Source organism: Solea solea, chromosome 4 (genome assembly GCF_958295425.1).
Source record: "Solea solea chromosome 4, fSolSol10.1, whole genome shotgun sequence".
Classification (NCBI taxonomy): Eukaryota; Metazoa; Chordata; class Actinopteri; order Pleuronectiformes; family Soleidae; genus Solea; species Solea solea.
The window spans coordinates 1,216,527-1,360,705 of record NC_081137.1 but is presented as its reverse complement, the minus strand read 5'-3'; the positions used below and the strand labels follow the sequence as shown (position 1 = coordinate 1,360,705).

The 144,179-nt window shown below is 42.4% G+C and overlaps 1 protein-coding gene and 1 pseudogene across 1 annotated transcript; one reads left to right on the top strand and one right to left on the bottom strand.

Moving 5' to 3' along the window:
- The first annotated feature begins 5,864 nt into the window (after positions 1-5,864).
- On the top strand, positions 5,865-7,158 carry LOC131458631 (uncharacterized; annotated as a pseudogene).
- A 54,684-nt stretch (positions 7,159-61,842) lies between these two features.
- LOC131457970 (polypeptide N-acetylgalactosaminyltransferase 10-like) lies at positions 61,843-132,085 on the bottom strand. Its single transcript, XM_058626530.1, has 12 exons — positions 131,399-132,085; positions 104,516-104,618; positions 102,793-102,931; positions 99,434-99,600; positions 82,910-83,095; positions 82,062-82,245; positions 77,967-78,084; positions 71,236-71,343; positions 64,599-64,820; positions 64,404-64,520; positions 63,286-63,435; positions 61,843-62,590 (listed from the first exon to the last, which is right to left on the bottom strand). The coding sequence occupies exons 1-12, from the start codon at positions 131,558-131,560 to the stop codon at positions 62,426-62,428; spliced, it is 1,821 nt and encodes a 606-aa protein (XP_058482513.1). The 5' UTR covers positions 131,561-132,085; the 3' UTR covers positions 61,843-62,425.
- Between the last annotated feature and the right edge of the window lie 12,094 nt (positions 132,086-144,179).

Sequence of the window (144,179 nt, the reverse complement as noted above, 5' to 3'; positions counted from 1 at the left end):
GAGGTGCCGATTGTGTGCTGACTGATTGACTCTAAAAGTGGCAGATGATGGAGCGCGAGAGACATTAGCGGGTTTTTCACTTTGCAATTTAGAGGCGTATGTCATCGGGGGGAAATGTGTCTAAGAGGCAATAACATGTAAAGTGGTCTCTCAATGTATTCAAACTGGTCTCGGCGTCACTACCTCCACCGCGCTCTCTGTGACAAGTGGAGCGTTACGACGTCCCCGTGAGACTCGGAGGAAATGGCCCACACGGAGGAGCCGTGTTACCGCGGAGACGAATGAATTACTGCCAATCCCGGCTCAGTGTTGTGAGATGAAAGGATCATGAGGTGAACGTTTGAGCGCCATCACCTGTAGAAAATATTAATGTCGTAAAAAAGGGAAAGAAACGTATGAAATAAGCAGAGGTGGAAATAATACTGAAGTATTCTTATCGTAAAGTAAATATACTGCTCTGAAAATCTACTCAAGTTAAAGTAAAAAAGTTACTTGTTTCCTGTTGTCCTCATCATTCACCTGTCCTTGTCACTCACCTGTACTCATCATTCACCTGTCCTCATCGTTCACCTGTCCTCGTCACTCACCTGTCCTTGTCACTCACCTGTCCTCATCACTCACCACCTGTCCTCGTCAGTCACCTGTCCTCATCAGTCACCTGTCCTCGTCATTCACCTGTCTTCATCACTCACCTGTCCTCATCATTCACTTGTCCTCATCGTTCACCTGTCCTCATCACTCATCTGTCCTCATCATTCACCTCTCCTCATCGCTCACCTGTGTTCATTGTTCACTTGTCCTCATCACTCTCCTGTCTTCATCACCCACCTGTCCTCATCACTCTCCTATCCTCATCAATCACCTGTCCCCACCTGTCCTTGTCACTCTCCTGTCCTCATCACTCACCTGTCCTCATCTTTCACCTGTCCTTGTCACTCTCCTGTCCTCACCACTCACCTGTCCTCATCATTCATCTGTCCTTGTCATTCACCAGTCCTCACCACTCACCAGTCCTCATCACTCACCACCTGTCCTCGTCACTCACCTGTCCTCGTCAGTCACCTGTCCTCACCACTCACCTGTCCTCATTGTTCATCTGTCCTCATCATTCATCTGTCCTTGTCATTCACCAGTCCTCATCACTCACCAGTCCTCATCACTCACCACCTGTCCTCGTCACTCACCTGTCCTCGTCAGTCACCTGTCCTCACCACTCACCTGTCCTCATTGTTCATCTGTCCTCATCATTCATCTGTCCTTGTCATTCACCAGTCCTCATCACTCACCAGTCCTCATCACTCACCACTGTAAGACAGTGAGACCACACCCTGTAGACACTAGACGAAACGTCATCACTCTGTATATTCTGCTCTTTGATTGAATTAATCAACTAGGTTCAAACCTCATCAGTGGGGACAGTCCCACCACTCTGAAGTGTAAACATTGTCTTGTTTGAAGTGTGTCTCAGTGCAGGAAGTAGACAAGTCAAGGTGGCTCAATTGTCATGTGAAAAGACCCCATGGTGAGTAAAAGGTCCCCAGAAGGAAATAGCCTTCCTGAGTAAATCACAATGGATATGTAAATGTAAAGTGTCTGTATTCTGGTGGGATATCTTGGATATAAGGGACAGAGCTCCCAGTGACCAGGGAGTTGGACTGCTTAACAGAAGCTCCCACACATCAACTGTGTGTCATACAACTTCCTGGCTGTATTTTTCTACCACTGGACATTTCAATAAACTGGTATGTTTAACCCTTCATTTCTAATATTGCCTTGTTGAGACTTTTGTTCTAAATAGTTAAGAATCTGTTATTGAAGATTTATTTAGTCTAGTTATATGGTGAGATTTAACACTCATACCCTCCACCTCTGAGTTGAATAGAAAAGATTGAGTATCATGTCCTGTAAACTGTTGTGTTACATTTCTGACCTCTGAATACTTCAACCCAGGTGTCTCGGCTATTCTTCCATGTTCAACAAGGGCTATACCCTTCACCTCTGAGTTGAATAGAAAAGATTGAGTATTATGTCCTGTAAACTGTTGAGTTACATTTATGACCTCTGAATACTTCAACCTAGGCATTAGGGCTAATCTTCTATGTGGAAAAAGGTCACTGAGTGGTTTTGATAATATAAACCATCCCTGAACTAGACCAGTGTCAGATTTCTTGACAATAGGATTGAATTCTTAAAGGGTTTACATTTTAAATGATTGGTTAACTTTAATTCCCACAATATTTAAAAGTAAAGTTAATTGTTGTTTAAATGGAGTCAGATTGAATAAATATTTACTATACTTTACTTTACTTTGGAAAACCTCTTGCTAACGCCGGAAAGACAGAATACTTCTTGGGGAGAGATTGTTACTTGGCGGTAGATATTTCCTCCCCTACAGTTTGGTGACCCCGACGTGATCTCGCGATTGCAGCAAGCAAAAGGCGAGCGAAGTCAACTCCGGCGGATCGAACAATGAGGTGTGATTTCCTCTGTGTCTTCCTACAGCTTCTGTGGTGAGTACAAACTTACAGCTCTCATAAAGATTAAGGGAAAGTTTAAATTCACATAAACATATAGACACATAGTATAGAACGGATCGACATATCCACTGATAGATCGGAGACCGTAGAAATCCGATGGGGGGAAAGGTATCAACACACAACTCACTAGGACAGGGATGTTCGAGTGTAGAGATAGATGAGCAATTAATGGACACAGTTGGTTTGCAAGTCTATGAGACGTTAGTTCGTCTGCACAAACGTGGCGTAAGTTTGCAATGGAAAAACAGTGAAATTCTTCACTGGTATTCAACAAAAGGTGTCACACTACAATCTAAAAATAAATTTCACGATCTCCCTGTAGCGATTATGTATTTGCTTAGACGCAATGATTTAAACTCGATAGCTGAGGGAGAACGTACTTTGGAGAACATCCAAAGTTTAGAAAGACTGCGATCAGAAGAGTTAAAAAACCTGAGAGCACAAATTGATGCATTCCAGTATGATAAAGTCAATTGGGCAAGACAAACCAAAACAATGGATGCAGAAATTAAGCGATTGAAACAAAAACTAAACTCAGGAAAGCGCTACACTTCCCAACTGGAAGATTACTGTGGTGAGGCTGGCTTTCCAGTAGCAGCTATTAAAGAGGCTGCCATTAGCTTTAAAAGCCTAGACAACCAAAATCAGGAGGACAGTGAAGATGAGAACATAACTCTCATTACCAGGTGCCCTGTAACTCAGGATGACACTAACAATGAGATAAGACCTACAACCTCCACACTCATGGAGGCTGAATATAGCCCCCAGTGCGTCTCTCAATTAAAACACCAAAGCCAAAATCGAATGGACACTCGTCTCAAAACAGGCGCGATTCCCAGAAAATCTGTTAAAATATCTGTTGTAAAAACAGTAAGAGACGCAAATAATGATGTCACTACCATTACCCGAGCATTATCATGTGATGAAACGTCAAAACACAGAGAAGTAATCGGCATCATGCCTCGCCGCGGCCCGTTTCAAACTTACTGGGACAAACTAATGCTTCAGGCTTCTGTGTACAATCTGGAGCCCCGAGATGTGTGGCAAATAGTCTTGCTTACCATTCCAGAAGAGCTACACTCTAAAATCCCTCAAGAACTCCGATCTGGAACAATTCTTGAGAGACAGCTCGGAGAATCTATTGACGACATTTACAGTCGTATAAAAGAAGTCTTAATTCAGATGAGAGGACCACCACAGGCCGAGTGGCACAGAATCCTCAAAATTAACCAATCAAATACTGAAACCTTTGAGGCGTTTGCAGAGCGTATGTGGGTAACCTTTAGAGAATACAGTGGGGCAGAGGATTGCAACCGTAACCATGAAATCCTCTTACAAATGCTGCGCAATAATGCTGGACCACACATTCAGAATGCGTTAGCTATGGGCGGAGACCCACCTCATAACACATTCAATGCATTCGTTGAATGGGCCACAAAAATAGAGCAGAGATCAAAAACCCTTAAAATGCACACCGTAGCCGCAACTCAATGGGTAGCTGAGGGAGACAATAATGTCATCATTTGTGACTATTGTCATCGTCCGGGCCATAAAAGAGAACGTTGTTTCAAATTACATGGTGCCCCACAGTCAAAATTCAAATTCAGAAAAACAACTGGTAAATCTCTGCAAGACCACTCAAAAACCAATAGTGTGAGAGACACAGAAACTACTAACATCAGGGACACAGATGTGAGTGGTCTTTTCGCAGACATCCTAGCTGCTCTCGAACAAATAAAGGAACAAAAATAGGGACGCGTGGCCTCCATTGGGAGCATTGTTTCCAGCGGTAACCGTGTAAAAGTAAAATCTAATCTTGGAGGCCGATTAGTAGACATTCTCATTGACACCGGTGCCGCTTGCTCCTGCACAAACGTCCCACTACCCCTGACAAATAAGACCATTCAAATTAAGGGAATAGGTGACACTTTAATGACAGCAATCCTTACAAAACCAGTCCGACTTGATTTAGGTGTGATAGTGTTAACAGAGCCGTTCTGGTATTTACCTGTTAACAGCGAGGGTACAGTTTTAGGGATGGACATAATGGAAAAGCATGGCTTTGTCATCCACTGTTTAGAAAAACAGATTGAGATTATCACAGACAAATCTGCCAAGAAAAAATCTGTCAGAAACTGTGAAAGCGTTTTGTCCATCACCACCCATGACCCAGTACAACAGCTCATCAATAAACACAGTGATGCATGGGCCAATCATGAACATGATTGTGGCATCATTGATTTTGAAGTGAGTATTGAGGGAACCCCGCCTCGACCACAAAAACAATTCAAAATCAAACCAGAAGCAGAAGCCGCTGTACTTGACATTGTTAAAGAGCTTGAAGTTACAGGGATAGTCAGACAATGTAGTTCAGCTGCCACCTCCCCATGTTTGCCAGTACCGAAGGCATCTGGAAACTGGAGACTTTGTATTGATTATCAACACTTAAACAAAGCTCTTCCAAAAGCGACACCTATTGTAGCCAACCCAGCAACAATACTGACTAAATTACCTGAGAATGCAGCTTTGTTTTCTGTCTTTGACATCAACAATGGGTTCTGGTCTATCAAGGTTAATCCAAAAGACCAGCGGAAACTTGCCTTCACTTTTAACCACACCCAGTTCACCTGGCAACGGATGCCACAGGGCCTACACATCAGTCCGGGTGCGTTTCACAAAGCCGTATCAGACATTCTTAGTCCACATGCCAACACAGGGGAAGTAGTAAGCTACGTGGACGACATTCTGATTAAACAACAATTCTGGTGGCCAGCAATGACTGAAGATGTTGACAGCTGGTGTGCCTCTGGCCTTGTGTGTGCTGCCTACAATCAAGGGAAACCTGGCCACACTAAATTGTGCAGACCTAATCCACCCAACGGTCTGGGGGAAGCACTACAGATGGGTTTCATTGGTTCACTTCCCAGTGCCAAGGGGGGGTACTGCTATTGTCTCATCATAATTGACAAAGTCTCAAAGTGGATTGATGCCATCCCCACTCACAACAACACGGCAAGAACAGTAGCACAGGTTTAGCGAACCAAATCATCCCCCTGTTTGGACCACCTCTGCAAATCACATCTGACCAAGGCAGCCATTTCAAAGGTCAGGTAATGAAAGACATGTGCAACATGTTGAACATCAAACCACGATCTAATGTTTTTACGAGTAAATCGTACAATCAAAGAAAACATTGCAAAACAAAGAACACAGCACAAGAACCAATGGATTGACGCATTACCCACAGTTGGTGGGTAAGTTGGTATCACAGTGTAAATTGTTTAAAGGTACACTTAATCAATAATCATATCTGCTTTTCTTTGCTCTTTGGATCTCCATAGATGGGTCATGTCGGAAAAAATGAAAGATATCAATTATTCATAACTGTTGTCTTCCTAAATGATGTATGCTGATAATGAATGTATTGGATTTATTGGGTTCTTTGTCACTTTTCCACTTATTCACCCAGAACAGATTTATCCAAATTCCACCACCATACACTCAATAGGCAGTGTGGTGAAGAATCAGGTGATTAAATGGGACCACATCATGGGGTATATGACATTAAGAAACACTGAGACCTTGTTTACTTCCCGCACATGTTGTCATGAAACTTCCAGCTATGCACTTGTAACACCCTGAAGCCTTTCTCACAGAATGATTCCAAGCTCATCAGCGTCCAGTCTCTACATGGATACTCGGACGCCATTCAGGTGCCACATACACAGTGGCGTGTTACTAATGAAATGAACTCTTTTCCTATGAGGGTTTGACCTGTCCAGCAAATCACAGTTTCTGCCTAGAAGTCACTGAAGACTTTTCCATGGGTCAAATCAACATTTTGGGCAGAGTACCACTGGACTTGGACATCTCTCCCTGGTGGGAGGATACGTTCTATGAAGAAGGCACCCAGGCGCTTACAGACACCATGAACCTGGTCGAACAAACCATTCTAAACACAGATTATCATCTCTCCCAAGCCCAGGTGCAGGCCAACCTAGCCAAGAAGACAGCGGAAATCCTGTCCAGCTCATCCACCCGCTCGGCTCAATATGCGTACACTTGGTGGGACTGGGTTTTCAAGGGATGTGTAATTGCCAGCACAATTGTACTCATTGCCACCCTAATCCAGTGCTGCTACATCCGATGCACCCTCCGTTCACTCCGGAGGGCCACACAATCTGCCCTGGTACTCAGCCCCCTACAACTGCCAGATCTGCAAAGACTGAAATGATGGAATTATGGGTGTGGGTATGAACTGTCAATTTTCAGTTTGACCCCTATCGTTTTGTTCCACATGCCTCTCAGGGGCCAAAGGGGGGAAACTGTAAGACAGTGAGACCACACCCTGTAGACACTAGACGAAACGTCATCACTCTGTATATTCTGCTCTTTGATTGAATTAATCAACTAGGTTCAAACCTCATCAGTGGGGACAGTCCCACCACTCTGAAGTGTAAACATTGTCTTGTTTGAAGTGTGTCTCAGTGCAGGAAGTAGACAAGTCAAGGTGGCTCAATTGTCATGTGAAAAGACCCCATGGTGAGTAAAAGGTCCCCAGAAGGAAATAGCCTTCCTGAGTAAATCACAATGGATATGTAAATGTAAAGTGTCTGTATTCTGGTGGGATATCTTGGATATAAGGGACAGAGCTCCCAGTGACCAGGGAGTTGGACTGCTTAACAGAAGCTCCCACACATCAACTGTGTGTCATACAACTTCCTGGCTGTATTTTTCTACCACTGGACATTTCAATAAACTGGTATGTTTAACCCTTCATTTCTAATATTGCCTTGTTGAGACTTTTGTTCTAAATAGTTAAGAATCTGTTATTGAAGATTTATTTAGTCTAGTTATATGGTGAGATTTAACACTCATACCCTCCACCTCTGAGTTGAATAGAAAAGATTGAGTATCATGTCCTGTAAACTGTTGTGTTACATTTCTGACCTCTGAATACTTCAACCCAGGTGTCTCGGCTATTCTTCCATGTTCAACAAGGGCTATACCCTTCACCTCTGAGTTGAATAGAAAAGATTGAGTATTATGTCCTGTAAACTGTTGAGTTACATTTATGACCTCTGAATACTTCAACCTAGGCATTAGGGCTAATCTTCTATGTGGAAAAAGGTCACTGAGTGGTTTTGATAATATAAACCATCCCTGAACTAGACCAGTGTCAGATTTCTTGACAATAGGATTGAATTCTTAAAGGGTTTACATTTTAAATGATTGGTTAACTTTAATTCCCACAATATTTAAAAGTAAAGTTAATTGTTGTTTAAATGGAGTCAGATTGAATAAATATTTACTATACTTTACTTTACTTTGGAAAACCTCTTGCTAACGCCGGAAAGACAGAATACTTCTTGGGGAGAGATTGTTACTTGGCGGTAGATATTTCCTCCCCTACACCACCTGTCCTCGTCACTCACCTGTCCTCGTCAGTCACCTGTCCTCATCACTCACCTGTCATCGTCATTCACCTGTCCTCACCACTCACCTGTCCTCATCACTCACCAGTCCTCGTCATTCACCTGTCCTCACCACTCACCTGTCCTCATTGTTCACCTGTCCTCACCACTCACCTGTCCTCATCACTCAACAGTCCTCGTCACTCACCTGTCCTCACCACTCACCTTGTGACAAACATCATTATTGTTTTGGGTTTTTTCCAACTCACTGACCCCTCCTGACCAGATTAGACACTAAGTGGCCCCCCAGGTCATTTTAGGTTTTAGACCCCTGGTTTACCTGGGGCCCCCAGAGTCTAGTATCGTCTCTGACAACAGGATCTGTTTTTTATAATCACATTAGTGTCTTTTATTCAAATGTGGACATGAGTCACTGGGAAAAACCCAACCCGATATTTATCTGTGACCTTTGTAGCGAATAAATGAAAGCCGCTTTTCATCTTGTGACAAATCATCGCTGTACGTGTGTGTGTGTGCGTCACAGTCTGTAAATGTGTTTCATTGTGCGAACAGTGAAAGGTTAAGTGTGTTTTTCCAAACCTTATCATTTACAGTGAAATGTCTCTTTTTTTATTCTTTGGTCGACACTCGAGCTACGTGACGGTCGCTAATTTTGTGACAAAAAAAAGAAAAAACAATCGCACACACACACAGCGAGGGCGATAAGTGTGTGTGTGTGTGTGTGTGCTCTCCTCAGCAGACGTGACACAGCACTTTATGAAACCAGCAGCTTCTTCTCTACCGCGCACAGAGATTGTGACTGAAAGCCAATTATCCTGCCTGTCACAGGGAGGAACGGAGGATTTCCAACACTGTCTCGTTTACTGACACTCTGAGGGAACGTGGAAGGACAAACAGGCTCGTTCTGTGTGTGTGTGTGTGTGCGTGTGTGTGGAGATTCTTTTTGGGCTGGAATCTGATAAAAGCGTCTCAACAATATCAGGAACAGGATTTTATAGAAACGGACGGAAATGAGCAGCCACAGTTTTTTTTTTTTTTTTTTTTTTTTTACATTTTCATCCACTGGATCGGTGTTGAACTTTACCTGCTTGGACAGAACCATGTTACATTTAAATTGCCGCCAAATCTGTAATCTGGATCCGATCTAGATGACACTTAGAATAATGGTAGAGACTCTGATTCTGCACACACACACCAAGTCTGTAGATTCTTATCAAAATTTAATGGGAACATACTTGTGTTGTCACCTACCACAAAAATGTCACAAAATCTAAATCGTCCTGATCTGTGAAAATGTCGCTGAGATATACACATCTCAAGTTACTCAATGGGAGTAAATGAAGGTAAAATTGCCACAAAATCTGTAATCTGGATCAGATCTAGAGAAATCGTCTACCATCGTCTGATGGTAGAGTCTCTGATTCTACACATACAGACCAAATTTCATTCAAATCCGATGATTTTTGACAGTGATAATGAGATTTAGTTTTACAGTTTTATCCAGTGTAAGAAATGGGGATTTCTTGCAAAATTTGATCCGTTTTGTGACGTCATCAATGGTTTCTTACCAAAATCGTATGGGAACATGCTTGTGTGATCACCTACCCTGTCACAAACAATCATCCGGATCTGTTAAGGTGTCGCTGAGATATACACATTGCAACTTGTTCAATGGGAGAAACCCATGTTAAAATTGACGTCAAATCTGTGATCTGGATTAAATCTGGATGAAACTTAGTCTGATGGAAGAGTGTATGATCCTTCATACATGCACCAAATTTTATTGAAATGTGAGTTTTCATTTTATGAATAGACGTGGTTAATATTTCCAGTTTTGACCATTATAAGAGAAAGGGATTTCTTGAAATGTTAACATTTTGTTCCACTACATCCAGAAGACCGTTCTGGATCAGTATATAACTTTACATAAACATGACACGATTCCTCCTGAACTGTTAATCACACAGAAATTCATTATTTATACATTTCATTCTTCCCTTTGTAGTTACAGCTGCAGAAATATTGAACTTTGGGAGCGGCGTAATTAACGGGCTCTTCTGTGTGTGTGTGTGTGTGTGAGAGAGAATCAAAGACAAACAACAGATGTCATGAAACGTTCTTTTCCTCCAAATGTCAGAGCCGCAAACGGAGAACTGAGATTAAAAAGCAAAAAAAAATCACCTGCTCACTGTCACTGTCAGATAATAAAACAGTAATAATAATAATAACACGTTTCTGTCACATGTAAATATGTTTCACTGACTCTTTCTCTCTCTCTGCTCGTGTTTCAGGGAGAAAAAATACAAATACAGAATATTTATCTAAAAAAAAAATGGCGTTAATACAAATTTTAAACTGTGGATTATTGTGTTTATGTGTTTTAAACCACAGCGGTGATTTTGTCATAAATGAGTAAAAATAAGGTGACACTGCAAAGAAGATTGGAGTTTTTTCTGTCAAGAGCAAACCTTCACTGTCAGTCAGAAACAAAAGTCATTTAGGGATTTTAGAACCTAATTATCTTATTTTATATACTTTATATGTTATACTTACCTCGTACTTTTGATATTTTGATGATGTTTTTTGAATAATAATAATAATATTGTGATTGTGCATTTTACAAATTTGACTTTTCAAGCCAGAATAATATGACGTTTTATAACAAGTAATAACAATTAAAAAAAGGTTTTGACAATGTTTTAGTTTATTTATTTAATTTAATTCACAAATAAACAACAAACAATGTAATATAAACACAAAATTCTCCATGCTCTTATGTTCTCTCCCCCTTTATCCCAACTAATCAATTTACATACATATATAAAACAAAATGAGTTAATAGAAGATTCAAACACTCACTTCTGTTTCCTGACAAACAAGCAAATGACAAAACTTTTCCTTAATGTATATTTAAATGATGCATTTGATTCCAAACTACACTATGACATATCTGTCTGTGTTTGTTTGAGTGGGTGTGGCTTCCTGGGCTCCTCCTCACTCCTCCTCCACCTGCACTCCTGACGTCAATCACCTCATCAACACTCAGCACTTTAACAATCTCCAGCAGAATGTTCAGTGTGGTTTTTAAAGTATCAGCAACGTCAGAGTCTCGTAAAGCAAGTGTTTATGTTCTATATGTTTAAAAAGACTGATTTCTCCAGGGTTTAGTTCAAAACGAACAAAACTCAATCGTTTCACAGGTTTCAGTTTTCAAAGATGAGAAAAAGCTTCATTTTTCTTACTTGTTTACTTACTTAATTTACTTGTCTTTAACATCGTTTGCTAAGAAAAAAAAAAAGTTATCTCAGAATTTTTATGAAGCGTCTGTTTTTGACGTATCTGAATAAAAACGTTATTTTGAAAAACAGATTTTTGACCATTAGTGAAGTTTTTTAAAAAAAAAGCCTTTTTTGGAAAATAGGATTGAAAGATTTTAAAGAAATACACTGTTAATAACTCGTATGTTTCATGCTTATTCTCCTATTTTACACACATATGTATGAAAAGATATACATACATATGTGTCACACCTCTGCTAATCATAAAATCTTTGTTTATTTGTTTAAAAACTGAAAAAAAATCCTTCCGTATTAATGACGTTTATTCCAATAAAGTTTCAGGCTATGTTTTTTGGTGTCTGCGATGTTTTCCTGACCATGAATAAAAAATAAAGAATCATTTTGAATTTGAGTTGTTTGTGTTATTATTAGAGCAGGTGAGCCGTGTTCCCTCGTCACAATTTACTGTTTGTTCGTGTCCTTTTTTTATGGCCGTTTCATTTACACATGAGTGTGTTTTTATCTTTATTAGTTTAATTTTCTCTCTCTGTGTGTGTGTGTGTGTGCTGGCCAGTTTCCTGTGCTGTGATAAATTTCCAGCTCCCGCCGTCGTCGCCATCATCATCATCATCATCATCTCTCTGCCACATGGACTCAGAGCAAAGCTGCTCCTGGACACAGAGATTAGAGTCGAGAGCGAGCGAATGACAAGTGGGAGCCCGAGGGGAGAGAGAGAGAGAGAGAGAAGGTGAAGGAGGAGAAAACATGTAAAACACAAGGATCTGGATTAAAGTAGTGAATAGTTGGTGCAAACATACCTGTATTATTCAGAATCAATCATTTAATCAGTGTTTATTTATATATCACTGAACAACATCTGCAAAGTCAGTAAATCACAGGTTTAGTGTTTATTTCACCTTTATTTAACTGATTTTGTTCCCCTGAGCCCTTGAAATGTCTGTGCACGGCACTGTCCCTGCAACAACAGTTCTTATTTTACAATTTTCCATCGTGTTTTAAAAGTTATCTGTTTGTTGTTGATAAACAAAACACCTGAGCCTCTAAACCAGGGGGAAAATGTCACAGGAAGCAGGTGAGATGAAATCCAGACAATCTGCAGGTCTTCTTTTCCGTGAACACACAGCTTTTATTTGTGCAACTCTTTTTAATCCTCGTCCACAGGAGAGTGAAGGTGTTTTCACACCTGCTGTGTTTGAAGCAGCTGAACGGGAAAAAATATCCGGCCATCTGGACCAAAATCAGGGATTTGTGGTTTAACTGTGCCAGAAAAAAAAGAGAAAAAAGAACAATCAACAGGAATAATTTAACTCTCTCTCTCTCTCTCTCTCTCTCAGAACAAAAACTAATATAAATGTGTTCAGGTGTTTGCTGCAGAACTACGAGAAGTCTGACTAAGTGTACACATGCAGGAGTAATCAGACTATGAATCATATTATCCAGGTGTGTTAGTCCGACTAAGACCAGCTTGAGTTTAGTTGGACTAACCATTAACCTTTAATCTTTGGAGAATAAAGTCATAATTCATATTCAAGCAAAATCTCAGATGATCAGGTGCAACCTGCGTCAAGATTTAATTCTTGTAATAATCTGACTTCATTCTCTTAATATGAGTTTTTCTTCTTAATATTCTAATTTTTTTTTTCTCATGACTCGTCCAGTGACGACTTCTGATTTAAAATCTCCTAATTCTGATTTAAACTCAGAATTCTGACTTTAATTTCAAAATTCCAACTTAAAATCCCGACGCCTGACTTAAAATAGCGGAATTCTGACTTCTGACTTTAATAACTAAAATTCCAACTTTGAACGTCAGGAGTCTGAATTAGGTCTCGGAAATCTGACTTAAATGTGAGGATTCAGAATTGAATCTACAGTTGGACATTGTTGGCTTCGATTCTCGTGTCGGACGTCGCACTCATGATTGTCTCAGCTGAACCTCGTCAGAGCAGGACATTCTGACTCTCAGTGGCCTTTTAAGATTTGAATATGAGAGTGCATTGAAACTCGCCTGCGTATTATTCACTCCTCTGGGTTCTTTGTTTGCCGTCAGTGTGCAAGTTTCACCCATTTGTCCGTTTAAAAAGCTGAACGTGTCGACACGCCTGAAACAAAAAGAGCGAATGATTGAGTGGAGGAATATTTCTTTCAAAGACGCTTCATCCAGGGATCAAGGATGATTTCTGATGTGCGTAGAAATGATGTGAATCACGGCGCTGTGGCCTTCATCTCGCCACACACACACAAGTCATTCATTTCTAATTAATTTCACAGTCAGAAAAGCTCATCGTTCATTCATCGCCTGAAAAATCTCCACAAAACAATAAAGTGTGACGTGGCGCTCGTGTAGAGCTGCTGAACAGAACGGGATGTGACCATTCATTCATTTCCTTTCTAGTATCACAGTAAACTTAAATCAGGAGCGAGGATTCAACAAAGACGTGGACGCGGCCTTTGACACCGTCCTCCTCTGCAGTCCCTGTCACCACAGGTTTGCCCCAGGGCTCTGTCCTGGGGCCCCTGCTCTTTATCAATTACCTTCTCCCCCTTGGCCACATCTTCTGTAAACACCACATCCACTTCCACTGCTGCGCGGACGACACCCGGCTCTACCTGTCCACCAAACCCAACTCCACTCTCCCACCAACTGTCGTCTTGAAATAAAGTCCTGGTTCAACAGAACAGAATGACCTCTGATTAGCACGAAATCCACTTTTAAATTTCCATATCCATCGATTACTCCTCCATCTCCATCCCCTCCCCTCAGGCAAAGAGTCTGGGTGTCATCCTTGATAGCACACTCTCTTTCACGTCCAATAATTGTAATGTTACTTGGTCCTGGTCCACATCTTGGTCCACAGCCTTGTCTCTCCATGTTTTGGATGGCTCTAACTCACCGCTGTCTGGTCTCCAGCTCTGTTCTGTCAGAGTTTTAAATGTTTTAAGTCGGAAAAGTGAAGTAGAGTGAAGTGATGAAAGGAAATTTGTTTCCTCGGTGACTCTCGGGTTTTGACAGTTAAATCCAGCTTGTTTCCTCGGATAGTCCGAACTCTGGTCCACCTGAAAACGTGAGCCTCGGTTTGCTAACAGTGGGAAATGTACATGGACTATTTAACGAACCAAAGAGCTTCTGGTGAAAAAACAATTCGGATTTAAACCCCAAAGTAGAAACAGGAACCCCAAGACTTCATAAATGTGGCCGGCTGAAGGGGGATGGATTTCCGTTTTCCAGTTCTGGCCAATTGATCGCCGGGTTTTCTTCTTCCTCATGTGCTTCTTTCTTCATGGCCAGTGCTCGTTTTGGGCAAAACCATCCGCTGACAACAGTGCAGTGTGAAAGAGTCCCCCTGATTATCCTGGTGTGAAAGCACCTTAAGGATCCTAGTCCGTTTGCTCAGAAAGTCTGGTTCGAACGCGTAACAGAACTCTGATCCACCCCAAAAGAAGCAAACTCTGGTTCCACCTAAAAACGTAGTTCATCGGATGCAGATGCAGGAAGCGGACTACAACAGAGCATTGTGGGTAAACACAACCAAAACATATGCCCGCGTAGAACAACAGCCGTGCGAAATGTCTGTGTCGTGTGTTCACGTGAAACCACAGGATTTGATGCAGCTCCATGTTTTGTTCTGCATTAACCGACGGATGAGCCAGTTTTCTTGCTCACTGTCTCGTCTTCTGCTTCAGGGATTCTTGATGCAGCGCCGCCTCAGGCGAGGAGGGGAACACGTTCTTTTCACTAAAGTGTGAAAGCAAACTTGGAACCGGCTGAATGTTGCAATCCCCAACTGAACCTCTAGAGGAGACAATTAGGTGTGAAAACGACAAAGTGTCCATATTGCATTCGACCACTGCATCATAATCCTTAACTAAGAAAAAGGAGCACATTTATCTTCCTCTCACTGGCTGCAAATTGATTTTATAGGATTGACTTCTAGAGCTCAAGCGCCGTCTTAGATTTCTGAACTCTGGAGACCGTTATTCACCAACACTTCGATCCTCAGATCTTCAGAGTCTTGGTGACGCGGAGGTGATTGTTCCGTGCAGGCCTGCAGAACCACGGCTTTGTAACGCACTTCCTTTGCCTTTTAAAAACACATCACATGGCCTCAGTCAGGCTTTCAGCTCTCGCTGATTGTTCTCATTCACCTGCTCCTGAAGACCTTGTTTTATCGAGTGCACTTTGTTCTCATCATCTTGAAAACCGCTTTTTTTTGCTTGCTTTAAGAAAAATCACTCTGTTCCCGTTGTTTTCGGCTTGTTTCACAGAGCAGTGATTCATCACACATACACAAAACTGTATTTCACCAATAAGTAGGAGATTGTTTTTGCTGTGTTGAGTTTTGAAAATGCTGATCAAAGCAGGCAGACTTTTCCCGAGATGAATCAGATAGAGAGAGAGAGACGTTATCAGCAGCAGAAGCAGCAGTGGCAGGAGCAGCAGCAGCAGCAGCAGCAGCGGCAGCTCTTTATTGAGTTTCATAGCTCGTGTTTCAGCCTCGCGGAGCTACAGTGACTTCAGACGAGATGCGTCTGCCCACGTGAACCCGCCAAAAAAACACAAACACAGTGAAGCCTCTAATCTCAAACCTAATTGAGATCCAATCAGTTTCAATTACGGCAGGTTTTTCCTTTCAGTGCGATGGAGTCGCCGCGAACGCCACCGGCGGCAGGAACGCTGCCCACTCGCGCCCACTCACAATATGTTACTGTGCCATTTTTACACTGAGCGAACAAGACGGGGAGGGTTAGAAGCCGGCGGGGAAGTTAAACTGCTCGTCACAGCTGAGGAGCCGCTCCGTGCCTCCGCTGATTCACGGCCTCTCAGTTTGAACTCAAAGTACAAGAGTTTGTGGAAAAGCAGTGTTTTTTTTAAAGATTGTAGGAGGGAAATAAAAGTAATCTTTTTTTTTTAGCAAAAGTTAAAAAGTTCACGAGGTGGTGTGAGGAGGTGGGACGAGAACATTAGCTGAAAAGAAACAAACAGGAGGTTAAAACAAAACCACGAGGTGGTTTAATGTGCAAAGATCGGTTCCCATGCGTCTACGGTTTTGCCCTAGAAAACTAGATTGTATGGTTGAATTTTGTCAATAAAGCTGTTTTGTTGTTGAAAAACTCCATCTTCTGCGTTCAAATTTTTACCATTGGCTTTTCCGTTTTTTCCGCTTTTGCTACCAGACCACGCCCCCCCCCCCCCCCCTCCCTTGCTCTCAGCCCACATCTTGGCATGTTTCTAAATCAGGAGTTGGTCTCAGAAGAGCGTCTTTCGTTTTATTTTGTCAAGTAAGTTTGAGTCAAAGGACAGAATGTTGTCGGCCTCATATTTCAGTTTCAAGAGGCTCCGCTGAATAAATTGCAGCGGCTTGGCGGCTTCGCCCTCGTGTGAAAACAGGCGCTGGTCTCACTGCGGAGCTTTGATGTGTCAGTTCAACAACTCGCGTCTCACTTCAGATCAAAGCGCGAGGTCGCGCCTCGACCTTTTCACGTCCTGCCGCGACCTTCCTTCTTCCTCCTCCTCATGGATCTTATTATCCTGCGGATGCGTTCTCCATGGCAACGGCCCCCATCGTAGTCCGACATCAAGGCATCTGACGTTCACTTTTTAATTTCTTTAGTCTTTTTTCCCCTGAGAAGCGGAAATGACTCACTTCTCTTGAAGTCCTTACTCTTTTTTTCCCCCATTCATAATGTGATGAGTCAGAAGACTCTTTGACTCAACAACACAAAAGAAGATTGAAGATGTGACCCATAAACACACCCCTCAGGACGTCCATATAAGGAGTTGTGTATTATTCTGACCCGTGTCATGTGAGCATAACTAGCACGCGCAAGATAAGTCGCAACAGATTTTTTTTTTTAAAGCATGGGCGCACTTTATTAAGTCGCACGCGGCCCTATAGAGGAAATAACCGTCATTTAAGCTAGCGTAACTCCGAAAGGATTTACTTCTTTAATATCTTTTACTCAGTCGCACGCGTGCTTTACTGAGTATGTCCGTACACTTCCTCTAAGCAAATGACCGCATTAGTAATGTAAAAAAAAAAGAGAGACAGGAAATGGAGGAAAATCAATGATTCCTGCTCTGAGTAGCGTCTGCACCTGCATTGTAATATCCACAATGATTGGCAGGTGCAGTAATAACATGTGGAAACTCGTCTTCTGCCAGGTCGGTGTTCTGGAGTAATCCGACAGCGGTAACTTTTGAGTTCCTCCTCAAATTAGATCCCCGCGCGGGATCACCTGGGACTCCCGGGAGTGGCGGCTGCTGCTGAGATGCTAATTGGACTTTGTCTCACTCACGCTCTTCTCCCGGCTTTTCATCAAGGCTCCATTCTTGTGTGGCGATGATCAAGGTCTCAATTACAGCCGATTCGCGGCGTGTGGGAGCAGGAGGGCTAATAACGGCGCACACAGAGTTCAAACAGAGACAGAGGATCAGACGCTGAAGAAGAGCAATGAAAGTGCAGAAGACAACAGTGAAGAATTTGATTCTCTGCGATTCATTTGTTTGAAATGAGCTAAGCTTATTATAACTTTACCATAAAAAAGGTTTGGAAACCGCTCACTCTCCCACACCAAAGTGGGGACACACAAGCTGCTGGTCGACTGCTGCCTTATTTTGGTGAGTTTCTATCACTTAGACATGTCAGAACAAAGGATTTGACCGTCCCTCTTTCCTTTTCTCCGCCTCTTTCATTCGTCCTTTCACAGCAACCAGCCGAGGCAGATCCTGCACATGTTAGCGTTTGATTTCTTCCTGTCAAAAGTTTTTCTTTTTCCTCTGCCGACCCCTCGTGTCCCCACAAGTGATCAGACTGTGAGCCAAACAGTTTTAAAGGGATGTTTGTGTCCATTAAAGCTCCTTGTTTGTGTCCATTAAAGCGTCCTGCAGTGTGTCCTTCCTTCGAGGCAGAATCCGACAGAGGACAAACGCAGGAACGGATAACAACAAGAAGAAAATGGGAAAAAAATAAAATAAAAAACCTCCAGAAAGTTTGAGAAAATAAAGGTCAGACGTGGAAACACGAGCAGAGCTGCAGCTCCGGGCGACGCTCGGGCTGAACACTGAAGAACTACAAGTAGTCATTTGAACCTGTGACCCAGAACTATCCCTTTAACTGCGTGACTGACATTCGCCGATTTCTCCAGGAATTCTCTCTTCCTTCTCCCTCTTCCCTCGGTCGTCGCCTGCGAGGAATCCAACATTTCACCGATTTACCGGAGACAGTTCACAAGGATAATGGGCGCCGCGCGAGAGAGGGCGAATCGATAACTCGACAGAAGGCGGTCGAGACAAAACAAGGCGTCCAGCTGTGGGCGCGGCTGAGGTGATTGAATCTGACGTGCTTGATTACGAGTCGCGGCAGGCTGTTGTGTCGGGCCCCGGGGCCTCTCGCCCTTTTCACCCTGAACCTGGCAAGACAAATACTATCTGTCCGAGGGCGCTGATGACTCCGACCTGTGCCTTAAATCTGTCTCCCCAGCTCAGTTGTTAGAGTTAAATCAAATTTAGACTTGCACCGTTCACCACAGCGAGGAGACGTCAGAAAGTAGAACTGTGAGGAGAAAAGCAAAGTAGAGAGTTTTTTTAGTTCTTCACTAAGACAATAACTTGAAAGGAGCAGAGAGCAACAGTTCCCCAGTCCTTCATTTGACTTTGACGAGTTTATCAAACGAGAGCTGCGTTGTTGAAGATGAACAGACAGGAAGTAACAGGATTAGAAAAGCAAAGACAGACAAAGATGAGGAAAAGGACAAGACACGAGGAGACAGAATACAACAGAGTGGGCAGTGGAGGAGACTCCAGATAAAAGAAGAACAAGTAACTGGATTAAAGAGCTCCGACTCATGACTTACTGAGTTCAGATGGCTGAATGGTAAAATTGGTCATTTTTTCTATGGGATTTGGTGTGGGAGAGTGAGCAGTTTCCACTCAGAAAAGACTGATAAAGATGATATAATGGAGCCCATTCATTGCTTATGGTGGTCGTTTTTGGCCGTGAGAACCTAATGTGTGACAATTAAATAACCAGCTCAAATTTCAATGATCTGCAACTGTTATGTGTTCAGACGCTTCGTGTGGAGAAAATCAAAGAATGAAAATGGTCAAATAGATCAAATCAGACCAAAAAAATTGGTAAATTTAAGTTTAAATGTGCTGATTTATCTGGCAACGAGGCCTCTTTAATTGGAGATACGGTTTGTGTTTTGTAAACCCACTCACTCTCCCACACCAAAGTCCAGAGGGAAAACGTGTTTTTAGCTCATGGAGACATCACAGAAATCCAACATTTGAATTTAGCAATGAAGCAACAGAGTCTATGGACTCTGGTGTGGGAGAGTGAGTGGGTTTACAAACGTCAGTTTCCTGTCTAACAGTGAAATAAAGACGTGAACATATTCTTAAGATATCGTGGACTTAAACTGTTTTTGGCTAAAACCGCTTTTTCAAAACACCATTGAGAAAACGTGCATTTTAAGTTCATGGAGACGTGGGAGCTGCTGATCTACTGCTGCCTCGTGTGGTCAGTTTGGGTCACTGAGGTGAATCTGAATAGGGATTTCAGACACCGACGTCACAAAAATAACACATTTGAGCTGAGTAATGGAGGCAGTAGTGGATCAACGACTCCTGTGTGCGGTGACGGAAAATCGCCCATTTTCTCTATTGGCTTTGGTTCAGGCGCAAACTTTAAGTTTCCAGCCAGGAAAAGGTTGTCTTACAGCGAGATAACGTGTCAGACTGCTCCACTTCTACTGCCCGTGTGTGTGTGTGTGTGTGTGTGTGAGACACGGTGAATGTCTGCTTTTGTGAAACTTGGCAGACTGTGGAGATAAATCCGTCCGTGCGGGCGTTGCTGTTTTTTAATAAGCTTGGATTTATTATGAATCGCTCCGTCTCCGTTATTTATGAAACGCCAGTTGTGTTCACACAGACGGATGGACAGCTTTAATTTTCAGGACTGGCCAGTCGCGGGTCATATTTCAGTCTGACAGCCGCAGACACCCCCCCCCCCTTTCATTTTTCCAATTAGCCAATCTGAGGTCCACCTGCGCGGCGTAAATAATCTCCACCATCCGTCCGATACATCACAGAGAATCAGCACTCACGGCTGAGATGGATAATAATTCACCAAAAAAAGAAAAAGAAAGAACTAATAACAAAATATGACCTTCCCTTCATTTCTGATCTCAAACATAAACACAGCAGTCAATACAATAATAACAAGCGGCGAGCATGAAACAGGCGTGGGTGACAGGGGCTCAGCGGTGATGAATTACAGCTCAGCGATTGTGTGCGAGGCTGCAAATGAAAAGCAGATAAAGGAAATTTGATCACACACAAAAAAAACACAGGAACCAGCACAGTTAGAGTCAGGCATTCATTAATGAAAGTGATGAATATGTGTCTTTTCTCGAGGGCTGGAAATGTTCTTAAAATAGATAAAGGTGAGGGAATGACAAAGAAGAGAAGAAGAACTCAGAAACATGTATGAGACTTTTCCTGTTTCTGATGACCTCTGATGACCTCACTTTTTCAGAACCTTCAAACATAATTCCAGAATTTTCAGCGTTTTTTAAAATCCCAGACTTGTTTAAGACTCTCCGGACCTGCACACACGTATATAATGCACTTCACAGCTTCAGTTCTTACATCATGTGACGGTTGACGTCGCTGGATCACACAGCTGCACTGCGATGTGACACGGACTCAATTATCCAGACAATGAAGATGAATCCACGAGTCTGTGTTTGTGTTTGTGTGCGGAGGCAGAAAATCAGTGATGGAGCTCAGGTCGTGTGGAACCATCCTCACCAAGGACGGATTCCTCCATCTGGAGTCCATCACTCTGTTACTGCTGCTGCTGCTGCTGCTGCTGATTCTGCTGCTGCTGCTGCTGCTGCTGATTCTGCTGATTCTGCTGCTGCTGCTGATTCTGCTGCTGCTGTTTCTGCTGCTGCTGCTGCTGCTGCTTCTGCTGCTGCTGCTGCTGCTGCTGCTGCTGTTTCTGCTGCTGCTCACCTGGAAAACTCCATCTGCTGGCAGAGATTCATGGTCAGAGCTGTGACTAATGATGTGGCAGCGTGAGGTTTTATACTCTTTTATTTCCTACATAACATTTTGTATCAACACATTTATTTCATTCCTTTTCTTTTAAGTGAGTACAATATCTAAAGTGCTAAATCTGTCGATTATTTCCTCGTTTAATTGAGTAACTGTTTGGTCCATAAAATGTCACAAAGTGAAACAAAGCAAAGAAACCAGAAAATATTCATTTAAGAAGCTGAAAAATCACAAAACTTCTTTTCATTATTTAAAAAAAACCAAAACTGATTCATCAGTTATTCAAAAATAGTTGACAATTAATTTACTAATTAATACTAAGTCATAATAATGAGATACTAAGTCTTAATCATGACGTTTTAAGGCGTAAATATGAGATACTACGTTGTAATTATGAGATTTTAAGTCGTAATAATGAGATATTATGTCAGTTATTGTCCCATAATTATGATGAATATGCATTATGTTTTCTCCATGTAACGAACACAGTTTTCAACAATAATCTTATGCTGACTGAGGCAAAAATAGATAAATAAATAAATATATAAATAATATTGCCAAGTTTTGCATCAATGTTGCCAAAAAAAACACCAAAAGTCCCTCTTTATGTAAAATGGAGGATTGTTGTTTCAATTTAAAACAAAACAACATAAATGACAGGACACGAGAGCTCTAATGTGGCAATTACAGCTTCATTCACCACTCTGGAGCTGCTGCCGTCAGAGCTGAAGAGACTCACTCTGCACACAGGTGAACACATGAATCGAATTTATCCTGTTGTGTTATCATCATGCACAAGATAATAAAATGCTGTAGGGGGCCCCTGGTGGCCACAGGGCCCCATAGTCAGGCAGTGAATTTGCTGAATCTTTCGGGCCGGCCCTGCATATCGTAATCAAACAAAAATGGCTCATTCCACTTATGACATCAAACCACACATAGACTCCACAACTTTTCACCCTCAACTTCTCTCTCTGGGAAAGTTTCAGCCGCTGCCAACGCTCCCCTCATCTCCAAAAAATCAATTTCAGGCCCATTACAGGAAGATCTGCTGCACACAAAATTGCCCAATCTCTGCAGAGGCATTTACGGTGTCATTGCCTTGATAGGATCCCATGATTATTGTCCGGTGAAATTACCCCCGCGCTGATTCTGAGTGCACCCCACCAGCCATTAGGGTCCTCCACGGTGGACTGAGCCGAGCGAGGGGTCCACGTTCAGCCCGGGCGGCGTCGATATCATGGACACGTCCAATTTCTCCCAGACTGGGATCCATTTGTTTGTGAGTCGAGTGCATCCAGAGCTTTTTAACACGCAGGCTCACGGGCGTGTGTGTGTGTGTGTGTGTGTGTGTGTGTGTTTGTGTGTGTGCGCGCCCATAATAACAAATTAAAATGTCATTAGGAGACGCTAATTTCACCGTGGAGGAGATTTCTCTGACACGTCGTCTGGTTTGGGTATGTGTATATGTATATATATATATATATATATGTATATATATATGAAAGTGTCAGGCTGTTTGCACACGTCCTGAGATGCAAATGTTACACAAATACAAGTGACAGTTTGTATTTGTGCAGATTTACTGCAGTTTGACGACTCACGCGTCAACGATGTTCTGTTCTGTCAGAGACGCGACCGTCTGGGGTCAGGCATCTCACGTTCTGGAGTAAAACAGGGTGTAAATATTGAACAAATAGACGTACAACAAGTAAAAATAAGTTATAAACTGATAAGTGATTGACTGACTGGGACAGACAAGGTTCTGGTTCTGCGTCTGGTGTCGTTCTGGAGCCTCAGAACCTTGCTGATTCCTGGCGGACCAGCCCGCGTTCACACCAGTTTCAAGAGGAACCGAAGTGAGAGGACGTTACGCCACGTTACTGAATATGACACGCCCACCGATGATGTGGGCGTGTCATGTTCAGCGGCTGAAACTTTCACTTCCTGTCCTCGCCCGTCACTGCCGGAGTTTAACTCTTTTAACTCCCTGTAGTGTAGGACCTCTGGTATGGTTTTAGTTAGGCACCATTGTCCACGATGGGGGACACATTAGCAGTGTAATTCGTGAGTATGTCATGTCCGTCTGTCTGTCCAACAGTCCGCGGGACAGGCTTCAGACTTGCGATAACTTTGACGACGACTGGATGAGACGTGCCAGAGATATCGGTCCAAGTGTGATGTATCGACCTATAAATACACATATTCCCCCAGGACGTCCATATAAGGAGTTGTGTGTTATTCCCACAGATGTTGTTCCCGTCCCGTCATCGCAGACACGCGTACGCCTCGTCACCAGAACTCCGGGACCTCTTGTGATATCTGGATAATTCTAAACCGATGGACTGGCGATCTGTCCGGAGTGTGACTCCGCCCTCTGAGAGCACGTCCCCGCCCACGACGCTCATGTGGAGGGTACAGCGGTAGAAGGTGGAGGGATGGATACCGGAGAACAGAGATGACACTGAAGAGCAGTCGGGTTCCGCCATGATTCCTGAGAGTGTAAACGGCTGATTGGCAGAGAAGGTGATGCGAGGCAGGATTGATGGCGACGAGCGCCCCGCCGGCCTCTCATTTATCACACCTGCCCCATCATTGACTGGATCAGTCGCCCGCTTTGACGCAGACAAAGTGCCGTCAGCTTCTCGCCGCTCCTGTATCTGTCACTGGTGCTGCTTCACTGGGGACCGAACAACAGAGAGAAGCCGTGACGCGTCCACTCACCGCCGCCGCCGCCGCCGCCGCTGCATCAGCTCTTTATTTGCATTCATTTGAGCCAGAATTCAGTGGAAAAGCAGCGGTCACCTTGTCAGAGGTCACAGTGTCGACAGAAACCAGAGAGACATTATTTGTCCTCTGAAAATGACGTTTGGATGTGCCGTTAGAAACCCTTTCATTTGTCTTTACTTTTCCTCCAGGTTATATTCTTCCTGGCAACAGGTCGCGACGTCACCTCGAACGATCCAACTCCTGATCCTTGGCAAACAGGCTCCGATTGGACGACAGTAGCTGTCCGTCACAGTGGTGTCCGCTCGTCTCGTAAATTTACGACTTTATTCTCGTACATTTACGACTTTATTCTCGTACATTAAGACTTTATTCTCGTACATTAAGACTTTATTCTCGTACATTTACGACTTTATTCTCGTACATTTACGACTTTATTCTCGTACATTAAGACTTTATTCTCGTACATTTACGACTTTATTCTCGTACATTAAGACTTTATTCTCGTACATTTACGACTTTATTCTCGTACATTTACGACTTTATTCTTGTACATTAAGACTTTATTCTCGTACATTAAGACTTTATTCTCGTACATTTACGACTTTATGCTCGTACATTTACGACTTTATTCTCGTAAATAAAGACTTTGTTCTTGTAAATTTACGACTTTATTCTCGATAATTAAGACTTTATTCTCGGAGTCTGTGGATTTTCTTTTCTCAATCTGGCCCTAACACTCCATCGTGATCATTTTCCACACAAACCCTCCTCTCGTCCGTTATTTTACCACAGCAGCACAGTGCGACGCTTCTGTCACATGATCTCCATTCACTGAATCTCTTTCCATTTCACTTCATCGCGTTTAACTTTGATTGATGCGACTTTTCCACGTCCCTCGAGTGTAAAAACTTACACTCTTAAAATAAAAAATACTTAACTTAAAATAAAAATATTTCAAAAATGCACATAAACCAACGTTGTGACTTCAACACACACACACACACACACACACACACACATATAAGGCATGTTTGATGGAATAAATCCATATGTGGCTCAACACAGATGCATGTTCACCACGTCCAGGTATCCACGCGCTAGTCTGTGAAAATCTCCCATAATCCGCTTACTGAGTAAAAGCAGCTGACGCGGCTCCACCAGACACCAGACTGTGTCACCGCCGACGACCGCAGCAGCAGCAGCATCAGCAGCAGCAGCAGCATCAGCAGCAGCGGTGACAGCTCCCTCAGAACCAACCAATGGCTTCTTTAAGCACAGACAATTTCACACATGAAAGATTTACACCCGAGCAAAGGGAAATCCATCCATCTGAAGCCTTTGAGGTGTAAAGAGGTATATATATATATATATATATATATGTATATATATATATATATATATATTAGATAGAGCCTGTCAGCGTCTGAGGTGCGGGTGAGTGTGTGGGAATACAGATGGCAGCAGCCTTGGAGGTATGGATGGTGAAATGAATGAGGATACAGGGTGAGCGAGGCCTTCCGGGGGAGGAATAAATACAAATCCTCCTCCTCAGGTACAGATGTGGAGGAATAAAACCCTGCAGCCACACACACACACACACACACACACACACACACACACACAAAGCCTGAGATCCCGGCAGCAGCCTCGCTCGCTCAGGAGTGATGAAAAGTACATTCTCTTGGTCGGAAAACAAATGTAAAGATTTAGAGTTTTAATTTAAAAATGGCTCCACATCGCTTCTTTTTATGTCTTAATCATCACAATTCTCTCTCTTTTTTTGTTCTAGGAAAGAAAGGTTTTAACCGACTCAGCTTAAGTCTGTGATAATCCTAAGAATATGCTCTGTCGATGTCGGACACACCACACCAAACCACATAGAGAAAATCTGCGATTTTAGCTCGCATGGACACAGCAGCTGCTGGTCTAACTGCTGCCTCGTGTGGTCAGTTTGTGTCACTGAGGTAAATCTGAACGAAGGACGTTAAATGCCGAATTCTCAAAATAACACATGTGAAGTCAGTGATGGAGGCAGCAGTGGATCGACAGCTCCTGTGTACTGTGATGTTCAAATCGCTGGTTTTCTCTCTGGGGTTTGGTGTGGGAGAGCGAGCGGTTTACAAAGAGACTGTCTTACAACTATAATAAAATGTGAGTCATTAAACTCAAAGTTGGCTGAAGATTAGACTTTTCTGTGATGACAGTTGTCTGCTGATCTTCTCCATGTCTGATATAAAAATAAAAATAAAGCACCGTGCAGCTCATGCACACAACAACCACAGACTGACACACAAACATATTCCTGTTCCTGGCAGCTTCGTGTTTGCTGTGGGCTCTGCAGGTTAAGCAGAATTCAGTGATACCATCTGTATCCATCTCTGTGTGTGTGTGTGTGTGTGGTGCATCACCACACATATCAAATCCAAACATAAGGCAGAAGTAAAGGCACCCAAAGTAAAGTCAAATGAAATAAAATAACACAAAAAAAGAGCAGAATCAGTATATTTGACATTTTCCTCCATGAATGCCTGTGACTGTGGATCACTGGGTCTCCAGAGGTGTTTTTAAAACCAGAAGGTTGGCAGTTCAATCTCAGAAAAAGGCGTCTGTGTCATTCCAGATGTCACATCCTATTCCAGCTGCTGAAATCGCCGCCATTTGGCCCCAAATTTTGTGTCCTTGAATTCTTTTAGTGATGCACGGTGCACGGATGGGTGCCGACGGACCTCCTCGCATTCTTCTCAAGCAAGTTTCCATGGTTACCGAAACAACAACGCACCAGCAGCTGCACAGGAGAGTCAAGTGATGTGGTCGCAAAGACGGAAAAGAACCTTCGCTGTTACATCAGTGACATAAATATATCAACTACAGTTTGATGGATCGCTTTCATATGGAAGAAACAAAAGAGGTTAAACTAAGCCTTGATAATTAAAATGTCCTCAAAGTAAATCTAAACTTTGAGATAAAACGTTGAAATGATGCTTTAAAAAGTCATAATTATGAGATACAAAAGGAATTGAGCATTTCTTATAATTATGACTTTTTATCTCATAATTATGACTCTTTATCTTATAATTATGACTTTTTATCTCATAATTTTGACTTTTTATCTCATAATTATGATTTTAATCTCATAATTATGACTCTTGATCTCATAATTTTGACTTTTTATCTCATAATTTTGACTTTTTATCTCATAATTATGATTTTAATCTCATAATTATGACTCTTTATCTCATAATTATGACTTTTTATCTCATAATTATGATTTTAATCTCATAATTATGACTCTTTATCTCATAATTATGACTTTTTATCTCATAATTATGACTCTTTATCTCATAATTAGGACTTTATATCTCATAATTATGACTTTATTTTATAATTATGACTTTTTATCTCATAATTATGACTTTTTATCTCATTATTATGATTTTTTATCTCATAATTATGACTCTTTATCTCATAATTATGACTTTTTATCTCATAATTATGACTTTTTATCTCATTATTATGATTTTTTATCTCATAATTATGACTCTTTATCTCATAATTAGGACTTTTTATCTCATAATTATGACTCTTTATCTCATAATTATGACTTTTTATCTCATAATTATGACTTTTTATCTCATAATTATGACTTTTTATCTCATAATTAGGACTTTATATCTCATAATTATGACTCTTTATCTCATAATTAGGACTTTATATCTCATAATTATGACTTTATTTTATAATTATGACTTTTTATCTCATAATTATGACTTTTTATCTCATTATTATGATTTTTTATCTCATAATTATGACTCTTTATCTCATAATTATGACTTTTTATCTCATAATTATGACTTTTTATCTCATTATTATGATTTTTTATCTCATAATTATGACTCTTTATCTCATAATTAGGACTTTTTATCTCATAATTATGACTCTTTATCTCATAATTATGACTTTTTATCTCATAATTATGACTTTTTATCTCATAATTATGACTTTTTATCTCATAATTAGGACTTTATATCTCATAATTATGACTTTATTTTATAATTATGACTTTTTATCTCATAATTATGACTTTTTATCTCATTATTATGATTTTTTATCTCATAATTATGACTTTGAGGATATTTTTATTTTACCTCTTTTTTTGTTTTATTTCTGGCAGAAATGGGCTTCTATACTTTCATTGAGAACTGAACTCTCTTCTGTACTTTTTTCACCAGTTGTCTACACTAACAGTCCCATTTCTGTGTCAGCAGCAGCAGCAGCAGCAGCAGCAGCAGCAGCAGCAGCCGTCGTTAACGAGTCTAAATTTACTCAAGAAAAATGACAAGAATATTAAAATATAGGTTTGTGTCCCTCGTGTCTGTGGGAAGGATCCAGCGGGAGGAAGACGCAGGTACGCCAGTGTTTCCCAGTCCTGGTCCTCAGGGAGCCGCTGCCCTGCTCTAACACACCTGATTCCAATGTTCAGCTCAGAGAAAAAACCTGATCACGACGTTCATTTGAATCAGGTGCGTCTCAGGAGGAGGAGGACGGGGAAACACTGAGGTAAGGACACAGAGTTTTGCTTTTCCATCCGTGTTAGTTCCTGCTGCCTGGTGTTTTTCTTCAGTTCTTGCTCTGACGAGGTTCAGCTGAGTCCATGCTCAAACGTCACATCGATAGACTGCCGGTCACTGACTGGTCAGAGACTGTCGTCACTGAAGAGTCATGAGCGCGACGTCCGACACGAGAATCAAAGCCAACAATGTCCAACTGTAGATCAGTTAAAAAGACTTAAAAATCACACTTAAAAGTTTAAAAATCTACTTAAAAGTTTAAAAATCTACTTATAGTTCTAAATCTACTTATAATTCCAAAATCTACTTAAAGTTCCAAAATCTACTTAAAAGTTCCAAAATCTACTTAAACTTCCAAATCTACTTAAAACTTCCAAAATCAACTTCTTATTATAAATTGTATAAACACTATTTTAACATGCAGTATTTGCATATTCTGGGGGAAAGCACTTAGTAACAGGACATTTTCTGGTCCTTTTATGATTAAAATAAGCAACAACAACAAAAGTTCATGCGGACATTTGGAGGGTTAGGTATGAAAGGGTTAATCAGCTGATTGTAATGATTCAGTTACACTCAGCAATCAATAATCTGCAATAACGGGAGCGTCGGTGTCAGTTTGTCTCTGTTATTAGAAAAGACTTCATTTCTGCTTCAGAAAACATGGACCAGTTCAGAGACGCAGATCTAAGTGCAGGGGTCTGCAACCTGCGGCTCTGGAGCAACATGTGGCCCTTCAGCCCCTCTGCAGTGGCTCCAGTGTTGTCTTTAGCAGCCATTTTAGATTCAGTCAGTATCATTATTATCATTTGTGTTGTTATGTCGTTGTGTGTCCTGAGTCTTTACCTGACACACTGTTCATGTGTCGTGATACATTTTTAAAAATGGGTTTTCATGACACAAGACTTTTTGAATCTTACAAAAAACACTAAAACTCATAAAAACGAATAAGTCATTTGAGAAAAAAACCAAAATTCTCATTTTGGGACTGGACTTTTACGGTGTGTGCGTGTAAATGTAGTCGTGAGCGGCTGCTTGAAGAACTCTGGATGAGAAACTACGTTAGTTAATTGACGCTCGAGGGGAAAATGCTCTTCTTTGATTCGCCTGCTGAGATTTTTTTACTCCAACAATGAGATGATGATGATGATGTTCGCCTCGGGAGTTCCTCTGCGTCTGCTGCTGACTCACACACACTCACACTCACACACACTCACACTCACACACACACACTGCGGCTCGCTGTGCTGAGACTTGTGTGTGCCTGCGGCGCGCGGTGGTGGCGGCGGCACTAATCTGGCTCAGCGATGTGTGTCCCTGAACGTCCTGTTGAGAAGCTGCTCAGGCTGAAGCTGACGACCCCGACGTGCTTCAGAAGCATCTCGCTCCGTGTCTGATGATTCCAGAGATTTTCTCTGTGTCAGCGAACGCGACTCCAGACTTTTTTAGAGATTGTTGTTCACACGGGAATCGTTGGCGACGTTTGACGTCTGAACTGAAAGTTTCAGAGCTGAACTCTCTTCCACTCTGGTGGAGGCGCAGATTTCCACGACACGGTCCCAGCACGACTCCACGAGCTCTTTCTGCTTTTCCATCAGAGACAGAACCTGGAGTTTTTCTTTATTTCTGCTCTGACGAGGTTCAGCTGAGCCGACGTCGACAGACTGTCGGAGAGTTCTTCGAGTTCTTCTTCTCCGACACGAGAATCCAAGCCAACAATGTCCAACTATAGATCAGTGAAAAGGATTTTCAGCGTTAATCGCTTTATTCAGACTTCTGGCATTTAAAGTTGGAATTTGTGTGATTAAAGTCGGAATTCTGTGATGTTAAATGTGAATTCTGAGATTTTGAGTCGGAATTCGGAGATTTTAAATCAGGCGTTTGAGATTTTTAGATTAATGTCAGAATTCTGAGATTTTAAGTCAGAATTCTGAGATTTTAAGTCAGAATCACAAGATTTTAAGTCAGGCTTCTGAGATTTTAAATAAGAATTTTTAGATTAATGTCAGAATTCTGAGATTTTAAGTCAGAATCACGAGATTTTAAGTCAGGCTTCATTTATTTTAAGTCAGAATCACAAGATTTTAAGTCAGAATCACAAGCTTTTAAGACAGGCTTCTGAGATTTTAAATAGGAATTTTTGGATTAATGTCAGAATTCTGAGATTTTAGTCAGAATCACGAGATTTTAAGTCAGGCTTCTGAGATTTTAAGTCAGAATCACAAGCTTTTAAATCAGGCTTCTGGGATTTTAAATAGGAATTTTTGGATTAATATCAGAATTCTGAGATTTTAGTCAGAATCACGAGATTTTAAGTCAGGCTTCTGAGATTTTAAGTCAGAATCACGAGATTTTAAGTCAGAATCACAAGCTATTAAATCAGGCTTCTGGGATTTTAAATAGGAATTTTTAGATTAATGTCAGAATTCTGAGATTTTAAGTCAGAATCACAAGATTTTAAGTCAGAATCACAAGATTTTTGGAATCAAAGCCAACAATGCTGAATTGTAGACTTAAAAATCACTGAAAGTGCTTTCAGACAGACACAGTTCTGGTTCTGGCTCCGTTCTGGAGTCTCAGAACCTTGGTGCTTTCTGGCAAAACCAGCCTGCGTTCACACCAGTTGAAGAGGAACGTGAGGAAAGGTTTTTGGTTCCAGCTGAGAACCAGTTTTTCTGTCAGGTTTGAATGTGTCGGCCAGTTCAAAATGAGGTCGGGTAACCGGTGTGAAATGTTCACTAATCAAGTTTAAGAGTCTCCGAGACATGAAGACATTTAACCATCACACTGACCTAAAATCCTGCACAGTTCCAGGTTATTCGAAAATGTCTCTGTTTTTATAGTTTGTTGGTTTTATGCTCCGTGCAGCACACTTTGTTACTGCGTTTCTAAAAGTGCTAAATACGTTTTATCGTCTCGTCGCACACACACACACACACACACACAGTACAGTGGTTGAACTGATGAGATAAACTCTGCCGCAGCTCTTTATCTGATCGCATGTGAAGAAAAAGCCCGCAGCTGTTTTTTCTTGAGACAAAAGCTTTCACCTCCTCCGACTTTAACGCGTGACTCCACTGTGAACAGAAGCCGCCTGCAGAACTTTAAACACCGTCACAGACGAGACGACGGTGGCCCTCACAAACCAGCGAGGACGCCGCGATGCCGCTTCTCCCTCGTTTGTGTCTGATTTGCTGTTTGCTGCAGCTCTGCTTCTCCCTCTGGGCTTTGAAATGAAACATTTTCACGCTCTTATCGAATCAAGAAGCCCTGACTGTCCTCTCGCGCTCGCTCTGCTGCTGCAGTGTAACTAAGACAGATTAACATGCTTCTTTTTCTTCTTCTTGGTCAATAAAGCAACACGGAACCTGAGGCCATTCCTTTCTCTTTTCAGAAAATGCTGCGTGTGGTTCTGCAGACAGACACGGACGTCACGCTAAATCACGAGCCGAGAGGCGCCGCCGCCGCTCCACCGCGTCTCACTTTTCTCCATTAGCGACTTTTTGAGTGAGTGCCTCTGGTCGACTCGCACCAAATCAAAAAAGCCCGGACGAGGACAGCTGCCAGAGGGGCCCCGCGTGATTTGCATCCGTGCCACTTCCCCCCTGTGGCAGGCCAATACAGATCGCAAAACCATGACAGAGATTGTGCCACAATTCGTCTTCAGATTACAGTAATTAAACTGTCAGGAGCTCAGAGCGGCCATATTTCAACCGGGGAAACATGCAATTCATCAACGCTGCATTATGGACTCGCTTTAAACATCTTTAGGGCGACATCTGGAGCAAAGCGGCCTCCATTAGAACAACAAATTTAATGAAGCCGCCGCCGCCGCCGCCGCCGCCGCCGCCACGCTGCAGCAACTTCAACAGAAAAGCAGGAAAACATAGCAGGGGATTAATAAGACGGGATAACAGGTGGCTCAAACCATGGCTCAAGTCAAATCTCTTCTATGGGACACTGGATAAGTATGAAAGGACAAAAAATCGGATTTCTGTGTCCAAACAGTCACAGATCTGAGTCACAGAGTCTGGATAATCTGGATGAAACCTTAGCTGCTGTATTGTTCACCTGTGCAAAATTCCAGAAAAGATTTAAATTCAGATTTCTGTCATTACTGTATGCCTAAAACAACAGTTTATGACTGAAAAATTCAAAAATCCTGCCCCACATTATATCTGAATATTTTGTATTCCACAACGACATCAACATTTACAGTATTCAACTGTATTCACATCAGTTTTGCACCATTCCGTAAGTTTCCAGAGGGCTCTGAAAACTCGCTTAATATAGCGCTAAGTTTCCACCAATCAGGGTTCGTCAGCCCACAGCCCCGCCCCTCTAATCTGAATCATGGAACAAAAGTAATAACGCAACAAATCCACGACAGATCCACGTTGATACTGTGATAAACAATCTGCGGCAGATTCCCCGCCTGCGCCGACGTGGAGGTGAACGTCTCTGTGTGTGTTTGACCCAGCAGCTGCGACCACAGCTGCCTCACTGACATGTTGCTTGATAATTTAGTCGCTGAGCAGATGTGTGCCAGCTGCTGCCTCGGGGGTACGCTCCACGCGCTCCGTTGCCACGGCAGCCGGACAGAGAATCATTGAAAGTGTCTAAAGTGACCTAACCGACTGATATCGGCACCGGTCGATGCTGGAGTTTGTGACCTCGGTATCGGACGCGAGGTCACAGAGTCCACAACGTCCACATTCACTCAGTTTTTAAAAGTCTGTGAAAACAAAACATAAAAATAAAAGTTTCCTGACGTGAATTGAAAATATTGAATTCTTCACCACGCGTCAGCTTCCACCCGCTTCCTTTCAAACACGGCACATACGGCACCGAGCGCACGCGGCATTAACACAATCCCATTAGGGCACAACAGAGAGTGAGTGGACTGTGGTCGGCGTGCAGACCCGAGACCTCATCCATCATAGCAGCCTCTGTTTTTTTTTTTTTTGACTCCAGCCTCGCTATGAATTATTCAACGGGAGATTCATTAACCTGACCGGACGCACACGCAGAGGATGAGACCCGTCCAGAAGTCGAGGAGCTGGGAAAGCTCTCAGAATAATTGAGTTGTGGTTTGGGAGAGTTTGGGCGACGGAGGCTCTCTCTCTATCTCATCGTATTAAGCACAAAAACAAACGCAGTTGACCGCCGTGATGGATCTGAGACACGGGGGAGAGTCGCTCTGCTGCGGCTCAGGCGTGGCACAGGAAATGACCATTTTGAGACTTTTAAAGGGGATTTAAAGGGTGAAGAGCGTGGTTCTAAAAACACAAATGGGTTTTGCTCCTGTGGCCGAGGAGTGATTCGACTCAAAGTCTCGACTTAAGCGAATAAGCTTCTGGCCAAATGCAGGAAAGGGCGACTTGAATGCTAACAGCTGTTTTACAGCAAACTGTTGTGTTTAGAGGTTCAAGTTCGTGTCCAGTGAGACACCAGAGGTCTTCTTTCCTCGGGTAGTTTGCTTCTTTGTGCAGGTGTGAAAGTTCATCCAAACTCTGAAAACACGGGTCTGGGTTTTGTTGCCGCTGCTGCTGCTGCATTTTTTCCTTTCACCACAACCTGTCTTGGCACATGGCCGCACATCTTTGAGTCTGGCTCTGTCAGAGATTTCTTCCTGTGTTTGCTTCTTGGTGGAAGAAGGTTTTTTGTCTCTGTCGTACAGAGACTTGTTGTACAACATGTTGCTGTACAACCCCAAGTTGAAGAAAGGACAACTCGCAAACCTTCTTGTGAAAAACCAAATCACAAGAGTGCATAAATGTGGCGTTTGCTCCACTGTTTGTTTCTGAAGGCCATGGATTTCCCTTTTCCTGGACCATCAACCGGGTTCTCTTCTTTCTTCTTTCTCTTCGTTCTTGCTGGTCAGTGACTGGTTTGGACGACGCGGCCTCAAACGAGCAGTTATTCTCACTGTGTGACGTTTGGTCCAGTCTCAAAAGTGCAGTGAGAGTCTCTCAGACAAACTTTAATTGTAATTTCTGTAAAAGAAAACATGTCATCTCCAAGAGATCAAAGATGAACATAAATGTTGCATATTTACACATTTTTCCAAATGAATGTGGCGACTCTTTTTGACATTAAATTCAGATTTTAGTTTACAAAATGGACGCCCCGCTCAAATCATTGACGGAAGTACGAACAGTCTCTCAAACTCAAAATAACCCAAACTTATATCATTTCAAAATAAAAGTGTTTGTTTATATCTATACTTCACAATAAAATCTACTCATTAATCAGATTAACTTGATTTTCAGTGTAATCTGAGACCTCTGGTGTAAAGAGCAGAGAAGTAAACAGTTGAAGTTCTATCAATAATTCTAAATCATTGATTACTTATTAAAGTGATTTAATTTAATTGGTGGGCGGAAAAAAAAAGGGATGAGCACTTCATTCTAATTTGCCCACTGCAGAACAACCACCAACATCCCATAATTCAGTGGGAGTCGCTGTGTCATGTAGGATGTAGACTGCATTTATACACACACACATTTTCAGGTCACACAACGATGAGGAGGACACACAAATAAATGACGTTATTATAATTATTATTATTATTATTATTATTATTATTATTATGTTCCACGTCGCTCGCTCTCGCTCTCTCTCTCTGTGTCAGTCAGACGGAATGAAAATGAAAATCTCTGTGGCTCAAATTGGATTAGCGTCTGATGAAGGTCATTTCAGTGGAAGCGAGCAGAGCAGAATAATTCCCAGAATAAGAATTGATCCAGATTGTTCCGCCCGCCTCGGCCGCTCGCGTCCCTGCTCTGCCACCAGCCCGGCCTCGGTGGATTTACACGGCGATTCCACGTCAGCTGCGGGTGACAGTCTTCCCCTCGAGGCTGCAGCCACCGATTCTGATGCTGTCCATCTGATTCCTCCAAATCAGCTGACTGCAATAATCATCACAGTTTATGTCTGACTTTTCCAACAGGAAACTCAAGTCTGTAAACCACTCACTCTCTCACACCAAAGCCCATAGAGAAAATCAGTGATTTTAGAAGCTGTGTCCATGAGGGAAAGGAGGGATTTCATTATTAGAACTTCCTGATGGAGGCAGCAGTGGATCAACAACTCCTGTGTGCTGTGGTGTAAAATTGCTCATTTCCCCTATGGGGTTTGGTGTGAGAGAGTGAGTGGTTTCCTGTTGGAAAAGTCTGTCTAAGTGTGAAAAAAGTGAGTGAACATAATATTGTAAAGATATCGTAGACTTAATAAACAACATAATACATACGATCTCACTGTTAAACAGACTTTTCTAACAGGAAACTGAAGTTTCTCTCCACAGCACACAGGAGTTGTTGATCCACTGCTGCCTCCGTCACTGAGTTCACACGTCTTATTTTGTCACGTCGACATTTAACATCTTTGTTCAGATTGACCTCAGTGACACAAACTAAGAAATGAACAATGATCACATTCAGACACAAACACTTCAGGAGAGTCCATGTTGGACCAGATGTTTTGGTGAATTCAGGGATTCATTTTTCATCCATGACAAACTCCTCCTTCACTCTGATCCTCTGTCTCTGTCGGCTTCATCACCGGCGCTGAAAGTGGTCCAGTGGACAAGGACGTGGCTTCACTGCTCAGCAGGTCGTGGGTTCAAATCCAGCTCAAGGTAAGGATCTTCAAGAATGTGTGTCTGTGTGTGTGTGTGTTTGTCTGGGTATACAAAACTAAAACCTCTCAAAAACCAATTTCAAACCAAACTAAAACTCTCGTCCGTCGGTCACTTGCGTTGCGTTGCGTTGCGTTGCGTTTGCGTCATTTCATTTCAACGAGGATTTCAACTTCATCATCAACACCTGCAACGACAAGAAAATGGGACAACTGAGCTATCCTGGAAAAGGCTAGCTCCGCCTCTTTAAGTTTTTGTTGACGCATGGTTGTAAAAGATTTGAACACAAACTCACAAACACTGACTGTGCTGTGAGCGCCCCCTGTGTCTAGACCACACACTAGATTTGATTCTCAGTTTAATCTAAGACATCTGAAGAATGTGTTCACGTCTTTATCTCACTGTGAGACAGACTTTTCCAACAGGAAACTCAAGTCTGTAAACCACTCACTCTCCCACACCAAAGCCCATAGAGAAAAGCAGTGATTTTAGCTCACAGGGACACAGGAGCTGCTGGTCTACTGCTGCCTCGTGTGGTCACTTTGTGTCACTGAGGTCAATCTGAACTGAGGATTTTAAATGCAGAATTATACAAAATAAGACATTTAAACTCAGTGATGGAGGCAGCAGTGGATCAACAACTCCTGTGTGCTGTGATGTTAAAATCACTGATTTTCTCTATGGGCTTTGGTGTGGGAGAGTGAGCGGTTTACAAATGTCACTTTTGTGTTACCTGTGAACCTGAACTATCCCTTTAAGCACACGTTTGCACGTTTGACGTGTAGCGCTGCCTCGTGTGGTCAGTTTGTGCCACTTGTGTTTAATTTTAAAGTTTGATTTATTTTTTAAAAATGGAAAGAAATTGTCTCCTTAATGAGATTAAACAAAGGCAACCATGAGTTTTTTTTAAACCCTTACACACGAGGAAACTATTTTAACCAGATTAAAATAATATTTTCTGACTAAAAACCACAGATTTTCCTTCTAAATAATCAGAATAACACGTGGCGTGTTCAGATCTGTGTGTCGTTGAAAGTGTTTTCTCTTGGATTCTCCTTTTTTTGCATCATCGTAAAGTGGTCGGTAATTAGGTTGGTCCTTTACCTTTCAATAGAGGATTACTTCTGCTGCACTCCCTCAGAACACTTACATCATTTCCTGTAAACTCCAGCGATGTTTGTGTGGTAAAATCCCACAAAATCACCAAGTTCCTTCACAAACTGACTTATTTCACGCTTCGTCTCCTTTGTTTTTGGCTGTTTTTGTGATTTTTAAACACTTTTCTGGAGAAAAACAGCTCCACAAACAGCTATAATGACATATTGGCGCAGCCTGATGCGTCAAAAGTTGCATTTATGACGTTTAAAAATCTCCAAATTTAAATAACCTTTCTGTTTTAGAAATTTGGAGACTTGAATCATTTTAAAGCTTAATTAGGTGAACCTCGAGTTTAGTGTCTAAACACTAAACTCAACACTAAACTTCAGGGATTTCATCCATGACAAACTCCTGCTTCACTCTGATCGTCTGTCTCTGTCGGCTTCATCACCGGCGCTGAAAGTGGTCCAGTGGACAAGGACGTGGCTTCACTGCTCAGCAGGTCGTGGGTTCAAATCCAGCTCAAGGTGAGGATCTTCAAGAATGTGTGTGTGTGTGTGTGTTTGTCTGGGTATACAAAACTAAAACCTCTCAAAAACCAATTTCAAACCAAACTAAAACTCTCGTCCGTCGGTCACTTGCGTTGCCTTGTGTTGCGTTTGCGTCATTTCATTTCAACGAGGATTTCAACTTCATCATCAACACCTGCAACGACAAGAAAATGGAACAACTGAGCTATCCTGGAAAAGGCTAGCTCCGCCTTTTTAAGTTTTTGTTGACAAATTAATAAAGCATTTCAAATGCAGAATTCTCAACATAATACATTTGAACTCAGTGATGGAGGCAGCAGTGGATCAACAACTCCTGTGAGCTGTGATGTTAAAATCACTGATTTTCTCTATGGGCTTTGGTGTGGGAGAGTGAGTGCTTTCTAAAGCTCAGAAAAGTCTTATTTTAAGGATACAAAAAACACTTGTTACACTTATAAAAACGTTCTTATTGGTTCTATTCTGCCAATAAATCATAACGTTATTACACACGAGAATAAGGCCTTTGAACATTTGCCGCATTTGTTGTCTGGGAAACCTCACTGAACGTTAATTGTGTGTAGAGAGTTGTTATTGACTGTTATTGCCAGGAGTGGCACAAGCCTTTATGGGGCCTTAAGCTGAATTTGATCTGATGGGCCCCCCCTCCCACCACCTCAGAGTAGCTGGTGCTTGATTATTAATGATGCCACTGTCACTTTAAATTGCGTTGACCCTTAGAACACAGAGCATTTTGGCTGTTTTCTGTTGTAATAATGTACAATATAGAGCGTCTTATGTCACAACCTCGAGGTAAATCTGATGAAATTATCATCTGTGCAGCAAGTTTGGAAATATGTCAGCGTTCAAAGTTCGCTTTTATGCTTTTATGCTTTTATGCTCGTTTTTATGAAGAAAAAGAAAAGACTTCTGCACAGGTATCACTACTCCCGATGTTTTTTTTAAATATAGCATATGAAATAAATCCTATTTTGGATTTAACTGAAAAAAGCCCAGGATGTCCATATAAGGAGTTGTGTATTATTCCTATAAACCAGTGTCGCTCTTGTTTGTGTGTTTTTTTAACAGGAAATCACAAACGTGTCCTCGTACTAATTTGACTTTTGTTTTTTTTTGTTTTTAAACTTAGAACAGACGTGCAAATGTGCACTAAATTAAAACCTGGGCCCCCCACCCCCGGTTAAGGCCGGCCCTGAGTAAAAAAAGCCAAAAACTGTCCATGTAAATCCTGACACCACGCTGTCACGTTTTTGTGCGACCAAACAGACACAGTTTGAGGCGGCAAAGTTTTCTCCAAACTTGGAATTGCACTCGTGAGCTCCGTTCCAAAGCCTCTCATCCTCTCCTTCAATCACCCGACAATTTCAAGCTGTTTCTTTTCTTTTCTTCTCCAAACGTGGTGAAAACGGCGCGGGCGTTTAAGGAGAACATCTGCCGGGATGATACCACGGGCCTGAGAGGCATCACTTCATTTATTTATATATTTATTTAAGTCCTCGCTCTCTCTCTCTCTCTCTCTTCTCCTCCTCCTCCTCCTCCTCCTCTTCTCCTTTCACCGTGAGGGATTTAGTTCAGCCCGACCAGCTCTGGCGCTGAATACACAACACAGAAAAACACAGCTCACAGGGTAAATACTCACACACACACACACACACACACACGCAGCAATAACAGATACGACACATGTGCACGGGGGGTGTTTTACAGCCAGCATAATAGAGCAAAGTAACATTAGACGTCTGACTTTTAAAAAAGTGCAGTCGGGTAAATAGGAGGAGGAGGAGGAGGAGGAGGAGGGAGAGTAAAAATAAAGACGGGAGAGGAGGAAGAGGAAGACGACTCAGGGGAGTTGGTTTGTTTTGTGCTGAGTGCTGAGGCATGAAATGCAAAACAAATTCCCATGCACACACACACACACACACACACACACACACACACACACACACACACACACACACACACACACACACACACTGCAGTGTTATGTTGAAAGTAAATAATAAAAAAACAGCAGAGGTGGTTTATTCCTGCCGGCGTGTTTACTCCTCCATATATACTCTACTATACATACGTGTGTGTATATATATATATATATATATATATATCTACATGTGTGTTCATATACCTGTTTTTAGCTGTTACCATCAGTTCACCCTTATGTGTTAAGATGTCGCTGAGATATCAAAGTTATGTTTAAATTGCTGCCAAATCCGTAATCTGGACCAGATTAGGATTAAATTTAGTGTGATGGCAGAAAGTCCGGTTCTGCACACATGCACCAAATTTCATTCAAATCCGAGTTTGTATTTTTGAAAGAGATCGATTTTACTGTGGGGATTTCTTGTATTGTGACGTCGTCAGTGGGCAGATTTCATTTCAACTAAATTGCCGCCAAATCCGTGAACTGGATCAGATCTGGATGGACCTTGGTCTGGTGGTGGAGCGTGTCATCCCCCATGCATGTCGCACATTTCGTTAAAATCGGAGTTTCTATTGTCGATGTAAATGCGATCATTTCAACAGTTTTTATATAGTGATTTTTCTTAATAGTGATTTCTTGTCAGTGAGTCGATTCATGAAAACACTTGTTAATCTTAATAGAATCTGTTCAGTTTCCTGCAAATAAAATCACATGAAACTGTACAGGAAGTGTTATGTTGGTGAATAAAGTTTGTTCTGCAGCCTGCGCATGCATATGATCGTCATCAAAGACGCTGCAGCAGATTTTATGGAGCGATATTAAGCTCAATGAATCAAATAAAAGCCACTTTATATGAAATAAACTGTGCTGTTCTCCTCCAATCACTTACAGTCACACACACGTACGAGTAATATGGGAAGAATCTCGTTTTTGAGGGCGTTAACGTGCAGAAAACCTCTTGAAACTGTGCATGGACGTGAGGTTTGGCAGAGTTTCTGGACAGTGCCGCAGCGTTTAAAGCAGAATTCACGGATGACGACGTTCACACGTGGACTCTGGGAAACATGACGGCGTGTTTCTATGCAGACGACGTCGCGATGTATGAAGACGACCATGATGCATTTCCTTGCCGTAACCAGAGAAACATAATATAACAACATTTTCTCCTGGTGGACACCGGGTTGCACCGGGTTCCACGTCCTCGCTGAGGTGGTGGGACGGTCCATTCTGGGTGACGTCAGTCCTGACCGGGCCTCTGTCACTCACTGTGCGTCTGACAGAGAGATAATTACTGTCTATAGAAGATTCTCCTCAGACGCCTCAGAGGCAGCGAGACGGAGACTAAAGGGAAGAGACAGGAATTAATTGAAATAGATGAAAGAATAAAAAAAAGTAGGAGGAAGTGAAGAAGGACGGAGAGACGGTGAGAGGCAGCGAGAGTTGGGCGCTAAGTGGTGAGGAGGTAATTAAAGGAACCTGAAATGATCCAGGTCAGGGCAGCGGAGAGCTCCAACATCCTGTGGCCACTTTAAATGGAAACGTGCGGCAGGAGACGCCGTGGAAGGAGGAGACGGGAAGACGGACGGCGTCCAAACAACGAGCACCAGCCTCTGACTTGTGGACGTCGGAAAATCCAAATCTCACTCGCGTGCTGAGTGGGAGTCGCTCGCGTGTCGCCGCCATGTTGGCGAGTCTGCAGCCGTCTGCTCCGAGCACACAGCGAGGTGACCTGTGCTCACAGGACGGGGACGTCCGTCTCAGAGCAGAAGCACAACTGTTATTGTTTACTTTTGGATTTATTGTTCATCTCAGAGTTATATAGTGTTTGTTTAAGGAGGAGGAAGAAGAAGGAGGAGGAGGAGGAGGAGGTCAATAAAAGAAATGAGGCTGGCTGAGATATTGGTCTGGTCCTGATGTTTACACACAAACACACTCTCTTTTGTTCCATTAGACAGAAATGGTCTCTTCACGGTTTTAGAATCTCCACTTTCGATGACTCATTTCGGGGATAAAGTGTTTTGGAGAAGAAGGAGCACGTGTCCTTGAGTCAGAAGGTAAAGAAGCCAAATGGACGTTTATTGCGGAAGATTAGCTGCGTTTATTTACGACCACAGAGCCGTTATCAGAGCATTGATTTATTCTGCTGCCCGCCGCCGAGCCAGAGCAAAGCAACAACAACAAAAACCACAGCAGGACGACAGTCCATTTTATTCCTAAGAAAAATAACATTCTGTAGTTTTTTTAAATATAAAATCATTTCAAAAATGCTGAATTCTCCTCTTTGGATGAGGATTTTAATGTTAAACTGGAATAAAATAATAATAATGATAATAATCCTCGCTCATATACAGTCCTTCACAAATGCGTCATAAAAACAAGAAAACAAACCTCATTTAAAACTAAAAATTTTTGTTATTTGTTGAGGACGACAAAGCATGTCAACGTCAAATTATCGCGTAAATTGAGATTAATTACGGTCATATTTATCGTGTTAATCTAGACGTTACTGTTTCTGTATGTGAGTCATTTGTAGGTGCGATTAAAAAAGAGATTAATTAGATGAATTAATTACCAATCATAATGAATTAATCGCTCAATCTTTTTAATCTCTTGACAGCACTAATTACGGCAATTTCACTCGTGACGTTGCAGGAAGCCGACGAATCAGCGTCTTTGTCACCAGAGAGGAGAGAGTTGAGACAAAAACTTAAACAATCGCTGTCGAAAATGTGTTTTATGCTGAAAATCCACCTTCATGAATCATTATGTTTAATACACTCTCTGAAAGGACGACTGTCTGAGGCTTTATTGACCCAAATAAAGAGTGAAGTTTATCACACGCTCTTGTTTTCTGTTTGCTTTGCAGCTCTGAGGCTTTTTCTTCCAATGAGAAAATATGAACGTTTGCTTTATAGAGACTTTATAGATATGTATATATATATGTATGTATATATACATAATAAATGTGTTTCCCTGTGTGGTTCTAATCCTCTTCCGTAATGTCCAGATTCTTCAGCTCATACTGAAAGTGTGTGGACTTCATTCCCAGAACACCGGGAGTGTTACCAAGACAAAGGTTTCACCGCGGCGGAGACGTGGGCGCGTTCTGTTTCTCAGCTGGAAAAATCAAAGCAAATTCCCCCGCGTGTTCTGCTCGTCCGCTCCGGCGAAAGATTGAATGTCCTAAATTAAACCAATTTGGCACAAAAACACTCGGCAGAGGACACTTTTCTGACAGGCTCAGGGTTTTTTTTCTGCAAAAAGGCCTCGGAAAAAGCAAAGAGATGTGTGCGCGGCGGCTCTGCTCGTTCTGCAAGAAGGGAAAATTAGATTAAGTTTTTGGAGGTTTAGTGAAGTGAAGTGTGAAAGTCAGTTACAATAAGAGGCTCAGTCAGTCATCGCTGTGCAGAGAATGTGAGACAAAAAACAAAAGAGAGGAGAAATCCAGGCTTTGGAGATTCTGTAGATTCCAGTTTCCTAGAAACTGCAGCTCTGACTGAGAGTGTGCTGCTGCAGACACAGGTCAAAGGTCACATAGAAGGCTGAAGGTTAAAGGGACACCTCAGCTGCTAAACGTCGTCCACTCTCCCACACCAAAGTCCATAGAGAAAATCTGTGATTTTAGCCCGCGGGGACACAGGAGCTGCTGGTCTACTGCTGCCTCGTGTGGTCACTTTGTGTCACTGACGTCAGTCTGAACGAGGGACATCAAAAAAGAACACGTTTGAAGTGAGTGATGGAAGCAGCAGTGGATCAGCAACTCCTGTGTGCTGCAGTGTAAAAAGATGTGTTTTTTCTATGGGGTTTGGTGCAGGAAACACAGACACCTGTCCCTCAGCCTTTTGTAGTTTACAGTTGAACTTTAGTGAAGTCTAAAGCTCTATAAAACGCAAGTCAGACTAACATACCTGGATAATGCCATTCATAGTCCGATTATTCTTGCATGTGTACGCTTAGTCGGACTAACATACCTGGATAATGTGATTCATAGTCAGATTACTCTTGCATGTGTATGCTTAGTCGGACTAACATACCTGGATAATGTGATTCATAGTCCGATTACTCTTGCATGTGTATGCTTAGTCGGACTAACATACCTTGATAATGCGATTCATAGTCCGATTACTCTTGCATGTGTACGCTTAGTCGGACTAATATACCTGGATAATGCGATTCATAGTCCGATTACTCTTGCATGAGTACGCTTAGTCGGACTAACATACCTGGATAATGCGATTCATAGTCCGATTACTCTTGCATGTGTACGCTTAGTCGGACTAACATACCTGGATAATGCGATTCATAGTCCGATTACTCTTGCATGTGTACGCTTAGTCAGACTAACATACCTTGATAATGCGATTCATAGTCCGATTACTCTTGCATGTGTACGCTTAGTCGGACTAACATACCTGGATAATGCGATTCATAGTCCGATTACTCTTGCATGTGTACGCTTAGTCGGACTAACATACCTTGATAATGCGATTCATAGTCAGATTACTCTTGCATGAGTACGCTTAGTCGGACTAACATACCTTGATAATGCGATTCATAGTCCGATTACTCTTGCATGAGTACGCTTAGTCGGACTAACATACCTTGATAATGCGATTCATAGTCCGATTACTCTTGCATGTGTACGCTTAGTCGGACTAACATACCTTGATAATGCGATTCATAGTCCGATTACTCTTGCATGTGTACGCTTAGTCGGACTAACATACCTGGATAATGCGATCCATAGTCCGATTACTCTTGCATGTGTACGCTTAGTCGGACTAACATACCTGGATAATGCGATTCATAGTCCGATTACTCTTGCATGTGTACGCTTAGTCGGACTAACATACCTGGATAATGCGATCCATAGTCCGATTACTCTTGCATGTGTACGCTTAGTCGGACTAACATACCTGGATAATGCGATTCATAGTCCGATTACTCTTGCATGTGTATGCTTAGTCAGACTGGAGTCAGACTTGGTGTCCTCCCCGGTCTTTGACGCTGATGGTGGACACATCATCCGGCGGCGGCATCTTCCTTCAGCACCGGTTGTCTGGCGTAAGCGGTGTCAGCGGCGTCACCTCGGTGGCGAAAAGTCTATAGCGGGATGACTCACTAATGAGAGTAAGTGTTGCCCTCAGACGACACAGGTGGTTGAGTTTGAGGCCGAGGCTCAGCGCCGCGCGACCATTAGGACTAATGTGGTAATTTGACAGAGAGCAAGTGAACGTTCCAGTGCAGCGCCGGGTTAATGTGGTGTCCACTCTCATTTCCTGGTTATTAGTGCTGAGTGATTATGACAGCTTTTCTGGGAGTTCAATTCCCGCTGCTGTGTGAACACAGAGTGAAAGAAAAAGTGTTTGTTTTATTTCTCTCTTTTTCCTGGTTTGTCATCAGACCTTTGTCGTCCTTCCCTCACCGTCTTATTTCATCTCTGTTTTCCAAGCTTGTATCAATGCCAACAGGCTCTATCAAGTCGTACAATTTACATACGAGAGATAATACGTTGCACGCGCACTTTACTAAGTTGGTGTAGAAATGTTGTCATTGGTTATATATACAAAGATTTTAAAGCGTTCATTGTCATATGTACGGTCAGAAAACCTGTTTCTCTGTGCATGACATTCTTTCTTTGCTGTCCACACAGATGAGTTAAAAGTCAAAAGAAATAGATAAATAGTTGATAGTTAAATAGTTAAAAGTAATAAAAGAACACACAACAAGGGCAGTAAAATTAGAAATGCAATAGAAAGGAAATAGAATTCAAAGTATGTGCATGTTGTGCAAACTGTGCTTGTTAAGAAGCTGCTTCTCTCTGTCGTAGAACAGACTCTGATCCTCTTGTGTGGAATTGTGTTAAAAAAATAAACGAAAAAAGAGGTTATAATGCAACAACTTCAATGTTCAGGACATGAATTATGATTTTAAATGTTTTCAACACGTTTAACTGGCTACACAATGTCTATTTCTTGTCTGTAAATTTGTATTTATGAGTGAAATGTATAAATAATAGTGTCTGTATTCATGTACAGATTGAATTAAACCTGGAAGCCATAACTCGCTCCCTCTCGCTGCCACGTAAATGTCAGCCGCGCCAGAATGAGATTTCCTCAGAGCGCAGGAATGAACTTGTTTATTTGAATAACAGTGTGACGGAGCCTGAGCGGGCGAGCGAGCACTGACTGCACTGAGAGAGAGAGAGAAAACGACTCCCGCTCAAACTTTGGTGACTTCAGCGTGACTTTAAAGGACTTTCACAGTCTGTCTGGTCAAATTGAAGGAACCAGAACATTTATATTTTTCACTGCCGCGACAGAAACGTCAGAGGAAACTCTGTCGTCTTTCTAAGACGCATTAGCCTGAACACATTATTGATCGTGTGGTTCCTTGGATGATTTAATGCTTTTTCAAAACTCTGCCAAGAACATTTTGTTTAGTCGCCGTCGCAGCAGCAGCAGCAGCAGCAGCAGCAGTAACAGCAGCAGCAGCAGCAGCAGCAGAGCGGATCTTCACGACATCAGAATGACACGTTGTTTTGCACCTGAGACCAAAGAGCTTCACTCTGCTCCCACACTCTCTCCTCCTGCTTTAAGGGATTTCTTGTAAACGTCTGCAGGGATTTGCTCCTGTTCAGAGTTTCACTCTGATAAAGTCTGGCTTACACTTCCTGATCCACTTCATCAAAAAAGGGTGTTGAGAAGATCTGAGGTCAGGGTTTTGTGCAGACTAAAGTTTTCTTGGGGTCACAGCTGTTTTCATTGAAACTTTAGATCCAGAAACTGAAGCCTGTATTCTCTTGACTCACCACCAGGGGGTCAGATGACGTCGTACTTTTTTTTTATTTATCTATGTTTAAACGCTGCCATGTATTTTCCCGTGGCGAGGCCTTCGCTCACTCTGAGTTGTGGTGCTGCGGCGGGAAGCGATCATTCCTCCACTGCCACCTTCACTCACAGAGGGAATAAGTGGGGCTTGTATTGATTCACACACACACACACACACACACACACACACACACGCGAGCGGTCAGTGACCTCCGAGGACGGCGTATGTTAAAATGACCCGCGCTCCTTCAGTCAAACACCAGTGACTGAATGATTCCTCGGGGCAGCTCGATGTCCGCGTGGTGTTTACTGTTTTGTGCTAAACGCGTCGTTGATGCACAGTAAAAAGAAAAAAAACTCCCTCGCAGCGCACGCCGCCACTTTGACTTATTGCTTTCTGACCTTTCGTGGCATTTGGAAAAGGGCAGACAGATGGCGGCGTACACGACGTATGCAAATGGACGGCCTGAGTTTGACGGCGGGCTGAATCAACGACCTCTGGATGACACTGATGTTTGACTTAAGGCCTGATGTTACCCCCCCCAGTGTCTTGCAGGAGGAGACAGAACAACAACACACACACCTCAGGTTCTGCACAATCTCTCTGAGACATAATCAAATCCCTCTCAGCGAGTGGAATCGCGGGAGTGATGCTGCCCTTTAAGGACGCATTTGAACGCGCCGCACCTTTGACCTCACTGTCGTTAGAAATCCGTCCAGTCAGAGTTGGTTTGTCGAGGTTAACTGAATAAATGCTTGTTTTTTTGTCCCGCTCATTTACAGCTCAAACGCTGAAACGTGTCTGAAGCGTTTTAAGACTGTCATGATATAGAAAAAATCATAGTATAGAGAAAAGGGGGTCAAAAATGTGCAAAATCATCATAATATCATAGTTTGTCAAACCACGTCTCTGCAAAACTAACATTTCAACACAATCAACTGCATATTTATTTGGTTTGGACCGACAGTGACGTATTTCGCACATATTTGAGGCAACATTCCCTCTCATGTCGCCAAACCGCTTCATGAAAGGCGTCAAAAACGTCATCCAGTCCAGTAAAGACGTTAAAAACGCCACAAAACAAAAGAATATAAACAGGTCATCGACAAATGTCCCAGTGTAGTTGGCAGTAAACGTCGCAAGCTTTCAAAAATATAGATCCTTCTCAACTTTTCTGCAAGTTTTTATATTTGAAAACACCACACATTATTTCTGCATATTTGCATTTTTTATTACATATTTTTTTAGTACTTATTTGTAAGAATATGTTTTGTGTAATAAAAAAAACACACACATTTGGAGACAAAAACAATCCGTGTGGTTGTTGTGTGGCACACTTTTGTGCCTGGTGATATCCTCGCTGAAAACCTCAAAGACAATAGAAATGTCACTTTTCTCCTTTGGTTTACTCCAATTAACTTAGGCTGATAACAGACACAATGTTATTCCTGTTTCTCTGAGGTCCGTCGATGTCCTTGCATATGAACGTTAACATTGTGGAGCTATTTTTCATTTACTTCGTCTTTTAGGTGTTTTTCTCTGAAAATAATGGTCAAGGCTAAGTAGTGCTGGATTCATGTTGAAATGAATGATGTCAATTCTGACTTAAAAGCACTTTATGCTATTTAAAAAATCTGGAATAACTTCTGGACTTCAAAATAATGTCCTGTCTTAATAAATTGACTATTTTAACTGAAGAACTTGGTATTTTATTTGTTCTCTTTTTATTTGAAGTCTGTTTTTCCTGCTCAAATAGGCATACAATTAAAAACCTAAACAGATTTCATGGAGTTTCTAATTGTGCTTATATAAATACATACTGTACCGTTACAACAAAATATTTACTAAAAAAATGGGAGAAATACTTTTTCTGATTTCATTAATGCATACGACATTTAATCTGTGTTTTTTTTCCGTGTGTTTGATGCAGATCCTGTGTTTTAAACTTTGAAACATTAATCTCATGGAACTGATGTTCTGTTCAAATGAAACAACCTTTATTCCACGAGAAAAAGACAGTAATTTAAAGTTTAAAGAGACTGAGCTGAGTTAATCTGTGTTTAAATGTCAAAGCACTTCTTGTTTTCTCGCTGTGGCGTCTCTTAATCCCGTCACAGGGAGATGGGATTATTCTCTTCTCACGTCCAGACTTCTTTGACTCCGTGACGTGAAATACTTGAAGAAAACTGTGCTGTTTTCAGGCGACAAAACGTGGGCGATGAACGTCGTTGTCATTTCTGGAGCAGCGGAGGAAGAAGAGGAGGAGGAAGAAGAGGAGGAAGAGGAATGTATGATGTCGTCGCTCGGAAATCTCCACAGAGCTCGTTCATCAATCAGAACCAACAGAAGTCCAAAAACACTGCCCCCTGGTGGAGAGTAGGAAACATTATCACTTCCAATGCAAAAGCCCAGACGAAGAAACATCCATCCATCCATGATATAATAAAATGCATTATGCTTTAATGGAAGTGAGATGAAAAATTGCACTTTGAATGGATTTCAATGTGACATTTTTTGCACTTAACGTCATGAGTGTAACAATTATTTGGACACAACAAAACTGTCCATATGTGAACTGTCAAAAATGTCCAAAAGAAATGCCCTAGTATAGCATTTCGTCAGAAACTGGACAAATGTGAACGGACATAGGGCGATAGGCGGGGGACACGCTGGACAGAGTATAATATGTCGACAAAAAATGTCCACATATGTCAAAAATGCCCTAGTATTTTATATCTTTAAAAACTGTCCAAACATACACCGTTAAAATGCCTTGGTATAGCATGTCGAGAAAAACTGTCCAAATAGAAACTGTCAGAAATGTCTGAGTAATACTAGGACAATTTTAACAGTTTAGTATAGAATAGATACTATACTATACTAGGCTAGTATAATACTAATACTAATACAAATATAAACTGTCAAAAGTGTCCTTGTAATACTCGGACACAACAAGAACAAAAAATATCAATTTATTGTCACAACATTTATTGTTGATCATTTTAAGACAAAAGCTAAAACTGGATCATTTAGGCAGCTTTGATAAGATGAGGGGGAAAGGACATCCAGTCCAGCAGGTGGCAGCATTTCCTACAGGTGGTGGGGGGGTTTTCTCTGTTTTAGCAAAAATGTTTTTAATAACAACAATTTCTGCTGCCATTTTACTTTTATTTGTCCAGCGAGGACATGAACGTTGATTAATTACAGATGGAGCTGCTCCTGCACAAACACACACTGATTTAAAAGCCTTTGTGTACTTTCCGTGGCGTGGTACATTCCACTCCTCCCCTCTCAGTCGATCTATTTGGAATGTTCCACTTCCTTTGTCGGAGGCGGAGTTTCTTCTACGCACAGACAGAAACGGGAGGATGAGAATCAGCGCGGACAAACATGTGGACAGTCGTGTGGTAAATGCTGCTTGAGCACTAAATAATCCACACATTTCTTAGATTCTCTGTTGACGCTCTGTTCACACCTGACCTGAGCGACACACAGGTGTTCGGAGTACACCTGCTAATGCTAACGTGACGTCACTGCTCCACAGCAAACACACTTGTGTTGTCAATGCGATAGTATGTCGTAAAAACTGTCCAAATATGAACTTTCCTAGTTTAGTATGTCATCAAAAACGTTAACATATAAATTGTCCACATATGTCAAAGAATGTCCTCAACAAAAACTGTCAATATATCATTAAAACTGTGAAGAATGAGTATCTAGTCTGGCCAGTAGCAGGTTAGCTGTTGCTAATGTGACGTCACTGCTCCGCAGCAAACACACGTACGTGTGTGTTTTCAAAAAAATTGACTGGGTGTCAAATATATTATTAGATTGTATGACGTCATACTGTCAACAACTGTAATTGTTGTAATAATGTAATAATATGTCAACAGAAAGTTAAAAGTTAAAATATAAACTGTCTCAAAGTGTCCTAGTATAATATGTCATAAAAAATATTATTTAGTAAACTGTCCGATTATAAACTGTCAAAAATGTCCAAATATTGTATGTCAACAAAAAATGTCACTAGACCATTAAAACTGTTAAGAATGAGTATCTAGTCTGGCCAGTAGGGGGCAGGTTAAGTAAAAAAACTGTTGAGGAGCAGTGGTTTAGTAGAATTTCAAAATAAAAGTGTCTGTGTTGATATGGATCAATATATAGTTCACAATAATAAAAAGGTTTTCATGTGTTTTCCTCACATTTCCTCACTCATTTACTGCAGTGAACACATTTGAACACTTTAAAGTGGACACTGCTTTGTCTCATCATGTCCTCTGACTGAAGACCTGCAAACAGCTGCCGTTAAAGGCACAGTTCATGTGTTTTCAAGTGATTCCATTCACAGTCGTCACTAAATACATCAGAATCCTCTGTTAAATATTGAGATTTTACAAATGTTTTCAGGATTTTTAAAGTCTTTGTAACTGATCTACAGCTTTGTTTGGAGCAGGGCTGAGCTGCCGGACCAGGAGCCAGGACCAGGAGCCAGGACCAGGACCAGGACCAGGAGGAGCTGGAGGAGGACGAGGAGCAGCGGGGACAGGTGTGTGGTAGCTGCTGCTTAAAAATGATGCACACATTTCTTAGATGTTCTGTTGACGCTCTGTTCACACCTGCTGTTAACATCCGACCTGAGGGATCCGATCACAGGTGTTCAGATTACACCTGCTAATGCTAACGCTAATGTGACGTCACTGCTCCACATGTAAACACACACACCTTTCATTTCATTTCTCTTCACATACAAATTATGTTGTTTTCTGTTTGTTACAGAAAGACAAAGAATCCAGGAAATGTTTATTTATTTATTTTTTATCCACAAGCCAAAAATGATTCAGTTTTAATTATTTCTTTGTTATAATAACAATAATAATACTAAGCTCATATATCAGAGTGCAGTCATTCGTCATATCGGCAGACCTCGCACATATCCCATAATACTTTTCAAAGCCAATATCTGCCCATAACGATAATATCGTGCATCCCGACACATTTCCATGTCAGGTGTAAACTAACAACATCGTTTGTTTTTTAAAGAACAAAATCATTTTTGTGATTTGTGATTTTACAGCTTCTTAAATGGCAACATTTTCTGTTTTCAACAACACGTTTGACAACATCATCATTTCCACCTTTAAAAAACACTCTTCAACATTTTAGCACATTTTCTGGAGCAAACCATCACTCTTTCACCTGTGATTTCATCCCCTCACACGGACGTTAACAGCACTTGTCAACAGAGCCTCTGTTTAATGTGTTCACATCATTTTTACATTGTAAATAGGTGAAAACTGTGGACGAGTCAAAGTGACAACATTCAGTCAATAAATACACCATTAAATAATGACTCACATGTGTCTCACATTCATTCATTCACATTGGAATTAAATACAGGAATGTCTTATTGTTAAATGTGTCATTCATTCATTCAAATACCAAATTCATTTGATGTAAAAAAAACAAAAAACATAGAATTACTTAAAGACTATTTAATGAATTATTTCATGACTTACTGCAACACAGGACCATGAATTAATTCATTAAATAGTGAAGAAGTTTTGTATGTTTTTTTTACGTCAAATGAATTTGGTATTTGAATGAATGAATGACACATTTAATAATGAGACATGTGTGTATTTAATTCCAATGTGAATGAATGAATGTGAGACACATGTGAGTCATTATTTAATGGTGTATTTATTGATTGAATGTTGCCACTTTGACTCGTCCACAGTTTTCACTTGTTAACAATGTAAAAATGATGTGAACACATTAATCACACAGAAGTCTCATTCATGTGCTCATCATTTTTAAGCAGCAGTTACTGGACACCTGGACCCAACGGTGTGGTCAACAGTCCAGGGAGTGAACCCCTATCATTTTTTTTGTCTTTTTATGGCATTTTTAGGGATTTTTTTCGGCCAAAAAGTGAAATAAAATGTTATAACCCCCTGCTGTCATCTGTGCGGGGGGCCGGGGGAGCACAGCCCAGCCCCGGCCCCAGTTTGTCCCCGGCGCCGGGGCCAAGTGTTCGGAGCATGCTGGATTTGAACCAGCCACAGCCGGACTGGCACAACCTCCTCGCGGTTGCGAACCAACCCACCACGCCACGAACCCTTTGGAGGTTTGGGATGGAGCTCCGGGCGTTTTTGAGTCTTCACTTTGGCTGTGGAACCTTAAACCTTGACGTATAAAGGAATTGAACCGTCAACGTCAGGACTGAAAGGCTGCTCTCTAACCAACTGAGCTAACTGTCCACACTCTTCCTCAGGTTTTCTCACACCTATTCAATCTCTGTGTAGAATATTGGGCTTAAAAAGTTGCTTCATCTAAGATTTGAACCTCTGACCCCAGGGACTCCAGTCTTTGTCTGAACCATGTGAGCTATTTGTCCTCACACACTTCCTTTTCAACGTTGGACGACTTTCAATAACAGATGAGCACAAACATGACTTCAAAAAAACCTCCGACTGATGAAGTATTTAAGGATACATGTCCTCCATAATGGGCCAAACAGTTGGTGTAGTGGTTAGTGCTCTTGCCTTTGAAACAAGAAGACCTGAGTTCGAGACCCAGTTGGAACAAGGATCTTCGTGGAGTTTTTCATGTTCTCCCCGTGTGTGCGTGGCTTTTCCTCAGGTTCTCTGGCTTCCTCCCACAGTCCATCAATCGTCGACCACTTTGTCCTCCACTGGAGGGTTGCGGGGGGTCCTGTGCCAAGCTCAGTTGTCATAGGGTGATTGGCGGAGTTCATCCTGCACTGTTCGTCAGTCCATTCAAAACATGCAACGCAGTCATGAGGTAAATTTCCACCTAAACATTCGCTTCATGTAAGATTCGAACCCCTGACCATAGGAACGCCAGTCCATGGCTGAACCATGTGAGCTATTTGTCTTTCCGTGATTTTTCACAATTTGGAAGTCTTTCAATAATAGAACCCATGACTTCAAAAATAGGTCAGACTGATGAAATATTTAATAAATCTGTCCCCGAAAATGGACAACAGGGTTGGTTTAGTGGTTAGTGCTCTTGACTTTGACACAAGAAGACCTTGGTTCGAGACCCATTTGGAACAAGGATCTTTGTGGAGTTTTTCATGTTCTCCCTGTGTGTGCGTGGCTTTTCTCTGGGTTCTCTAGCTTCCTCCCACAGTCCATCAATCATCTACCACTTTGTCCTCCACTGGAGGGTTGCAGGGGGTCCTCTGCCAAGCTCAGCTGTCATAGGGTGGTAGGCGGAGTTCATCCTGGACTGTTCGCCAGTCCATTCAAAACATGCAATTCACTGATTAGGTAAATTTCAGCCTAAACATTCACTTCATGTAAGATTCGAACCCCTGACCATAGGAACACCAGTCCATGTCTGAACCATGTGAGCTATTTGTCTTCTTATACTGTTTAGCACAATTTGGAAGTCTTTCAATGATAGAACCCATGATTCCAAAAAAACGTCAGACTGGTGAAATATTTAACAACGTCAGCCCCCCAAAATGTACAACATGGTTGGTGTAGTGGTTAGTGCTCTTGACTTTGCAGCGGGAGCATCAGGGTTCAAGCCCTGCTTGGAACCAGAATCTTTGTGCATGGAGTTTTAGAGAGAAACAACCTTTCAACACACTCACTCGTTTCATTAGTAGATCAACCATGACTTCACAGACCTCAGCCTCAGTTGGTCAATTTAGAGTGACCAATTATCCTAATCCCCATATTGCATGTTCTTGGACTGTGGGAGCAAGCCAGAGAATCCGGTGAAAAGCCACGCACACATGGGGAGAACATGAAAAACTCCAGAACGATCCTTGTTCCAAATGGGTCTCGAACCCAGGTCTTCTTGTGTCAAAGTCAAGAGCACTAACCACTACACCAACCATGTTGTACATTTTGGGGGGCTGACGTTCTTAAATATTTCACCAGTCTGACCTTTTTTTGAAGTCATGGGTTCTATTATTGAAAGACTTCCAAATTGTGAAAAATCACGAAAAGACAAACAGCTCACATGGTTCAGCCATGGACTGGCGTTCCTATGGTCAGGGGTTCGAATCTTACATGCAGTGAATGTTTAGGTGGAAATTTACCTCATGACTGCGTTGCATGTTTTGAATGGACTGGCGAACAGTGCAGGATGAACTCCGCCTATCACCCTATGACAACTGAGCTTGGCACAGGACCCCCCGCAACCCTCCAGTGGAGGACAAAGTGGTCGACGATTGATGGACTGTGGGAGGAAGCCAGAGAACCTGAGGAAAAGCCACGCACACACGGGGAGAACATGAAAAACTCCACGAAGATACTTGTTCCAACTGGGTCTCGAACTCAGGTCTTCTTGTTTCAAAGGCAAGAGCACTAACCACTACACCAACTGTTTGGCCCATTATGGAGGACATGTATCCTTAAATACTTCATCAGTCGGAGGTTTTTTTGAAATCATGTTTGTGCTCATCTGTTATTGAAAGTCGTCCAACGTTGAAAAGGAAGTGTGTGAGGACAAATAGCTCACGTGGTTCAGACAAAGACTGGAGTCCCTGGGGTCAGAGGTTCAAATCTTAGATGAAGCAACTTTTTAAGACCAATATTCTACACAGAGAGTGAATAGGTGTGAGAAAACCTGAGGAAGAGTGTGGACAGTTAGCTCAGCTGGTTAGAGAGCAGCCTTTCCGTCCTGATGTTGACGGTTCAATTCCTTTATACGTCAAGGTTTAAGGTTCCACAGCCAAAGTGAAGACTCAAAAACGCCCGGAGCTCCATCCCAAACCTCCAAAGGGTTCGTGGCGTGGTGGGTTGGTTCGCAACCGCGAGGAGGTTGTGCCAGTCCGGCTGTGGCTGGTTCAAATCCAGCATGCTCCGAACACTTGGCCCCGGCGCCGGGGACAAACTGGGGCCGGGGCTGGGCTGTGCTCCCCCGGCCCCCCGCACAGATGACAGCAGGGGGTTATAACATTTTATTTCACTTTTTGGCCCAAAAGATTCCAAAAAAAATCCCTAAAAATGCCATAAAAATGCCATAAAAATGCCATAAAAAAAAAATGATAGGGGTTCACTCCCTGGACTGTTGACCACACAGTTGGGTCCAGGTGTCCAGTAACTGCTGCTTAAAAATGATGAGCACATGAATTAGACTTCTGTGTGATTAATGTGTTCACATCATTTTTACATTGTTAACAAGTGAAAACTGTGGACGAGTCCAAGTGACAACATTCAATCAATAAATACACCATTAAATAATGACTCACATGTGTCTCACATTCATTCATTCACATTGGAGTTAAATAAATGTCTCATTATTAAATGTGTCATTCATTCATTCAAATACCAAATTCATTTGACGTAAAAAACATACATAACTTCTTCACTATTTAATGAATTATTTCATGGTCCTGTGTTGCAGTAAGTCATGAAATAATTCATTAAATAGTCTTTAAGTATTTCTATGTTTTCTGTTTTTTTTTTACATCAAATGAATTTGGTATTTGAATGAATGAATGACACATTTAACAATAAGACATTTCTGTATTTAATTCCAATGTGAATGAATGAATGTGAGACACATGTGAGTCATTATTTAATGGTGTATTTATTGACTGAATGTTGTCACTTTGACTCGTCCACAGTTTTCACTTGTTAACAATGTAAAAATGATGTGAACACATTAAACAGACGCTCTGTTGACAAGTGCTGTTAACGTCCGTGTGAGGGGATGAAATCACAGGTGAAAGAGTGATGGTTTGCTCCAGAAAATGTGCTAAAATGTTGATGAGTGTTTTTAAAAGGTGGAAATGATGATGTTGTCAAATGTGTTGTTGAAAACAGAAAATGTTGCCATTTAAGAAGCTGTAAAATCACAAATCACAAAAATGATGCACGATATAGGCTTTGAAAAGTATTATGGGATATGTGCGAGGTCTGCCGATATGACTAATGACTGCACTCTGATATATGAGCTTAGTATTATTATTATTATTATTATTGTTATTATAACAAAGAAATAATTAAAACTGAATCATTTTTGGCTTGTGGATAAAAAATAAATAAATAAACATTTCCTGGATTCTTTGTCTTTCTGTAACAAACAGAAAACAACATAATTTGTATGTTAAGAGAAATGAAATGAAAGGTGTGTGTGTTTACATGTGGAGCAGTGACGTCACATTAGCGTTAGCATTAGCAGGTGTAATCTGAACACCTGTGATCGGATCCCTCAGGTCGGATGTTAACAGCAGGTGTGAACAGAGCGTCAACAGAACATCTAAGAAATGTGTGCATCATTTTTAAGCAGCAGCTACCACACACCTGTCCCCGCTGCTCCTCGTCCTCCTCCAGCTCCTCCTGGTCCTGGCTCCTGGTCCTGGCTCCTGGTCCTGGCTCCTGGTCCTGGCTCCTGGTCCGGCAGCTCAGCCCTGCTCCAAACAAAGTTGTAGATCAGTTACAAAGACTTTAAAATAATAAAAATAATTACCTCATTCAACCATGCTTGAAAACACATGAACTGTGCCTTTAACGGCAGCTGTTTGCAGGTCTTCAGTCAGAGGACATGATGAGACAAAGCAGTGTCCACTTTAAAGTGTTCAAATGTGCTCACTGCAGTAAATGAGTGAAGAAATGTGAGGAAAACACATGAAAACCTTTTTATAATTGTGAACTATATATTGATCCATATCAACACAGACACTTTTATTTTGAAATTCTACTAAACCACTGCTCCTGAACACTTTTTTTACTTAACCTGCCCCCTACTGGCCAGACTAGATACTCATTCTTAACAGTTGCAATGGTGTAGTGACATTTTTTTGTTGACATACTATATTTGGACATTTGACAGATTATAATCGGACAGTTTACTAAATAATACACATTTTTTATGACATATTATACTAGGACACTTTGAGACAGTTTATATTTTAACTTTTTGTTGACATATAATACGAATGACATTTTGAACAGTTGTTGACAGTATGACGTCATACAATCTCATAATATATTTGACACCAAGTCAATTTTTTTTTGAAAACACACACGTCCGTGTGTTTGCTGTGGAGCAGTGACGTCACATTAGCAGCAGCTAACCTGCTACTGGCCAGACTAGATACTCATTCTTCACAGTTTTAATGATATATTGACAGTTTTTGTTGAGGACATTCTTTGACATATGTGGACAATTTATATGTTAACGTCTATGATGACATACTAAACTAGGAAAGTTCATATTTGGACAGTTTTTACGACATACTATCGCATTGACAACACAAGTGTGTTTGCTGTGGAGCAGTGACGTCACGTTAGCAGTAGCAGGTGTACTCCGAACACCTGTGTTCAGATCGATCGCTCAGGTCAGGTGTGAACAGAGCGTCAACAGAGAATCTAAGAAATGTGTGGATCATTTAGTGCTCAAGTAGCAGTTACCACACGTTTGTCTGCGCTGCTCTTCGTCCTCCTGCCGTAGAAGAAGCTCCGCCTCCGACAAAGGAAGTGGAACATTCCAAATAGATCGACTCAGAGGGGAGGAATGTACCAGGTCCAGTCCTGCCACCTGCTGGACTGGACGTGCTTTTCCCCCCTCATCTTATAAAAGCTGCCTAAATTATCCCTTTTTAGGTCTTTGTCTTAAATTCAAATCAGAAACAAATCAGAATTCTGTAAAAGAAGTAAAGTCAAATCTTGACTTTTTTGCTTTACAGAGATTAAAGTAAATATTCTGGGAAAAGTTCTGATGTGTCTGAAAACAACAAACAATGGGGTTTTATAAGGATTAAAGTCAGACTTCTGAGATTAAAGTTAGATTCTTGAGAAAAAAAGTAATTTTGATTTTTTTTAACTGAGATTAAATACAGTATTCTGGCATTTTATTTTATTTTAAAGTTTATTTTATATATATATATTATAGTTTGTTTCCCCAAAAATCTGGCCCTAATTGCGTTTTAATACAACAAAAAAGGCCATAAACAACAACAAAAACATGTTTTATAAATTAACGTTGACCTTTCGTCAAAAACAAAAGTGTGAGTTTTTCAATCATCGTCACAAACAAACACATTTTCATCCAAATATAGAAACCTCTTTATTTTTTTCACAATTTCCAGAAGAGAAAGAAAAATATCGTACAATTCCAGTTCCGCGGTTGAGGCTGAGGTTAAATATCTAAATACACTTTTACAGCTGCATCGTCAGTAGAAAAAAATATTCTTTTCTTTTTAAACTACGAGATAGAAAATGTACACATTTTGTCGTCTCAACACAAACGAAGAGTCACACGTTCACGGCGTCGCGACGCTGGCTGTTCACGTTTTAACCCTCTCATAAAAACGTCACGGGTGTGAGATTAAAACTGAATTTACTGTGAGAAGGTTAAAAAAACACAACTGTTTCAAGTAAAGTGGGATTAAAAAAAACTGCAAAATGTAAAATAAACTTTTCCCTCGTGAGAAAACAATTTATCTAACATCATTTTAATGAATGTATTTCAGGTTGCAACTTTTAAAATGTAAAGTTTATGAATGAACGCAAATGAATGACTGAATTACAAACTGGTGTTGGGATTATAATCCCACCATGTGACGGACGTTTCCTCTGAAGCAGATGATTTTTACACCAAATCGTGGAAAAGAACAACAACGATGAACAAATCACTAACAATTCTTCTATTTTAACTGTAACAATATAAATATATGGAAATGCATTTTGTAAATTAGCCGTAAACACGCGCTTCCGTGTTTAGTTTTGTGTGGTGACGCGCCGTCATTTGTTTTAAATCTATAACACATTGAATATTGGATTGAAGGTTATTCTTTTTTAAATAATACATGTTGTTAATGTGTTTTTATTTGTCGGGAAAGTTGAAAAACAATTTCCACACGGTAAAAACGTGTCGTCTAGTGGATGCATTCAAGGAACATAAATAAACGATATTACCAACACTGATATTTGTCATATATCAATGAATTCTCTGAGGACGACAGACTTAAAGGTTTGGTGGAGGAACAGTGCACTTCTTAACCCGACCACAAGAGGGCAGCCTCTTCAGTTAAAACTAAACTTTAGTAATTGATGGATTTAATTCTTTTACAAATCTTTTACTTTAAAATCCTGTTTGAACGGACGTCTGTGGGATTATTTAGTGCATAGATTAGAAATCGTTGAGTGAGCAACTACAACCTAAAAGTTTCTTATTTTTTTAAAAATATTTCTTTCAAGGTTCTTTTTATGGAAGAGGATTAGGACCACATGTTGATTTTTTTGGGGAAACAACATTTTGAAAAAAAAAAGTTATTTTATTCTGTTTTTCTCCCCCTCAATTATAAATCAAATTTCTTAGAAAAAAGTCAGGAATTTGACTGAAATATCAGAATTATTAGAACAAATAAATTCAGATTTCTGAGGAAAAAAAAAGGAATTCTAATCTTTCAGAATCCCATGTGGCCTTCATTTCTCTTCCGTACCTTTTTACGTTACAACTGAAAAAAGGGCTTTTAGAAGGGTACTGTAGTTAGTAGATTTAAATCTTTTACAAGGTCTAAACTGACGTGTGTGGGATTATTTAGTGCACAGATTAGAAGTTGTTGAGTTTGAAGTGATTACGAGTTTCTAGCAACGTTTTTTCTACAATTTTCAGCTTCATAAAAGTCAATATTTCCTGGTTTCTTTGCTCTTTCAGGATTATTTTAAAAAAACAAAACAAACAACTCATCTGTTAAAGTCATGATGGAAACAAACATCAGTTTCAGCCCAAATTACCAAAAATTAATCTACGAAAACTGGAATGAGTGGATGAAAACAAAAATCACAATCTGAATCACGAGGTTAAAACTAAACATGAAGGTCAGTCAGTCAGTCATCATCTACCGCTTTATCCTCCACCAGAGGGTCGCGGGGGGTGCTGTGCCAATCTCAGCTACATCGGGCGATAGGCGATAGTTGATTCTCTTAACTCTATGACTACTTTCCCGTTAAAAAACAACAAAAAACAAACGCAAAACAAAACATAACAAAAAGACTGTGGAGAGAAAAATGGAGAAAGATTCAAAAAACAACATTTTTCAAGAAACGTGACGGAAAACAAACGTCTCTTTAGCTCAAATCACAGCCAGCAGTCACTCACACACGTGTGTGTGTAGTCTGTGGTGCGTTCAAGGTCCCGCACCAGAGTCCACTTCAGGTCACGATGAAACTCGGGAGAAGGTTTTCAGTCGGAAAAAGATCCCAGTTTTTTTGTTTTTATTAGAAAAATCACTTCTGGAATCGAGTGAATTGTTCCCTACGCTTGTCTGGACGCACACACACACACACACACACACAAAAACACACACTTCCTCCAGTTCTCTTCCAACAAGGCACTAAGATTTCATTCAAGTTTCTCGCTACACAAGTGCTTTATGCTTCTATTTTTCTTTTTTCTTTTTTTAAAGCCTCAGTCCCAGAGTTCGTGTCTCCTCCTGTCGGCCAATCACGCGGCTCTGTGGTGAGTCAGCTGACCTTGCGGGGTCATGAAGCCGCGGGGTGGGCGTCGGCTTGCGTCGCCCGCTCAGTGACGTGAGTGAACTCCGAGCGCTGGCCGAGCAGGTGGAGGGAGATTAGGATTAGGGGGAAAAAAAACAGCAGTCCTGTGACGAACCGGTGAAGAAGAAAAACAGGGTTCTCCCACAAATTAGATCAAACTCAAGGACTTTCCAGGACCAATTTCCTGGTCCTTGAAGCTCCACTTTTACTGATTGTCCTCAGGATCTTGGTCAACATCGGTGTTTTTAAAATTTTCTTTGGTGAGACAGAGATCTCCCAGGCTTCACGTCGTTTTTAACTTTACTCGCTCGTGGCTCTGCGCGGAATCTCGCGTCCACTGGCGACGAGACAGACAGAGGACAGAGGACAGTCTCCACAACACCGTGAGTAATAAACAAGGGAGACTTAACTTCTTTCTGGCACAGAATTCAAACACTTTCAATGACCATCGCGTCTGCTTAGGGTGATTCGCAAACACTTTCAAGGGCCTTGAAGACATTAAAGAATTCCAAGGACCCGTGGGAACCGTGCAAATGAAGCTAACGTTGTGAAAAGCAAAGTCCTTCGGCCAAAAATCCTTTGCGAAGATTGCGAACCTTCTTCTGAGATTCTACACTTCTACACGTGGGACAAGCGGCTCAGTTTTGGGTCAGATTCTGTGCCGGTGGATTCCACGTGAATCCGTACGAGGAACCAAATAATAAATAAACAACAAAGTCGAGCAGAGTTCATGGATAAAAACAGCGAGGAGTTGTCTGGGTTCTCTCTCCGTCGTCTTCCAGCTGCTGCACTCGCAGCGCAGCGACTGCCCCCGAGAGCGCGGCACAGGCGAGGGTGAAGGATGAGGAGCAGATGGTTGGATCTGGGCTGAAGAGGAGAATCAATTCACCTGGTGATTTTCAGAGTGGTTCTGCTTGGCTGCACCCAGGTGTCAGGATGACTTGGCCCCCTCCTCCTCTTCCTCCTCCTGTACCATCTCTGGGGAGGTTGTCAGAGCTGCACAGACATGGGGTGATTTGAGACGGGACAACAGAGGAGGAGGTGGGCAAAGGTGCAGCGGTGCGGGGAAGATGGAGGCGGACGTGCGGGATGAAGCAGATCAGCAGGGACGCAGAGACGGACGCGACAGATACCGAGCGAGCGTTCCCAAAGAGAAGCAGCTGTCACTTAAAAAAAAAAGAGAGAAAAAAGGGGAAAGCAGAGGCGATGTGAAGATCCTTGTTTTCCCAGCAGCATCAGTTCAGCGGCTCTCAGACGCCGGGCGGCCTCACACGGAGGCGCGGTTGAAGTTCTCCAGCACGGTGCCGTTGGTCCTCTCAAACTGCCACTGCTGACTCGGGGACGACGCGTCGCACGTGTTCATGAAGACTCGCCGCTCGCTGGCGTTCGTGTCCACGCAGCTGTTACTGACCGGGTGGAACAGGCTCTTGTCCTGGAGGAGGAAGAGACACGGGAACGTGAGGAATTCTACATTAAACACTTCTGACTCGTGTCCTCATCTTGCAGGCTGCAGGATCCAGATCCAGTTTATTATTATCATTGTTGTTATCATACATATCATCACTATTATTATTATTATGCTATAATTAAAGTTGATGTCAGTCTAATTTTTATCAACAATCTCTGCTGCTGCTTATAAAAATGTCCTTTCACCACAACCTGTCTAGGCACAGATTTCTTGTGTTGAAAGGGATTTTTAACTGATCTACTGTTCTAAACTTTTATTTTTGTTTGTTTTAGGGTTAATCTGAACCCTTAGTGCTCACACGCAGGTGAATAGTACACATTCTTACGTGTTGTTGAGTCAAAGTTAGGATTCATTTTATCCCGGAGTCGTGATGATTGTGCAGAAGTCGCACAATCGACAGTTTTTCATTAAAAATTCCAAATTTTGAAATGGAAAATTGGTGAAAATGAAGATAAAAATGAAGATAAAATTTTTGGTGAAAATGAAGATAAAAAAGGATATAAGACACTTTATATAGCACGTTCTTTTCGCCTCTGTATATACGTTTAATACGTTAACGATAATATTACGTCACTAATTTAGTTTCAAACGTGACGTTTTGCAGAATCTCTGTCACATTCTTCTTCAGTGAATTCCCGCTCAGCTCTCAGCGCTCGTACTTTTCTGTAGCGCCACAGCTGGTTGCCCTTCATGCCGTGACAGTCGTAGAGAGTGACGGGACTGTTGTGGGAGATGGCGTCGAAGCAGACCTTCTTGGTGTGCATGGGGTCGCCCACCCGGACGTCCTCCCTCCAGCCGAACGTGAACACCTGCGGGGAAGGAGAACATGTTCACTTTAACGTCATGTAGAGATGAAAACGTCGTCTTCACACTTCCTCGCTTCCTCCCCTCAGACTCTGCACTCTCTCTGGATATAAACACATTTAAAGCCCTTTCATATCTGCTTCTTTTCTTGAAGTTATGAGAGACAGAGAATAAAAGTCAAGGTTTTTTGAGAAAAAAGCAAAATTTTATTAGCACTGCCGCCTCTGTGGCCTTTCCACCTGTTATTGACTCAGTGTTATTTTGGCTCCGCTGCTGATATAAAAACATCAAGCCATTAACCGGAGCTGTGGATGTTTCTGTGTGTGTGAAAGTGCATCCAAACATCACAGGTCAGTGGAGACGTGTGGATAATAAACGCCACTAATTTCTGTCAATACAAGTGATTTTTCCTACATTCCAGACAAAAGGACACCGCTGAACAATATGAAGATGAATCTTTAGTTTTACAATCGAAACACAGCGAACAGAGTCTTCAAAACAAGACGGAAGTTAAAATCACTGATTTTCTCTATGGGCTTTGGTGTGGGAGAGTGAGTGTTTTCCAAACTTTAGTTTCCTGTTGAACATGTGACATAGATATCGTAGACTTAAACTGATGTTAATTTGATTTAATTCATTTATTGTTAAGGGGCTAAAATTCAAAGTTGTAAACCACTCACTCTCCCACACCAAACCCCATAGAGAAAATCACTGATTTTAACATATGAGTTGTTGATCCACTGCTGCCTCCATCACTAAGTTCAAATGTCTTATTTTCTTTAATTTGGCATTTGAAATCCTTTGCTGGATTCACCTCAGTGACATAAAGTGACCACACGAGGCAGCAGCAGACCAGCAGCACACCAGCAGCTCCTGTGTCTCTGTGAGCTTAAAATGCAGATTTTCTCTATGGACTTTGGTGCAGAAGAGCTGAGTAAAAAGTGAACTATTCCTTTATTATGTTGCGGCTCACCTGTCCATGGCTCCAGCTGACCTCCCCTCGCCCCTTCACGCAGTTCTCCAGACGGATGGGCGTCCCGGACACAAAGTGTTTACTCTCCAAACACATGTCGCTGCCCAGGTTACGGATCTGCAACACGAACAAATAACATCAATAATATATATATATATTTTTTTTCTTTGTTTTAAAGTTGTGTAAAGACTGTACCTCCCCCCACGCGGCAGCAGGGGGCTCCACCGGCGGGTAGTGCTTGGGCAGGTCCCAGGCCACCTCGCTCATGAACCACTTGAAGTTCTTGCAGTTGAGCCGGTTCCTCAGCTCCTTCTGCGTGGCGACGTCTCCCGCCGACAGGTGGCGGTACTCGGGTCGCCGCTGGTAGATGTACTCGGCGTACTCGTCCATCCACACCTCGGCCACGCGCTTCAGGTTCTGAAATCAGAGAAAAACAGTCCCCTGAACTCAGATTTCCAACTTTGTGTCATCTGCTTTTCAAACCATGTTCCGCTCTCTCTGAGAACTTAGTCCTGGCGACGTTTGTCATGTTACTTTAAAAATGTAGACTTGTCTGAAAGTCTGAAACGATGAGTTTGCCGACGGAGTCTTCGCGACTAAAACAGACAAAACTGTCTGTCGTTTCCCACTTCCCGCCGCCGCGTCTGATCTGATCCGACTCGACAAAAGTGATCAAAGCAGAAACGACGGCGACCGCAGTCATCGCGCGCCGATCTGTCATCATTCCCCGAGAGGCGGCTGATGAAAAAGCGGAGAAAGAGTTGTCTCAGATCATGAAAGCAGACACGACGCTGAACTCAATTATCTGCTGCTTAACAGGGGGCGGCCTCTGTGAGGAGAGAGAAACGTCGAAACTATCATCAAATCACAATAAAATGAGGCTCATTTCCCGTTTAAACCCACTGATCTACATTTTAGATTAAACTAGATTAGATTATTAATAATCAACGACTTTTTGTGATTTCAAAACTATTTATTTCCACTGACATTGCACAGTTTTAACTGACTTAGTCCGACTATATGTTCTTTATCTCATATTTTTTATTTCACTATTGTTGAGCATCTTAAAGTGAGCTGTGTTTTGCAATGATAATATAGTCTATTCTATTCTATTTATTTCAGGATGTTGAAAAACTATTATGCAAACAACTCATTAATTAAAAAAATAGACAAAAAGAAATCATTAGTAAAGACTTAGAGCAGTTAAGGTATTGATTTAAATGTCAATACTTTATAGATTTAACTGTATATGACACAGTTTTTGGAAATTGGGGTAAAAAAAGACACTTTATAATCAAAGATTAAACCGGTTTCAGCAACAGCTTAACATCTGAAAAGTATAATACAATAATATTTAATGTCCAGGTCTGATTTTCTTCACAGTGTGAGAAGCACTTCTTTAAGAAAGTGTGTCAGTCGCACATAAGAGACAGATTGTTTCAACTTTCAGATAAAGGTGAGATGAAAAAGCGTGTCCTCTTCACAATGTTCCCCGGGACAGGAATATCCTGACACCACCCTTCTGTCTTCATACTGTATAATTCACCTGTTCGTGTGGCCTATATAGTTCCTGTGTGTGAGATCACAGTGGAACAGGAGCCCATTTTGTGCTTCAACAAATATGATTTTCTTTTTTTCTGGGTCAGATGTCCCTCCTTTATTTTTCTTATTATGACGTACAGTAGCTGCTAACGTACAACACCAATAACAACTTGTTTACTAATGTCAGCCATAACAACTCGTATGGCTAAAGTAGCCGCTAACTAGCTAACTAGCTGCTAACATCATCTGAAAACATCTGAAAACAGAAGCGGCTAATGTCAAACCAGATGCCATTGTGTGGCTACAATAGCTGCTAATGTTGCTGATGCTGATGACGCATCATAGAGCTACAGTAGATGCTAACACCATACAGCTAATGTCGCAACATCTAAAAACAGTGGCTGCTAACATTAAACACCAATAACACTATGTTTGGCTAAAGTAGCAGCTAATGTCAAAGGCCAATGCCCCAATGTGTGGTGGCTGCAGTAGATGCTAAAATCAAACAGCTCACATCTGAATACATTACCTGCTAATATCAAACACCAATAAAAACCTTGTTTGGCTAAAGTAACTGCTAACGTCAACGTCTGATGCCATTGTGTCTGGCTACATTTGCTGCTAATGTCAAACACCAACAACACCAAGTGTGGCTAAAGTGGCTGCTAACGTTAAACACAACCTGTTTGGCTAAAGTAGCTGCTCACGTTAAACACCACAAACAACTTGTTTGGCTAACGTAGCTGCTAACTTTAAACACCAATAACAACATGTTTTGCTAACATTAAACACCAATAACAACTTGTTTGGCTAACATTAAACACCAAACACAACTTGTTTGGCTAAAGTAGCTGCTAACTTTAAACACCAATAACAACATGTTTGGCTAACATTAAACACCAATAACAACTTGTTTGACTAACATTAAACACCAAAAACAACTTGTTTGGCTAATGTAGCTGCTAACATTAAACACTGATGCCACAGTAGCTACTGTGAGTTTAGCGCCCCCTGCTCACAAACATGCACTTAAACAAAGTCTACGTTTTTTGTTTATGGTAGAATATCACGTTTGATTGTTGTGCTAAAACTGTGGCTACGATAAAAACAAATAAATAAATGCGTCTCTTTATCCCAGTGCTCATATCACGTCGCCAGCATTTTCATTAGCGCGTCACATAACTGTCCAGTTGGCTTTTAAACGTCTCGCAGTGCATCCATAATTCGGCACAAGATGCTTCCGCGGGAGACTTAACGAGGGCAGCCTGGAATTAATAACGCAAAAAAATTATGGACGCGGAGCCGTGCTACATTATTTAGTGAGCGTTTAGGCCGCTAAATTATGCATTTAGTGGCTTTAATGCATACAGAAAGTAGCATCCATATGCTTTCACCGTGCTGCATCAATCATTATGAAAGCTTCTAATTTCATAAAGAAATTTGCCTGAGTGGAATTTTTAAAAAAAAACAGGGAAAACAGATGAGTGATGCGAGCGTCCACTGCTGGTTCTTTAAGCTCAAACCACTGCTAAACATCAAAGATTTACACTGGAGCGATGGGAAGTCCATCCACCTTAAGTCTTTGAGATGTAAGAGTAAAAGAAAACGAGAACACACACACACACACACACACACACTTCCTGTGAGTCTCTGAGGTGCAGACACGTGTCTGGAAATACAGATACAGAACAGTCGTGTGGGAGCGGAGGGTGGAATGAATGAGGATACAGGGTTCGATGAGCCTCACAGGAGAGAACAGATACAAATCCTCCTCCTGCTGCTGCTGCTCCTGCTGCTGCTGCTGCTGATGATGCTGCTGCTGATGCCCTCTGAGGGAAATAACCCTCCAGACACACACTCCTGTAGCATCGCTCTCTGCCTGCAGCTAAACTCAAACTGCAGGTGAAGCTGAGTTCAGTGGTTCTATCTCCCTCCATGGTGACTGGACCCCAGGGTGATCTCACACGCACACACACACACACACACACACACACACACACACACACACACACGCACACACCTTACAGAGGACACATCATAGACATAATACATTCCCTATTAAGTGCTTTAAAGAAGTGAGGAACAGACAAAATGTCCCCACAAAGATAGGATTTTCCATTTTTTTGGACCTCACAAAGATATAAATACAAGCCCACACACATACAAACTTTTAATCTCTTAGTGAGGACACATCCTCCATATAATACATTATCTAGCCCCTGACCTTAACCTTAACATTACAACTAAGAGCCTGACCTGAACCCTTAAGCCAGGTCTTAACCCCAAAAAGCACTTTAAAGAAGGGAGGACCAGACAAAATGTCCCCAAACACACAGATAAAAACTTGTTTTTATATCTTCGTGAGGACACGTCTTTGCCAGAGGAAATTCCCTTAACCGTCACATCTAAGTGCCTAGCCTTAACCCTTAACCTAAACCCAATTCTAATCCTTAACCCTGAAAAAGCCCTTTAAAGTTGTGAGGTCCACACAAAATGTCACACTGCATTGACATCCATTCATTCATTTCAGCAGCCTTAACTTACCTTACCTGACCTTACCTTACCTTAACTTAACCATTTAATGTCTAACCTGAACCTTAACTATAAACGTAATTCAAATCTTAGTCCTAAACTTGACCAGTTCCCATGAGGTTCTGCCTCATTAGGACCAGGTTTTGGTCTCCATGAGGACGACTGGTCCTGACAAGAAAAGGTAACAAACACAGGACGTCACATGATCTAAGTTTTAATGCGTATTTATGGCGTTGTCGTCACTGTTGTGACAGAAGAACCTGCTCATTAACATGATTTAAGGTAAACTGAAGTGACAGGACGCATTAGACAGACGAGGAGTCTCAGAGTCTCTGAGTCTCAGAGTCTCAGAGTCTCAGAGTCTCAGAATCTCAGCGTCTCAGAGTCTCAGAATCTCAGCGTCTCAGAGTCTCAGAGTCTCAGTCTCAGAGTCTCAGAATCTCAGCGTCTCAGAGTCTCAGTCTCAGAGTCTCAGAATCTCAGCGTCTCAGAGTCTCAGAATCTCAGCGTCTCAGAGTCTCAGAATCTCAGAGTCACAGTTTCAGAGTCTCACTCTAAGAGTCTCAGAGTCTCAGAGTCTCAGAGTGTGAGAGTGTCAGAGTGTCAGAGTCTCAGAATCTCAGAATCTCAGAGTCTCTGAGTGTCAGTCTCAGAGTTTCAGCGTCTCAGAATCTCAGAGTCTCAGTCTCAGAGTCTCAGAGTCTCAGCGTCTCAGAGTCTCAGTCTCAGAGTCTCAGAATCTCAGCGTCTCAGAGTCTCAGTCTCAGAGTCTCAGAATCTCAGCGTCTCAGAGTCTCAGAGTCTCAGTCTCAGAGTCTCAGAATCTCAGAGTCACAGTTTCAGAGTCTCACTCTAAGAGTCTCAGAGTCTCAGAGTCTCAGAGTGTGAGAGTGTCAGAGTGTCAGAGTCTCAGAATCTCAGAGTCTCTGAGTGTCAGTCTCAGAGTTTCAGCGTCTCAGAGTCTCAGAATCTCAGAGTCTCAGTTTCAGAGTCTCAGTCTCAGAGTCTCAGTCTCAGAGTCTCAGTCTCAGTCTCAGAGTCTCAGTCTCAGAGTCTCAGTCTCAGAGTCTCAGAATCTCAGCGTCTCAGAGTCTCAGTCTCAGAGTCTCAGTCTCAGAGTCTCAGTCTCAGAGTCTCAGTCTCAGAGTCTCAGAATCTCAGCGTCTCAGAGTCTCAGTGTCTCAGAATCTCAGCGTCTCAGTCTCAGAGTCTCAGAGTCTCAGAATCTCAGAGTCACAGTTTCAGAGTCTCACTCTCAGAGTCTCAGAGTCTCAGAGTCTCAGAGTGTCAGAGTGTCAGAGTCTCAGAGTGTGAGAGTGTCAGTCTCAGAATCTCAGAGTCTCAGAGTCTCAGTCTCAGAGTCTCAGAGTCTCAGCGTCTCAGCGTCTCAGAATTTCAGAGTCTCAGCGTCTCAGTCTCAGAGTCTCAGCGTCTCAGAATTTCAGAGTCTCAGAATCTCAGAGTCTCAGAGTCTCAGAGTTAATCCTGCTGCCTGTTTGATATTAACATTCAGCGCAGCCTCAGTCCAGGTCTAATGGTCAGAGCGCGGGGACAAAAACAGAGGCCAAGAGGTTTAATTACAAATTCAGCCCAGCCAAAAAAAAACGAGCCAGGTGTCGAGTGGACGCCGAGTCATGCATTAATGAAGAGTGTTCAGCTACAGGCGGCGTGTGGAGAAATGTTTTCACACACACACACACACTCTCTCTCTCACACACACACACACACACACACACACGCACACACACACACGCGCTGCTTCTTTGTCGCCGTGTTATTTAAACAATAACTTTCAGGTTCATTTCACACCGTTTACAAACTCATTTTACATTTCCACGGGTTCAGTGTTTGCAGAAAACAGAGTTGTTTTATTTTTGTTTCTTAAAAAACACGTTAAGACCTGAGGCCTCAAACTCAAAATGCCCCGGGGGTTTTGTGATTAGAAATTCAATATCATATCTTGATAATCCAGAATTCTCAGACAAAATTCTGAATACTGACTTTAATCTCAGACGTCAGCCTGTTTTCCAATTTCTTTCTACATTTGGCCCTTGTCCTCCTCCGTAATAGTTATACATATGTATATATACATATACATATATATGTATATATATATATATGAATATAACAAACAACCTGAATGAACCCTTTATATTTACATTTTTCTCTCTCTCCAAGAGTCGAAAGATTTCCACAGAAACTGCTCAAAAGTTATGTGACGGGAAATTGGAAGTATTCAATCAAGTCTGCAATTAATAATAATTATTTTAATTATCATGTAATCTGATTTTTATTTTCTTCATTGGTTGATTGTTTATTTATTTTTTTTTAAACGGTGAAACCTCTTCATCACAAACCAGCGCTTTTCTCGTTATAGAATAAGACGAGCAGAGAAAACGTCAAATATTCACGTTGAAGGAGCTGAACTGGTTTTTATTTAAATGAAAAAATAACGTCAATGTCATTAATTAGTCGGGTTTTTATCGACATGGGAGCAAAACGCATGAAAAGTGGTAAATTGTGACCAAAAAAAATAAATAATGTAATTCAATGAAAACTCAAAAACTAGAAAACCTAAAATAATGACCAAAACAACCCTGAACCAGTGGACACAGCAGGGAGACAAACGAGGGAGGACGAAAGAGACACGTGTGGGACAGGTGAGCAGAAAGACGAGCGTGGAACAAAGACTCAAAACATCTCAGCTTATTTTAAAAGGACAAATTAACCCTTTAAAGTCATTTCAATCATGACTCACCCTGGCCAGACTGACGCCTCCGGGAACTTTGTAGGGGACATACTTCCTGTAGATGTGTCCCACCCTGGAGCAAGGGATGTCCTCCATGCGTCCACCACACATCCACACCTGCAGACACACAGAGAGACGATGAGAGGATGAGAGGATGAGAGAATGAGAGGATGAGAAGTGTCTCATAAGACATTTTCAGACATGAAAACTGGGTGTGGTCATTTTCCGGAAAAATTGCGGTCCCCATAAAAATAATAATAATAATAATAATAATAATAATAATAATAATAATAATAATAATGATAATGATATAGATAGTTTTTTGGTTTGTGAACCATTTTTCAACATAGAAACTCGGTTCAAACCTGAAAATGTTCAGCACAGTTAGGACATTTTTGCTTCTGCTCAGATATTATCCACATATTTCACAGAGACACTGGTGCAGATTCAGAAATCATCCTGGGCAACTTCAGCCCCTCAGAGAACGCAGCTATAAAGACGCAGCGGAGGTGTCGGTCAGCTGATCAACGTTCAGATTTACAGAGTGGGAAGACGATGGAGAACAAGATGACGGTGGGCAGATGAAAAGATGGCGAGGCGCGATGAGTCATGAACGGCTGAAACCTGAGGCAGCTGTATTCCACACAAGTACCACCAGAGGAAGCTTGCGTACCACTGGTGTACACGTACCACTGTTTGAGAACCACAGATTCCTTGAAGCATGGTTGTACGGGGCACTGACACTTTAGCCACTTCACAAAACACCTGCTTGAGTCCGTGATATGTGGGGAAAATGATTGCTGCTTTATCGCAGAGTCACTCACTCTCCCACACCAAAGCCCATAGAGAAAATCAGGGATTTTAACATCACAGCACACAGGAGTCGTTGATCCACTGCTGCCTCCATTAGTGAGTTCAAATATTTATTTTGTCATTTTCGGCATTTTGAAACCCTTGTTCAGATTTACCTCAGTGTCACAAACTCGCCACACGAGGCAGCAGTAGACCAGCAGCTCCTGTGTCCCTGTGAGCTAAAAATGCTGATTTTCTGAATGGAGTTTGGTGTGGGAGAGTGAGCGGTTCTTAAAGTTCCGTTCTCTTTTGCAAAAAAGGCTGACAAAGGTGAGTTTAAGTAGCAAACACATTCTTAAGATATTGTAGACTTTACCTTGTGAACAACCTGAATGAACCCTTTACATTTTAGAGTTCTCTCTCTCTAAGAGTCAGAAAATCACTTTGAAACAGTTCCACAGAAAGTGCTCTAAAGTTGGAGACTTTCTCGACTGCACAGGGAGCAGAGAGGGTGAGTGACATCAAAGGGAACACACCAGTCAATCAGGCTTAGCTAAATGATAAAGACTTGGAATTGGATTTGTTATGCTACTCAGGGGAAGAGGAGTCTGTATTTTCTAAGTCTAAAGGGAGTCGAAAGATTGTTCTTGTTCAGAACAATCGCAAGACACAAGGTCAGATGGTTGTAAAAAACGCTATGAATTCATGATTTCCTCCTCCAGGTTCTTCAGGTGCTTTAAACTTTCTGTTGCAGCGTAGCTTTAGTTACAATGCACTGTCACGGATCATGACTCATCATTTTTCCGACCTGCTTCTTACAGCACTAATCACCAAATGTTCTACTTTCACAAGAAGACCCTGGTCAGAACGCGACCTTTCTGCGTAGGTTTTCTCCGGGTTCTCCGGTTTCCTCCCACAGTCCAAAGACATTCAGATTTTGGGGATTGGGCAAATTGAAGAACGCCCCTCGCAGTGATATTACTCAAATTTACTGACGTTACCCCCGGGTGTGTTGTCAAGGCTTGAGGTTCCCAGGGTTGAAGGATTTGGCGGTGGAGCACTCGCTGCCCCCAACTTGGAACCTTTGGAACCCAACTCTCTGCTCTCCCTCAGAGGTAGAGGATGGTTCATGTCTCCTACTCCAGTTCCTGGGGCACCCGGCCAGTTCCCAGTTCTCTCCACACCACACAAACTGTTGGCTCATAATAGTCCTTGGTTTTGGTCCTTTGATGGACTTCAGACAAGTACCAAGTTAACCCTGCACCCAACACACGACCAAGGGCAGCCTCCATTCTCCTTTATGACCCGGAAAAAGAGGCAGAGAAAAGAAACTAAAAACAACAACAAAACCAATCCCAGAGTAACACTAATCCTGCGCAAATAGCTGATCCAGTAGCTGGTGTTTAATAAAGACTTGGAATCAAATTATATCTGTAATTATGTCGTATAGACAGTATTTTTAGGGCCTGAGCAGACGAGATGATTTTTCTGATTTTTCTGATTTTGTGTTCCTACTAGCCAAGCAGCAGGCTCCGCCCACACAGACTGGGGGTTGGGGGGCCTCTGAGCAAGATACCTTTTGAAACCTAAATGCAAACTGTCATGTTTATGTTCTCTTTTCAAACATAATTTGCTTATTCTACTTTGACTTTTCCATTTTTGTTACACGTCGACCTCTGACCCCTCTGTACCGCTGTCACAAGTGACATTACCATAATGTGGGATCAATAAAGTCTAATCTAATCTAATCCGCAGTGGATAATGTTCAATACAAACATGCTAGACTTGAAGAAGAAGTTCTAACCTCACCACACCGTCGTCCACAATCCCCAAAATCCCTCATGTCTTGGTTTCCTTCCCTCCACCGTGTTTCTACTTTTGCTCCACACAGACTGTGACTGGTGAAACGTGTTGACGTGCAGAGATGTGGTCAGTGTGTGTGTGTTTGTCTATTCTGCATCATTCCTCCCTCCTGATTCTCCAGAGTGGACATCAGCTGGCGGCTGTTTTCTATTCAATTACTCCCTGTCAGGTCTGCTGCACCGCACCGGCATGGACAGACAGAATCTGGGGAAATAACAGATTAAATCCACCTTTTTCCACATCTCACTGTTGAGGATGAACGACCTGCTGCCTCCCCCTCCTCTTCATCCTCTTCATCCCTGCATTGAAACACTTGAGTTTAATAATAACAGGAGCGTGGGGCTGCAGGGGGATCAAGAGCTGGAGTCAGCGGCAGTCACATGAAATTGAAAGTCTTATCACTCACCTCGAAAACACACGACTTCTTTAATCTGCTCACCTCCAAACATGAGCGCCGTGACCACAGCTGCAGTGGAATCACTGTCTGACCTCGATATCACTCAAAGTCAACGTCCTACAAATGATATTCGTATATTTGACGGCATCGTTCGTCGAGTATTCTAAACTCTAGCGAGCGAAAGTAATGCGGGCGTTCATTCTAACGAGATGCATTCACAGATCCTGGTAAATTTAATCACTTTTGCACGGTCTAAAGCTTGGAGGAGCAGCTTCAAGATGCATTCAAGACACCTCGTAAATCTCAACACTTCTGCAAACGCGCATAAAGTCCACTGTAAATTTTTTCATTGTAAATTTTGTTAATCAAGCGAATAGTCAAATACTCTATGTTTTTGGAAACTATTAAATATTCCAATTATAAAAAATCTGGGTTAAAAATCTAAAATAATTTAGATTTTTTAACAAATGAATGAACAAAAAACAGTGGAGTCAGAAGTCTCCACAGAAGTCTGACATGTTATTACACTCATAAGTGCTCGTAACAACTTATGTGGTGTGTGTACCACGTCACAGCAGTTTCACACAGCTGACAAAACTGTGGTGCGTGTACCACCAGTGGTACGCGAGCTTCCTCTGGAGGAAAATCAGAAATTCTTGAATACTTGAGACTCCTGTTGAGTTGAGGCCGTGGTCACGGTCGACTTTTTTGTCCGTCTCGGTCTAAAACATCTTCCCACCAAGTTTCGGGAAATTCGGTGGAATTTTGCCTCCGCTGTTCAGCCCTTGAGCAACACACGGGTCCGGGTGCTAAGCCAATATCAGACCTGACCTCCAGACCAGACCAGACCTCTCGCTCCATCGCTACACCAGTGTGTGAAGTATTATGTGAGGAAGAGGAGGATGATGAGAGGATGAATCTCCATTTACGCCACTGTATTTCAACATTGGCGATCACGGTGTTACCGGGAGAGTTCAGGATTTTCTCAGGTGATACTAAAAAGTTTGAGAACCACTGATGTTAAGTCATGTTAAGAGGCCAGAGAGAATCCTGTTATTATGGTCTGTCGATGTGTGGAACACGGACAAAGAGAAATATCTCAGGCCGTGAAAACTCAAAAAGTTCCCTGTGGAGCTTTTGAGGTCGACTGATGCTTTTACAGCGAGCTACAGTCGCTCAGTTCAGTGTGTGTGTGTGTGTGTGTCATAAATACACACACAAGTGCGACTATATATACATTTGCTTTTCTTTCTCCGGTGAAGCAACAAAAACACCCCGCAGATGTTTTCAGGCTGTGTTCCAGTGATAAAGAGCCGCTGGTGATAACGAGGTGAAGAACACAGCGGAGCTGCGAGAGTGCGGCGGTGGTGGACTTTAACCAAAATAACAATAACGCATTTCTGAATTGAATTTATTGAAAATACTTCTTGAAGATGTGTGAAGTGTTTGCACTCACAGGACAAAGAGTCAGGGCAGAGAAAAAATAACAAAGATTTCAGTCTGAAACATTTGAATTTGAACCAAGATGACAGTTTGTTTAAAAGGTAAAAAACAGGTGGAAAATGGAAAAATGGAGTATTTTCCACATTTGCAAGTAGATTTTCTACATTTTAAATCGTCACCTTTCCAGAAGCAAAACACACTTCACAGGGAATTATTTGACACATAAATTCACTGTTTACCTCACTTTCTATGAAGGGGACCCACTTTTTAAAGATGGCAAACTATTGTGACCCAAATCACAAGACAAATCTCGATGAGAGAGAGAGATGCATTCCCGAAACTGTGACCGACATAAACACAGAAGCATGAAATGCTGCGATCCCCGTATCAAAGCCAACGCAGGCTCAAAACGATTCTGACGGCCAATTTGATATTTTTTTGTTTTGCATTCTTCAATCTCAACAAACAACAAAAGCTACCACTGCTGTCAACTTCCACTCCGGTGAAACGCTCCGAGTCAGAAATGGAGCCGCGGCCTTTTGTCCGGTCACATCCGACGACCGCAGTATCGGCTTTTGTGCTTAATTGAGTCGGACGTTAAAAGTCCCGACTCATTCAAGGCAGAATTCAATTATTGTGACGGCTTTGCTGCTTCTGTCCAGAGCTCATTGACAGAGGCAGCAGGTTCTTAACATGCCGGCCATGTCACACGCACTTATGGCCACGCTACAGAATAATTCATGCTGAACCAGCAGACAAAAGCATAATCTAATATGGATTTCTGAGGATGATTAATGTGGAGAGTCTTCGGGACGCAGCAGAGCAAGCGAGGCTCAAGATCACACAGACAAGAGCTGCGGCTGCAACAGGAATCTCGTCTCATTTCCTCAAAGAGTCTCTGAGAATCTGTTTAGCTAAAGAGCGCTGGGTAAACACCACAGCTGGAGGAGAGGCACGCGAGTCATCGCCGAGAGCCAGGAAAACCGTGCAGCGATATTCAGTGAAACTGTCATCATTTCATTTGTTCTGTGTGACGACGTCCTGTCACAACAAATTACGTTATTTTATGTATTATGTTATCTTTAGTAGAAGTTATTCTTGAGTTATCTTTGAGCGTTAACGTTCACCTTTACTGTGCGGCGAAAAACAAAAGAGATGAAAACAGTGACACAAAAGTCGCTCAGCCAATCGTACATAGCCACCACTTCCTTTCCACCTGGCTTTCAAAATAAGAGCAGCAATAAAAACAGCTAAATAAATACACGTTTTTTGAATGTCATTTTCAGTGTTCCACAACTGTCAGTGACAGGAAGTCGTCACACTTCACACAAACCAGGTTTCCGGTAACAGCTTGGCAATAAATGTAACTTTCATTCGTTATTATTATAAAATACAATCATCGTGTTGAGTTTACTTCTGCAAATGCACATCTGGTCCACTTTAATTTCAATTCATTCCATTTTATCTGGGTTTTCAGTTCAGGCTTCAACATAAATGGTTCAAAAGGAAAATTACATCTATGTCAAAACAACAACTATAAATCTGAGGCTAGAACCTCAGAATGAAAGCATTTTTTTTGCTTACACTGTTTTCAATGGGGACATTATTGTCCTTAAGGTTCTAAGTGTTAGTATTCTTTTCACACAGTGGCTGTATCAACATATGGGAACAGACATCAATTTTTTTTTTTAAATATCACTACAAGGGCAATGTGTAATGCTGCTGCCCCCTTGTGGTAAGAGATGTACTGCAAATAAGGTATTCATTGGAGATATGGGGTAACCTTGATAAAAGGTTGTGCAGTTTTTATTTTTTACCTTTTGTTATGAATATTGTTCGAGCAAATGTTCTTGAATTATCAAGACACTGACTCACATAATTGTTTTCTCATATATTTTTTGAATAATCAGCTTCTTTTTGGTTTTTAAATGCTTCAAACTTTAACCCATTTTTTAAAAATCCAATTCCAGTCGACCTTTAGGAAATGAACTCCGGAGGAAAATGTGAACATAATTCACCGTAAAATCACGATAAAAACATAAACAACAAGATCTGTGGTGCAAACAAAACTAGAAAAGCAGAGTGATGACACCAGAGTCACTGCAATGACGATGAACATAAAGATATGTGTGAATGAATAGTTTAATCCAGACTTCACTGCACACTAAAGAAAGACCTTTTATGACACCATCAGTGGACTCTGAGAGAGAGAGAGACACTTTTGTAGGTTAACTGTAGATTTTACCTTGAACGAGATCTCGTACTGCTCTCCTCCCCAGATCTCCAGGCCCGTGTCGTAGCCTCCCAGTTCCCAGAACCACTTCCTGTCCACAGCAAACAGTCCGCCTGCCATCACTGGAGACCTGCGAGACACATTAGACACACAATTAGACACACAATGTCCTCAGAATCAGGAGGTCTTGCGAGAAACCCTAGCCAGGTACCGGCGACAAGAGGAACGCCGTGTTATCGCTATTTTGAAAAAGAAGCCGCGAAAACCGTTCAGAGGAAGCGAGGAAGAGGAGACGACTGTCTGACAGAGCGACGGACGGATGTTTATGGTGGTGTTGTAAAAACATGTACTCCACCAGACTTGCAGAGTCTGGATATGACTGTCAGACGATAACACTCAAAAACTGTGGTTGGTTTAACTTATCGGCAAATGAAGAAGTGCAGAACAAGGGCAGTAAAATGGTGTTTTTCAGGCATTTCATCAAATCACTGTTCTGCAGCCAAGGTGGATTTTATATCACTCCTTCTGATAGTAAAAAACCAGAGGCTCAGAGACAGGGTGAAGAGTTCAGATATGGAGAGGGAGCCTGGAGAAAAGCTGCTGCTGCTGCTGCTGCCGCCGCTCCTGTGTGTCCAAACGAGCCAGTCGAGGTGGTGGTTGCGGCATCTGATTAGGACGCCTCCTGGGTCCTTTCCACTGGCAGTTTTCCCAGACACGCCCAACTGGGAAAAGACCCCGGGGCAGAGAGCTGGAACTCAGTGGAGGAATTCTATTTCCCATCTGGTCTGGGAATGAATCAGGATCCCAACGGAGGAGCTGTAAAGCGTTGCCAGGGAGAGAGAGAGAGAGAGAGATGTCTGGAACAACCTGCTTAATACACCAGTCTCCCCAACAAGACCATCAGACAGCTACAGCTTCATTAGACTGCTGCTGCGGCAGGAGTGCTTTTAGAGCACTAACGCTGGGCATGAACTGTACAATTCCAAAGTGATTCTTTTTTTTACCCAGTTTGAAGTCAGTCGAGTTGATTTTCAGCAAATATCAGCCAAGAAGAACCAATCATTTGGTGGTGTTCTTGCACAGATGAATCAGAGCCATGACAGGAGAGCATTTAAAAAAACCATGGCAGCATGATGCTAAAGTGTGGAAGTTGTTCCAGTTGTGGCGACATTCCACGCGTTTCTTTCACGATTCCTCCTCTCACGGTCGACACAAATGAGGGAAACATTGGCAGGAAGTTGCTGCTGCTTGACATTGGTAGTTAACCCCCTAAAGAATGAGCTTTAGTTATCAAACCTTTAACCATTCAATAAACTGCTACTCAACCCAATGTATCAACGGATTAATATTTCTTAAGCAAAATCAACCTCGATCGTGAAAAATCATCACTTTCTAGTCTTTTTTTTCACAACGTTTAAACAGAAAAAACCCCAACAATTATGCAAATTATGAAATTACCTTTGGAGGGATAACATAACCTGGGATATGTAACTAGTTACCAACAACTGCATTACATTAGTTCACATATTGATGTTTTTCTTTCAATTATTAAAAGGTAAACAAAATATTACATTTTCAGTATTTTCATCCTCAGAATGAATGCATCATTCTTTTTTTCAGGGTTTCAATGGGTACATTTTTGTCCTTAAGGTTCTAAGAGTTAGTATTATTTTGTGTAAAATGTATAAATATATATCACAAAAATAGAAACCTTTGGCAACTGTCATGTCACGTGTATCGACAAAAAATGGGTAAACAGCACTCTGGACACACTGAGTGACTTTTGGGTAAAACAGTGTTGGAGCAGTTAGTTGCCCATGACTGGAGATTATTGTGTGCTGCAGGAAATAATCTCACACACACACACACACACACACACACAGAGTGAAGTAACAGAACGAAAAGTTTCATCAGGTGACAAAAGAATTAACTCCAGTGGCTGCAGGGAACCACACGACTGTGGTTTGTTGTGACAGAGTGCAGACGCTGTGGTTTGTGTGGGGTGGAGACTGTTGCTTCATGTTTGCCGGAGGGGAAACACACACAAACACAAACACACGAACACACCTGACCCTCCCTGGAGTCGCGTCGCGTCGTGGAATTGAATATCTTGGCCTTCGGGACACACGACACCGACATCTCAGACTGAAGCGAGTGAACAACAGGATCATTTAACCCTGACTTAAGCACTTAAACTCAGCAGGAGAGCGGCCAGAGGCAGGTTCACGATCACACGCACCACTTTACTTTACTTTAAACTTCAGACTTGGTGCCTGATATTATTACTCCAGGATACAACTCAAATAATAATAATTGTTTTTTCTGACTCCGGGCTTGTACTGGATATGTGGACATGAATCATCGTCACAGCAGAACAACAGGGTTTTATTAAAAAACAGAAGAGGTAACAAACTGAGGCAGCATCTCAATCTGAGACACTGGGAAAGATTTAAGGAGATTTAAGCCGAGTTTCAGTTTCATACCGAGTTCAAGGAAAGCCACTGAAGACAGAATGTACAGATGCGACTGTTTTAATAATGTTGCTTTTGTACAAAACAAAATAATGTGCAAAAACCCAAAACCGTGACCCAAAAACCACAAAGCCAACCGAACCGCGAGCTCGGGGAACCGCTGCACCATCGGGGGGACACAACCTGAGGCTACACCACACACAAGTGTGTTGTGCTGCTGACCCAAAGTCACCAGTCACTCTGCTGCTGCTGCTGCTGCTGCTGCTGCTGCTGCTCCCCTGTTGCTAAGCAACTACTTTGTTTTGCTGCTAAGGAACGACTTGCTGACCCGGCAGATGATTTAATTTGTGAGACAAGAAAAACGAAAAAAGGCAAGTATTGTGTTTGTTTTAGCAACAACTCACAGCAAAGGAGCTGAAATCTCTCAGAATGTCCGTTTCAACTCATCCTGAAGTCAACGGTCCATGAATATTCCGACTCACTGTTTGCATTTAATTTGAAATCGTCCCTTCTTTCGTCCACTGACCTTGGGAAGAGACGGAGTTCAGGCCTGAGCTCACGGCTCAATGAAACATCGAGAGCCAAAGGGAGGATGACAGAGAGAGAGAGGGAGAGAGAGGGAGAGAGAGGGAGAGAGGTGATGAAGCTGACAAAAGAGACAGTGACAGCAGCATGAGATAAAATTACACACACACACACGCGCACACCTCAGAGATGGATTCCGCCACTCCGCCGCGCCGCGTCCCGCACTGCAGCAATGTCAATCAGGATGAAAATGAAAATCTTTGCCACTCAAATTAGATTTGCACTGATGAAGGTCATTTCATTGGCCAAGAAGAGCAGACTAATTCACCAAATGAGGATTGATTCGGGCTGTTCAGCAGCTCGTTTCTTCTTCAGCCTCCTCTCCCTCTCTCTCTCGATGATCCCTCACTGTACCTCCCCTCCTCTCACCTTAAACGGCCCTTTGGCATCCAAACGCAGAGACATGTTGTCAAACCGAATCCCCGGACGCTCGCAAATGGAGTGCCTGGCATCACATGCAGAGTGATTTGGCCTTAATAGCGGAGACCGTCTTCGGTGAACAGTTGATTTATTCTGCCCTCCATTACTTAAAGGTTACGTCTCCGTGTGCCGCGGCGTGCGCACGAAGGTCACTGCGGTCAGAAGCTATCAGTCGTTCTACCAGGGGAGCTAATATCATACAGTGATGCTGCTCTCCCTGCATGACTGGTCCGTGGTTCACTCGTGTGCAGAACGTAGTATAGTAGTATTTTTCTTTCTCTCAATATTCCACTTGAACAAAGAAGAAGAAAAACAAATCCAATCATAAAAAAAGTGAGAATAACGTGGGGTCGACAGCAGCTATGAGATGCATTCAATGACCCCCATGGTATTAATTACATCTGCAGGGTCCACAACCTATAACAATACGAATATGTTTTAATCTGAGTGTCACAGGTGATTTCTGTTTGCAAATGACAATCACGTCACTCTGGAAAACAGGAAGTTGATTCTTCTCCTCGTGTCAGAGAAGATGACCGTCGAGGAAAAAGAACGACGCCGATTTTGACACAGACTTACGCACTCGTGGCCACGATGACATAATCAGGAGGGAAAAAGGACGAGCACTCACTCGAAGGGTTCACTGGGGTCGTCGTTCTGCAGCTCGGCGGGGATGGGGATGCGCTTGTAGAACATCTCCCAGTCGAACGCTCCGCGCATGGCGTTCCCCGCCTGCGTCTCGTAGCCGAAGTTGTCGTGGTCGATGACGTCGATCATCGGGCACACGATCGTCTTCCTGTTCTGGGCGATTCGGTCTGAGACAGAGAGGGAGGAGCTTGTGAGACAGACGGTGAAGCAAAGTGCAGCTGTGTGTGTGTGTGTGTGTGTGTGTGCGTGCGCTGATGTTCCCGCCGTCTCACTTCCTTTGTCCCGAGAGTTTCTCCACGTCAGGATTTCCGTCGCCACAAAAAAACAAACAAACGACTTTCGTTTTTGATTTTCACAAAACTTTGTGGAAGTCTTGGGTTCAGGCCAAAGCGAGAACCCATTACATTTTGGCCCGGATCCCGGATTAGGGGGCAGATCCAGGAGTTGGCTTAAGCTGTGAGGCTTGATTGAATTTAGGTGAGTGTTGTGTTTTGATGGAGGCCTGAGCTCCTTCACTTACACGCCATTAACTCACTAAACTGCACGTCCATGGTTTCTGGGAATATTTGGGTTTTATTTTTGCTCCATTGACTGATTTTTCATTTTTTTAATGTAATGCAGGAACAGTAAAGGTAGAAGTGATGTGATTCATGGAGAAGACGCTGGTTTAATGTGAGCCGTGGGTGTTTTTATCACACTCGCACTCAACTTGTTTCATTTCAGATTGGTGACTTTTATTTTTTACACAAATTCTGCTGCCGTTTTACTAACTGTCTGTATTATATATAGATGTACAGAGAGAGTGAGTCGGCGTAACGGTGAGTTCCTCACCCAGCAGCGGAGGCAGCCAGTTGACGTTGGCCTCGCAGTGAGAGTCCAGGAACGTGATGACCTCTCCTGTCGCAGCAGCTGCGCCCAGCAGGCGAGTCCGGATCAGACCCTCCCGCTTCTTTGTCCTCAGGATGCGAACCTTCAGCAGCCGCACCATGTACTCCTCCAGCGCCACCTTCAGGTGCTCTGAGGGGAGAGCAGGTTCAAACACGGAGATCAGTGTGTGCTCGAGAGAACGAAAAGAACGACAGAGTGAAGCAAGGAGAAGCAAACGCGAGAATCCACCATCAAAACCACATCTGCTGAGTCACATGACCCACACAGCCTCACACAGCCTCACACACACACACACACACAGCTACACACAAACTGGGGAAAACTTTCTATTTCCACTCACTTATCTGCATGTTTTCATCCCTGCTGCAGTCATTAGACAGAATGTTACCCTGAAGAGAAAGACTTCAACCGTGAGGACTGAACAAAGGAATTAAATCAGCCTCTTGTCACGTGTGCGCTCATAAAGCCCATTGGCCAAAAAAGAAACAAAAAAAAGAAGAAGGAGAAGAAGAAAAATTGCAATTATGCTCAACATTTCACTGGAAAAGAAATTCATAATGCCTAACAAGGGAATTTAAGAAAACTGCTGCATCCAATAATCTGTCCAGTTTACTGTCAGATACTAAATTACACCAGCACACACTTTTAAATAAACAATTTAAAAGTCTTTTCAGAGCGTCAGGAGTCACCGGCGGCGGCGGCGGCGGCAGCAGCAGCAGCAGCAGCAGCAGCAGCAGCAGCAGCAGCAGCAGCAGCCATAAATCTCCAGAGAGACACACAGAGATGCTGGATGTTCAGACGACCACGGCAAATTTACTGGAAGGTGAAACAATGAGGAGCTGCAGGGAGCAAGGGCAAACCACGAGATGACCATAAAATCATCAATCCATCAAAAAAAGAGACGCTTTTCACCAATCTGTCCCTCGAGCTGCCTCTGAAATCAATCCTGCCCTAAATACACACCATAAATATTGTTTTCCTGCTCACACGCAAGTCAGCGGTGACAGTGCAGTAAAATAAATATTTATATTTATATATATATATATATATATATATATATATATATATATATGTATATATACACATATATACATATCTATATATTAATACATTTTTGAATATAATATTTATATTGAATATAATATATACATATATATGTGTGTGTATATATATATACACATATATATTTATACATACATATAAATATAAATATTTATATTCAAAAATGTATAAATCACAGGAGCTGGACTCTAGGACACGTTTCCTTTAAATATGAGTTTTTCCTTAAACAATAATAATCACTGTAAAAAAACCATCTATCTATCTCTCTCTCTGTCTGTCTCTCTCTCTCCTCCTCTGAATAAAGACGTGCGTGTGATCTGTTCTTCCTGTCAATCATCCGCCTCTTGTTGAGACTCATTTGCATATGTGCTGCCATGTTGATAAATGACCATATGGCCGAGAACGCTTCCAGATATGATGTTTTTCCACCTTGACTGAACAACAACAGATGCCTGTACAAACAAATAAACAAACAAATAAATAAACGAATGAATGAATGAATGAAGGAATAAAAATGTGTAAGGCAGCTAAAGTGTGATGTGATCATTGTCTCTGTCAGACAAACATGACTCAGCTGGAAAACAACAAAGCTACTACTGTCAAGACCGAGGACTGTCGCGCTCAAATAAATAATACACAACAACACAGTGATGTCATCAGCGTATAACGTTAATGAATGAACCCTGAATGTAAAGGTGTTCCACTGAGGAGCAAAGGACCTGCAGCACAAGTCCTTTACTGGACTCAAGCCATGGTTCTCAAACTGTGGTACATGTACCACCAGTGGTACGCGAGCGCTTTTGTACTATACAGTTTGTTTCGTACCTGCTCTGCGTATAGTTTCAAAATCGACTTATAGTTAAAATCTGGCATTGAACTGTTCAAGGTCGAGCGCCTTGAAGCCTTTTTTTTTTTGTCACGCTCATTCTTTCTTCTTCTTTTTTGCTGAGTCGCGCTGCAGAATGTTTTCGATATTCTTCTTGACCAACACGCATGATTGCACACTATATTCTCACTGACAGCGGCCATACTGAGGAACGCCGCGGAGGCTACGACGCGGTAAATCAGATTTATCGCGTCGCTTTCTTTACGACGAGTCGTACATCTCCAGAAACTGGATTTTTCATCTCTTTTTTTTCCCTCACCTTGTAATTTGTGTCTGTCGCGAAACTTCAACACAAAACACCAAAAAGAGAAGAGCCATTATTTTGTGAACACAGGCAGCCGGGCCCGACATTAATAAAATATGACTTCTGTCTGTGTTGCTCATTGATAATACTTCTTACAAATGGGGCTCTGTCACCGAGGAACCCCCTCTAACACAGGCACTAATTGGATTCTGAATATCACAGGAGAAGGTGATGGAAAAAGGCAGCGCTTCTTTCCAACCTTCAGTGGATAAACTCGCCGTTTTTATCTCTGCACTCTTACTTCCCCGCTCCGTGTCTTTGGTCTTTCCTGTTTCATACAGCGTGTTTTTCCTGTTTTAAATTGTGTTTGGCAGCAGATGTCTGGACGGACCGCCGGCAGAATGAAGACAGCAGGACCAGTCAAAGCCAACAGGCCTTTCTTTCTGTCACTCTCTCCATCCATCCATCCATCTTGTCTTCCCCTTCTATCTCTCCTGTGATTTATATCTCACTGAGCCTCAATAAATGGCCGCACATCCAAGAGTAACGGCCTCACATTTCCTTCTGCAGTGTCAGATTTTTAAAAAACTCACTAATTTGTTCCTCGCGTCAGAAAATGTCACCTTCCCAAAAACCGCTGTAAAAATATTATATATTAATATTTTTTACCCCTTTAAATGAGTCAGCATTTTAAAACTACTTCAGCCTGATATATACATATCAAATATTAATACTATGTTTGAAATTTTGTTTACAACGCCGAAGAAAACAGTCAGAATCTGAGGGAAAAGGGTGAGAATTTTAAGAAAAATAGTTTAGAATTCTCAGAGAAAACGTCAGATTTCCGAGAACAAAGTCAGAATTCTCGGCCAGAATTTTAAATCAATAGTTTTATTCCCAGTTTCACGTGACTTCAGGACATGTCTTCAATAAAAAGACGTACAAGTGCATAAAGACTCTGTCTCAGAGCGTTTAGTTTTCTGCTGCCACTATAACTATTTAATCATGAAGCTCTGCGTCTGATAAACACAAGTGAAAAATTAAGTCATTCCCTTATTAATGATTATATTACAGCGAGTTTTTATGCAGCTACGATAACAAGCGCTGCAGGGCTTTGACCCTTCGACACAGACACACAGTCTCCATAGGTTTGGTGCCAGCCTGGGAGGAAACGTGGAGCCTTCACCTTCACAACACGGTAATAAATCAGCCCATTAGCTATTAAGCGTTAGGAGATTGATTCAGACTGAACTCTTGACCTGCGAGCCTTGATTCTTACATAACCTCCCTAATGACCCAGACTAAATAACCAACATTTGCATCGCGTGTGCGGCACATTCGGGGAAGGAGAGCGGAGCCGGGAAAAGGTTACGACGCCTAATTATGAACGGTTAATTTGACCTGAATAAATTGGAATACGGCTCCGCCGGTTTTATATGAGAGGAGACGATAAATCAGACTAATGAGAGCGGGCTGATGCCGGCAAACACATTAGTCATGATTAGAACGTGACGTCCAGGACGCGACGAGGGCTCAGACGTCACTTCTGCACACGACCGCTGCTCTTTTCTCCGCCTCACAGACGCTCATCAGAAAAAAAACGTAACGATAACACAGAGAAGTCGTGTCACTCTGTGTCAATCACTACATATGACCTCTGACCTCCAATCACATGACCACACATGGGCGGAAACACCTTTGGTTGTGGTTCCAGTACGTTCATGAAATGTTACTGAGGTCACATGACTGATGCTACTAACATTAGCATCGTTAGCTCTAGTCATTGCTTTGAATTCCAAATGCTAACCTGCTGCTGCTAACGAATTACTATTCGTTAGCAGCAGGTTAATGGGAGGAGCTAACATGTTGTCATGGCTACAAAGACAACACTGTGTTTTTTTCTCCTCTGGCACGCCTGCAGGACGTCACACGTGGAGGGGCGTGGTTAAATCCTGGAGATGGTGACGTCGTTCTTTTGAATATTTGATCTACAGTTGTGACACGCCCCTCATTAAAGGGACAAGTCTTCCTCACTCACAGCTGATTCCACGTCAGTATCTCACACAACAGCATTTTAAACGGCACAGAAACCGTGGAGCGAGGGCGGCGGCGATCGTTTCGGTTCAGAAACCAGCGACAACATTTCCTTCTCCTTCATATTTGTTTCCATGGCAGGGAGGAGTGGGGAGGAGGAGTGGGGAATGTTCAATTCAATTAACCTCAAATTACAGTGGATCCGATTTGACTCTTCATCTCGTCTTTCCAAGGTGCTGGATTACTTCCCAGAAGTCTTGGCGCGTCACCAAAGAGCCAAGCTGCTAATTTATTCCTCCAAAATATTTCGCCTGTGAACTCCTGCATCGACACATCCTCCGTTTTCTTACCCAATGCCAGACTGGAGACATTTGAAGCTGCTTTTCTGCTGCCGTCATTAAAAAAAGACGAAGAAGAAGAGGAGGATGCTGTGATGATAGAAGTCTGAGGTCTGAGGGGGGATTTTTAAAAACAGCACACACACACACACACACGGAGCTTAAATGGCTTCTGAGGCAGTGATAACAGATGTAGTACAGATGTGCACTTTGCCATGTCACATTGTAAAATGATGAAAGCAGCATTTTGATGAAGGACGGACGATTTCATGTCTCTGCCTTCAAGCGCACACACACACACACACACACACACACAGTCACAGACACTAACGTCTCCATCAAAGCTGCTCGATTTTATTCTTTATTTCCGTTCTTCTTCTTTCAATGTGTGTGAATGAATTTAGAATCCAAATGTCAAAATGACATTAAAAACAAACATATTTACATCCATCAGTCATCACCTCGTAGATTAACCCTCGTATGATCATCATGATAATCTGGCCGTCTGGATTTATTTAGATTTTATGTTCAATGAGTGAGTTCTTCTGCCTCACTTTCACTTTCCATATCTGGAGGGGGAAATGTCAGAATTCCCAGGAAAAAGTCAGAATTTTGAGAAAAAAAGTCAGAATTTTGAGAAAGAAATGTCAGAATTCTAACCCAGAATCCCACATTTCCTCACATTACTTTGGACAACTATGGACAGGACACATCTTCAAGAACTGGACGTATCAGTGCAAAAGACTGTGTTGTCATCAGTCGAGTCTTTTTACAAGTCTGGCAGTTATTTATTCAATCGTTTCAGAACGACAGAACTGAGAAGCTGACGTCACAAACGTGTGACGCGCTGGTGAATCTCGACTGTGATCGGACGCTTGTTCCGGTGGAAATCCTGACGTTCCACCACAACGACGCAAACGTTCTATTTCTCTGCTTTTCCGGTATCCACCCATCCATCCATCTTCTCCCGCTTCATCCTCCTGTAATTCGTGACACGGCGCCGCCTCAGGCGAGGAGGGGAACACGTTCGTTTCACTAAAGTGCAAAAGTGTGAACTCAAACTCAGACCGACTCAGTCCAGTGGAGACGACAGACAGCAGGACTGGGTTCAGACTGAACTGTACACAATAACCAAAACCTAATCAAATTAGAGCCTTTTTTTCCAGGGTAAATTATGACAAATGAATAAATCATGTTGCGTTCAAGTGCTGTCTATATACTGTATATATGGACATATATAAACATATGGCCGAGCTAAAGCAGAGCGACACTGCAGAAATGAGTTCTGGCAGAATTGTCACATACAGTATCGTCGGAGCAGTGACACGCAGCTGCACGCACGCACGAGGAGGAAGACGAGCAGGAGGAAGAGGATGCCATGACAACGACAGCTTCAGAGACAGAGTCGCTGTTAGTCAGTGTTAACAGGCAGCGGCGACACAGTGTCCACTCCGTCACTGCACAGGAATCTGGTACGACTGCTGCTGCTGCTGCTGCTGCTGATTTAATCTGCGTTGTGTTTAAGGAGCTGTGGGTGTTAAGTTCCGAGCAGGAAGTGCAAGTTTTCCAGGATTATTACGTAGTTAATGGAGCGAGACATGACACAGGGTTCAAAACTAAAATATTCAGCAGAAAAAAAGGTGAAGGAGGAGGAAACAAAGACGACAAATGACGCGGTTAAAGATATAGAGTGGGTTTGTAGCTTTTTTTTACCTTTAAAAGTGGCGGTTAATTCATGGGAGGCCACACTTACCTCAGTCTCAGGTTGTTCTCTGACAAAAACTACGACGATGCGTTCAGGTGTCTTTTGTTAGCACCTCGTCACACCTACAAAGACATGTTATATAATATAATAACGGTGTTTTATTTCCCCTCTTGTTATTAAAACATCATAAAGTGTCTTTAGCTCCTCCCCCTCCCTGTCGTTCTTGCCTCGTGGTTAATGGTTAAACTGTGTTCATGATTTCTTTCTTTATTTAATTCATTATTTCTCTTTCTGTATGAAGATTGCCCCCATTAAGCTGGAAGGACGCCAGTTACTTCTGCTATTAAAGACGCTAATGACGCTCCTTGGGGAGCGCGGCGCCGGCTCTCAATTTAAATTTCAATTAAAGTCATATAATGACGACAATAACAACATTAATAAGCCATTTGTGAGGAAACGAGACGACGGACACTGACGCGCACGTTGGTCTCACGCTGATGGAACAAACGTTTATTTATAAAGTAATTATACTTTATTATTATAAACGTGAATTGTTTGTTAACTATGACATTAATGCGATGAATCGTTTGACAGCACTACTTCAAAAGCTTAAGTCAATGAAAGTCTTTCATCGGTCAAACCGTGGATCAGTGAGCGTCGCATGAGACGTGGATTCGTTTTGTGACGTCACATCCAAACGAACCTGGACGCGGTTTATCAGAGGACGCTCCTCAAAGCCAGCGCTCGCTCTCGCTCTGGCTCTCCAACACGCACCAACACTTACAGGTGCTAATGAAGTCAGCGTCCTGTGGGAAAACGCTCTCATCTCCAAAGTACACTCTAATTAAATAGGAGCGTGTGGGAGAGACAAACATTTGCCACCACATGATAACATGCGCCGCTGTTTTTGGGCAAAAACACGTCACCTTCTCGCCCTCAGGCCTCTGGAAAAAGCCGCTTTATTACAGGAAACTAAACGATCTGGCAGAAAATAAAAGTAACAACAACAACAACACACACACACACACACACACACAGTGTGGCTAAAGAGAGAGAAAACAAATCATCCTAATGCAGTTTAGCGGTGATGAAATGAGGCTTAACTGCTTCATTCCACACACTCACAAAACTCCAATTTCAGCAGCCGCTTTGCATGAGAGTGGATATTTTATGGACAAAGAAAAAAGAAAAAGAAAAATCTGGAAGGACACAATCTGTGCGACGATATTATTCATGAATTCATCTGTGGATGAATCAATAATCTTTGTCTGGATTCTGGTCTTGACGACCATTCACAGCTGCTTTAAGTTACTTTATCAAACTAATGAAGCTCATTTCAGGTCCAGTCATTTAAACATCTGCAAACCAACAACCTGAGCAACGCGATAATTATGTCAAACTGAAAATGTTTTTATCTGTGCCAATGTTTGTCTTCAGACTTCATCATGAAACATCCACACAGGCCTGAGGCTGAGAAGTCTGCAGCTGTCGGCTTTGTCAATCAAAAACTGGCCCCGCCTTTCAGACACTTCCTCCAATCATCACACAGAAGCACAGCATTTGGCGCCCCACCCACTGCTCCATTGACTCCCAGAAACTACTACGAAAACAACTAAACTACCAGTAAACCTACTAATAAAAACTACAACAAAAACTAGTAAACTACCAGAGAAACTACTATAAAATTACTACAAAAACCAAGTAAACTACCAGAAAAACAACAAAAAAACTGCTACAAAAACAAGTAAACTACCAGAGAAACTACTAAAAAAAACTACTACAAAAACAATTAAACTACCAGAAAAACTACTAAAAAAATACTACAAAAACAAGTAAAATACCAGATAAACTACTATAAAAAACTACTACAGAAACAAGTAAACTACCAGAGAAACTACTAGTATAAAAACTATAACTTACTTAGAGAACTAATGTAAAACTACTACTAAAACTAAACAACTACTAGAACAACTGAACTACCAGTAAAACAACTACTAGTAAAACTACTAGTAAAACAAGTAAACTACCAGTAAAACTACTATTACTAAAACTACTAGTAAAACACCTACTAAAACAAGTAAACTACCAGTAAAACTACTAGTACAAAAACTATAACTTACTTGAAGAACTAAACTACAACTACTACTAAAACTAAACAACTACTAGAACACCTGAACTACCAGTAAAACAACTACTAGTAAAACAACTAAACTACCAGTAAAATTACTACTACTAAAACTACTAGTAAAACAACTAAACTACCAGTAAAATTACTATGACATAAATTACTACTAAAACAACTAATTACCAGTGAAACACCTACTAAACCAAGTAAACTACCAGTAAAACTACGACTAAAACTAAACAACTACAAAAACACCTGAACTGGCAGTGTCGCGTGTAAAACCACGTCACGGCTGCAGATGACTCTGCCCAGGTTGAGGAGGAGGAGCTATGAAGTCATGGAAAACGGCATCATGGTTGCCTTGGCGACAGAGAACAGAGTCACAGTCGCAGAATGGTGTGAATAATGTGCGTGTCCACGTGTGTCAGCTTTAACGCCGCAGGTCCTTGTCCAGTCACAGCCGTGTGTCGCCCGAGGTTCTCCTCTGTCATCCGCACGCACTGACGCGGTCCGGCGTGCGGATGACAGACGACGAGGCGGAGGAAAAACCCCGCGGTGAGCGCGGCCGCGTTGGCCCGAGCTAACCTCGAGCCGACGCTCTCCTGCAGGGACGGCGAGGGATGAACATCCTCCCTGCGTGAGGCCAGGAAATTCAATTACTGCCTAATGAAGAGTGAGCTGACCTCCCCTCACCATCATCATCATCATCACAGCATGAGCTGGTCAGCTCACAATCTGTGCTACTTTACTCTGTCTCATTATGTTTTCATGTGTGAGTTTGTGATGATGTGACTTTGTTCCCATGAGTTCAAACTTTAAAACTGTGTGTAATATCTGTGGGTGTGAGTGTTTACAGATTCATCTTCTTATGTATCACATGTTTTAGCCGTGATATAAAGTAGCAATAATTGTGCCATTTGGATTGGATCTTCGTCTGAACTCAATCCTTTTTTTATTTATTTATTTATTAATTGATTTATTATTCCTCACGGTGAAGGTGTCTTTTTTTGTTCCTGTCCGTTCCGCGCCGCCGTCGTCGTCAGATCTGCGGACGTCGACCTTTTATGGTGTTTTTTTGTTATCAAAGTTTCAAGGATCCTGTTCATTTACAACAGTGCTGTGATGTCATGCATCGAGATTGTTCCAGTTCTCACTCCCGAGTAAATTTATTTCTTGTCCCCATTTATCATCTGCTGACACACACACACACACACAGAAATGTGTTTTTATATCTTAGTAAGGACACATTATAGCTCATCAAACGTTAACCTTAACCAGTTAATGTCTAACCCTAACCTAAGGTTTTGGTCTCCATGACGACGATACTGGTCCTGACAGGAATAACATGTTTGTTTGAAGACAAAACATCTTCATGAGTTTTGACAGAGATGAGAGATTAAAATGATCTCTTACAGGAGATAAGGAGTTAAAAAAAATGAGGGAAGACTCTTATCTAAATTTTAAGGGAACATACCTGTGTCATCACCTACCCATCACAAAAAGATTCAGATCCCAAACGAAATTGCAGAGAGGAAGTTGCTAAAAATGGTACAAACCAAGGTTATGATAGTTTAAGTTTTTTTAGGCCACTTTTTTCCTCTCGAGCGACAAAAACGTGCAATTTCTCAGCTTCAGAAACCGTCTAAAATGAATCACAAAATGTATTTTATTATTTTTTTTAAATCGACTTTTTCTTTGCAATGATGGTCATTTAGTTTGCGCTCCCTCACTTTGTTTGTGCCGCGTTTTTTTGTTTGCGATTCCGACTCCAAACTCGTGACGACTTTCGCTCCAAAACTCAGTAGCCAATCAGCAGGCAGCTCCCTAAGCCCCGCCCATGGTCAGCATCACAAACAAATAACCACGGGAACCAATCAGGGAACATAAATCCAGTCATTGCAAAGAAAAAGTGAATTTTCAAACAAATAAAACACAATATTTTTTATGTTTGATTAAATCGATATAGTATTTGCATTTTGGGGTTTTGGTTTTTGGTTTGTAATGTTTTTTTTAATTTATTGTATTGTGTTCTGTACTTTGGTTGTTCTCATTATTATTATATATTTTACTCTGAGGCACTTTGTGATGTTATATCTGTGAAAGGTGCCACATAAATGAAATTTACTGACTTCCTTACACACACTTCCTCGTCGCTGACCACCAATAACACCGTCGCACACTTACAAGTCACAAATTGGCAACCGAACACAACTAATAACCCATTTTTTTAAGTCCGTCCATTTAGCGCAGACATTTCAGGACACACTTCGTGTCTCATCGGACACGTTGTCTCTCTCGCCCGCTCATATTTCTCCCACAGGAAACACATAATTGATCGGGAAGTGAATAACGGGACGATCCATCAGAGGAGCGGGCTGACGCTCGCTGGTCCTGCTGACAGACCGCACTTAACCATGATGGATACATGTGGACTCGCACTCGTCCCCCGATTTAATGAAACTCTGCTATGAAGACGTCGGAGCACAATAACGTGCCAGAGATGAGATATGGAAGCGGAATGCGAGGCCGTCCTTGAGCTGATGAAAGTCTTTTTTTATCAACCCAAGTGCTTCCTGGTATTTTTAGGTATTTTTTTTTCTTTTACTAACAAAGCAGAAATAAAAACTCAGAGCAGAAACTCATTTCCTGCAGCTTACAAGAGCAGAGGTTGGGTTTTTAGACGGGACAACGGTGTTTTTGACACTTCTGGAGCGAATGAGACTTGTGGGGAGCCAAACCCAGCTGAAGCAGGGTGAAAGGTCGGGTGCCCAGTTAACCTCAGCATGTTCTAGGTCTGTTGGAGGAAATCGGAGAACCCAAAGAAAACCAACCATGGGTAGAACATGCAAACTCCATATAGAAGGAGAACCAGGCCATGAACCCAGGTCTTTTTAGCTGTGTTTAGATGTGTTTTCCAAAATAACCAGCACCAACTGTTCCATGTTTTTGCACCCTTCCCCTTAGGGAACCAGAGTAAAACGGTATGGTGCGGTCAGGGTGGAGCTAGACTAACAATCAGACTGTTATTTTAACACCCGCAGTCTATCATCATTCAAATATCGACGCCACAAACCAAGCAGGAAAAAGAAAAAGAACTGCTGGACGTCCTCCATTGTCGTCTGTGTCTGTCGTGTTCAATGGAAGCTTGACCCATTCCAAAGTGTACCATACTGCACCAAACCAAAACTGTACCATGATGGAACAACAGCACAGTGTCCTTGTGAGGTCACAAATACCTTCAACTTCCACCCAAATGCAATCCTTTCACCTTCCATCTTTGAGAGAATCATCTCTGAATGTTTGTAACTTCAATCCACAACAACAACGACAAAGTTCTGAAGCTGGCAGTGAACCCTGGTGTGTCCGATTTGTTTGGGTCTGTCGCTCGAGAACCTCTGAAATGAGGTTGTCTTGGACCACCTGCTCGTGAACTCTCATTGGTGTGAACTCTATCCACGACTTTCTCTTGAAGGCTAGTATGTCATCTACCTCCTGCACCGAGGAGAACCACGACCTTCCATCTTTGAGAAAATCATCTCTGAATGTAACTTTAATCCACAACAACAAAGTTCTGAAGTCTTGGGGTTGGGGAGGTCAGTGCGGTGTGTCTGATGTGGGCCAAAACAACCAAACTCTGGTCTCCTGAGATGAGGTGGTCTTGGACCACCTGTTTGTGAACTCTATCCACGACTTTCCCTTGAAGGCGAGTATTTATAGCTCCCGCCCCAGATCTCCGCGTTTCTCCGTCCAAACTCTTGGTCCTCAGCAGATGAACTAGAACATTGACTTTTTGCTCTTTATAAACATTCTATATAAATGTTCTTTTTTCAAAGTGAATTATACATCATTACACTTTTAGTTTGGATTTCTGTGAAATATTGTGACATACAGGTCAGGTCTTCTCCTGACCAGACTAGAAGTTCATCAGCCACCCGGGTGATTGGAGTTTGTGACGCCTGCTCTAAGCAGTTTGACCACATTTAGGTGTTTTTATAGCATGAAAATTAATTTTTACATGAATCAGCTCAATAATAATAAGGAAATAAACGTTTTTATTAATCATGAGGTGTGATTATTGTTTGTCTCTGTTCAAAAGCACCGATCTGAAGATATTTTCCTTTCATGCGGTTAAAAATAAGGCTTTTATTTTGACTCAGCAGCATCAATAGGAATCATAAAGACAGCGGGGGATGTTCTACTTTCTTTTTTCCCCCCCAATCTTTCCAGCCCTTATTCAAACCCCAGCAGGTGCACGATATCATTTCCTCTTGAAGCTACAGTGGGAGGAAGAGTCGCTCCCTCTGCCGCGTCTGTGATAAGACTTCCTCCCGTATGATTGTTGAATGTCAGTGGGAAACGGAGGAAAGAGGAAACTGCACAAACCTGACATTTACCGTCGTCGTCGTCGTCGACAACAACAACAACAACAACAACAACAACATCAGGGATAAGCTGGAGAGAGAGAGCGAGGGAGAGTGAGGACGGCAACATGACAGCAGATCCACCAGAGTCAGATTAAGGAGATTTGTTGACCGCCGCGATCTCTAAAAGAGACGGATTATGAGCCTAAGATTCACATAATAACCTCCACAGCGGAAGTGTCGGCAGCAGCGAGTCCTGAAGGGAGTTTAGCCATCATCACACGTGTGATTAAAGATTAAAAATGACAGCTTCAAATTATGTACGAAATCCCACCGTGTCACACAGAAACCTAAGGCTGAGGCGACTGTGTGTCAGTCTGATACTCAAGCTACAAAATCACCAGACTGAAATAAAACATTTAACATCCATGCTTCACTAAGGCCTGTCTGTGAAAGTGTGCGCTGTTTACTTCACAATATCTGTTACGCATTAGGACTTTGGCTGCTGATAACTAAGTGGCATTATTAGTTAGTGAGTCGGTTAGTGATCGGTTTATTTCAGAAAAGCAAAAACAAAATACAAATTAAACATAGATTTTCGGGTTTCTTTGCTCCATATCAAAAAGAAATCATTCATATTTTATGGACCAATCGATGAATCGAGAAAATAATCGACAGTAAGTGATTTCAGCCGATTAACAAAAAACTCGCAAACAAACAAAATCTACGATATCGTTAGAAACTCAAGTTTGTAAACCGCTCACTCTCCCACACCAAACTCCACAGAGAAAATCTGTGTTTTTAGCTCGTGGGGACACAGGAGCTGCTGGTCCACTGCTGGTCTACTGCTGCCTCGTGTGGTCACTTTGTGATGGAGGCAGCAGTGGATCAACAGCTCCTGTGTGCTGTGATGTTAAAATCACTCATTTTCTCTATGGGCTTTGGTGTGGGAGAGTGAGCGGCTGCAAAAAGGCTGCAGAGATGAAACTGTCAAAGGCACAATGTTTTCTCAAAGCATGTCCTTTAGTCTATAAAGTGAAAAGAATATAAAAAAAACAGAGCACAGTGGGGAATAAATAAATATTAATCCTTCCAGAGAAAGCCATCTGACCCCTGCCTTGAATCTGATGATCTGTAACACACAACAGTCGCCGGCTGACACCAGCACACTTCCTGCCGCCCGCTCTTTGTTCCCCTGAGCACACGCTCTGAATAAAAAGCCCAGCACGACTTTTCCTTTCCAGTTCAGGCGCGATCATGTCAGAAGAAAGAGAGACCTGACATCCACACAAAAACTCTTCCTCATCATGTCAGAAGAAAGAGAGACCTGACATCCACACAAAAACTCTTCCTCATCATATCAGAAGAAAGAGAGACCTGACATCCACACAAAAACTCTTCCTCATCACCACGTTTCCTCCGCGTCGTATTACTCGTGGGTTTTTACTGAAAGGGGAGAAACCGGGAGCTGGTGCTGAAGCACCGAGGCTGTAATTGCACAACACAAAGAGCCGCGCGCTCATTAGCGACCGCCGCCTGAAAAGCAGCTCGTCATCTGTCCACGTTCAGTGTGCCGACGACACAACATGGCACCGATTACTGCAGCGAGACAGCGACACAGCACATTTAGCCTTATTACAGGCGTCTTTAGCCACTGAATATGTGTGGCTTCTTTATTCCCATTAAATTCCCATGGAATGTTTTCGCTTTGGTAAAATTCCCAGAGTTTTGCAAACCTAATGACGTGTTTGCAGCATCAGTCATGTGACCTGGTGGGAAAACCCTGCATGTAAACGCCAAGCAGCTCACGACTCTCGCTCTGACCTCCCGTCGTTCCTGAGGTTCTACCGTAATGACAAGTATACGGGAGCAAGGGTCACAGAAAGGTTAAAGGTCAGGGTGGAGGTTAAGTGGATTCATCCAGACTCAGATTTTGGGGTGATAAAAAACCAAAGACCTGGTTTGAGTCACTGTGTTTATCAGCGTCAGTGATCGTGATGAAATCTCATGAAAGCGTAATATTGTCCTCCTGAAACGTCCCCGCGTGTCCTCCTCTGTCCCGCTCTGCTCTCCTGCATTATTTAACATCTCAGGAAATGGTGGGAAAGTGAACAGGAAATTATGCGGCGCGGCATCTCTGAACCGATAATGAATGTCTTGTTCTCTCAGAGCCCGGTGATGACACTGCACTTGTGCTCTGATTTATTATGTAAGGGCTCAGCGCTGTACATTAACTCCCGGGTTCACACTGATTAGGCCGCCGGCGTGAGGGGAAGCAATCCGCGGCAGAGCGCCGGGCGAGGGTCGCGCGGCACCCTCATCATCGCTCGTCTGCTCCCGGGAAACTGCTCATGATCGTGGTTTCCATGACGACTGTGAGGATGATTGCATTTAAAACTCCAGGCCACTCTGGTGGTTTGATCATGAAAATGCAAACACGCCATTTACAGCCTTTTTACTTCATGCTTTCATGCTTTCATGCTTTCATGCTTTCATGCTTCCATGCTTTCATGCTTTCATGCTTTCATGCTTTCATGCTTTCATGTTCATCTGTGCTCTCTGATAACAGCTGAAAAGACCAAATAAATAAATACTGCTGTATTAGCGAGCAACTTATAGACCAGGGGCCTCAAACTCATGACCCGGGGGCCAGTGAACTTCTCATCTGGCCAGGAGCCCTGGGGCCAGGAGTCCTGGGGCCAGGAGCCCTGGGGCCAGGAGCCCTGGGGCCAGGAGCCCTGGAGCCCTGCAGCCAGGAGCCCTGGAGCCCTGGAGCCTGGAGCCCTGGAGCCAGGAGCCCTGGAGCCAGGAGCCCTGTGGCCAGTCAAGTGAAAAAAGTCTGGTGAATTTCTAGTCTGGTCAGGAGGGGGGCCAGGAGCCAGGGGGCCCAGGAGCACGGGGGGGCCAGTCAAGTGAAAAAGTCCGATATTTTAGGGAAAAAAGAACAGTTTAGTGATTAGAAATTAAAAAATGATATCTAAATGTTGCAAATTAAAAAAATATTTAGGATGATGTTGCACTTTCAAAATAAAAGTTTTTTTTTTTTAAACATACATACTGTATATGTATGTGTATATATATATATACATATGTACTGTATGTATATATAAATACAGTATATATCATTTACAACAAAAAATAGACAGAAAAATAAAATAGAATCAAACAATTTTTTGAAAAATAACAAGCAGACAATTGAAATTGAAGCTTATATAATTATTAAATGTTAAATTTATATTTTAATGTGATAAATATAACCCTCATGTATAATTCTTATTATACAAATATTGTTCACTGTTTGGGTCTGTTTGGTGAAATAAAAGATAAATAAGCGCAGGGCCACAAGACATCGACTGGGGGCCACGAGTTTGAGACCCCTGTTATAGGCCAAAGAGAAAAGAAAAGCATGAACTTAAAGCATGAAAAAAGGAATGTTCCAATCTTCACACAAATGAACATTTCCACAGAGTGTAGTCTGGACTTTACTGTCGGTGCAGTGAAGACAAACAGCGACATCAGAGCGATCTGCAGGACATGAAACGCCTCCGGGCTCAAACGTCCCCCGACAAACGACTGTGACGCAGCAAAAGTTCCACCACTAAACTTCTTTAAGAGACGCGGCGACGCAGAACACATCGTTAAAGCGACCACTTCAGACAACGTTTGAGTCAAACAAACACAAATGACTGTGTGTGTGTGTGTGTGTGTGTACCTTTGTCGCTGAAGTCGTCGACCAGGATGATCTCGGCGATGAGCTGCGGCGGCGAGCGGTTGAGGACGCTGTGAACCGTCCTGAGCAGCGACGACCAGCCCTCGTTGTGGAACGGGATGATGACGCTGGTGGTCGGCAGCTCCTCCGAGTACAGCTTCTGTTTGCAGCTGAATCACAAACAACAGAAAATCAACATCATCATTATCATCATCATCATGAGAGAGCAAAAAAAAACCTGTGCTCAGAGGAGCCACTCTCAGTTTCTTTCATAATCTTCATAATCTCTTAATCTTAGTCCTGATGTTTAAAATAATCCGTTTTTTCTGTATCTGTGAAGCTGAAACCAAAATGTATCTTCACCAAATGCTCTGCGTTCTTGACACAGGTTACAGCTGATCATCTGAGATTTAGCTTAAATAATAATTATGACTTTATTCTCATAAAATGACCACTTTATTATGACTTTAGTGTCATAATATTGTGACTTTATTCTCATTAGATTACGACTTTATTCTCATAATTTTACAACTCTATTCTCATATTTTACAACTTTATTCTCATATTTTACAACTTTATTCTCATAAAATTATGACTTTATTCTCATAATTTTACAACTTTATTCTCATAATTTTATGACTTTATTCTCATAAAATTACAACTTTATTCCAATAATATTATGACTGTATTCTCATTAGATTACTATTCTCAAAATATTACGACTTTATTCTCATAATTTTACGACTTTATTCTCATAAAATTACAACTTTAATCCAATAATATTATGACTGTATTCTCATTAGATTACAAATGTATTCTCAAAATATTACAACTTTATTCTCATAATTTTACGACTTTATTCTCAAAAGATTAAAAATGAATTCTTCAGTTTGACCCAAATACTGTGTCATAATAAAGACTATATCCGTGTTATAAACAGTAAATGAACTAACGTTGAATGAATGAAGAGAACCTCTCTCTTCCTCTCTGGATCTGCACACACATTATTTATCCGAAGAACAGTTGGGAGGTCTGAACGTGACGTGACAGTCTGACCCATCACTCACACACAGCAGAGACAGCAGCTGCTCTCGTGCTGCATACAGAGCACCACAGCAGAACCCAAGCCTGACCCAGAGTGGTTCTGCTCAGATACAGGAGGCAGAACTGAACCCAAGCCCGGTTTATACTGGAGACACTTAAGCTGGGTTTCCATCTAAAGACGGGACGATACCACTTTTCTGTGTCCGATACCAGACAACAAAAACTACACATCATAATTTTAGATCATTTATGAACGTATGAATGTATCTCATGATATTACGACTTTATGCTCATAAAATTACGACTTTATTCTCATAAGATTACGACTTTATTCTCATAAAATTACGACTTTATTCTCATAAAAATTATGACTTTATTACGACTTTGCTGCGACTTTATTCTCATAAAATTACGACTTTATTCTCATAACAATTATGACTTTATTACGATTTTGCTGCGACTTTATTCTCATAAGATTACGACTTTATTCTCATAAAATTACGACTTTATTCTCATAAAAATTATGACTTTATTACGATTTTGCTGCGACTTTATTCTCATAAGATTACGACTTTATTCTCATAAAAATGATGACTTTATTACGACATTGCTACGACTTTATTACGACTTTCCTATGACTTTATTCTCATAAGATTACGACTTTGGAACGGTAAAGCCCTGGTTCAGGCTTGCGTTCCTTGGTCAGCGCGGTGTGGGCTGCAAAGCATGACGTCGTACCGGAACTACAAAAATAAGCAACAATAACAACAACAACATTGATTGACTGAAACCAGTCATCCAAAAAGAACATGCTTTCCATAAACTGGAGAGTTCTTCTGTGCACAGAAGAACAACGGCAGGAGCAGTCAGTGCTGGTCAGATAAACCATAAACATGTGTGATGGTTCTCAAATGTGCAGAAATATGAAGGTTAAACGAGAGCGAACAGCAGGTTCCGGTAAAGAATGGTCAGGTGAGTGTGTGTGGGAGGGGACGAGCGCTGCAGGCCGGTCAGTGACGAATCGGGTCAGCAGTTCCCAAGCTGTTCGGCAGATGATATTTATAGTTCTTACTTGTAGTATTCTGGTCTGTAATGAGTCAGAGGAGCTCTGGATGAGACTCAGCGATCCTGTGTTCTTTAACACAAGACGGAGTCGCTCTGTTCATTCTGTTTGGTCCAGTACGGCGTGGGTTTTCATTTGGAATAGTACCAAAATAACCAGCCCTACCCGTTCCATCCTTTGGTAGTAAAATGGGACAAGCTGGGGCGGCTCCGCCCACGATAGTCAGCTGTCACTGCCTTGCGGTTGTCGTAAATATCTAAGAAACTGGGATTACATTTCTTTCTGTCCGAGACAAAAACACGGGTTTTGATGACCTTTTATTTATATAGTTGATATATATTCATGTTATTTGACTATAAGACAGAGACTGAGGCAACTGGTCATCAATCATGACACCCAAGTTTGTTGCTATCTTGGAAGGAGCCAAGAATTTTAAAATCAATCCTAAAACTGGTGCTGGTCGCCAATGGCGTGACGCCTGACGACTACAGTCACGGAGCTGAAGCAGGAAAGCTGCCCCGGGGTTTACATCACAGAAAAACGCGTTTAAAAGCCACGCGCTAATGCCAGTCGATGCGAATGATCCGGAAAACACCTTCACAGAGAAAACCCCCTCTTTAAAAATAAACCCTGGTGCCACAGCTGTCAAAATAAAAGCTGCTCCAGTGCCCAGAATCCATCGATCAACACTTCTTCACACCCTGTGCACAGATGGAAGCTGGTGGTGGTGGTGGTGGTGGGGGAGGAGGAGGCGGGGGGGGAGGGGCATCAATGACACTGATAATTGCTGTCAGAAACATGGTTTATAAGCGCATAGGTGCCGTGTGGAGTGTAATCAGCTCCTCTCGGTGCAGAGCTACACCTCCCCTGTGAGTCGACTGCTGAGGCTGATAACTGGAACAATTGTTCCACACACTGCTCGTTGTAATGAGTTGGGACTGATCCAGCTGGAGGAAAATAAAGGTGTAAATAATGCTCAAAATAGTGTGTGTGTTTGGTTTGGTGTCTGGACAGCGTTGTTCAATTAGCTCGCTGACAACTGACAATGGAGCGTCCGGTGCGACGGGCCCTTCTCAGCAAGAACGCTGGTTAGGGCTGTCGCTTCAAACTCATTTAAAAATGACCATTGCCAGTAATCCTTAATCTCACAGACTTTTAACTCAGATAGTTGTGTGTTGTGTGTGCACAAAGACATTTCAACACAACACAAGTCTCCGCTCTCTCTCTTTCTCTTGAACAAACACACCAGACTCACTTTGGGTGACGGATGTCGGGGACGGAGCGGTTGAGGGAGATCCGGTCGCTGACGTAAATGTTGAATCCATTCTCCCTGTACGCCTGGTCGACCCGGTCGGCGTCGGTCAGAGGGAACGGCTTCCCCTGTTCCCCGTTACCTACAGCGGGCAGAGAGCGAGAGGTGAGGTGATGAGGTCCAAATAACTGCTCCAACCGGACGTTCAAGTGAAACCCCAAATACGCCAAGCTTTGTCTTCTAAAACGTCCTAAAAATGGGTGAGAATTACAAGCTCATTTTCCCGTAGACTTCAATACAAACTGAACCCAAGCCCGGTTTATGCTGTTTTTCCATCTAAAGACGAGAAGATACCACTTTTCTGTGTCCGATACCAGATAACAAAAACTGCACATCTTAATTTCAGACCATTTATATGAACATATCTCATGATATTACAACTTTATTCAATTATTTCAATTAATTCTCATAATACTACGACTTTTTTCAACATATTACGACTTTATTCTCATAAAATTACAATTAATCTTCATAATATTACGACTTTATTCCCAAGAGATTACGACTTCATTACAACTTTATTCTCATAATAATTACGACTTTATTACATTGACATTTTTACGGTCAGTGAACAATGAATATTTAGGATTTTTGGATTGTATCGGATTCTAAATCTTTATCCGTCTGCTAAATTATTTTGGTAACACTTTAGATTAGGGAACACATATTCACTATTAACTAGGTGCTCACTTATATGCATAAATAGCACACTAGCCCTTTATTAGTAATTATTAAGCATGTATTAACACCTTCTTCCACATAACCTTATTCTACCTCTATTACGACATGAATTAAGATTTTTCCTGATTTGGGTGTTAAGACGTGCTTAATAATTACTAATAAAAGTCTGGTATGCTACGTATATGCATGTTAGTAAGCACCTAGTTAATGGTGAATATGTTACATTACATTACATGTCATTTAGCAGACTGACAAGGGAATTGAGTTACAACCTGCCACCTGCACACAGGAGTACCGGTCTTAACCACTGAGCCACTCGACCCCTATGTGTTCCCTTATCTAAAGTCAGTCAGTCATCATCTACCGCTTTATCCTCCGCCAGAGGGTCGCCATTCACCATTCAACCATTCACTCTCACACTCACACCTATGGTTAATTTAGGGTGTCCAATTCAACTAATTCCCACATTGCATGTTTTTGGACTGTGGGAGGAAGCCGGAGAACCCGGAGAAAACCCACGCACACACGGGGAGAACATGCCGCCTGGTGGCTTCACTTTTCACACATTTTGATAAACGACTGTTTAAACTACAAAAACACACGAGTGGACGAATAAGCACAAAAACAGACTCATTTCCATCCTTAAAAGCGACGCCTCGCAGACAGCAGCCCGATCCTTCCAGCAATAAAACCATTATGCATTATTTACAGTGTCTGTATAGAGGCTGATTTCCCTGAGCAGAAAATAAAAGAGAATTTGTGATGATTGTAGTAAATATAAAGAACATTCAGAGGAAGTGGATTTACGGCCCCTGCTGCAGAGGAGCCGGAGCCAGAGGAGGAAAACAGGGAACAGTGATTTGTGAGATTTGTGAGACTCTTTCTTCAGAGACTGTAAACACCGTGTGCACGATGAAAATGTCACCGGCTCCTCATCTGCATTTCACACGTTATTTACGAGTGCGCGGCGCACACACACACTCACCCGAGCGAGACGCGTCCCTTTTGATTGCCTCGTAGTCGTGCCAGTCTTTCCTCCGCACGCCGTCACGTCCCACCTGAGCGTCCTTCACCAGCCGCTTTACGTCCTGCAGACACACAGGAAAACATGGAGAGGAGCCTGAATCCTGTCCTTCACAGAGACACTTGTGCTACATGGAAAACAAAGCCAAAGTTTACTGACAAGATTCAGGGGGTTTACTGTCATTGTGGTGCACACAGAGCGTGAAGATGAGGGCGATGTCTTTACACGATAACATAAATAACGACAAAAAGAAAGTAGGGCAGGCCACAGTCGCGCTGCAAGGATTATTCATTTATTTTCTCGACTGACTTACACTCCCTAAACTTATGCTCTCTAAACATACGCTCCCTAATCTTACGCCTCCTGAACTTGCGCTCCCTACATTTACACTCCCTAGTCTTACACTCCCTAAATTTACGCTCCCTAATCTTACGCTCCCTAAACTTAAACTCCCTTAATTTACGCTCCCTAAATGTACGCTCCCTAATCTTACGGTCCCTAAAATCACACTCCCTCAATTTACGCTCTCTAAACGTACGTTCCCTAAACGTACGCTCCCTAATCTTACGGTCCCTAAACTTACGGTCCCTAAATTTATGCTCTCTAAACGTACGCTCTCTAATCTTACGCTCCCTAAATTTACACTCCCTTACCTTACACTCCCTAAATTTACGCTCCACAAACTTACGTTCCCTAAATTAAAAATCTCTAAACTTATGCTCCCTAAACTTACAATTATTTTCATATTTCATATTTCTTAGCGGTTTAAGATTTTTACTTAAGTAAATATTATAAAAAAAGTGACTTTTACTTCTCCCAAAGTCATTTTCTGGTAAAATACTTGTACTTTTACTGAAATATCACCTTTAATAAGGTTCTTTATACTTTATAAGAGTGGACTTTGAGTGATGTCATCACCGCGGCTGGCGTAAACAAGCTCGGGCGTTGCCGCCACAAACAAAATCCTCAAATTACAACGTTTCACACCTGTTGCACCTGAGTTTGCATAATCCCACGTGTGTGTATGTGTACACCTCTGTTGTGTAACAGTGTGACACACACACACACACACATACACACACCGTCGCTCTCGCTGCTCTGTCAGCATCAGTGTCAGCTCACAGATTTCTCCCGAGCATCAGCCTCTCACTCTCCAGCAGCGCCGAGCCCAGAGTCAATCCACACAAACTCTGCTCTTCTATTTCATGCCTGACGAGCCCGTGAGGAGAATATCAATGCTGTGACGCACAGCCCCACAGAGACCATATACACACACACACAGACACAAAGACACACACAGACAGCAGACAGACAGACAGACAGACAGCAGACAGACAGAGGCAGCCGCCATTGTTTAGTCATTCCGCTCGCCGCCTCGACTCCCAGTGACTCGGCGTGGTGAATTACAGGATCACAGCACAATGGAGTAATAATTAGCTTGATGGAAGGAAGCAATTAGGGAAACACTTTAAACACAAAGGCACCAGTGGCTGCATGAAATACAGCGGAATTATTATTCAGAGGAACACGACGACGCTGAATCTGATTACAGTCACAGAGTAAATGATTGCATCACGAGTCCCGCCTCCTTTGTGCAAAGAAAGCGACACAAATGACAAGAAAATAACAATGAATCAAATAAGAAGAATAATGGCCGCTCATCCCAAGATGGCGGCCTTCCTGTAGGACTCATGGCAAAGTCCTCATTGACTTTTTGGACCGTCCCGGCATGATTAACACGTGTACCAACTTTCATTCATGTACGTGAAACATTTAAAAAAAATCACCTAATAAAAGCTCTTTCAATTTCATTTTCATTAGCCCCTCCCACTACCAATTTTCGACCCATATAAATTGGGTCGAGGGCCATTGTTTTTGCAAGCAATTGAATATTTGGACAAATAAAAGTTTTATCTTCATCACACAAAAGTGAGAAACAAAAACCCACTTTTGCTGCGTCAAACGAACAATAATGTGGGCGTCGTCTTTAATCACCAAACTCGTTATAAAGACACAAACGCACGTAAGACACGGACTGATATTTAATGTGCATCATTACTGCTTCTTCTTCTTTGAGAACTAACATATGCAAGTAGATATTTTACGGGTATTTCCTCCCCAAACCTGGCTGTCTCCATGACAACAGCAGTGTTTTTGTTTTTATTTATCCAACCAAACATTCTCTATTTGAATACGTTCATATTTTTTTCTGAATAAAAGCTCTGAACTGAAATTTTGATTTGTTAAATCATCTGCCGGGCCCAGATACTGATGCTGGCAGGCCAGTTCTAGCCCAGGGGCCACCAATTGCGGACCTCTGAGTAATCGTAATGAGAAGTATGCATGCCCAGTAACAGAATGCGCCTCCTGCGACTTGGAAATTGCATTCAACCCGTATTTAAATTTTGATAAATTTTGGATTCACTGTTTGGAGCTCGAGTTCTTGGTTTCAAAAGTTTGAGAACGACTGATGTGAAACAATCAGGAGTCCAGTTCCTCTCAGACATGACAGAATATCTACGTACATAAAATAAATAAATAAACGACTCCTGAACCTTCTCTGATTGAAACATTCAGTATGTTTTGCTTCACATCATGTATTAAATGATGTTCTCTTCCAATGAAAGCTTTTAAAAAACACCACTTTACAGTTTCCTCCATGCAGTTCAGTCATACCGACCCTCTCGGTCAACGGAATAAAAAAAATGATAAAAAAGAAACCCAGGAAACCTTGAATCCAGTGAGCAGGTTTCAGGGTTAGTGTGATGAATGCATAACCTATTATTCCCTCCTCTGACTGTCCTCTGCTTACACAAAGTTTTATAGTGCAGGAGCCCTGATATAAAAATGTATCCAGGTCCTTTTCCTTCTGCCGCCGTCACACGAGGACCTGACAGGCAGCGAGAGTCCATCTGTGCAAATTTACACGAAAAAGGAAAGAAGCGCGATTGTGCCGCCCCATTTCCTCCTGATTAAAACTGCAGCACGAGTCGCCGCGATATTCCTCTGGGGCTTTTCCCCCGCACGCCCGCCCGTTCAACGAGACCTTGAAAAACTAGACAAGGAGAGCGAGGAAAACTTTTCAGCTAATGTGTGCACACATGTTTGGTTTTGGTTCTGACACGCGGGAGACGGTAATTGAGATCGACAGCGAGAGAAGACGGGTATGAAGTAATCTGGAGGAACAGATGGGCGGCGCGGTCACGTGCGAGCAATCAAAGTGGCACGTTCTCCCTTATTAACACACTTGACTCGCACCAGTTTATTGTTTGGGATGGAGGAGGAAAAACGCGGGGAATCCACATGTTACTCACACTTCAGCTCCATCCACACGTGATGGAGACGTTCAAAAAGAACATTACAGGTTCAAAATGTAAGAAATGACAATGAATCATAACGGTGCGGCCAAATTTAAGGTCCACAAACTCAGGTCTTATCTATATTCCCCATGCGATCTTTTTCTCCTTTGTTCTTAAAAACGTTTTCCATAAACTGAGACATTTTTCCCCAAAGATAGACATCACTAACAGTCTCTTCTGGCAACAGAAGGGTTCAATCTCAGGAGATTAGCAAAGACATGACGGATTCATCCTCTGGGAAACTTCATGTAATCACCAAACGATGTTGGTATTTCCATATTTTTTTTAAATATTCTAATCTATTTTAATTTATATGAACATCAGGATATCAGCAATGGAATTAAAGGTTCATCCTCTGGGAGTAAGCGTTGGAAACTACAGGGTAAATTAAGCCGTGGTTCCACCAAAGTGGAACGCTTCGGTTAAGTACAGTCTAGATTATTTTTATAATCGATTAATCTTCTCGATTAATCGAGAAATGGTTTGGTCCATAAAATGTCAGAAAAACGTTGATCAGTGTTTGTCAAACCTGGAAATGACGACGTTCTCGAATGATTCACTTTGAATGATTTCTTTGTTATATGGAGCAAATCAATCCAAAAATCATGAAAAAAAGCTTCAAACTGATCTATTAATAATAAAATAATTGTTTCAGCTTTAGTACAGTAAATATTTCATTAGGAATTGTACAAAAATATCTGGCCCCAATCATTCCATTCTTTGGTACCCTTCCCTTTGTGGTACGAGAGTAAAATAGTACGGTCGACAGAAAAACGTTATTTTTCATTTATTATTTATGATATTCTCACACAAAACAAACAAAAATGAAAACACAACATCATGGTGCAATAACACACACACATGGCCATGATAAAGATAACTGCTACTCTGCAATCATCTCTATCACGACAAGAAAAACGATGCAGTGCCAGACGACGACAGTGAAAACCTCAATCTTTCTTTTTGTTGTTGGGCTTAATAGGAGGTTTGATAGGTGTTATCTTGTTTGTTAGAGTCTCATTTATAATACGAACACACACACACACACACACACACACAGAGATTGTTTTGACAAGATAAACTGACTGTAAAAAAAAAAAAAACATAATTAGTCTATAACAAACCCCACAGGTTGTCTTTGAATTTATCTTACAAGGATTTTTATAAGATGACTCCGGCTCCGTCCCAGCCGGCTCATAAGAAAACACATTTACAGTCACCTCACACACGCACGCTGAGAGGAAAATAAGGCAGTAGCAAACACAGTCAACCGTTTCTCTGTTGTACTACACAGCAGCGCAGCTCGGCTAATCACCATCATCAGAAAGCGGAAACTCCACGCTGCCACAAACTCATTCCACTCTGGGCACTTTTCCACTCTGTTAATATTCAAGAGCCGGCACAAACACGGAGCGACAGGACAGCTTCAGGAAGCCACGCCGCAGACGCACACGGGGCGCCGTGTCGCCGTAAGACGCGCTGAAACGATCCGACACAACCCCAGAATATTTCAGACACAGATTTGGCGAAAGACAGAGAGAGAGAGATGTGAGGACAGCCAAGAGGACGGGGGACGTAACTCGTGTCACCTGGCAGCGTGATCCCTCATTAAATTTAATGTAGCCATTTAGTGGTCGATTTAACTGATGAGAAAAGGCCACGTGTCAGTCAGTGTTTGCACACAGAACCACAAAAGACAGACCGTCGGTGTCACTTAATGAATGTGTGTTTGCATGAGGCGTTTGAGCCGCAGAGTCGGAGCAGAGCAGAAGATTCACGGGGACCTCCCGTCCGGATACTGTTCCCGAGTACGAGCGTGAAAAGATTTGGGTCACGCGAGGCTCGCGGACAGAGACGCAATATTCTAAATGTGCCTAAAACCAGGAGCTGTCTCTTTCATCCAATCATCAAACATGGTCCATACAATGGTATTTTATTTTATACTTATGTTTATTTAACCTTTATTTAACCAGGTAGAACCCATCAAAATCCAAATCTCTTATCCAAGGGTGACCTGGCCAAGAGGTCGGCAGCACATGTCACCATCCTGTCGTTGCCTACTTCTCAGACCGTACGATAATTCAAAAACTGGACTGGCGATCTGTCCGGGGTGTGACTCCGCCTTTCACCCTTTGTCGGCTGAGATTGGCGCAGCACAGAACGAGTGTCCAATCACAGGTTAGATTCAGTCTCAGTACAGTAAAAACGGCCAGATATGGAAAAGTGACAGTTATCTTCACTCACTGAACATTCTACAGCCCTGAAATCAACCTAAATCCTGCTCATAAGAGGGTTAACAGGGATTCAGTTGGTGGCAATGTACAACTTCACCACTAGATGTCACTGAATGCCACAAACTGATCCTTTAATATGTTGTTGTATTGTCCCCGAGGTCTGATTCCGTCATTTCCACATCATGTGAAGCGACGTCGCCGAGTCACCATGGCGAGAAGGCGTCGCTGAGTCACCCTTGGTCTCTACATGTGGACGAGACCTGAATCAGGACGTGACGGACGGCAGAGACTTCGCAGGCCGACACCGCTCTGCTGCCGCTCCTGCCCGTGACCTCGATGGAGGGATTTCTCTCTGGATTATGACAAGCCTCTCTGAAACGCTGGCTGCCCAACCTCATTTCCATGCAGCTGTGGTCTCCTGCTAATCTGCCCAACAGCAGATTATGTTTGCTGTTGGGTCAGATAGGGTGGGATTGGTGCTGCCGCTGTGGATTTAGGCTCAGAGCAGCTGCTGTGGGCCACAGCGCCGGCTGATTCCTCGACCAGTCGGATCCTCTGTCTTTGTCTCTTTGACAGGTTTTTGGTTTTGGTGCTTTCAGAGGGACATGTGTTTCCATCTCCTCTGGCATTGTGCTCTCACAAGCCGCGCTGAAAGAACTGTCATCACTGTTGTCATTATTTGTCCTGCAAGGCTACAAAACATGAACAAATCACTGTCCTTGGCTCTTTTTTTTATTCCCTCTCTGGCTGTCCTGAGCTCACACAAAAGCCCGACACAGACACAAACAGGCTGCTGCGTTCATTTCAGAAGTTGTCTCTCAATGGTTGAGGCGCAGGTAACATCTTCACACATGAATGAGTATGTTGTGGACGCTGGTGAAAGAAACATTTCTTTCTGCCATTTACTGCCAGTATTTGTTTTCTTGCTCGCTACACGACACCATTACACCACACTCACACACAGCAGCGCCTATTAATGTATTGATTAATGTGCCAAAGCAATGATCACGATTATTAACCATTGATTTTTTGATATTTGATATTTTTTGGCCTGTTTTTACACATTGAGACTGAAAAAGTGTTATTGTAAATATCTTTGACACTGTTCAAATTTCAAATTTAACATACAAACACTGTGGTTTGTGTACAACTGCAGCGGTTTTTCTACATTTTAAATTGTTAAAACCCAATTTCACATGCAGTACATTGTGATTTCGTTATACTAGAAAAAAATGGGCAAAAAACACTTCTTTTGTCCCTTTAATGGTTAAAATAAGGGAACAAAAAGAAAGGACTAGACATTAACTCATCCGTTTCTTGACATGCCAGGGCAAAACCAAAAACTCTACAATCATAAAAGACAGTGAAGCCAATGCAGAAGTGTCTGTAACCTTTCATTTATTTCACACCACATTGGTGAGCAACACTAATCCCGCTGCATTGTGTGGCAATGTAATGACAATAAAGGCACTTTGTCTAAAGGCGAGACAAACAGTGGTTGGTTAACGCGAGGATTTAGCAGAGATCTAGAGTTTATCATATGAATTGCGTAAAGTCTGTCACAGACGGCGTTTCTTCAAGGAGATCATGTGAGATCACAGAGCCGGCATTCTGGACTAAAAAAAGATCATCGAGTGTGGGAGATACTCACATGATTTGTCTCGTATGACTTTAAAGTTAGATTTTTTCCCATGTAGAACAGGCTGGGAAATTCCCTGCTAAAGTGAATTCCAAATATCCGTCACAAATGTTGAAACACATCCATGTGTGTGGCGTCACTTTGACCTGTTGTTGTTTGAAGAAGAGAAGAGGCTGGTATTACAAAGTTTGACAAGAGCCGAGCTTCCCCCGGTCGCGCTCTCAGGAAACATAAATTGGACCGCCTCGGGTCAACACGAGTAAGAGGAGGAAGGCTTTTCTCTTCCTCTGTTGTGTCGGAGCAGACACAGTTCTTCTACCTCGACCCCCAAAGGCACAATTACCTCCTCTGTCCTGCCTCGCCCTCCAACTCCTCATCAGCCACTCCACAGACTACTGTCCCAGCTCTTCACACACAACCAGGAGCGACCAGTCCACACTTTTTCACTTCTGTTTTCACATATTTTCTATGATATTGAGGTTTTTTGTTTTTTAGATCACATCGGATTTGAAATATCCAGTCATTTTGACCAGTGTGGGACCAAAGCGATAGCAGTGCAAAGCTGTTTCCCAGCCAATAGTTATTGTTACGGCCGATGGACATTGTTGTTGTTAGGTATGCAAACTAGTCTGTGTAGTCCCTCAACTACCAACTGGAGTTGCAGGTGGACTGGACGACCTCCAAGTGCCTCACTCCTAACGGAAGGAAACAAGAGGCTGTTGGTTCAGAGAGGGTGGGATTGGTCTCTCCCAGAAAGAGAGAGAACTGACTCCTCTCCCACTCGGATTCTCTGTCTTTGTTTGGTTTTGGTTTTGGTGCTTTCAGAGGGACCGGTGTTTCCATCTCCTCTTGCATTGTGATCTGGGTTAGGGTTGTTTCTCGGTCTTTTCAATTTATGATACCTTTTATTTCCTTTTCCATTCAAAGTTGAAAACTTTATTATGAGGATACCACGCAAAAGTTGTGTATTTTAACAAGTAAAATGAGTGGGAGTAGACGAGAGAGAAAGAATGTCCTTTTAACACTGTTGAGAAAATTGCTGGTGGCAGAGACGGCTTTGTTGAACTCATCTGCTGTTTGCCTTTGTATTTTTTTCCTAATCCTCAGAGAAATATTGAGTTATAGAAAAGAGATTGTGGAGTTTTGACCGTGAATCTGTTCCAAATCTAGGCTCGTCCCCTGGGCTCCGGAGCGCTACTGCTCTTTGCTGCTGGAGATTGAGGCGTGGAGACCTCCCCGGAAGAGGAGCCCAGCGAGGCTCTCTGCACACTCTCTCATCTCCCAATAGGCGTTATTATCATCCTCAGCTCTCGGTAGCGACCGGAGACACCAGGCAGACAACTGGACAAAGGCCATGACAGATGGCAGCTCCCGAGCCTTCTTCAGGCACAAAACTGTGCTTGATTGCTGGATGCACACAGTCAAACCGAAAAAAAACAAAAGAAACTGGCAGTTTTCAGACTTTCAAGTTGTCTGAACAATTCCACCCTTTTGCAAGATGTTTATTCTGTTCAAAAAAACAGTGAGTCAGTGTTTATAACAACAGCCGTCACTGCCAACAACCCCCTGCCAAATCTGCAACGATCTGCCGCCAAACAAAAGGCAAGCGTTCTATTTAAATGTTCTGTGCAGGATTTATGACACTTCAGCGGCACAACATTTATCTCCATCTAATTCCACATCACGGAACTTTCGAGTATTGAACAAACAACTTGGAAAAGGTAGTGCAGCCATTAACGGAGCGCAAACATCGCCAGCATCCTGTAATTTAGAGATCAAGAGTCAGGCAGGTTCTGGAACGACAGGAGGAAAACTGCGACGGGGGATGTTAGGCGTCAGGATTTGATCGATACCAAACACTGATTTGGTGCCGACGATGCCTGAACATAGCGGTGTCACCTTCAGACTGATTTCACGTAAACTTATATTTTTTCATAACTATTCAAACCCCCATAATACAAGACTATTCAATTACAAACTCAAAACAAGACATTTTCCAGCAGTGGGTGATGACAAATTTGTTCATACCTGTCCTTCGCACACCTCAAAGTGCATATAAAATGAGCCCAGTATTAGCTGGGACTATTTTACATTAAATAAATAAATGTGTTTGTCATCTCATATTGAATAAAATCAAAAAGGTGCACGCCATTAGCATGTGTCTCTCTTTCAAAGTGACAGAATACAAAAGATGGACGTGCAAGATGGTGGCTTCTGACTTATTCTCTGACGATATTAAGCAGTAATACACTTATACAAGTGTATTTCCAAATAGTATATTCAGTCTCTGCCTACAAAACCCTCCTAAATGTGATATAAATATGAGTTAGTCCAGTCACTTATCAATATTTCCTGTAGCACTAAGTGGGGCAGATGTTCATAATTTCCTCACCTCCTAGAGGCATCTGCGCCAACCTCACGCCAAAGAGATTGTTCCGTGCAATTTCGAGTGAAAACTCCATTTTAATAGGAGACATATTGTGATGGATGTGGAAGGGACCGCGGTGGTAATTTACAGCTGTGTTGCCACTTCCTCCACTGGCGTCCGTCCAAACCCATCTGATTAAAGTGCTGTTCAAATAAGCTCCTTATCATGTCCGTGGGAGAGGAAGCGGGGAGATGCTGTGCAGTCGCCATTAATTCCTTCTCGGGGACGTTTCCACCTCCTGTTCTGTCCACAGAAACCTCTCCTATCGCTCCCATGGTGCTTGGATTAATGCAGGTAAAAGGCGGGATTGTCCTTCACGTGTCACCTGGTCAAGGTTCAGCGACGGACACAATCTGCCCTGCTGTAACATCAAGTCATTCCTTGTGTTTGTTTGTTTGTTTACCACATCACATTTGACAAATAACCCGTTTAATGTCAAACAAATTACAATTCAAAAGTCTCCTTGCAAAGACAATTAGACCTAAAATGCCTATTTAGGTGATTAAAACACAATTATTGCAATTTTCTCTTGGTTAGCCGGGGTGGAAGAGTAGGCGAGATTTAATTATGTTTGATTAAAAAGATGAAGCCGTGAGACCATTTCACACAACACCACTTCAGAGGAGCCAAGAATTAAAATGACGGCGATAAAAAAAAAAAAAAATCCCCGCACAGCGCAATACTGCGACTTCAGAGATGATTCAGACTAGCAAAAGCAATAAAACAACTAAGTGCCATGAAGCTGCTGCTGTGGAAATTCATCATTTCATCAGTCGACGGACCGTCGCCATATCTCGGCAATCCATTACTTTTACGATTTTCCAGTTATATTAAAAATTGGATTACACATGGTTTTCTAGCCGGGGCGACACCGGTCGCCTGAAAACACGAGAATCTGACAGTGTGATGTGTATTTATGAGTCATTCCTGACTGATGACCCAACAATAATAAAAAAAGAAATCAACCGATCAATGCAGGGGAAATAGTGGAGCTTTAAATCCAAGGAGACAATCGTCGACTGAAGTCCTGATATTTTACAGAAACTGTTCAGATGGAAGAACTCGAATGTTTCTCCCGGGAACTTGAAATAATGTGCAGGTGAGCCAATGAGAGAGCACAGCAGGAGAAACTACGGATAACAGAAAGCAAGTGGGCGAGTGTGTGTAGAGCAGCAACTAACACTTATTTTCATGATTGATTAATCTGGCAAATTATCTCATCAATTAAATGACGAAGAACCTCAAAATCTCATCAATATCTTCTGTCCCAAAAAAGAGCAAAGGAACCAGAGAAATTTGAAACTTAAGAAGGTCAAATATGGAATTAGATTTTTGTCAATAGACACATTAAACAACACTTTATGAACTGAGCCACACAATCAAATCTCTTGCTCTGACTCTTTCGCGTTTGCGCTCCAAACTCTTTCTTAGCGGTTCTGTTCTGACCATGGGCGGGGCTTAAGGAGCTGCCTGCTGATTGGCTACTGAGTTTTGGAGCGACCGCTCAATGGACAGGAAGTAGCCACGGGCTTGGAGTCGCTGTGCATTTGCAGTTATGATAAGAACCTTATCAGATGTTGGCGGGGGAATTTGGGCGAACAAGTTCCAGACGGAGGGCGACTCGAAGCCCGTGTCTACCTGCGCTACATTTAGCTGTCACTCCAAAACTCAGTAGCCAATCAGCAGGCCGCTTCCTAAGCCCCGCCCATGGTCAGAATCACAAATAAAAAAGCCAGGGAGCCCAAAGGAACTTTGGGGCGCAAACGCAAAAGAGTCGGAGCAAGCAAAATTTCAATCATTGCAAACAAAGTGTTGTTTGCTTCTTAAAAAGTGTTTGATAATATTGACACAAATCTAATTTCATACTCAAAGAGATTCATCAATGATCTACATATTAGATTGATATTGCTGCCATAATACCGAGGTTCCACCCATCAGCCACATGTTCCAGACATTCTCCTGCTGACGTGACGTGTGACGGATAAACTCAGAAAAAATGGCCATACCCAAATTCTGGACATCTTCACGTCTGTAAAAAATGGCTCATACGAGATTGCTGTGTGATTTATGATCAAATTGCTCGTACCAGTCACCATGACAGTGAAAGTGAGGGTCAGTGCTCATTATTCCTCTGTGACTCTGTCGAGGCGAGAGCACTTCTGCCCGTTACATGAGCACTTTTTCCTCCGATGTGGCGCCCGCGACTTGTTCTGTGTTTTGCCGACCAGCAGCCGGCCGTGTGTTTACCTCCCCCTCACCTCACCTCCTCACCCTTTCCCCCGGCTTCCTCTCTGCGAGCAGCAGAGCTCATCTCCTGGTGCTGCTGCTGCTGCTGCTGGGTTTGGCTGCTCTCAGCGTGGGAGGCCGGGAGCCACAGAGAGGACACAAGACAGATGTGGCTTACATAATGATCAGCAAATCGCTTCTCTTGGGTAGCGCTAATCCTGCTAGCGCCCCCCCCATACATCTCCCTGTGGCGGACTTGTCCTGCTATGCCAAGCTTGCCGGTGCTGTGCACTGCCAGGAAGCCAGAGGCTCGCGCGGTGATGCTCGCCCCCCTCCCGCCACAGCTGGATAGGACGAGCTTTCACAGCTCCACTGGAAGGCAATTATCAACATTTGTCAGAGCGGGGACAATCAGACTATAGAATGATAGCCGGGGGTATAACACACAACAGTCCAATAAAAGAGCATAATGAAACAAAGTGCTTTCAGAACAGGCAGAAAGACCCACACTCAGTGTCTGCCTCATAATAGAATAACATACTGTTAATGTGCGACCAAATTTCAACCGTCTGCGGGGACAAAGCGAGCGCGGCAGAAGCAGAAATGACTCATCAGATGCAGGGGTGAGATACAAGACATCACTTCTCATTAACGGTCCGTTCAAACCTTGCACTTACACGTTTCCCTGACTCAGGCTTTAAGATGGAGAATATTTGCAAGTGCTAAAAAGTTCTTTGATCATATTTCAGACTTTTCAACTCAGTAAAAATGTGAAAAAAAGTATCTTTAGATCCAGCATCTGTGAAATGTCCAGATTATTGGGTTAAGACATTCTCCGGAGTTTACTGTCCACATGTGATGAACGCAGCGGGACATTGTCCAAGGAAGGACATGTTCACAACCGCAGGAGAATGTCCGGAAACTCCAGGGCTAGGACTGACCCTTGCATACGGTCGTACTCAAGTAGGCGTTTTTAAGGTTCAAATTTGAACCTTAAAAAGCATGTTTGATTTCAAAAACTTACAGCCTAGAAGTGCAAATAGTCGGATGCACTGTGCATGTTGTACTTTTACTTTTAGTACTTTTGTTTTTTAAGGTTCTGAATTCCAGATTGTTGTGGAAAAATTTGTCTTAAGGATATAAACGCTTGAGTATCAATTAGATTGTTGAAGCGTTGTTTATTTCTTTGCGAAGAGTCAAGATGAACGGGAATTGTCCAGAGCTCTTGTCCCACATGGGCTGAGCCAGATATTATCTGGAAATACTATGTCCAGATTTGTGGAATTTCATGTGCGCCAAAGCGACCAATCAGCCGACTCAGAAATATGATACAGGAGTTGGAAGGAGAAGTTCTGGAAATGGCTGAAAGCAGCTATTTTAATCCGCCACAGTCATCGTTCGATATCTTTTGATGCTTTTTGACCACAATCCAATCGATGAATAATCAATTACTGAATGAACCGTCAACTATTTTGTCTTTTTCAGCAGTTAAAAACAAACTTTTCAGCTTCTTAAATGTGAACATGTTCATAAAGTCATTGAAATTGATATTTTACAGACCAAACAAGTTCTCGATGAATCAAGAAAATGATCAACCGATTAATCAATGATGAAAATAATTGTTAGTTGCAGCCGTAGTTGCAATTTCAAGCCAACAAACTTGATTTTAAAGACACAATAATTACCACTATCATATCACTGCTGCATATTAATCCTTTTCTTGGCTTCGGATGGTAAATTTTGGCTGGTTAGGTAGGTTGCGCTATTAATGAGTGTCATTTAAATGATTCTGATTGAAAATGAAGTTTAGGGCACACATTTGGGGGGCAATCAGTCCGTCTTTCAACCTTAAATATTTGAGGAAAAACCTAAACTTTCAGCAACGTTATCCCTAAACGCCGGCCCCAAAAAATACAGGCGGCGGTTTTATCAAACAGAGTGATGCAACAGCGCGACAGCTCATAAAAGAAGCAATTTATAAAAGAGCATCTGAAAAAAAAAATCACTAAGAGCTCTTCTCTTCTTCTAAAAACATCCAGCAGACAGCCGGCAACACAAAGGTCTGAAAACACACAATGACCCTCTTTGACCTTCTTTCCACGGGAGAAGAAATCGCAGAATGAAAGGGCTCCATTGTAATGAAATCTCTCTGGTTGCATTTTTCCTCTTAGACAGAAGTTCCAAGTGTTTCCAGCAGCAGAAACTCGACGACACGAGTCTCTTCAGCGGCAGCACATTTGATTCAGTGACACGAGAGGAGGTGAATGTCTTTATTTTATTTTGATTTTTTGTCAGCCACACGTGTCTGTCTTCATTTCTCCGAGAAGCATCTGAAGTGAGTCATCTAAAGAAAGAGGACTTACATTTCTTTGAAGGTTGATATTTATGAGATGCAGTGGACAACTCACACTTATAATAGCTACCATGTTAGCTCCCCGCTGCACCGCCACCCCCCCCCCATTTCATTTTATGTAATCCACTTCAAAAGCACTTCAAATTAATTGTGCTCTGCAGAGTTGTGTAAAGTGGCAACCTGCTGATGCAAAATGTATCCGCCAATTCAAACGCCGCCAGAGTGAGAAAACAGATTCTGACCCACGTCGCCAATGAAAAGCTAACATTTAGCGTTGCATAAAAGCACGCTACGATTAGCCGCTGTAAACGGCCAAACATTAGGGCTGCATCTGAAGGTTGACTGCATCACAGCTTCCGCCACTTAGCTGTTCCATTTCAACGGCTCCAACAAATGTCACCAGAAATGACAGAAAGATCTAATGGGTGGATCCTTTCCCCACTCCCAAATTATGAATAATTGTGAGCCAGAGAACGTTTTTGAACGGAGATAATAACAATAATAACAGCCAACAATGACAACACAACCTTTCAATATGACTTTCAGGTTTTCAGCTGAACTGAATAGCTGACAGTTCTCAAACTTGGGGTCCAGGGACTTTCGGAGGTCCATGAAAGGTTACCACATTTATTCATTCATTCTTGTTTATATAGAGGGCTTCACCGCAGTCGTGCCGACAGATGACAGACAAGTCTGTTCTTCCTTCTCTCTAAACTTCAGTCAGGAATATTATTTATTTAACTGACAATAACAAGAAAGAAAGGCACACTGTGCCGCTCTGTTGTCGAGGCAAATACTGGACTGAACTGGATCAGGGCTTAGTTCTGGTGGATACTCAATCGTTAAAAGTTGGGATCACTTTCAAAGACAGGAACATCGCTGCTTATCGAGTTCGAGTACCTGACGTCATGCAATACCATCACGCAAAGCACTCAAATACCAAAACACTATCACTTTGGCAGGAAGTGGCGCTGTTCCAGGCTAACGGGAGAACATTTTCCCAAAACACAGCAATCCAGAGGATCGCTGCGATAAAATATGCTGAAAGCGAACGTAGGAGACGGGGCAAGGGGATCCACAGGCGACGGACTCCACTTGTGTTGTTATCACTTCATATCAGGTCGTGCTAATTGAATACCTTGTTTATTTCACATGCTTTTTATTGCGATGCATAAGCACTCTCCGGAGAGGGATGAGAGAAAGTTTGTCAGAAGGTTAAAGATGTCAGTTTTACAGCAGGTCTGGAAAATAACGTCCGCTCCAGCTGCTTCCACGCTCGTGAAAAACACCCGGGGGTATTGTAAGGACCGGATATATTCAGTCTGACAGGTTCTGTGATACACTGCTCGATCTGGATGGATTTAAATTGCCCGGCCGAAAAACTGCCACTGGTGGCGTTCTTCCTCCCAACATGGCAGAGTAAACAAATGGCCAAAGCTCTATAAATGTCATTTTTGTTGTTAAAATGTACGTGCAGTTATTGATCTGTACCGCGACCGGCAACAGCTCTGTTACTTGGTGACTCCTCTCCACGCGACCATCTCCTCCTCTCAAGGAAGATGTTGAGACACAGCTGCCAAATTTTCAAAAAAGAAGCTGAATGTCTGGACCAATTTCTCCCCTGACAGACAACTGCTTCAACATCTACATTAATATAGAAAACGCTGGGCTGGGGGATTATTGTTAAGATGAGGCTGTGAGGAGAGAAACAAGTTTGTAATCTGTGGACTGTTGCGATATTACTTCATTTACAGCATCAATAGCTGTAAATAAAACCAACACTATAATGGCTTTCATTCAGCAGACCAGCACTTTGAGTGACAGCAGTGTTAATCGCGACATTAACCTACAGTTGTACAGCACTGCATTGGCCAACACCAAAAACCACTTCCTGCAGCTTGGACAAAAATAACCCAGAAAATGATTTCACAAGAGGACGAGGGTGAAAGGACATTTCCCTCTACTTAGATCTATGGTGGAGACAGGTTTTAGGGGGGATATACAGTATGTGCAGATCAAAGCATCAGATTCGCCAACAGTGACATCAATTGCTGTCCCTGCAGGTAGCTTGCCGAGGACTGCCACGGTCTAGCAGAGCAAAAAATGCTGCAATTTCTCCCAGAGACGGCGCGTCAAGTCTTCAAACGGCTTCTCTGAGGAGATGCAGCCTGATTGCTGGAAAGCGCTCTGAGATGTAGAAAAATGTGAGCGGCCGCCTCAGCGTGAAACCTCCTTCCTCTGAAGCTCTCCGAGCGGCGGGGAACATCCACGGCGCCCTGATCTCTCAGAAATGAAACAAAGTCATGACACTACACAGCACGGCAGAGCGACAGTGGCCTGATGGTGAGACAGGAAGTGTCTTTCGCTTTGAAGGAACACGGAGGTTTAAACCAGAATTGTGAGGCTGTGGGAGAATTGGATGAAGCTCAGAGCTGCCGTGATGCCCCTGAGCCACAGAGGAGGTGTCTTCTTAGTAAAAGAGGACATCCTCTAATAAGCCTGATAATACAGTAGTTCATTCATTCATTAATTTTCTGCCACTGTATCCTCCACATGAGGTTTGGGGTGGGTTGATGTCGGGTGAAAGGTGGGGTCACACCCTGGACAGATCGCCAGTCCATCAAAGGAACACCAACAAGTGTCCAATCAATCTCTTTAGAGGTCTTTGGAAAGTGACCTTCTTCCTGTACGAACGATAACAGCTAGCACTCTAGCTGCTCTAAAGGAGCTAACAGGAAAACTAGGAGTTGGCAGAATGTTGTAATCTACGCTGTCAAAAATACTTCCACATGCTGTTTTTCAGAAGCTCTGATGTTGTGGTGATTGTCCACTCGGGAGAACTGTTCATGTTCTCCGCGGTCAGCAAGAACGGCAAAGCATCACACTTGCAGTGCCCTCCGTCGTGCTTCGAGGCTGTATATTTAGAACTTCAACAGGTTATTTCGCATATCCAGTGAGTCAATTCATCGTTTCAATAACCAGACGTTAGTTGGCGATCAAAATAGTTGTTACTTGCAGTCCTAACTGAGGACCCAACGACGGTAGCAAAAGAGATACCGTCTCTGCGCGCCGGTACCAAATTCCAATTCAAGGGACAATAGATCCCGAGTCTGGGTGAACCCATCCGAGTTGGCCAATGGTTGTATTTCACACGATTTAACAAATAACAAATGGCTTTTTTCCCCAGAGAAGTGAAGTCTTGCCGCCATCCAACGTTGCTCCACCTGCCAAAGGTCGTTTGACGCCATTCCTAGATCGCCATCGATCCTAGTTTTCCATGCTTTGCAGACGTCACCTGGATCATCGGTCTGGGTGCATTCTGAGCGGGTAACTACACCCTTTCCAGACTCGTACTCAATCGCAAATGAGATTGAGATGCAGTCAGGCGTTAGCCAGGCTAATAGGTCCCAGTTCCCAGCGAAAAATGATTAGCATTTCTCTTTCAAATGGCCATCTGTACCATTTTACACCGACATTTAAGACTCCCCGAACCACGTTTCAGCAGAGTTTGTGAACGTACTTCAGCCGAGAAAAGCCACCAAACATCACCTGCTCAAACCCTGGACACTGTGGATTTAACCGCCGTGTCTATAAAACAACCGTGGTCTGCCTCATCAGCTGATCTTTACTGGTGTGAAGCCCGGGCAGGCGGCGTGTTGAAAAGAAAAAAAAAGAAGCTACTCTGCCTTTTGAACAGACACACACACACACATACAGAAAGCTTTTATCTCATGTGCACAAAGCCTACAGCAAGCCTGCCTTTAAATGCCGCGCACTGCGACAGAAAATAACACAAATCACACGCATCAAAGTGTTTCTGCTGGAAGGGGAAAAATATGCATCTATCTACAAAAAGGCTACACTGGTAAATCTGCTTTTAACAAAGATAAACTCATCATAGGTCAGGCGCTGCGGTCAAGTATACAGGGAGGGTTATTTTTATATATTTATAAGAGCACAGAAGAGAAGTGAGAGAGAGAAGTTTAAACAAACACTGCAAACAGGCAACAATCTGACGAGTTACAGTCACGAGAACAGCAGTCGATGACTTCATTCCTGCTCCATCAAGATTAGCAGCGAGTGCAAAGGTCAGAGGCGGAGTTCACTCATAAACACTGTTTATCTACAATGGGAGGAGGTCGACCAACGCCCACAACTAACAAACTAACTAATTATTGACGACAGAGAGCAAAATGTTCCCGTTACCATTTAAATTCGGGCTTCAAATCACAATTATTTTCATGTTCGAGTAAACTGTCAATCCTCTCCACGTTGTTTAATCCATAAAATGTCAGAAAATATTATAAGACGTCAATCAACTTTTGTATGTATATATATATATATATATATATATATATATATGTGTATATATACACATATATATATGAAACCATGGAAACACCTGACCCCAGGTCAGCGTGTGATTCCGTGTGTTTCTGTTTTACATAAACGCAACACTCGGATGCATCCCACTCTGTGTGGGGCTGTGGCACGGCGGAGCGTGGCGCTAGCCTCAAATTAGCCTCCTGGGATTAGATTAATCATCTGAACATTAAAAAAAAAAAAAGCAGCTCCATAAGCCACGAGGCTGTAATTAAAAACCTGACTCCTCGCTCCGTATCCACAGGCTGTCTCTGCTGCACCTGTCCCTCATTTGGCTCCTCGCACTGATCTGGGCCAGCGGATTCCTGACAGGAATACAGAGCAGCTCCTGCACGCGCTCAGTCTGCGCCGCCGCCAGCGGCGAGTCAACGTCTGCCTTGTGCAGAAGGAACTGGGGAGGAAACGCTCTCCAAAAAGTTGAACAAACACCTCCTATTCCAGCTTGGTTAATCCTTTTCCTCTCAAGGTGTTTCATCCTCCTCCTCCTCCTCCTCGCTCTCCTTCTCAGCTCTGAGTGATAAAGTGCAAATGACTTTAATTCTTGCAGCAAGTAACTCCACTTGTCTTTGCAAATGACTTTCACCCCTCAGTCTCCCTGGTTTCCAGAGGCTTAACATGTTAAAGATAAAATCTAATTCCCAGTCTGGCAGCACAGCTGCTCAGGCCTCCGCGACGCCGCATCAGGTACGGCTTTTTTTTTTATTTCTCGCGTTAACAAGGTTATCGAGGTTAGAAATGCATCGACAGCAACAAGGACGGAAACAAATGCATGTGTCACTGTATCGCTGGGCGATGTGGCTTGTGAATAATATCTGGATATTTTTATCTATATCCTGATATTTGAGAAATATGTGAACATAAAGCTGCAAAACTCTAAAATCCACTGTTAATGATCTGTATTAACATGATCTCAAAACAATTATTATGACCTTTCTTTTTACACAATACCTGCTTTATTTCTTTATTTTCTTTTCATGTTAAATGAAGGATATTTACGTGCTAGAAACCATGACTATGTTGTCAAATTCTGCTACAAAACAAATAATTAGGCTCAACATAACCTCGTTACAATATACCACATAATATCGATATATTGACCAGCTCGACTCTTAGAGCTGCAACTAACAATCATAATCAATGAATCAGTCCATCATTACCTCGATTAATCGAGTACTTGTTTTTAAAACATGGAAATGATCATGTTGTCGACTGTCTTGATTATTTGTGGCAAAGAAGCCAGAAAATATTATTATAAATATTCATTTAAGGAGCTGAAAAATCAAGAAAAACCTCAAACCGATGAATCGATTATCAAAAGAGTTTCTTACGATGGTACGACGACGAAATAAAAGCCTTGGCCACACGACAAGAATCACGTCTGACACAAGAATCAAGCCGAACAATGCTGAAACGTAGATCAGTTAAAAAGACTCCACAATAACTAAAAATGTGGGTTCATCTCCAACAATTACCAGGGAAATGTCTAAAATCTCAATATTTAACAGAGGAGTCTGGTGTACTGAGTGTATTTCAGTCCAGTCCAGTGTCAGACGGAGTCTGTGCTCCGGTCATGGAGGAAGTCCTGATTCTAATGATTCAGTCACCAGTTACTCGTTTGTGTCGCGTGTGAAACCATGTCACGGCACTTTAATGCAGCCGTGCAGCGATGACTCCGCCCACGTTGAGTAGGTGCTATTATGTAGTGGAAAAACAACCGTGCCGAGGCGAGTGTGCGGCGTAATAAACCCCTAATACTCTCACAACGTAGAATGAACCACGTTAAACTGTCTTAATCCTTCCTTCACAGTCTCTCTAATTGCTCTTAACCTCGCCGGATTCACCAGAGTTGATGCGATTTTCTTAATTGCGAGTGGGCCTCCATCTCCCACACTGGTTCACAGTCACACGGAGGGAAATACTCTCCACAAACACTGTGCCTTAAGGAAGCTCAGGTTCTTTTTTTTCCCTCAAATCCTCGTGCATGTGCGTCGGAGTGAGTGCAGACTGCCTACATCCATTTGATTTCAATTTGGCTCCTGCACTCTTGATCGCACGCTTTCCCCCGTAGGGCTCAGCCCGAAGGCTTCCAGTCGCTCTGAAATCACTGTTCCCTTCTCTCTTCCCACAATATCAACAGAGCAGGAAGGAGAGAACCACAGGCTTAGTCAACGTTTATGTTTATCAACAAAGACCTCAACATGTTCCACAGACAGACCAGGACAGACCAGGACCAGGACGTCAGTAACTGGTACTAAAGTACAAAATGCACGTTTATCTGTACTTTTACTTTGTTATTTCTATTTCTAAAAACATGTACTCTTACTCCTCTGCATTTCCTCTCACTACCTTTGTTACTCGTTACGACCAAATCAAACCAGTAGAAGAAGTATTAGAGTTATTATGAGGTATTCAATTTTAAGGTTTTCTCTTTTTACGATATCCAATCACGTGATTTTTAAAGATGAAGTCGGGAACTTTTGCCAGGTTTGACAGTGAAAGTACTTCATAAGTTCAAGGAAACATGATGGCGACGATGAGGGCAGCGCGATTCTGGAAAAAATGGGAATCAGTTTTTCACAAATGGAAATGTTTATTGTGCTCATGAAAAAAAGATTAGAAACATTCAATTAGGCATTCAAGTAAAGAGCCTGAACATGGCCCTGCATAATGGGCTTATCGTTGTTATTATTGTTGTTATTATTATTGAGTGCCGTCACAGGAAGAGGCACAAGGATCAAGCCGAACAATGCCGAACTGTAGATCCGTTAAAAAGACGTAACAATCCTGAAAACGTGGGTTAATCTCCGACATTTAGCAAAGGAAATGTCTAAAATCTCCTCCTATAACAGGGGAGTCTGGTGTGTTTAGCAACAGCAAACACAAGCACGGCTCAGGTGGTTTGTGTGATTCTCGTCGCTAGCACCTGGGTTTTCATAACCATCCCTTTTATAATTATTTCTCGTTAGCGCACACGTTCTCCTACGTTCTGTGCCACACTCACTCGGCTCCAAGAGGAAAATAGGAATCGTTTATTAGCAGCTCGTGAAATAAAACGCAGTCGTCATTTAGAAATGGGATGTAGTTGTTGTTGTCCACGTGTCGTTGTGAATCGATATTGCGATTTAAAAGCCACGGGGAACAAAGGAAGAAAAGGTGGTTCAACGTTGCTCTGCGTGCGTCTGTCGCTGTAAAAAGCAAACACTCCCGACCAAAGCAAACCACAAGTGTTAAATTCCACAAGCGTCTGGCTCCCACTGACACATACGGCGGCTTCACGTTGTACAGGCTGTAATCACACGTCTGCATGTACGGTGCTTGAATGAGTGACTATTTCACGGTGCAGTAGAAGGCGCGAGTAGCCTCAGAGCTTCCCCCGCTGTGACAGTGACAGAGAGGTAATTTTCACATTTCCCCGTCTCTTGTTGAAGCCGAGGTGACTCAGCTTCTTCCTGTCTGCTCCACCGGTTCAGGGTAAGTGGAGGTGAGAGGAGGTGAGAGGAGATGAGAGAATTAAAAAAAAGAGGAAAGCCTGACCTGCTGCGCTGCCCTGCTGATTCACTGAAGGACTGACGGACAGCAGCGACCGAAACCAATGCGTGTCCAGACGGAATCCTGGCACACTTGTGCAAATGTATAAACTTTAACTCGCCAAAGCATTCAATTTCACACTCTGTTTTAGTCCAACGGGCAAAGCTGACGTTACTAAGAACATCAGTTGAGTTTTGCCAGAGGGAATGCAAGAAAAACAGATTTTTTTTTGCCTTGTAACAAAAGACTAATCTCATAAAAATCTGTCTATAAGAATATATTTGCCACTTTATCTCACTGGGAATGTAAGCTCACTCTCCCGCACCAAAGCCCAGAGAGAAAATCAGTGATTTTAGGAGCTGCTGGTCGACTGCTGCCTCGTGTGGTCACCAGCGCAATAACCTACAAAAACAGTTGATGGACGTCTCACAAAGACAAGTTCCTCTGGAGCAAATTCTGCCAAAAACACGGCGTTGATTCATATCAATGTGCATTTCTGAGTAGTTACACAATAATCCTGACCTAGTTGTTGTCAGTATGCAGCTAAATCTCGTCAGTGAACAGGAATATCTGGATTACAGCCAATCAGAGACGAAGACAACTCCCCCATACTCGTACGTCTCGGATATGCCTGGACTACCTTCTGGTCCTAAGTTTGGACAAGTGCTGAGTCAAAAGAACAGATGTATAAAATGTTTGGCAAACCGGTGCCAGAGCCCGGAAAAGAAAGACTTCTGCACTCTCGAGTCCTGCGGGAAGACGACAGCAGGAAGCTGGTGGGAGAAGATCCAGAAGATGTCCGCATGAACTTCACGTGACTTGGGGTTGCTCCGATTATCTGAATTGGACATCCAAGTTCAGATGGAGTTCCGGCCACCACTGTTCAGATGTTAGTGCAGGTCTGAAGGCCGCCTCTGACTCCCGGGTACAGTCGGGATCCAGTTTCCAGAGGCCTCTTGCTGCTAAATAAACTCTGGTTCGAGTCCAGGAGGGAAGTGGAGTGTGGTCTCCTGCTCCTGAGCAGAGAAAGTTGGCAGAGATTCACGGCGCCGTCCCCAGAGGAGCGAGCCTCGCGCAGGCCTCGAGGCTACATTTACGAGCCACACACCGTCGGCTGGACTACTGCTCGTTCATCACTGCGGGACCTTGTGGTTCTCACCTCTGACATGTGCACAGTGTCCTCCCTGCCTCACACACACACACACTTATATATATATATATAGTGTTTTTAGAGGCAGCAAAAGGTCAGCCAGTGACCATCCAGTCTTATTAATGAGCAGAGTAAACAAGGACGTCTATGTAGAACATCTCAGTACAAGGAGAAATACCTGAAACCTAAATAAATAAACATATAAATTGCAAATAACGTGGTCTAATCTCTGCAGATTTTCCGGCCGAATCAAAAAACAAACCGGTTTCTCTCTAAAAATAAAAGAAATCCCTCCAGCGAGCAGCACCGGGGCCTGATTGTGAATTCCCTCGCTGTCTGCCGCTGATGTTATTCCTTCCTTCCCCACAGTCACGATGCAAATCAGATATTTGTTTAACCCCCTCCGTCCTCCAGGACCTCACAGGGCCTTAAAAAAACACTATTTCTTGAGTCTTTGTCCTTTTTCAAGGGTAAAAAAAAAAAATCCAACAAATGATGATTTATTCATTTGTTTCTTACCGACTGGAAAACACACGTTGGATTTCATCGGGCTGCAAACGTGCGGCGGTGAAATCAGTCCGAGGAATATTCTGCTCTTTAGATGACACGCCCACCCACGTGGGTTTTGCTGTCGCTGACGCTGAAGCCACAGAAACCAACGCAGCCGACAGCCGACAATCTCTGACCTACTTAATTAACCAATTCCAACTGTTTAATGACAACAAACAAGACTAAAAAAATGCTTCATTTCAGTAACCAGACTAAGAGTAACTCTAATATAACAACATTGTCAAAAATGAAGGCACTCTAAAGTTAACAGTCTCTCTACTTCCTGTCTCCTCACGGTGGCACTGCTCAGGGGGAAACTTAGGCAGAAGTTCCTTCATGACCTCTGACCTTTGCTCTCTATGTTGTGAATAATTGTTGTGAAATCCTGCACTTTTCATGTTATTGCAATAATTTGATATATTGTGCGATTATCACAGAGTGGCACAGAGTGTGTTATTATTGGTATTGTCGGCCGTGTAATTAGGGCTCCACGATTTTTTATGTATGTTTTTTTAATAAATGATGTTTTGTAAAGAGGAAAAATAACACGCCTGACACCATTCCATCCATCCACCCATGCAAAAACATGAAATCTGAACTGGAGCAATGAGACGTGGGGGAAATTCCTCTTCATCGTCGCCTTTAATTCGGCCTGAAATTCAGATTTAGCCGCTGATGCCAGCAGCTGTTTATGGCCTGAAAACAATGACCCGATCATGCAAATCAATGTTTCCGGGTGATAATTGATGTTATTCCGCGTTTTAATTGCGCATGAAGATAGTGCACATGTCACAGACTCCAGATAAAACTCTGCTCCTTGGGCCTCGACCTACAATCCACTCTGCTCACCACAAGCACACACACACACACACACACACACATACCACCCCTGAAAGCCTCCATTCAGCACTTTGCCTCATTTGAATAAGAGGAGCTTCTATTGTCTGCCAAATAAGGTTCTTTTCTGATTTTTTTTTCAGCTCCTGCACTGATGAACACATTCATGCCACATAAAAAGAAAACGCATGTAGGACATCAAAAAACAAACTTTTTTTGAGTTATTTACGATATCAGAATTTATATTTTCTATCACGGTGTGACTGCATGGTGTATTAAAGGGATATTTTTAGGGTTGTTGAAGTGGTGTTGCAGAGTTTAGCTTCTTAACAAAGGGCTCACTTCATAGCATCTGCACTACCTTCTACGTTGTGAGAGTAGAAAACTGACATTTGCAAAGCGCTCACTCTCCCACACCAAACCCCACAGCACACAGGAGTTGTTGATCCACTGCTGCCTCCATCAGTAAGTTCACAAATATTATTTTGTCACTTGGGCATTTAAAATCCTTCGTTCAGATTTACCTCAGTGACACAAAGTGACCACCCGAGGCAGCAGTAGACCAGCAGCTCCTGTGTCCCTGTGAGCGAAAATCACTGATTTTCTCTATGGACTTTGGTGTGGTTTCCCAACGTCAGTTTCCTGTTGCTAAAGTCTGTCTTACAGTGAGATAAAGATGTGAACATGTTCTTAAGATGACATTTGGCTTAAAATAAGTTTTTCTGTGGTTGCAATGAATAAATAATTGACATGGAAACCAAACACCACACTCATTCATACACTTACATCCTTGTCAGAAGGATCCTGAGCTAACCTTAGTCAATAGGTACACAACGTTACACAACTCGTCTCACGGGTTGTTGCTCCGGTTGGAAGAGTATTTCAAGTAGCTACAACATTCTGGGAATTTTCAACACAGAAAACTTTCCATGGGAATAAACTGGAAATTACAGTTGTGTAACTAAACCTGGGTTACATCGCCAGCTGTTATAACTCCGTTATACTACATATGTTATATGATGCCATTTCCCACTGTATTATTACACCGATGTTGAACTGACAATAACATTTGTGAACAATAGTTTCGCGTGTACCTGAGGCCACATTTGCACTTTTAAGACGAAGGTCTATAAAAATAGCTGGAATCGCACGCTCTGTTGGACACAGACTGTAAACACGGAAATAAAAATCTGCAAAGCCATTATAGCCGAGTCATGTTTGGGCTGTTTATTTCATCTTTGTTGGCACAGCAATATTTGTGACATCGTTGTAGAATTGTGTCTTTGAAATGATTCGGCAAAAATGTATCGTCAACAGGTTTTTGATGTCCGTATCGGACACACAAAAAAGTGGTATCGTCCCATCCCTACTAGTTTAGGTTTGTGTTGTGCTTTGTATCTTAACTAAGGTGCTGTATTGTGTCCAGCTCCATACGTGCAGCCAGCGCTCCCATCACTGCGTCACAAAATGTATAACACGATCCCGCGGCGTGATGGGCGATGCGACAAACCACGTTTGGTGTGAACGCAGCATTGGATCAGCTTTGTTAAATCCTCCGCTGGGCCAGATACTAATGCTGGCGGGCCAGTTTTGGCCCACGGGCCACTAATTGCTGACTACTGACGTAGACAATCAAAATAATAAATATTTATATATATAGCGCTATATTCTTGGAGCAACATGGGGTTAAGTGCTACCGTCCCATGTTTAAATGGGACTTAAAAAATGAAATGCCTTAATATGACATAAAACCAAAGTCCAAAAATGTCAGACGCATCTGTGCTAACAGAGAAGATCGAGAACCGAATCGAACACAAAGATTGTTTTGATTTCAGCCTGAACCTTTAAAACTAAGTGAGGGACCATGAACGCAGCATCGTGTGTTTTTAACATTTCACAACTTCCTGGAGACCCCGGGTTAAAGTGACGTGGCCGCGGCTGCTCGTGAGCGGTGACACGGTGCCAAACACAGGCTCCGTGCGCCGTTAACACATAACCACACACACACACACACACACACACCGAGCCTGGTGCGTTTACAGACACTGGGGGAGAACGGAGCCAAAAAAAAGAAAGAATCTCAGCCTCCACCAAACTCAGATATTAAGTGTTTTTAGTGGGTGGACGAAGGGCGCCGATCGTCCCGCGTCTCTCTTACCTGAATCACGGGAACGCCGCCCGGACCCTCCGCGCTGTTGTCGGGCGAGTTGTCAAAGACTCGGTCCCGGTACAACGACCACAGCCCGACGTTCGGGAAGAAGAGCAGCGCGGCTATGAGCAGCCCGGCGACCTGCAGCAGCCTCTTCTGCTTCCGCCTCATCTCTATCGTTCTCTCTCTCCGCCACCAAAGCGTCTGAAGCAGCGGCGAGAACCCGAACCGGCCGCTGCGCTGACGGGGGAGACAACTTCCACCACTGGCCGGGGGGCAGAGCTCCTGACACGGGGGAACTGCTGTTGCTGCTGCCGCCGCTGCTGCCGCTGAGAGTGACGCTGCTCACGCCGAGCCCAGTGCTGCGACGCCAGGGGGCGCCAAGAACCTCTGTACGGGGTGACAAAGTTCAGTGGAGGAGGGCTAAGGATGTCAACTGTAACCGAGAACTTTCACTTTATTTATTTACTTATTTGTTTTGTTTTGTTTGACGTATGTGTCTTTTCCTTTGAATCCTTTTAATACCCCTCTGGCAACTGCCGTTTACAGAGTGTCAGTGAAGCATCCACACAGTTCTATAGTTATATCCCCGGTGCTGCCTTCAAGTGCAGCCCGGAAATGAGACACACGCAGGTTTCTCCTGGCACAACCACCTGTTTGTGTGTTTTTTGAGAAGAAAACAACACTTTATTAATTGAAAATCATCCAAAAAATACAAAATACATTTGCAAATAAAACTATTCAAAAATTATTGTATTTTATTTGTTTGAAAATACACTTTTTGTTTGCAATGATCGTTGAACAATGAAAATTCAGTTATAGGTTGGAAAAGGGTGCAAAAACGTTTGGTTGACATCCATGCCTTAATTAATTAAAATAAATTTGACTGATTTGTCATTGGCATAAAGATGGAATGCAATGCCGTGATTTTTGAAAAACTGATCCAAGAGGGGCCCAAGAATAGGACCCTGAGGCACTCTGCAAGTGAGAGGCACTGGAGACGATTAAGCAGAACCCTAACCCAGATATGTGCTGCGTAAGCACTAAGGATTAATGCAGACTCCATAAATATTAAAATTCAGAAATATAAAACCAATAAACTAAAATACTAATTTATATAGACAAACAGAGTCTGTTTTCAGACAAAGGTCGCAGTGGTGGTGGTGGTGGTGCTGCTGCTGCTGCTGCTGCTGCTGGAACACAGCTGTGCAGGAGCTGCTGGCAGTGATGGAGCAACAAAATGAAGCCACCGTCTGACTCTGATTTAAATCCCTGGAATTCCAAACAGTGGCCACACATGCACACCTGCTCTGTGAGTGAGCTGCAGAGTGTTTGGTAAAAGCTTGTTAGTGAGTTTCAGAAAATCACATCTACAAGAAAAGTCTGGGATTGTGACATAGTCACACCTACAGTCTTATAAAATAAAATGCACATTTTCTAATCTAATCAAATTCAACATAATATATCCAACCTAAGTAAATTGATCAAATCATCTAATCTAATATAAAATAATCTAATCTAATCTAATCTAATATATGCTATCCTATCCTACCCTAACCTAACCTGAACTGACCTAATTTAATTTAATTCAACCCTAATCTGACCTATTCTAACCTAACCTAATTTAACCTAAACAGTTTTTTACCTAATCTAATCTAATCAAAAAAAAATGGTCTTAATCTGATTAAAACTGCACAAGTAATATTGATAGTTTGACTGAAATTGCACAACATTACTATTATTAATTACTAATCATCCATATCTCAAAGTTAAAATTAGGTTTTTTTCAATAATTAAATCAAGTTTCTCAGATTTTTTAAATTTTTAAATGCAAATATTTTCTGGTTCCTTCGCTCCATATAACAAACAAATAATAACAATAATAATAATAGTAATAACAATTATCATCATCATCATCCTTAAAACTGAATCATTTTGCTTTGTGGACAAAACAAGACATTTGAGAACATCATCATTTTATGGTTTTCTGACATTTTATGGACCAAAACATCGAGAAATGAATCAACAGATTGATCGTTTATGAAATTTATTTTATTTTATGCAGCTCACAGTCGTTGTTCTGTCATTCTTACAGAATAAAATGCACTTTTTTCATGTTATTACTGCTATTATTTTTAGTTTTATACAAATAAGCAGAAAGGAAGCATATTGCCACCTAGTGTAGTGGAGGAAGACTCACTTCATCCAGACAAATCAGTTTCCTGCTACTTCTTTTTTACCTTCAGTGTGCGCGGGAATGTGCAGCTTGTGATTAAAATGTAAATATACTGTCGTTAACAGTGTATTAAAATGCTGCGGAGGGTGATTTTGTCGTCTGTAATGACAAACGCTGCCAGCAAATTCACTCGGCAACGGCTAATTCTTATTGATTCTGGCCGCTGCCGGCCTCGTGTCAGCTCTCATCTCCCCCATGTTGGTAAAAGATATTAGAGATTAAAAAGGTAAAAAAGGATAGAAATTCATACACAAATGTAAGATTTTGGGTGAAAAACAAATGAACTTGTGTTGAATGAAGTTGTCTCAGTGTTTTATCTCCATTGTGGTGCATTTTACTGTATTTAATTTAAGTTTAGAGAGTGAAGCCTGAAACCTGCACTTAACAAAAGTCTCACCTCATAAAATCCACATCAGCTGAAGTCTGCAGTATTTTGAGGAAATGATCACGTCTTTATCTCACTGTAGCAACAGGAAACTGAAGTTTGTGTAAGTGTCTAAACTCACTCTCCCACACCAAAGTCCATACAGATAATCAGCTATTTTAACATCACAGCACACAGGAGTTGTTAATCCACTGCTGCCTCCATCAGTAAGGTCAAAGGTGACACAACGTGACCACACGAGGCAGCAGTAGACCAGCAGCTCCTGTGTCCCCGTGAGCTAAAATCACTGATTTTCTCTGTGGACTTTGGTGTGGGAGAGTGAGTGGTTCACAAACTTCTGTCTAACAGTGAAATAAAGACGTGAACATGTTCTTAAGATACTGTAGACTTAAACTGACACAGATTTTATTCGGTGACACTTTCATGGTTAGAATCTTTATTTGTCTGACTGACGACGTGTCGCCTCCTCACACAACCACACTGTCCAGTGAAAACGAAAAGAAGGTGGTTTCAGTCAAACTTTCTTCCTTGCGGCGCTCCGGCCGGCGGCTGCCGACTTTCTTCTTCTCCAGCGTGTGTTGCGTCAGTGTTCTACCTGCTGCCTGACAACCGTCTCTGCTCCTGTGTGTTTGTGTGCAGCGTGCAGAGTTATGGATTTAAAAAGTGCTCTGCAAAAATCAATACGAATCCACACACACACACACACACACACAGAGAGAGTGTGGGTGTGTGTGTGTGTGTGTGTGTGTGTGTGTGTGTGGCTGACAGAACAAAAGGCATCAAATGCATGAGCAGAGATGAAAATCTGAAACGTAACCTGAGAGCATTTTCAGAACATCACACGGACGGAAACATGCTGGCAGCAAAAACCCTAACTCAAAGTCTAAAGCGTGGATTCTTTTTGTGGACGTATGATTTTATTTTATTTATTTATTTATTTATTTTTAAATCTCCACCACACTTCGATCAGGAGAGAATATTATGAAGTGGAAAAGTTATTTTTATGTGGAGCCAAAGACTATCTACACTGTCATTATGAAAATCATAATGCTTAACTGAAGCAAACCTGACCTCATCTAATTTAAATTAACCTAACCTAACCTAACCTGACCAGACCTCATCGAATCCAATCTAATGTAATCTTATTTAACCTAACCTAACCTAACTCTATCTAACTTAATACAACCTTACCTATTCTAATGAACACTAATCTAATTTGCTTTAACCTAATATAATCTCATTGAACCTAATCTAATGTGATCTAATTTAACCTAACTTAATCTACCCTAAACTAACCTAACTCTATCTAACTTAATTCAACCTAACCTATTCTAATGAACACTAATCTAATCTGCTTTAACCTAATATAATCTCATCAAACCTACCCTAACCTGACCTAATATAATGTAATCTAATATAATCTGACCAAACCTAACATATTATATCCCAATTTTACCGAACCCAACCTAACTCTATCTACCAAATGTTATGTATCTAATCTAATCTAATGTACCCTAACTTTACCTAATCTAATGTAACCTAATAATCTAATATAATCTAACCAAACCTAACATAATATATACCAATTTTACCTTATCTAATGTTAACTAATGTAACCTAACCTAATCTAATGTTAACTAATCTAACCTAACCTAATCTAATCCAACACATGAAGAGTTTCATCAGCACATTTGTGTGACGTGTGACGCCATTTTGATTCAGAACATTTTCAAAAATGTGAAAAACAAATTTTAATAAAAAAACACAGAGTTACAGTTAAACACGTTTGTTTCTTTGTTTGGATTCCATGACGACAGTAACGTCAATCTCAACGTAATTACAGATTATTTTGAACGAAAAGAGACGTGTGTGTTTGTGTGTGTGTGTGACTGATTATAAATGCAGTTAATGAGCTTCAGTCACAACAACCGTCCATCACCGGTGTCTCAGCAGAGCACAACACTAACAGGCTGCTTTGTTTGGATAATCTGTAAATCAGACAGATTATTAACGGCCCCTCTCACACACACACGCATGCACACACACACACACACACACACACACACACACACACACACACACAGAAGGAAGTTCCAAATCTCTCCATCAACGTTAATCCCCGTCACTTTCACAGGTTACACAGTTCATCCATAATTCAAGCTGAGAGACAGAGAACAGATTAAAGTGTCACAACGTACTGTAGATACAGGAGCACTCTCTCTCTCTCTGTCTGTCTGTCTCTTTCTGTCTGTCTATCTGTCTGTCTGTCTCTTTCTGTCTGTCTGTCTGTCTCTCTGTCAAAAGACAGTAAATGCATACCTGAGATAATCAAATCTAGTGTGTGGTCTAGACACAGGGGGCGCTCACAGCACAGTCAGTGTTTGTGAGTTTGTGTTCAAATCTTTTACAACCATGCGTCAACAAAAACTTAAAGAGGCGGAGCTAGCCTTCTCCAGGATAGCTCAGTTGTCCCATTTTCTTGTCGTTGCAGGTGTTGATGATGAAGTTGAAATCCTCGTTGAAATGAAATGACGCAAACGCAACGCAACGCAACGCAAGTGACCGACGGACGAGAGTTTTAGTTTGGTTTGAAATTGGTTTTTGAGAGGTTTTAGTTTTGTATACCCAGACAAACACACACACACACACACACACATTCTTGAAGATCCTTACCTTGAGCTGGATTTGAACCCACGACCTGCTGAGCAGTGAAGCCACGTCCTTGTCCACTGGACCACTTTCAGCGCCGGTGATGAAGCCGACAGAGACAGAGGATCAGAGTGAAGGAGGAGTTCAACACAGTTTGTCCTCGTGATTCCATCGTCATTGCTTCATCAATTCATGTAATCATCTCCCACTTCAAACACACTGTGTGTCATGAAGAATCAAAACAGAAACACAAAGTTAAGACAGACTTTTCCAAAAGCAGTGGATCAACAACTCCTGTGTGCTGTGATGTTAAAATCACTGATTTTCTCTATGGGCTTTGGTGTGGGAGAGTGAGCGGTTTACAGACTTCAAAGTTTCCTGTTGGAAAAGTCTGTCTCACAGTGAGATAAAGACGTGAACATGTTCTTAAGATATCTCAGACTTAAAGTGACATAAATATATATATATATATATATATACATATATATATATGTATATATATATATATGTATATAATTGATGTTTGCAGTGGTGAGTGTGAGACTTTGATTCCTCAGTCTTATCAAGGTCGCAGAGTGAACCTCTGAGGTTGAGACGCTGTAGTGGCAGCTCCTTATCTTATCTGCTCAGTGATGTTGTCATGGCGATCGACAGAAATCCCGCCAGGGTCGCGACCTCAGAGAGTCAATTAAAGCGCTGCTCTTCACCTCCTCTCTTTCTCTTTTCTTCTTCTTTTTCTCCTCTCTGCGTCTTTTTGACAAAGATGAGACAGCAGAGTTCTCGGCGTGGACGCGCTTTCTTTTCTTTTCTTTTCTTTTCTTCACTTTACTTTTCTTCATTATTTCTCCCGGTCTAAAAGAGAGTGACAGACAGCGATTATGTAACATAGACACACAGTATGTAACAATACATCTTTTTATTATTGAATTTATAAAATACTTTCCCCCCCTCAAGGATTAATGCATTAATGAATGAATTATTATTATTTTTAGCTTCTATTTCATGAGAAAAATCGTAAATAAATAAGCCATTTTCACTTTTATTGTCTCTTCATCTCTAACTCTGTTACATCTTTGTAAGTAAAACATTTTTTTCTCGTCCTTTTCAGGTACTTTATACACGACCGGTGACGTTAAACCGTTAAAAAAACACTAAATTAAACCTCAGCGCCCGGGAATCATGTGACACATCATCACACACACACACACACATGAAACAAAGAAGCTGAGTGACTCATCCCTGCATGAAAAACACAACCTTCTTCTTCTTCTTCTTCTTCTCTCTGTGTCTTCACGCACAAAAAAAGACTGAGTGATGAATGAGGCGTCGTGTGTGTGTGTGTGTTTGTGTGTGTGTGTGACGGCTCTCTGGAGGCTTCACATTGATTCTCCACCTGAGCGTCGGTGATATTGAGAAAAGTGACAACAGCATTTATCATTTCACTGATTATTTGCGAAGACGAGGCCGAGCTGAGGAGAGCGCGGCGGCCGGAGACAAAGGCGCAGCATTTAGAGCTGAAGACGTATGAAAGCGCGGCCGTAAACGTGTTTAACGGACAGGTCTAACTCTGAGAGACCAACAACCTGCACCTGAGGGTAAACAACCTGCATTATTAAACACGCGTGTCTTATCTCCAGTCTCCACACCACACATCGATTTCTGATTGAAGATAATTTTGTGATGAAGTAAACAGAAGCTGCTCAAAAGTTCTGTGTGCGTCGCGTTTATATTTGGGAGAAGGAAACGGGAACACGAGCAAATCTAAAATCTAAAACTTCTGTTTTTCCATTTTGGTGTTTACATGCAGGAGTAATCAGCCTATGAATCACATGATCCAGGTTATGTTAGTCCGACTAAGACAAGCTTCATTTTAGTTGGACTAATGTGTTAACATGGCATTCAAAAATCTGAACTTTCCTTTTACTTCTACCAAAGTAATTTTCTGGGAACATACTTGTACTTTTACTCAAGTATCACTTTTAGGTACTTTATATAAGTACCAAGCAACCAGTGGTGTCACCAGTAAACGTCAATAGATGCAAATAAGACACCAGTAGACACCAGTAGATGCAAGTAAGACACCAGTAGACACCAGTAGATGCGAGTAAGACACCAGTAGACACCAGTAGATGCGAGTAAGACACAAGTAGACACCAGTAACTGCCATTAGATGTAAGTAAGACACCAGTAGACACCAGTAGATGCGAGTAAGACGCCAGTAGACGCCAGTAGACGCCAGTAGACACAAGTAGACACCAGTAGACACAAGTAGCTGCGAGTAAGACACCAGTAGACGCCAGTAGACACCAGTAGATGCGAGTAAGACACAAGTAGACACCAGTAGACGCCAGTAGACGCCAGTAGACACAAGTAGACACCAGTAGACACCAGTAGACACAAGTAGCTGCGAGTAAGACACCAGTAGACGCCAGTAGACACCAGTAGACACCAGTAGACACCAGTAGACGCAAGTCGTTGCGAGTAAGACACCACTAGACGCCAGTAGACACCAGTAGATGCGAGTAAGACACAAGTAGACACCAGTAGACGCCAGTAGACACCAGTAGACGCCAGTAGACGCCAGTAGACGCAAGTAGACACAAGTAGACACCAGTAGCTGCGAGTAAGACACCAGTAGACGCCAGTAGACACCAGTAGACACCAGTAGACACCAGTAGACACCAGTAGACACCAGTAGACGCAAGTCGTTGCGAGTAAGACACCACTAGACGCCAGTAGACACCAGTAGATGCGAGTAAGACACAAGTAGACACCAGTAGACGCCAGTAGACACCAGTAGACGCCAGTAGACGCCAGTAGACGCAAGTAGACACAAGTAGACACCAGTAGACACCAGTAGACACAAGTAGCTGCGAGTAAGACACCAGTAGACGCCAGTAGACACCAGTAGACACCAGTAGACGCAAGTCGTTGCAAGTAAGACACCACTAGACACCAGTAGACACAAGTAGCTGCAAGTAAGACACCAGTAGACACCAGTAGACACCAGTAGACCCCAGTAGACACCAGTAGACACCAGTAGACACAAGTAGACACCAGTAGACACCAGTAGACACCAGTAGTTGCAAGTAAGACACCAGGAGACACCAGTAGCTGCAAGTAAGACACCAGTAGACACCAAAAGACACCAGTAGTTGCAAGTAAGACACCAGTAGACACCAGTAGTTGCAAGTAAGACACCAGTAGACGCAAGTAGACACCAGTAGTTGCAAGTAAGACACCAGTAGACACCAGTAGTTGCGAGTAAGACACCAGTAGGCGCCAGTAGACACCAGTAGTTGCAAGTAAGACACCAGTAGACACCAGTAGTTGCGAGTAAGACACCAGTAGACGCCAGTAGTTGCGAGTAAGACACCAGTAGACACAAGTAGACACCAGTAGACACAAGTAGCTGCGAGTAAGACACAAGTAGACACCAGTAGACGCCAGTAGACGCCAGTAGACACAAGTAGACACCAGTAGACACAAGTAGCTGCGAGTAAGACACCAGTAGACGCCAGTAGACACCAGTAGACACCAGTAGACGCCAGTAGTTGCGAGTAAGACGCCAGTAGACGCCAGTAGACGCCAGTAGACGCCAGTAGTTGCGAGTAAGACGCCAGTAGACGCCAGTAGACGCCAGTAGACACAAGTAGACACCAGTAGACACAAGTAGCTGCGAGTAAGACACCAGTAGACGCCAGTAGACACCAGTAGATGCGAGTAAGACACAAGTAGACACCAGTAGACGCCAGTAGACGCCAGTAGACACAAGTAGACACCAGTAGACACCAGTAGATACAAGTAGCTGCGAGTAAGACACCAGTAGTTGCAAGTAAGACACCAGTAGACACCAGTAGTTGCAAGTAAGACACCAGTAGACGCAAGTAGACACCAGTAGTTGCAAGTAAGACACCAGTAGACACCAGTAGTTGCGAGTAAGACACCAGTAGGCGCCAGTAGACACCAGTAGTTGCAAGTAAGACACCAGTAGACACCAGTAGTTGCGAGTAAGACACCAGTAGACGCCAGTAGTTGCGAGTAAGACACCAGTAGACGCCAGTAGTTGCGAGTAAGACACCAGTAGACGCCAGTAGTTGCGAGTAAGACGCCAGTAGACGCCAGTAGACGCCAGTAGACACAAGTAGACACCAGTAGACACAAGTAGCTGCGAGTAAGACACAAGTAGACACCAGTAGACGCCAGTAGACGCCAGTAGACACAAGTAGACACCAGTAGACACCAGTAGACACAAGTAGCTGCGAGTAAGACACCAGTAGACGCCAGTAGACACCAGTAGACACCAGTAGACGCCAGTAGTTGCGAGTAAGACGCCAGTAGACACCAGTAGACACCAGTAGACGCCAGTAGTTGCGAGTAAGACGCCAGTAGACGCCAGTAGACGCCAGTAGACACAAGTAGACACCAGTAGACACAAGTAGCTGCGAGTAAGACGCCAGTAGACACCAGTAGATGCGAGTAAGACACAAGTAGACACCAGTAGACGCCAGTAGACGCCAGTAGACACAAGTAGACACCAGTAGACACCAGTAGACACAAGTAGCTGCGAGTAAGACACCAGTAGACGCCAGTAGACACCAGTAGACACCAGTAGACGCAAGTCGTTGCAAGTAAGACACCACTAGACACCAGTAGACACAAGTAGCTGCAAGTAAGACACCAGTAGACACCAGTAGACACCAGTAGACCCCAGTAGACACCAGTAGACACCAGTAGACACAAGTAGACACCAGTAGACACCAGTAGACACCAGTAGACACCAGTAGTTGCAAGTAAGACACCAGGAGACACCATTAGTTGCAAGTAAGACACCAGGAGACACCAGTAGCTGCAAGTAAGACACCAGTAGACACCAAAAGACACCAGTAGTTGCAAGTAAGACACCAGTAGACACCAGTAGTTGCAAGTAAGACACCAGTAGACGCAAGTAGACACCAGTAGTTGCAAGTAAGACACCAGTAGACACCAGTAGTTGCGAGTAAGACACCAGTAGGCGCCAGTAGACACCAGTAGTTGCAAGTAAGACACCAGTAGACACCAGTAGTTGCGAGTAAGACACCAGTAGACGCCAGTAGTTGCGAGTAAGACACCAGTAGACGCCAGTAGTTGCGAGTAAGACACCAGTAGACGCCAGTAGTTGCGAGTAAGACACCAGTAGGCGCCAGTAGACACCAGTAGACGCCAGTAGTTGCGAGTAAGACACCAGTAGACGCCAGTCTATGCATTAATTTACATTTGTAATCTTGTCTTGTATCTGCCTCTGTGTGACCGCTGCATCAGAACAAGGGCAGGAGTTGCAGTTAGCCACCAGGGGGCGACTCCACTGGTTGCTAAAATAACTAAATTTAAAAGGAAGTCGCAGAGAAAACAAGCGTCTGGTTCAAACATCTGCACCGTCGTCCAGAAACAGACACATTTCACAAAGTCTGTTTTCTTATCTGCTCTAAAAAAATGTTCCCTCTCTTTTCCTTCATTAAAGTTGAATGTGGTCTTAATTAAACCATCGCTCGCAGAAACATCAACTTTCACTTGACTTTGCATTATTAAAGAGCAGCTGATGCAGCCGTCAGTGCGAGTCAGTGTCTCAGAAAAGGTCGCTCCTAATCTACACAAGGTCGCTCCTAGTCTAAATAAAGTCATTTTTATCATTTTTATCATCACATTTTTACCTGTGTTCACAAACGTTACTGGCGTCTGCACAGCCTGGAGTTTTTATGACATTAATTCACACAGTTTTCATTTTATTTTCATATAATCCACACTCCAGTAAACAAGAGCCAGCAAGTAAATCCCGGACTGGTGCAAAACTGACCGGACCGGACTGGACTGTGAGTTGTTCTTGGAATAATTTGACTCAATCTTGGGAATTGAACCCAAATGGACTGAGTTATAAATCTATTTTCTTCTTGTTTGAATTCACTGATGAAAACCCGGAGCTGGACTTTTTCCTTGGATTGTGGGATTGTTGTGGCGGTAACTCCTTCGCTACACGACTGAAGTTAGTGATTCTTTGTGGGTTTTCCTGATATGTCAGGACACCTGGGTGTCTTCTGTCTGACGACACTCACACACACACACACACACGCTCCGTGTCCCCTGTATTTAAACACACTCATGCACAACCACTCAGATTAGCACAGAAGATTCCATTCCATTTTTCGCACAGCCTGAATTGGAAGGCGCTGCTCGGCTGAGCTCTAAGTGACAGAACCTGGAGGTTTGGACGCTCGCGGACGGAGAAGCAGCTGTGGATTAAAGTGGAGATTAGATGTGGTGCAGGAGAAGACGCCAGGACAGATTGAAGTCGCCCAGAGCAGAAGACACTTTGACCTCAGACCAGGGATGAAACCAGCACAGATGAGACTGTGTGTGTATTTTTATTTTTTATCAATGAAAATACCTTTTTCAAAATGTAACACCGTTGCAATCTTAACATCAGAGAAAATAAATAACATCATCTAAAATGACATCAACCTACGAACTCGACATAATGTCTTAAAAAGTCATTAAAAGTCATAACAATACAGTGATTTTCATGTTTCTATAACGTAGAAGCTCTTGAACTGAAATCATATTTTTAATGTTAAAATAGAACTACTAGTTAGTGTTTTCGTGTTTGAAAGTTACGCTTGAATGATTTCTTTGTTAAGTGCCAATAAATAACAAAAAATAGATCTCTTTTTCTACATTTTCTTGACAGGTGGTCCCACACATTTGTTCAGCACTGTACGTTACCGCTGCGTCGTCTGCTGCGATGTGGCGACGAGTGACTGCAGGGACAGGAAGTATGAAGGCTGAGCTCACGAGTGAATTGGGAGCAGGTGAGCTCCTGCTGCAGGTGAGCTGATTGCATGCTGGAGAGAAAGGAGGAGACGCAGGAGGAGGCAAAGGCGGGGCCATGACAGATGCCATACGAAAATGAAATAGGTCCCAGAACGCAGCCTTGGGGGACTCCATGTGTGAGAAGAGCAGATTAAGTCACGAAGACTGGCAGAAAAACGTCTTTCAGACAAAGAAAAAAACGCTTTTTATCTTAAACTGAAATCTCTGGACTTTTACTAACACGGCCACTTTATTAGGTACACTTGCTCCAATTCCACTCTGGTGTGAACTGGAGACAATCACAGCTGTGCTTTTATCACACAACAGTGACACAACAACCAGCCGTTTACAGCCCGCGGTGAACGTCACGTGTGGAGAAACAGCCAAAACCTCACACAGAACATTATGTCCGGGCTTTATCGTGTGTAACTTTTTCATTTTGTTGTTATCCTCTGTGTGCGTGTGCCGCTTTAATGCTTTAAAGCTTTAATGCTTTAATGCAGGAGCGGGGAAAATGAAAGTTTGCTCCCGATAATTGAGTCCAGTCTCTTTAGGCCCAGATGAAAAAAAGAAAGAATTATGCAAGCGCGTCCTGTCCGGTGGATTCAGTGTAACGGCCTCAGGCTGCCGTGATAATGTTTCCCCTAAGGACGACAAACTTCTGCTCCAAGCCTTTC

Excerpts from the sequence above, each read along its gene's own strand:
- LOC131457970 (XM_058626530.1), bottom strand. The coding sequence starts at position 131,560 with ATGAGGCGGAAGCAGAAGAGGCTGCTGCAGGTCGCCGGGCTGCTCATA. Across the intron at positions 104,619-131,398 it reads GCGGCGTTCCCGTGATTCAG|GACGTAAAGCGGCTGGTGAA; the intron begins GTAAGAGAGACG and ends GTGTGTCTGCAG. Across the intron at positions 83,096-99,433 it reads CGACGACTTCAGCGACAAAG|AGCACCTGAAGGTGGCGCTG; the intron begins GTACACACACAC and ends CTCTCCCCTCAG.